The sequence below is a fragment of the Myxocyprinus asiaticus genome, chromosome 47, assembly GCF_019703515.2.
Source record: "Myxocyprinus asiaticus isolate MX2 ecotype Aquarium Trade chromosome 47, UBuf_Myxa_2, whole genome shotgun sequence".
Lineage (NCBI taxonomy): Eukaryota > Metazoa > Chordata > Actinopteri > Cypriniformes > Catostomidae > Myxocyprinus > Myxocyprinus asiaticus.
In genome coordinates this window covers 2250755-2376280 of record NC_059390.1, presented here as the reverse complement: position 1 = coordinate 2376280, position 125526 = coordinate 2250755, and the positions used below count along the sequence as shown (strand labels likewise).

Here is a 125526-nt window from a genome sequence, read left to right as displayed (position 1 = left end):
TGATTCATATCAAACACATATTGAGCTACACATAAACTACACAAATTTATTTTCTCAGGCACTTTTTGAGTCTAAATAGACACACAACTTACATCATTTCAGCTGTACACCCAAAGAACAATAGCCAATAATACTGTTCATGTGTTACACTTGCTATAGTTTACTTCCACGTTTCTTCTTCTTAGCAATGTTAAATGTAAACCAAGACAATCACTGAAACATCAGCGCCACCTTGAGTTAGAAATAACGTATAATATGTATGTGTACACGCATATGGATTACTAATAATTGATAATAATAAATGATGGTGTATGAATATAATACTCATTTGTCTTGTAATAAACCAAGAAATAGATATCCTGTGATAGTAAACTTAAATAGCTATTAAATAATCATACAAAATTGATTTATGGGAGTGCAAAAAAGTGTCACTTTTACATATCTCGGGTCTATACACTTTTGGTAACTAAGCAGTGATATACTGTATATATTGTGTGTATATATATTGCACTAAACAGAAGATAAGGGTTGAGGAATACTAAAGAGGTGTGGGCATAACTCCAAAAAATGGATGATGTGCAGGGGTGGAATGAACTAAAGACCTATGCATTAAAGGGTTACCAAAGGTTTATGTAATAAATATTCCCACACATTTTAGTAATTAGCAAATATGACTAACTTAGAAAGTTTCCATTTGATAAAAGCCCAGAAATAATATGTAGGTGTAGCTTTTCGCATCCACCACATTATCAAACATTTGCGAATGCTCTTCATATTTACTTTAGTGACTCGGCCTCAGCGTGACGTCGTCATTACGCGACGCAGCGAGCATGAGAACTCGTGGGTGAAATCATCGTGTTGTATGTTGCTTCAGTTGTGGCATTAAATCTGAATAAATAAACTATGAGCTCTCAGATAACTTGTGTCGGCTGGGTGAAGCGCGGGGTCGCTAAAGAAACGCCAGATAAAGTGAGTGTCACAGGATTGTGTTTATACTGTCTGTTTTTATAGATCAACACATAATAACTCAGATCATAATCACAGGTTGAGTTGAGCAAAGAAGAGCTGCAGCGCATCATATCAGAAGCCAAAGAGGAGTTGAGGTCAGATCTCATTGTTATTACCTATTCAGACTAAACCCTTGTGCGTCCTTCGGGACATTTTTGTCTTTTTCATTTTAGTTTTTTCGATCATTTTGGCTGTGTTAATGCCAACTGCATAATTGTTGCCAAAGGTGTGTATTTTGGGGGGAATTTTGATATTTCAACCTCAGTTCCTATAATACATCTATAATACACTGTGTACACAAAACAGTTACACTCAGGACCTTCAGGACAAAAATGTTCCCATTGAAACCCATTAAAACTGCAATATTTGAGCTCAGTGCCATTAAAGTATAAAATCACGAATTCTATGATATTATGCTTTCATTCCGGAGGCCTGGCTTCAAAATTTAAATGTTTCATATTTTCCACCAGATGGCGCCATTTTTCTCATGTTTAGCTTATGGAGCAAATACAAGCTTTTCCCCTATTCTCTGTTTGCTATATTATAGAACACTGCAGGCCAACTGAATAAATGATGCAGCTAAAATTGTGTGGGTGTGTTGGTATGGATGTCAGAGTGTTTTGTATGTGTGTATTGAGAAATTTGTGTGTGTGTGTGTGTGTAAAAAAAAACAACAGTGACATTATGTAAACAAACTGGCATTTAAAGGGTAAAAATCCTGAAATGAATGAATATTTGGTAGTTATGATCAGGACTGATGTTGGTAAAAAAAAAAAAAAAACTAATTGAAAGTGGAAAATAATATTAATATATAATATTTTTATGGCAGTGTTTTAACGCTGACATTTTTGTCCTCTAAGGTCCTGAGTGTGATTTTTTTTTTTATTTTTTTTTTATTTATTTTTTAATCTGATGTTGCACAAATAATAATAATGCATCAAAATCAGTGTTGTTGCTAATCATTGACATATCCCAGACTGTGATAATCCCCCCAAAAAGTTCCCCTTAGCATTTAGTATATGAAAAAAAAAAAATATGCTGGGTATCAGTGGTTTTTGTCATATTGGAGAAAATTGTAGATTAAAACTAGTCTAATTGTTTAAATAGATCAATATAAAACCATTATTTAATATTATACTAGTATTCATGAATGACTGAAAAAGTTATAATTCAAAATGGGTCAAATCTTTGCAAAGGGGAAATTCAGTGTAAATGAATAACTTCACAAAATTGTCTGATTTCTCAGGGAGCGTGATGATGAGGAAGAGGATGATGAAGGTGTGAGCGGTCTGGACGCCAGTGAGGAAACAGCAGCAGCAGCTCTTTCTGCGAGTGAAGATATAAAAGAAGAGAAGGATGAAAATGAAGCAGAGGAGGATGATGAGCTTGCAGAGTACGGCCTCGACAGATATGATGAAGAGGACATCGGTATGTGACCGACAAACAGTATCTGATTCAAACTTGCTGTCAGAATTTCCTGTCCTTAAAGCTGAACTACATACTTTTTGTTTAATGTTAAATTAGTTTCTATCACAGCTTAATATGCGCAGACAATTAGAAATAAGCCATTTTGGGTTGGTGTCCTGAGTGTAAGCACTTTACTTCTCGCTTATGATGCAGCCGCAACAAATCTTGGAGACAGTTTGGCAGGATTGACAGTGTTTGGGACCAATGAAGAAGATCCTTACGTCACCATCAAAGACACAGTAAGATGTTAACACATATACATGCACACACACACTAGGAGCATTGACAGATTTAAATAAGTCTATAAAGTGTTTATAAAGACTGACTGACAGGCAGAGTAGTGTGATTGATCTCTAATGTGTTTTGTAGGATCAGTACGAGCGAGAAGATTTTCAGATCAAACCCTCTGATAACTTGATTTTAGCTGGACGGGCAGAGAAAGACTGCTGTAACCTGGAGATATATGGTAACCAGCGGCTCTCACTCACTCACTAGTCTCCTCAGTCGCTTCTGAATGTTCATTCAGTGTTCTGTATGTGTGTGTGTGTGTTTTCAGTGTATAATTCACAGGAAGACTCTCTTTATGTGCATCATGACATTCTGCTGCCTGCGTACCCTCTGTGTGTGGAGTGGCTGAACTTTGACCCCAACCCCGAGGAAGGACAAGGTGAACTTTAATATTCATGATCTTTCATGACACTTATAAGAAAGGAAAGCTCAATTTAGAGTTTAATTGATTGAAAAAGAACTAAGAACATGGGTTTAAAAAAAAATATTACTTGTGGCTGTAAAGGGGCCCACGTGGAATCCGTTTTCTCTGCTGATTGTTAGGGAAAAATGGGTGTAATTCTGTGGAATGGATGTAAATATGTCCAAATGTGTTAAACAGAGCTGCAAATACTGCACTCTTATCATTGTAAAATAAGTAGGTCTGTGGATCGATTACATTTTTTAAACGAATTAATCATATTTTTGTTATTGATCGCGATTAATCATGGTACATTAAAACAAAAATAAAAATATAATCATAAATATATTTACTTTATAATTCAATTGCAAGTGTAAAAGAAACTCTCATCATTTACTCGCCCTCATGCCATCCCAGATGTGTATGACTTTATTTCTTCGGCATAACACACAGATTTCTAGAGAAATATCTCAGCTCTGTAGGTCCATACAATGCAAGGACCTACAGACCTTTGTAGCTCCAAAAATCACATAAAGGCAGCATAAAAGTAATCTATAAAACTCCAGTGGTTAAATCCATGTCTTCAGAAGTGATATGATAGGTGTGGGTGAGAAGCAGATCAATAATTAAGTCCTTTTTTACTCTAAATCTCCAGTTTCACTTTCAGATGTGAAAGTAACACTAAACAGCCACCATATGTGACTTTCAGATGTAAAAGTGAAAGTGGAGATTTAGAGAAGAAGAAAAAATACCACACCTGTTATATCACTTCTGAAGGTATGGATTTAACCACTGGAGTCGTATGGATTACTTTTATGCTGCCTTTATGTGCTTTTTGAGCTACAAAGTTCTGGTCACACATTCATTTGCATTGTATGGATCTAGAGAGCTGAAATATTCCTCTGAAAATCTTTGTTTGTGTTCTGCAGAAGAAAGTCATACATCTGGGAATGGCATGAGGGTGAGGGAATGGTGAGAGAATTTGGGTGAACTGTCCCTTTAAGTGTACATTGCCAATGCATTATTAGACACTATACATACAGTACAGGGACAAAACATATTGAAAGCTGAAGATTAAAATCATAAAACTATTATTTTCTCTGGCTGCTGTTCAGTCTTTATCATGGACACATTCACATGGTTTTGGGCAATGTAAAGAAATACAGCAGTTTGCCCGTATCTCTTCCGCGTCTGGTTCACCACTTGCGGGTGAAGTCTCCATTCTCTCTACAGTAAATCCGCTCCTGTTTTTGTTATGCCCGTTGCGCATAATGAATAAGCGTGCACTGCTCCACACAGTTCGTTTTTGTGCAGTCGAGTAGAGCGTGTACCTCCTGGAAAATTATAAATGCCACAGAAAGTGGGAAAAACATTAATGAAGGATCAGGAATGAAATAATGCATTACGTATCCCAGCCCTAAAAACAAGCCAAAATATTTAATGAATGAAAGTGCAATGCATAGGAAATGTGTAGAACTGAATTCTGTAGAAATATAAAGAGTTTCCCTCTGACTTGTGTAGGGAATTATGCGGCGGTTGGAAACATGACGCCTGTGATTGACGTCTGGGATCTGGATGTTGTGGATTGTTTGGAACCGGCGTTCTCACTTGGCTGCAAGAAGAAGAAAAAGAAGAAGAAAGCAAAGAAGGTGCTTCATCAAACTAAACCGTTTTATACAGTTCTGCTAAACTTAGTCATGATAGTGCCTCACTGCTAACAATGAGTCATTTAAGAAAGAGGTCGACCGATAATGGATTTTGTCGATACTAATAATTAAGGTTATATTACAGATTAATTGGCCGATAGTTTTTAAAATCGATTTATATAATGTTAAAAATGTCTTTCCTTACTATGACGGGCACAGACAAAGAGGTAACAAGAGTCCAAAATAAATAAAATCACAATTTAAGTTTATAGTGCAATCAAAATGCCAATAATAGTCATTATTCTGATTTGGTGCATAGCGTGGGACTTTTAACTATAATGGGGACTGTTATTTTGAAATGACAGAGACTTGGCTGTTACATTTATCTATTTTTAAAGGGACAGTTCACGCAAAAATGAAAATTCTTTCATCATTTACTCGCCCTCATGCCATCCCAGATGTGTGTGACTTTCTTTCTTCTGCTGAACACAAATGAAGATTTTTAGAAGAATATCTCAGCTCTGTAGGTCCATACAATGCAAGTGAATGGGTGCCAACATTTTGAAGCAATAGTCAGCATAAAAGCAATTCATAAGATTCCAGTGATTTAATCAATGTCTTCATAAGTGATATTCTAGGTGTGTGTGAGAAACAGATCAATAATTAAGTCCTTTTTTTATGATAAATTCTCCTCTCTACTCAGTAAGTCTTCACATTCCTGAGTTTTTGGTGATTCAGTTTATTCATGCATATCGCCTCCTACTGGGCAAGGAGAAGAATTTCTAGCAGAAGAGGATTTAAATATTGATCTGTTTATCACCCACACCTATCATATTACTTTTGAAGATATGTATAAAAACACTGGAGTTGTATGGATTACTTTTATGCTGCCTTTATTATGCCTTAAAATGTTGGCACCCATCCACTTGCATTGTATGGACCTACAGAGCTGAGATATTTTTCTAAAAATCTTAATTTGTGTTCTGCAGAAAAAGAAAAATAATAATTCACATCTGGCATGGCATCAGGGTGAGTAAATCATGAGAGAATTTTCATTTTTGGGTGAACTGTCCCTTTAAGTATTAACTGAAGTTAGCATTTTATAGCCAATATATTCAACAGACGAAGGGTTTTGTATATTATGTATATTTTTATGTTTATTTCACCAGATGAGGTTTAATGAGGAATAAGGTCTATTATTATTCTTCACAAGATATGAAGTTGGAGACACAATGTGTGTGCTGACGGTGCGCGTTTCTATAGAGTTGCATGCTCTCACTTCACTTTACAACACTTGATTATTTAATCAAAATAACAAAATGTGGATTGAAGTGCGGATAAAATAGGGATGAATATTGACAGTAATGAAAGATTTTGTTACAGCAAATCCCCACGAGTTGTCAGTGATCGTTTCACCTCTAAAGGCCACTGTTATACTTCAGAACCAAGCCGTTCGAACTGCAGAATCCTCCTGCGCCGAACACAGAGGAAGAAACTAACAGCATACATTTTCGACCGATAACCGATAGTCCCAAAATGCAACTATCAGCACCGATTAATCGGTAAAACCGATATATCGGTCTACCTCTAGTATTTCGATGCAGTTGGGTGGAAGAATGCTTTAGAGGAATGCTTTTGAACATTAAAAAATGTAATGTATTTTGATGTCTGAGTGGTTTATTGGATCAGAACCATAATGTGTTTGTTTTCTGCAAGGCTGCTGAGTCCATTGACGGCCATACTGATGCTGTACTGGATCTGTCCTGGAACAAACTGGTCAGGTGAGACGTCTTTTCTAAATCGCAGTGTGCCAAAGTTTTCATGAATATAAAACAAGGTTATTTCTGTTGCGCATTATTAACATCATTTTCATTGCTCTGACTCCAGCATAAAATCTAAGGTTTTAAGACAAGCACGTCTGATGTGAAAGATTATTCTAGAGTTTATGAGAACAGGTGGTCAGAGTTTCATACTGACGGTGGTTGTATCTGTGCAGGAATGTTCTGGCGAGTGCATCTGCGGATGAAACTGTGATTCTGTGGGATCTTGAGCAGGGAAAACCAGCCGCAACTCTCACAAAACACACAGATAAGGTACAAACACAGCAGTTTAATCATGTAATATATAAGGAATAATACACAGTTACCTTGGATAACATTATACAGTTTAGTGGTCAATATATAGAAATATTCAACTGCAGAATACCATGATTGACCAATCAGAATCAGGTACTCCAAGTGTAGTAATTGAGTTTTACCCGTCCAGATTCCAGCAGCACGGTTTCTCTTCTGTTTCAGGTTCAGACACTGAAGTTTCACCCGTTTGAGGCCCAGACACTCATCTCTGGATCATATGACAAGTATGTAGAGCTGTTTACCCCCCATTCTGCTGATGACATCACGCAAAATGCGTCACTGGTAGAGGTGGACCGATAGTGGATTTTGCTGAAACGATAACTAAGGTGGTGGGAAAAACTATAACCGATTAACCGGGCGATAGCTAAAAAACACTATTTATAGGATGTTAAAAACATTTTTAGTCTTTCATTACTATGGCGGGCACAAACATAGAGGTTGCAAGAGTCCAAAATTAATAAAATCCCAGTGGCAGTTTATCGTGCAACCAAAATCGCAATAATAATCAAACAAAAATGAAGATTCGGTGCATAACGCGGGACTTTTAACTTTAAACAAACCCGAAATACACGTACTTATTTCAGGACTCTTATTTTGAAATGACGCACACTTGGCTCCTTTACAACGCTCTATATTTAAGTATTTACCAAATTAAGCTTTTTATAGCCTATATATTCACCAGATTAAGGATTTTGTGTGTGTGTGTATATATATATATATATATATATATATATATATATATATATATATATATATATATACAGGTGCATCTCAATAAATTAGAATGTCGTGGAAAAGTTCATTTATTTCAGTAATTCAACTCAAATTGTGAAACTCGTGTATTAAATCAATTCAATGCACACAGACTGAAGTAGTTTAAGTCTTTGGTTCTTTTAATTGTGATGATTTTGGCTCACATTTAACAAAAACCCACCAATTCACTATCTCAAAAAATTAGAATACATCATAAGACCAATAAAAAAAAACATTTTTAGTGAATTGTTGGCCTTCTGGAAAGTATGTTCATTTACTGTATATGTACTCAATACTTGGTAGGGGCTCCTTTTGCTTTAATTACTGCCTCAATTCGGCATGGCATGGAGGTGATCAGTTTGTGGCACTGCTGAGGTGGTATGGAAGCCCAGGTTTCTTTGACAGTGGCCTTCAGCTCATCTGCATTTTTTGGTCTCTTGTTTCTCATTTTCCTCTTGACAATACCCCATAGATTCTCTATGGGGTTCAGGTCTGGTGAGTTTGCTGGCCAGTCAAGCACACCAACACCATGGTCATTTAACCAACTTTTGGTGCTTTTGGCAGTGTGGGCAGGTGCCAAATCCTGCTGGAAAATGAAATCAGCATCTTTAAAAAGCTGGTCAGCAGAAGGAAGCATGAAGTGCTCCAAAATTTCTTGGTAAACGGGTGCAGTGACTTTGGTTTTCAAAAAACACAATGGACCAACACCAGCAGATGACATTGCACCCCAAATCATCACAGACTGTGGAAACTTAACACTGGACTTCAAGCAACTTGGGCTATGAGCTTCTCCACCCTTCCTCCAGACTCTAGGACCTTGGTTTCCAAATGAAATACAAAACTTGCTCTCATCTGAAAAGAGGACTTTGGACCACTGGGCAACAGTCCAGTTCTTCTTCTCCTTAGCCCAGGTAAGACGCCTCTGACGTTGTCTGTGGTTCAGGAGTGGCTTAACAAGAGGAATACGACAACTGTAGCCAAATTCCTTGACATGTCTGTGTGTGGTGGCTCTTGATGCCTTGACCCCAGCCTCAGTCCATTCCTTGTGAAGTTCACCCAAATTCTTGAATCGATTTTGCTTGACAATCCTCATAAGGCTGCGGTTCTCTCGGTTGGTTGTGCATCTTTTTCTTCCACACTTTTTCCTTCCACTCAACTTTCTGTTAACATGCTTGGATACAGCACTCTGTGAACAGCCAGCTTCTTTGGCAATGAATGTTTGTGGCTTACCCTCCTTGTGAAGGGTGTCAATGATTGTCTTCTGGACAACTGTCAGATCAGCAGTCTTCCCCATGATTGTGTAGCCTAGTGAACCAAACTGAGAGACCATTTTGAAGGCTCAGGAAACCTTTGCAGGTGTTTTGAGTTGATTAGCTGATTGGCATGTCACCATATTCTAATTTTTTGAGATAGTGAATTGGTGGGTTTTTGTTAAATGTGAGCCAAAATCATCACAATTAAAAGAACCAAAGACTTAAACTACTTCAGTCTGTGTGCATTGAATTGATTTAATACACGAGTTTCACAGTTTGAGTTGAATTACTGAAATAAATGAACTTTTCCACAACATTCTAATTTATTGAGATGCACCTGTATATATATATATATCAGTACATACTATATATTTCACCAGATGAGTTTTGTATTTTATTTTTTTTTTTATTATTATTCACAAGATATAAAGTTAAAGACACAGTGTATGTGCAGACGAGGCACTTTTCCATGTAGTCGCATTTTTCTTTGCATGTTCTTGCTTCAGTTTAAACATTTTTGATGTATCTAATCAAAATAACAAAAAATGCATTGAAGTGAGGATAAAAATATGGATGAATATCGTCAGTGAGAGCATTTACATATACACCAATACTCCGTTAACTACCAAAAATCAGTTTATTGAAATCAATCATTTTACAAGTTTACACACAAACCAATAAACTGGTAACGCAATAAAACAACTTAAAATCATCTGGTTATTTTCTGCTTTTGACGTCATAACATAAACAGTCATGCGCACAACACCTGCACACATTGTATATGCTGATAAGAACATGCAACGCAAAATTAAGGTTATGGGCAAAAATCGACCTGTGTTGATCGGTTTATTCTGAAGCTGCTTAATGAGTTTACATGACCACACACATTGTCTGATTATTAAGCATAATCGATGCAAACATGCTCAATATTTTTTGGGGGGGATTTTTCCCTTTTTTCACGCAATTTGGAATGCCCAGTTCCCAGTGCGCTTTTAAGTCCTCGTGATCGCGTAGTGATTCGTCTCAATCCGGGTGGCGGAGGACGAATCTCAGTTGCCTCCACGTCTGAGACCGTCAACCCGCACATCTTATCACGTGGCTTGTTGAGGGCGTTACCACGGAGACATAGCGCGTGTGGAGGCTTCACGCCATCCACCGTGGCATCCGCGCTCAACTCACTACGCGCCCCACCGAGAACGAACCACATTATAGCGACCACGAGGTTACCCCATGTGACTCTACCCTCCCTAGCAACCGGGCCAATTTGGTTGCTTTGGAGACCTGGCTGGAGTCACTCAGCACACCCTGGGATTTGAACTAGCGAACTCCATGGATGATAGCCAGCGTCTTTACCACTGAGCTACCCAGGCCCCAAACATGCTCAATATTGAAAGACTGTAGAATCCTTCTGAGGAGGAACACGTAAGAATTAAAGAAAAATATATTGCCGTTGAGTTTTGCCGATAACCAATTGTTCCAAAAATGCAACTATCGGCACCAATTAATCGGTAAAACCGATATATCAGTCTATCTCTAGTCACAATATGAGCTCAGCATGCATCTGAATCTGACCAATCAGAGCTGTGCGTGTCACAGGTCTGCGATCCTGTACGACTGCCGCAGTCCAAATGACAGCCATCGTGTCTGGCGCTTCAGCGGGCAAGTGGAGCGAGTGACCTGGGACCATTTCTCTCCATGTAACTTCCTGGTGAGCTGTTGTGCAGTTTGGTGGACAGTTTGTGAATTCTAGTAGTTCTGTCTGATGTAACTTTGCATTCATGCATGTTGCAGGTGAGCACAGAGGATGGCTTCATTTACTGTCTGGACGCTCGCTCTGATAAACCCGTGTTCACACTAAGGGCTCACGATGGAGAGGTGTCAGGTGGGTTGGAGAAACCTTGTGTATCACAGTCTCAGATCACATTGAAGTATCTAATTATCATCTGATGTGTGTTGTAGGGATGGATTTGAGCAGTCAGATCCGTGGCTGTCTTGTCACGTCCTCCGCAGACAAACATGTGAAAATCTGGGATATACTAGGAAACAAACCAAACCTCATCCACTCCAGAGATATGAAGATGGTACAGTAGATACTTAAAGGGAGCAAATAAAATTTAAACATGCTGTAATTTTCAGTAACAAAAAGCGACTGCTTTCAGTCTCTATATACTGTAGTATCAGTGTGTGAGTATGCAGGACTGTCTTTATCAGGGTGTCCTTTTCTGTGGCTCCTGCTGTCCTGATCTTCCATTCATGTTTGCGTTTGGAGGACAGAGGGACGGACTGCGTGTGTGGGACATCAGTGATGTAGCTACCGGTATAAAACTCTTGCCACCCGTTTTCTCATTGTGTGTGATTATGATTATTACAATATGATTGTGCGTTGCCCATAACACTCTCATTACTTTCATCTCCAGTGGCGGAGGTTTTCGGCAGTCAGGAACGTTTGGTGGCAAACACAGTATCTGGTGCTTCCACTAGTGGCACATCTGAAATGGAGGTCTCCTAGCAACCGTTTCTGACTCTGCCTCCAAAAGTGTGCAATGGATTCCCAGCATATAGACTTTGATGGATGGTCGGTTCATAGCCAATGAGACGAAAAGCGACTGTGTTTATTAATGGAGCATATTTATGACATCAGATGGAGTGTTTATCAGATTTTTGCTGCCTTTTTTTTCCTGTATGAGGGGCAAAAATAAAAAACAAATCATCATGTCATTGGAGCTTGATAAATAATGATAAATATATTTTGTTGCTAACTTTCCATTGCTGGTATTTTGAAATTGCTGTTAAGAAAAGAACAGTTAATAAAACTACCCAATGCCATTTGAATGAATGAATTTTAGAGAACTATTTTGCTCAGTATTAGTCAGTTGTTGGAAAATGTATGATAAACTATTTACTATTCTAAACTTATATAAATGAAATGCTTTAAGGTTTCCAGAAATTAACAGATATTGGATTAAATGAAAAAAAAAAATTATCTTTAAGAAGTCTTTATGGCTTAGCTGCGCAACCTGAATTTGTGCTGCCCTCTAGTGGACCTCAGCGGTATTGCAGGAGGCCGTCAGTTTGTTATCATTTTAATTTTTTACCTGAATAAGCATATTTTCTCTAATCTAAATATTGCTGAAATTTTGGAAAATATTAGACAGCTGTGGCAGGCGCAGCCATTCAAACGGACCGTTTCATACCCGGACGAATATCTGTGTTGCACAGAAGCGTTACGTCGTAATAGAAATTAATTGAATAGAAGGGCAAAAATGCTTCTTCATTTGACTGTGATAATAAGACCGCTAGTGGGGACTGATCATAATCAGTCGTCATAAATATGAAATCAGCTGTCAAACAAAAAAATTTACACTCAGAGCTTAAACATTATTAATTTATCCAAATCATCTTTATTGATTTGGTTTATTGTTGTGGCAGTTCTCCTGCCATCTAGTGGGCTGCTGAGGTACTGCAGGGTACCGTGTTCTATTATCATTCTTCAAATAATTTAAATATTTTCCCTGAAAATTAATTGAAATCTAGGACTATGTGTAATGATATTACTTGTTCTTATTTCACCATTTTATTTAACCCAAATTGTTCAAATTATTGGGAAAATCTGGATCAGATATAAGAATTGAATTTTTTGATATATGGAACACTTATGGCATTTTCTGATTACACTATTAGATTAATAGTATATATAAATACCAAAGACCATAGAACTCAATCAATTATTATACAGAAATACAGGGTTTTAATTAAAGAAATCCCTGATCTATAGATGTTTTTATCTGTGTTTTGCTGCCATCCAATGGACCTCAGCGGTACTGCAGGTAATAATTGGTATGTAAGAATTATTTAACTCAATTTAAATGATCAAGTGGTTAATATTACTACACAAATAAGCAACTAATGATTTTTTGAAATTGCTATGAAAGCTATGGTTTAAGGTTTAGTTCACCCAGAAATGAAAATTCGCTCGTCATGTACTCACCCTCCTGCCATCCCAGATGTGTATGACTTTCTTCTGCAGAACACAAATGAAGATTTTTAGAAGAATATTTCAGCTCTGTAGGACCATACAATGCAAGTGGAATGGGTGCCAAAATGTTGACACTCCAAAAAGCACATAACAGCATCATAAAAGTAATCTGTAAGACTCCAGTGGTTTAATCCACGTCTTTAGAAGTGAAATGATAGGTGTGGGTGAGAAACAGATCAATATTTAAGTCTGGAAGAAGAAGACTGTGAAAGTGATCCGTTTCTCACTCACACCTATCATGTTGCTTCTGAAACATTGATCTAACCACTGGAGTCGTACGGATTACTTTTATGCTGACTTTTTGAGCTTAAAAATTTTGGCACCCATTCACTTGCGTTGTATGGACCAAAAGAGCTGAGATATTCTTCTAAAAATCTTCATTTGAGTACAGAAGATGAAAGACACGCATCTGTGATGGCATGAGGGTGAGTGAATGATGAGAGAATTTTAATTTTTGGGTGTACTATACCTTTAATGAAGCAACTGAATGGGATCTTCCCAATATCAATTTCGAAACTAATTCGCGTCATCAAAATATTGTTTATTTTTGCTGTGCATTTTATTGGGCTTAACTGGGCCTACTTCGATTGTTTATCTATCTAAATATTTGCAATTTTGGAAAATATTAAAAAATTTGACCCTCTGTTTGTTTCCTACCCGGAGGAATTTTGTGTTGCACACTAAAATAAATTGAATAGAAGGGCAGATGCAGACATGACGTTGTTGTGTCCAAGTTGTCCGCTAGAGGGCGTTTCACGCATTACAATCTCAAGAAAACATGGCGTTGGGTCATGTCAGCAGGCTGGGTTATTTGTTTAATCGAGTTAGCAGAAATATAAGACAATTTAGAGGTAAGCTGGTACAAAAAAACAATTACAAATAGTGTCTGAATGTGTAAGTGTATCCATTGTAATGTGCTGTAGCTAAATATACGTACTACTGCGATGGGCTTCACTGTGCTGTACTGTAAAACCTCTGATCTTATTAATGAGGGATTGTCATATCAGTGTCCCTGTAAAATAGAGAATCTGTGGCATGTGTGTGTTTTCATGCAAAAGAGCAGAACAGAGATTTACTGTGCACTGACACTGTATTTTTAATTTAATAGCTGGAACTTTTCTGTCATCTCATAATAAGTCTACTGTTGGAGCTCCATCCATTGACGACAACTGGTGAGTGTTTTTATTCTGTGCAATACAAAATACTGTCAATTTAATATGCCTGTCTGTCTTATAACTGTAGTGCATGCCTAAAATTATACTTAACCATTTGCCTTAATATGTAATTCACTTAATAAAAAAACTTAGTTGTGTAATGGTGCATGCCGATGTATCAAGGTGCTTATTATTGCATTAACATTATGTATGTGTGATCTGTGTCATGTTTCAGCAATGTGGAAATTGGAGTGACATCTGATGGCAAAACAATAGTATGTTTTCACCCGTTGGTAGATGTACCCTATGAACTCACACAGGTAGATATCATATGACCCCACATCAATCCTCATGGATTATTAGATATCCATAAATAGTCATTTATATATAAGTAGCCTAATTATTTATGCAAAGCGACTTACAGTAGATGGCTCATTGCTTGCTCTTTGCAGGGATGGAACCATCAGCCTTCCAAATATTGCATTACACCCTGAAGACATTTTTGAAAGATTTACCTTCTAAGGGGCAAACAGAAAATAAATGCTAATATATCTCAGGATGCAAATAAGACAAGTCAGAAAAATAACTTTTGTGTTGTCACAAAACATGTCAAGTGTACCTGGCAAAAATTGTTTTGATACTACAAAAGAATCAAAATTAAAGCATTTGGAATGCAGGTGGCCTTTATTTAATATGTGTCCAAAAACCTCTCCAAGCAAGTGTTCAGGTGTTTTATTAAACAGAAAAACTGAAAACTAATGAATGCAAACATCTAAAAAAATATAAAAATACTTAAACTTATATCAAATAGAGGGCCTGGGTATCTCAGCGAGTATTGACGCTGACTACCACCCCTGGAGTCGTGAGTTTGAATCCAGGGCGTGCTGAGTGACTCCAGCCAGATCTCCTAAGCAACCAAATTGGCCTGGTTGCTAGGGAGGGTAGAGTCACATGAGGTAACCTCCTCGTGGTCGTCATTAGTGGTTCTCGCTCTCAACGGGGCGTGTGGTAAGTTGTGTGTGGATCGTGGAGAGTAGCATGAGTCTCCACATGCTGGGAGTCTCCGCGGTGTCATGCACAACGAGTCACGTGATAAGATGCGCGGATTGACGGTCTCAGAAGCGGAGGCAACTGAGACTTGTCCTCCGCCACCCGGATTGATGTGAGTAACCGCACCACCACAAGGACCTATTAAGTACTGGGAATTGGGCGTTCCAAATTGGGAGAAAAGGGGATAAAATAAAAAACGTATATCAAATAAATAATATTGAAAAAAGATCACATGGGCACCTTATTCTATCACAAAAGTGTGCGCTTAGCGCCCTCTTATGCACAGTCTGTGTATGTGCGCTTTGGTTCTGCTGAACCGCCTGGGACAAGCTTGTTTCCTAACATTCTCTAAACATCCAATGAGGACGATCTAAAACATCTATGACGCAAAGGGCGTGTTTCAGTGAATCGATCCCAGAGAAACTGTCGCTATAGAGATGCCATTAACGATTAGCCACCATAGCTGTCATGACACTCTTTGAGGAATATTTCAGGATCTGCACATCATATTACACGTGTGGGCTTGTTTGATTCAGAATCATCTGTTGTAAGTTGATACGAAGTGCTGCTTTGTATCATATTTATTTTTCATTAAGTTATAAACCAAATGTGACACATTCTGTTTATCTGTTTATTATACATGTGGATTTCACATGATAACACTCACTATAGTTTGGTCTATGAGTGAAACAAATGTGCTAATTGTTTTCTACTAATCAAGACCTTTACAATGATATATAACACATGGCTGTGTGATCTTTTTGATCTTTTTACTGGTTCTAAATATGATTGTTGTGATCGCAAATTTGCAAATTATGAAAATGGATCTAATTGGTCAGATCAGCTATATTCATTCTAAAGATAAGAATCTAAGCTTTAACCCTTTCATACGTACCGTCACACATATGTGACGGTTAATAACTGGGCCCCGCAGAGTAGCATCACACATATGTGTTTCTGCAACAGCCATGTTGCAAGCTGCCAGATTCAAATCGCCTTTCGCGCCGACAAAGGCTGCGCTGTAATTTATATTCAGTCAAACAGTTACTCATACAGTCTTTTAAACCACAGAATAAGTTTATTTTATATACATACATCCAACTCATCACCAAAGTACCACGAAAAAAGTTTACAACTCTTATATGCACAGTCAATACATGAAACGCGATCTTCCTCTGATGCGTGCTGCCATTTGTTTACATTAGTAGCGGTTGTCATTCGTCAAACAAACAGCTACTCAAGTCTTTTCAAGCACATAATAAGTTTATTTTATGTAACAAACAGCCTAATTGTCACCAAAGTACCACGATAACAGTTCACAGCTTGTATATGCACATTGCACAGCCATCATATCTAAATGCGATCTTCCCATGCACGCAGCCAAGTCTACTTGTTAGGTGTGGATGTGGTTTTCATTCACACAAACAGCAACTCAAACAGCCTCTTCAGGCATATAATACGTTTGTTTTCTTAAAACAGACAGCCAAACTATCACAAAAGCACTACAATAACTGTTTAAAACTTGTATACTACAGTGAAAACATGCTGATCGAGCGTGATTATCTGATGCATGCAGCCAAGTCTGTTTACATTACACACACACACACACACACACACACCTCTACCAGCTGTGCAGTGTCACGTGCAAAAATAACTCACTCCAGGGGGCACTGCAGGGGAATTTAGACCCTAGTCATGAAAAGGTTAAAATGACACCTATTTTGTGAAGATCAAGCTAGTGGTTATTTTTATTTTATTTATTTCCCCCCCCCTTTTCTCCCAATTTGGAATGCCCAATTCCCACTACTTAGTAGGTCCTCGTGGTGGTGCGGTTACTCACCTCTATCTGGGTGGCGGAGGACAAGTCTCAGTTGCCTCCGCTTCTGAGACCGTCAATCCACGCATCTTATCACGTGACTCGTTGTGCATGACGCCGCGGAGACTCACAGCGTGTGGAGGCTCATGCTACTTTCCGCGATCCACGCACAACTTACCACACGCCCCATTGAGAGCAAGAACCACTAATCACAACCACGAGGAGGTTACCCCATGTGATTCTACCCTCCCTAGCAACTGGGCCAATTTGGTTGCTTAGGAGACCTGGCTGGAGTCACTCAGCACACCCTGGATTCAAACTTGCGACTCCAGGGGTGGTAGACAGCGTCAATACTCGCTGAGCTACCCAGGCCCCCAAGCTAGTTGTTATTGAATAAAACCATAACAAATAATTCGTGATTAGCACCCCCCTGTGGCCGCTATGGGTTTTAGAGATTAACCACTTTGCCAACCGTTGTAATGATAATAGTAAGATATGTATTTGTGTCTTTTTGTAGCCGATTCCCAGACCAGATGCCATCAGTGATCAGTCAGAGACACACGAGCAGGTGCTCAAAGCCCGTCTCGGTAAAGAGCTTTTAAATAACAAACAGGCTCCAACCATAGAGGAACTCAGCAAGATGTTCTACACCACCAAACACCGCTGGTACCCAGTCGGACAGTGAGTTCACATTGCTTATAATACTCACCCAAAGCGTTTCGTCATTGTTTAGTTAAATAAGAGCGTTCTGCATTTATAATGGTTTTCTCTTTCTCCCGACAGATATCACACAAGACGCAGAAACCGAAATCCACCCAAAGACAGATAGTTCTGTATAGTTTTCCTGTCTTTTCTGATTTCTGTTTAGGATAAATTATTTTTACCTACACTTGTACATTTAAATAAACTCCTTTCAGCAATGGGTGCTGTGTTATGTGTTTATGTTTATTCATGACACATCATTAACTTGTGAAATATGAATCATATGAATGACTTTTAATTTAAAAGGTCAAGTTAAGTCTTATAATTTTACAGCAGTTGAATTATAAGACCATGTCCATAATTTAGATTTTCACTCATTCTAATACATGAAGTTTAGGTGGATAAAAATCAATATAGTATGTTTTTTTATGTTTTCTCTCTCTATGGGATGAGTTTGCAATTATTAAGAGATATTTGCCTTTATTCTAAAGATGTTTTAGTTGCTGTTGCCGTTCAGACGATATTTAGAATTAAGATTAAGCTTTAGAAGTAGATAGATTTAATTGAAAACTTATTTAGAGGTGACTGATTACATCAAAGTATAAATTACAATGAGAAATTCGGCACGAATCCACATTTCTCAAAAAGCCCTGCGGGGTTGTCAATGACGTCATTACCGGAAGACTTGCGCGCATGCGCTGTTCCTCAACGTTAGGCGTAGGGAGCGGGCCACGGTGCAAACCGCATTCATTTACGAGATGGCTGGATTGCCTCGCAGGATCATTAAGGTATAACCTCTATAATGTTTCACTTGTGCGTTATGTTGTGTTTTTTGTACGCACTGCAAACGCGATGCGTTAAAAATAAGAGAAAAGCGGCACGTGCTGGTGACCCGAGCTCGCGCTGCAGCAGGGTGGCTCCCGCGCGCTCAGTATTTATCATGCATTTAATAAAATATGATAAAACAACCTTCATATGAAGACCAGCATGGAGCAATGGGACCAGATCTCTCTGGTTTGTCTTGATGGCAGAAATCTGAGTGAGCAGAGATGCTCATATTGCGTGCAATGAGAGTCTGGGTGTGTTTAAACCTGACACAAGAACATGTGAATAGATCCATGTCATGCACTGCAGTAGAAAACTCTTCTAGAAGGTGTGCATATATTAGTGTTTGTTTAGGATGTAACAGGTGCAGGTTTGACCCTGCGCTATTGGCAGAACGTTTGCAGTGAAAGAGTTTACCTGTATACAGGAAATGACTAGAATCACTTAAAAAGGGAGTGTTTGGTATTGTAATTAAGCTATATGTTTAGTAAAATCTCCATATATGTGCATCTGTTCATTGCTATTTATGTTTATCCAGTCCTGTTCTCGCGTAGCCAGACTTTTGACTCTCAGCATAAAGTCTGGTGCACATCACAGTTTATTTTGGCCAAGAACCGCCCACTTAACAGGCAGGACAAAAATTGGATCTGTGCATTAAGCATTGCACTGTAAATGCATCCTTAGTTCTCCTACAAAGCGCTCATCTGGTAACTTCTAAACACTAGGGGGCGCTCTCTAAGGGAGTTTTGACACCAAGTTCGTTTGAGCACTCCAAGCGCTCTCAGAGCTTTTTCCTTTTATAACGTGTATATGTGAACAACCCAAATGGTCTCAGACCCCCTCAAATAAGGACCCAAAACAGGAGGTGGTCTGAGAACGGTTCGTTTGTGGGTCCTTTTGTGGTTCGATTGATTTGTGCGATGTGAAAGCTTTGCATTTTATGACATAAGTACCTCATCGCTTGCCATACATAGCTGCATTACATACTTCATATTCCAGTCACAAATTACTGTCCACATATGTGAATTCTAAGTGAAGATAGATATACCATGACGTGTTTTTGTGTCTCATATTCCATTCGTTGTATTATTTGAGCACCTAAAATGAACAGACCGGCCGCATTCAGAGCAGAGCAGCACGATAAGATGAACCGCTTTAAAGTGCTCTGATGGGCGTACCGTTTACGGATGTGAAAGTGAGGATTTTTATAGTTTCACTAAAATTTTATTTCCGCAATGGCAAATGTTCTTGGCTCATACAATGTAAATGACACGCAGGAGGAGACGCTTGCTCGCGTCATTACTCTCGAGATGATAAAGAAACATATTTTCAAATGCACATAGAATTTCAAATGTTTTCCTTCATGCGAAATAAGGGCTTGTAGGTTTTATCGTGAGAGAGTGAAGAATTTAAGACAGAAATACAGTATGCATAATTACTATTGCATAATGTTATATAATTGGCGGTGTTGTCTGGGTTTCATAAATGGTATAACATATATTACTTTTTATGTAATTCTGTCCCTGTGCAATAATTTATGAAAAGTGCTATATTTTTTAAAGCCTTAAAAGTAATCATAACTGGTAAAGTAATCGAAACTGGGTCCTCTTATAAGTCCACTTACAATGTGAAACACCAAAACTACTGAGGTCATTTCTGAGGTGGCTGGTTTCCTTTCTGGTTCACTTAAAACGCACTATATGTGAAACCACCCCAAATGCCCAGTCTCCTTAGATTGCAGTGTGTTTAGTTGACTGGTTTAGTTTTCCAACAGTGTAACGCTTCAAAGTTCAGCTGTTATATTGGTGCATTTTGTCCATTAATGCAAATATATTGGTAGGAGACACAGCGATTGATGGCCGAGCCTGTGCCTGGTATCAAAGCGGAGCCTGACGAGGGGAACGCACGGTATTTCCATGTAGTCATCGCTGGGCCGCAGGATTCACCCTTCGAGGGTGGGACATTTAAACTGGAGCTGTTTCTCCCGGAGGAATACCCAATGGCTGCTCCAAAAGTCCGTTTTATGACCAAAATCTACCACCCCAACGTGGACAAGCTGGGGAGAATCTGTCTGGACATTCTGAAAGGTGACAAGACATTTTGTAGCCTGTCCACTTGTGATCAGATCACCCAAAACACATTTAAGTGGGGTCATTGTGTGTTCTATGTTTCATCTGACCAGTAGTTACTGTACACATGTAGCATGTTAACAAGGTCACATGCATGCTTCTGTCTGTCTGTCTCTGTAGACAAGTGGTCTCCAGCTCTGCAGATCCGTACAGTGCTGCTCTCTATTCAGGCTCTGCTGAGCGCTCCGAACCCTGATGACCCGCTGGCCAATGATGTAGCCGAACAGTGGAAGAGCAATGAAGCTCAAGCCATTGAGACAGGTGAGCTCGGCATGAATAGAACATCTCATCAGGACTAATTCTGCAGAGTGTCTTGAGTGTCATAGGTGTAATTTTAGGTAGGGATGATCCCTATCAACTAATTTGGAATGCCCAATTCCCACTGTGCTCATGGTGGTGTAGTGACTCGCCTCAATCCGGGTGGCAGAGGACGAATCTCAGTTGCCTCCGCATCTGAGACAGTCACCCCGCGCATCTTATCACGTGGCTTGTTGAGCACGTTACCACGGAGACGTAGTGCATGTGGAGGCTCATGCTATTCTCTGCGGCATCCACGCACAACTCAACACGTGCCCCACCGAGAGCGAGAACCACATTATAGCGACCACGAGGAGGTTACCCCAACGTGACTCTACCCTCCATAGCAACCGGGCCAATTGGTTGCTTAGGAAGCCTGACTGGAGTCACTCAGCACACTCTGGATTCGAACTCACGACTCCAGGTGTGGTAGTCATCGTCTTTACTTGCTGAGCTACCCAGGCCCCCAATCCCTATCCACTTTCAGAAAATCGGAAATGTCCCGACCAACATTTGGGCAATTTTAAAACACAGAAAATACTTTAACTTTATAGTTTGTTTTTATTTCTATTTTAACAATTATTAAATGTCCTTAGCATAATTATTAATGTGTAAATTATTGTTCTACTCTTCTGAAGCGGCGCATAAATGGTGTTGTCATGTGACACCTGTTACTTTTCTCAGCGCTGTTCAGGATGCACCAATCACAGTCGTTTGTAAGATTTTATTTTTATATATATAATTTTTTGGAAATTACATGGGCGTATTTTCAATGGTATTTTACGTTCAACCCCTGAAATTAGTAGATTTAAACAAGCATACTTTTCGTGTACAAAATATTTACGGTCAAAAACGTCCTGAGTTTTGCATGCAGCCCAGTGGAGGATTCTGCTTTTTCGGCCTGTAAGTGCCCTCTTGAGGAAGACACCTTAAAATTTGAACGATTGTGTCAGAGGTGCAGGATTTTAAGATGCTGGTATAACTCCTGATAACTGTTTTATTTTGCACATTAGAGAAAAGCATCGGGATTAGAAAATAATGATTTGACATTTGTGATATAAAAATAAGTTATTAATTGTAGGCTAAAGTCCACTTTGTTCACGCGGCCCACTTTTTCAGATAAATAAGCAATATGGGAAAAGATTATGTGGGAGTGAGGGGAGTTGGAAAGCAGAAAGTGGGGAAAATGTCAGTGTTTCATTCTCCTCATAACTTGTTTATTTTGTGATGTCATTTTGCACATGTTGCCTAATTTGTTAATTTTGCCTTTGTTTAGATTTCCATTTGTTTAATAGTGGATAATGCATATACAGAATATCACTTTATGTCCCTTGGATATTATTTTCTCGAGGTAAATCTTCTTGAAAAAGATAACATTTTATTTTGACCCATTAATCTTCGGTTTATCGCATCACATATCGCTGCATATTATCCAAGTTTATCGTATTTTTCCTCCTAACTGTGCAGCCCTAATGGTCAGTTCTTCAATTGTTTATTCATTAGAAATTCTTTAAAAAACAAAGGTAATATTTAATATGGTGGGGTAGAGACATAAGAAATGATACTTGTTATATAAGGTAATAATGTTATTTTGCCTACATTACCAGACTGAATTTCTCACATTTACTTCATTCCAATATTTTGAATATTATCCTTTCTATATGTCCCTTCCAGCTTTCAAACCAAACCTACACCCTTGCTGAGTGTTTAGGTAGCATTTTAATAAAATACATTATTTTGTGTTGGAAGTATTTTTGGTTGGTTACAAAAGCATGTCCAGGTCAAATTTCACCCTGAAATCAAATTGTCTTTTTTACATTTTATATATATAATATTATTTGTATTATTTTATGTATAAGACAATGAAAGCATTACGATTTTTATAATCGTGATATTTTTATGACAAGCACATATTTTTAACGTTCTTATTACTGTGATTTGTGGGTATGTTTGAGTTTTGAGTTTGCTTGTAACTCCCATTGTTCTCGAAGGTAGAAATACCATGATTTTATTATTTAAATAAAGGCATTACGACAGCTAGTACCATAAATACAATTTAAATAATCATATCATTTTTTTTTTTTTTTTTCCGCATTAATAAGATATTTTTACTTAATGATAATAACGTGATAATTTTGTCACACTCTTTATTGTTCATTAAAATTGGCTTAATTATTATTATTTTTTAAACAGTACGATTTCTTATATCTTTTGATTTGGGGATAAAATGTGACTTGATCGAGATTTCACCGAAGTATTTGCTGATAAGAAAATAAATGTGGTAAGAATTTACAATAAGGTTGTATTGTTAACACGAGTTAACTAAAATAGTTAACATAAACTGACAATAAACAATACTTTTACTTCACTTCTTAATCTTGGTTAATGTTCATTTCAACATACACTAATACGTTTTTTGAATTCAGAGATGTATATTTGAACAATAGATAATGCACTATGAACTAATTATAAACAATTGAAGTATCAAGGGATAGTTCACCCAAAAACGAAAATTTTCTCTTCATTTACTCCCGAAATGACGATTTTTAGAAGAATATTTCAGCTCTTTAGGTCCTCACAATGCAAGTGAATGGTGACCAGAACTCAGAAGGTCCCAAAAGGACATAAAGCAGCATAAACGTAATCCATATGACTCCCGTAGATTAATCCATACCTTCTGAAGCAATACCAGCAGTTGGCTGAATGTGAAAGTGAAAGTGTGTATTTAAAGTAAAATAAAGGACTTAAATATTTATCTGTTTCTCACCCACACCTCATATTACTACAGAAGACACGGATTTAACCACTGGAGTCATATGGATTACATTATGCTGCCTTTATGTGCTTTTTGGAACTTCAAAGTTTTGGTCACCATTCACTTGCTTTGTGAGGACAAAAAGAGCTATTCTTCTAAAAATCTTCATTTGTGTTCTGCAGAAGAAAGAAAGTCATACACATCTGGGATGGCATGAGGGCGAGTAAATGATGAGAGAATGTTCATTTTTGTGTGGACTATCCCTTTAACCAAAAAGAAATGAATTGCTATAAGAAAATATTGTTCATTGTTAGTTGATGATTCCTAATGCATTTACTGATGTTAACAGAACCTTATTAAGTGTTACCAGAAATGTGATTTGTTTTATTTTTTTTATTAAATACTAATTAGTGTTCTGGAAGGTAATTAAGTCTCTCTCTGTCTTTCTCTCTCTCTCGCTCTCTCTCTTACAGCCCGAACATGGACCAGGCTTTATGCCGGAAACAACATTGAAGTTTAGGGGAAAAAAAGTGAGAAAAGTGGAACAATCTCCTCCTTTCTTCTTCTGTAATTAAAGGACACATTCTCAGACAAATTAAAACAGCGGGGGGAAATAAATAGATTCAGAACCAACTACTGCAGCTCTTTGGGTGAGTGTCGGGTGTGTCTGTGACTGACTGTTCCTGGATCAGCTTGGAGCTAGCGTTCACTCCTCTAGATGATCTCTATGGGTTGGGCAGGAAATGATGAATGATGAAGGCCCGGGGCTTCATGACCGCTACCTTTTCATGTTCACTACACTGGACCAGGTTGGAGTGTGCAGTCCAGTCATTCACACAGCGGCTTTCACCGGAAACAGATTGTAGGCTTGTGCATTCAGAGCCCCAGGCCTTACACCCATGGATGATGGTTAATTTTGCTTGTTATGGGGCGTAGAGGGAGGGCCTGTTAATCGTAGGTTGCATATATGCTGCTTCTTGGTCAGGGACAAAAATGATGTGAATTTTGACCTTTCTTTTTTTCTTCCTGTGAAACTCTTCAGTTTATTAAAAGCATGTTGTTAACCCGTCTAAATCATGGCCGACCTGAAAGAACCTGCTCTGATGTTGTTGTATTCTAAGCGAAGCTTGCGTGAGTGTGCTTATGTGTGTAAAAGTTTGTCAAGTCTGGTGTGGAATCTGTACGACTTGTGTGGGAAAATTAAATCTGTAAATGTTCAGTTTTAGTAAAAATATTTTTGGTTATGTTATTTGGTTTCATCTCTTTATTTCAAGAGTCCTTTTCAGGTTCACACCTGATTGCTCCCTGAAACCTCCCAGCAAAGGTGTTTTAAAATATGTTTATGTCAAATCTTTTAATAAGAGTATATGCAAACCAAGGGTGTAGCCAGGAAATTACTTTTGCGTGGGCCTCAATAAAAATGGATGGAGTTCGCACAGTTTTCTTTACCAAATTTTCCTTCACAACAGAGAAGCGGCACATTCAAACAGTCCTTTCACACATTCAGAAATGTATGCATTTTTTTTTTTGAATAAATAAAAATATATATTTGAAGTCAAAGAATAATCTTTAATATTCTGGGTGGTCCTAGATCTAATTTGGCCCACCCTTGGCTACGCCATTGATGCAAACAAACGCTAGAGATCAGGTACAGTGACTACTAACTTCTTGATTTATGAATCAAGTCATTTTCAATCCTCAGTTGGAGTTTCAATCTCTCTCAGTCTGTCCTCTCTCTCTCTCGTTCCATGTGACGTGGTGCTTCTAATAATTATTATGTAACCGTATCAGAAGTGCCGCAGCGCTGCTCTGACTGCAGACTGCACATTCACAAATATTTTTGAATCCTCTAATATGTTCTCTCGTTTTAATAATAATGTCTTAAGATAAAAAAGTAAGAAATGGTTAATGCTAGGCTCATTCTACAGGCCAGGAGAAATGCTGCTGAATACAATTCGGTCGTGTGTACAATCTCTGCATTTAATTCTGTTAATTATACCATCTCTGTCCTGTGTGTTTTAGTGAAATGATCACACATGCATGACCTCGGTGTGCTGTTTGTTGCAATCAAAACAGTCTGTGCTGCTCTTGTCTCTGTTTCTCATATCTAATGAGTCATTTGTTATGTCTGTGGTACCTTAATGGGTATTATTACAGGATTTCTCAGGGCTTAGAGTATGTAACAAATGGTAATGTCAGAGGGCGTCTCAATATTGTCCTGGAAAATATATTTTTTTTTTGTCTTCTTTTTTTGAAAGCGTCCATTTATTTTTCCACCTCATGTCATTCAGTCCACACAGTCATAGTGTTGTGACAGTGTTGTTTATTCCTAAAATTGTCTGCACAATTGAACATTTATGACTGTACTAATGCTTCCATAAAGACTTCATTAATAGTGCTGAGAGATTAGGCTAGTTTATTCGTTTTATTTATTTACAGTATTTGAAATGATGCAGCTTTAAATATGATAACCTGAACTTATCTTTTGCAAATACATGGGTACACAGTGTGCACGGCTAATATTTAGGCATGTGATTGAAAATGTCATGGTAAATGTTTAATCAGAGATAACTATTACCCAAATTGTTTGTACGGTTAAACTGATTACTATTTACCATTTAGTTCAGTGAGTGATTCAGACCACACTGAACAAAAAATAAAAATAATTATGTGTTGGATTTACTTAAAATATATACGGTTGTGCTCAAAAGTTTGCATACCCTGGCAGAAATTGTGAAATTTTGGCATTGATTTTGAAAATATGACTGATCATGCAAAAAAATCATGTCTTTTATTTAAGGATAGTGATCATATGAAGCCATTTATTATCACATAGTTGTTTGGCTCCTTTTTAAATCATAATGATAACAGAAATCACCCAAATGGCCCTGATCAAAAGTTTACACACCCTTGAATGTTTGGCCTTGTTACAGACACACAAGGTGACACACACAGGTTTAAATGGCAATTAAAGTTTAATTTCCCACACCTGTGGCTTTTTAAATTGCAATAAGTGTCTGTGCATAAATAGTCAATGAGTTTGTTAGCTCTCACGTGGATGCACTGAGCAGACTAGATACTGAGCCATGGGGAGCAGAAAAGAACTGTCAAAAGACCTGCGTAACAAGGTAATGGACCTTTATTAAGATGGAAAAGGATATAAAAAGATATCCAAAGCCTTGAAAATGCCAGTCACTACTGTTCAATCACTTATTAAGAAGTGGAAAATTCAGGGATCTCTTGATACCAAGCCGAGGTCAGGTAGACCAAGAAAGATTTCAGCCACAACTGCCAGAAGAATTGTTCAGGATACAAAGAAAAACCCACAGGTAACCTCAGGAGAAATACAGGCTGCTCTGGAAAAAGACATTGTGGTTGTTTCAAGGAGCACAATATGACAATACTTGAACAAAAATGAGCTGCATGGTCGAGTTGCCAGAAAGAAGCCTTTACTGCGCCAATGCCACAAAAAAGCCCGGTTACAGTATGCCCGACAACACCTTGACACGCCTCACAGCTTCTGGCACACTGTAATTTGGAGTGACGAGATCAAAATAGAGCTTTATGGTCACAACCATAAGCGCTATGTTTGGAGAAGGGTCAACAAGGCCTATAGTGAAAAAAATACCATCCCCACTGTGAAGCATGGTGGTGGATCACTGATGTTTTGGGGGTGTGTGAGCTCTAAAGGCACGAGGAATCTTGTGAAAATTGATGGCAAGATGAATGCAGCATGTTATCAGAAAATACTGGCAGACAATTTGCATTCTTCTGCGCAAAAGCTGCGCATGGGACGCTCTTGGACTTTCCAGCACGACAATGACCCTAAGCACAAGGCCAAGTTGACCCTCCAGTGGTTACAGCAGAAAAAGGTGAAGGTTCTGGAGTGGCCATCACAGTCTCCTGACCTTAATATCATCGAGCCACTCTGGGGAGATCTCAAACGTGCGGTTCATGCAAGACGACCAAAGACTTTGCATGACCTGGAGGCATTTTGCCAAGATGAATGGGCAGCTGTACCACCTGCAAGAATTTGGGGCCTCATAGACAACTATTACAAAAGACTGCACGCTGTCATTGATGCTAAAGGGGGCAATACACAGTATTAAGAACTAAGGGTATGCAGACTTTTGAACAGGGATCATTTCATTTTTTTCTTTGTTGCCATGTTTTGTTTTATGATTGTGCCATTCTGTTATAACCTACAGTTGAATATGAATCCCATAAGAAATAAAAGAAATGTGTTTTGCCTGCTCACTCATGTTTTCTTTAAAAATGGTTCATATATTACCAATTCTCCAAGGGTATGCAAATGTTTGAGCACAAATGTATGTAGCATTTTTGCATTACACTTTTTAAGTAAATTTAACTTATGGTCATTTAATGTCAGCTTAGCTATAAAACCTTTGTTAGTATCAGTTCATTCAACTTTATTTACTTTAAAATGTATGTCACAAATAAGATTTAACAACTAAAAGTATGTTGTTTTAAAGTAACATTTATTGATTGTTTCTACTTAATGTAATTGGCTCAAGGGAAAATAGTGAATGATGTCAGTCGTTAAACTTGATTCCCCACATTCACACGTGGAAAGAAAAATGACATGGATTGAACAGAATCCAACTTCACAAAGGAACATTAATCATGTTGACTTTACACAAAAAAATGAATTACAGTAAAGCAACATCAATAATAAAGAGCTGATGAGTAATAACAACTAATAAAATGCCCCAATAAGTTCATTTTGACCAAACAAACATGCTACCGTTTTTCAAGCGCAAGGGCTTATCGGTATTTCTCACAACCTTCTGTATTTGATCGCTTGAGTTAGTGGTACTTAAAATCTTAATTTATGGATAGTTCAAGGAACTAGCAATTATTACTTTATCACAATAAGTTCACCTTATAATTTATATGTTGTGTTTATGCATTAATGCAAATTAAGTAAAGCTAAAATGTTATAAATATGTACGTTTCTGAGTAGAACCGATTAATATTCATAGACAGAATATTAATATCAAATGCTCAGTTTTGGTGCTGCTTCTCCTTTAAGACCCTTCAGCAAACAGCCCACTGTTCTGATTGGCTCTCTGTACTTGCCTGACCTGCTCTCTCCTTGCCATCTTACTGATAACAGCTACTGGGCGGGGCTACGGAAGTGATAAGGTAAAGTAGGCGTTGATGTGGCTTTGTGGAGGCAGTCATATGCAAATGTCTACCACAGTGTGACATCACAATGTAGAGGAAGTAGAGAACGAGTCGCAGCTTGATTGTTAACAAATGCTCTTTTTGCAGTGAGGAGGAAGTTTTGAGTTCTGAAACTTACAGTTTTTAAGTACAATGAACTCTTGTATGTTAAAAGATCAAGGAAAATGTTATTCCTCATGTCATGACATTGTCACTGTGTAATAGCAAAAGTATATTGAGTGACACACACCTCTTAGGGGCTCCTGCAACAGCTAAAGCTTATGAAAATAAGTTTGATCTATTTGAGAATTAAAAGTTCTGTTCATGTGTGTGTACATGTTTGTGTGTGTACATGTTTATATTGCATTGTGGGGACCAAACGTATCCACAAGGATAGTAAAACCTGAGGTCACCTACCTTGTGGGGCCCAGCAAGCAGTCTAAACAATGTTTTTTTTTAAATGTGAAAATGCAAAAAGGTTTCTGTGAGGGTTAGGTTTAGTGTTAGGGGATTGAAATTATCATTAGATCTGTATAAAATCCATAAAATGCATAGAAGTATATGGAGAGTCCCCACAATGATATAAAAAGTTTGTGTGTGTGTGTGTGTGTGTGACTGTGGCAGCAGTTGGCCTGATAAAATCCATGTAATCTCATTAAGGCAACAATCACAGACAGATCCACGCCTGTCTCGGAACAATCTGATGATAAAAGTTTATTTCCACAATGCTACTGATTAACAAATGCTTAATGAGTTTGAGCTTCTACTCCATGTATTACAAAGCTCGGAGAACAGATTTTAGAACATATCTCACTTACTGGTCTTACTAAGTCTCTAATTCACTTATTATGACAACTTGCATGGCAACTGCAATTCATGCTGTACAAGACAGTCTGTGCAAATCTGTCTCTCAACTCAACTTTTTTAGGTTCTAAACCCTTGTCAAGAACAATGTATGTACACTTCTTTTCTTTTTTCCTCCATCTCCCCATCTCCTTTAGAAATTATAAGACCAAGAAGCAAAGATAAAGGCATGCAGGATAGCTATTGGGAAATGTCTTAAGGCTCCATAAAGGTGTTTATCCTTAAAGGTACCCTAGTTCAAATCTGGTAGATAATGAGGATTCTTTAACAGACTTCATCATGTGTGCTCAGTGATAACAGAATGATGTCAAATTCTTTTCTTGTCAAGTTAAACAATGTCATCACAATTCAATCCGATCACTATCTTGGGCATGTTAAAGTCCAGTGTTTCAGGTGCTGACTAACATTTACATGTGCAAATAGATCATTAAAAAAAATAAATAAAAAAAAATAAATCTACTATGAAATAATTGAAAGGTTATTAATATTAGTTAAAAATTATTTATTGTTAATTATAAAATACATTAAAATTATTTTTAAATTGTAAATAAATGTAATTACATTAAATAATTTGATTCTCAAATAAAAAAAATTATAAAAAATAAAAAAAAACACCGGCTCATCATCCCTCATTAAATCATCCATTCCTTGACAGATTTTACATTTTTAGAAACGAGACAGGTTCTGGATATCACATCTGTCTGCGGTATATGTGACAGAAGGCCGCGCAGTAATGCGGTAACGGATGAGTGTGAGCGCGCAGTTCACGGAATCGCCTCACGAAGAGCTCGAGCGCTACGGCTGCAAAAAGTACGTATCCTACTATGGTAAAGGTTACGTATATGCATATTAATTAGGTGACGCCGACGTTACGTTGTTACCCTCCAATAGCGAAAGCTTGTATTCTGAATATTAACTAATTTATGCTGACGTTGCCTGGTGACCGTCCAATGCCGACGGTTTAGCTTATGAATATTAAGAAGCAATCCGTCAACATAGTAAACATTGTTACATTCACACCCGGCCCACCATACACATATAAATACAGGGGGAAAAACAAGATATTTTAACATGAGAATTGACAACGGGTTTCAGAGCAGTCGTTGAGCAGGATAAAAAGTCGAATTTACTGGACTAAACACAGAGGAATGATATAAACGGGGTTTTAAATCAAGGCAACACTGAAGGATCGGTCCAGCCCCGGTACTGGTCCGACTCTCGCTGTCTCTCTGACCGTCGGTGGTGACTCACGGAGCCCGGGCCGTTCACGGAGCATTGCTGACCGGTCAGATATATCTACGGAACGACCGACAGGATTTCAGCATGAAGTTCAAACCGAACCAGACGCGGACTTACGACCGGGAAGGTTTCAAGCGGCGAGCGGCGTGTCTGTGCTTCAGGAACGAACGGGAGGATGAGGTATGGACCCGGGATACCGGTGATGATGCTGTTATGATTAATCAGTGTATTTGACATGCATTGACCCTTTCACTTTACTCCCAGTCAGGATATTTATGAGCATATAGATATATGGAGAGATGTGTGCAGTATAGATATACTACAGACTACTTGATATATAAGAACGGTCGGTCGGTCGGTCGGTCGGTCGGTCGGTCGGTGTCGGTCGGTCGGTTGGTCGGTTGTCCTATGCTAAAAAGCATCAACTATTCCCAGTGCTTGAAGTGGAAGAAAAAAGTGCAGGTACTCTCCTTGCTAGTGTTAAACTTTATTTTTATTTATTTATTTATTTATTTATTTTTGATAAATAAATAATACTGCCAGACTGTTTTTGTTCACAACATATGGTTATGTAAAAAAAAAAAAAAAAAAAAAACTTTTTTTATATGGTTTTATATGGAAGGGCTCTTCAACTACATTCTTGCAGGGGCCAGATTATCCAGATGAAAACTAAACTGGGGCCAAACTATTTTTCTGTATTTATCTTAGATAACACATTTATTGTAACTAACTTGTTAACATGAAAAACAAAACTGTTAATAATATACATTTATTTACATTAAAAGAAGTGTTCATATTTTTAAGGTCTGGCTGAAGAACAAACATGACCTCACACCCTCAACTAACAAATAGGTTTTGATGAACTTTACTTTGAGAGTAAAAACATACAATGTAAGGTCGTTGTTTATGAAAACAGAGGAAGAGTATTTAGATCTGCTAAAGTCTGTATCTTTGACACTATCAACCCACATAAGAGAACAATGGTAGAGGTCGACCGATAGTGGATTTTGCCTATACCGATAACTAAGGTGGAAAAGGCCGATAGTTTTTTTAAAATCAAATATAGAATGATCAAAGATTTCATAGTCTTTCCTTACTATGACGGGCACAGACATTGAGGCTACAAGAGTCCAAAATGAATAAAATCCCAATAATAACCAGAAAAATTCAGATTTGGTACTTAACGTGGGACTTTTGACTATAAACAAGCCCGATATACTCTGGGGCATTTTATTTTGAAAATGATAGAGACTTGCTCCATTACAGTGATCCATGCGTAAGTATTTAACAAATTAAGCTTTTAACAGCTAATACGTTCACCAGATGAAGCGTTTTGTGTGTGTGTGTGTGTGTGTGTGTGTATATATATATATATATATATATACAATTTCACCAGATGAGGTTTTTTTTCTTTTCTTTTTTTTTTTGATTTATTATTTATTTATTTTCCCCCCCCCCTTTTTCTCCCAATTTTGGAATGCCCAATTCCCAATGCGCTCTAAGTCCTCATGGTCGCATAGTGATTCGCCTCAGTCCGGGTGGCGGAGAACGAATCCCAGTTGCCTCCGCGTCTGAGACAGTCAACCCGCACATCTTATCACGTGGCTTGTTGAGCGCGTTGCCACGGAGACATAGCGCGTGTGGAGGCTTCACGCCATCCACCGCGGCAACCACGCTCAATTCACCACGTGCCCCAATGAGAACAAACCACATTATAGCGACCACGAGGAGGTTACCCCATGTGACTCTACCCTCCCTAGCAACCGGGCCAATTTGGTTGCTTAGGAGACCTGGCTGGAGTCACTCAGCACGCCCTGGGATTCGAACTAGCGAACTAGCGAACTCCAGGGGTGGTAGCCCCCTACTTTTGCAATATAGAGCATTTTTACGGAGCCAAGTTTCTGTCATTTCGAAAGAAGAGTCCCCGGTGTATTTCGGGTTTGTTTAAAGTTAAAAGTCCCGCATTATGCACCAAATCTAACAAATTATTGGGATTTTGGCTGTACAATAAACTGCTCATTTTGGAATCTTGTAACCTCAATGTCTGTGCCTGTCATAGTAAGGAAAAACTAAGAAATGTTTTTTCATTCTATATATCAATTTTAAAAACTATCGGCCGATTAATCGGTTATCTGCCTTTCCCACTACCTTAGTTATCGGTATCGGCATAATACACTATCGGTCGGCCTCTAATCACTGCTACACTTTCAGTGTAATCTTGAGCACAAAATCCAATTGATCCTCATTAGCCAAGTCAACTGCATAATAACCCATTAGAAAACTGCATTAAACTCCTGTTTCTTTGCCACTCTGTCTACACATCTATCTATCTATATGTCTGTCTGTGTGTCTGTCTGCTTTGAAACAAATGCACACTACACCAGTGTCACTACATGTAGTCTGGCTTGTCCTGTTAACCGTAATTTACAGGTACTTTAGACTGTTGGTAACTGTGCCTCTGTAGTGCAGTTATGCAATAAAAGCATGTCAGACTGCAGCTCTTTAAACTCCCCCTCCTTCCTGCATGTATACAGCTGTACCAGGTTAGTGTACTTCCAAGAAATGACTGTCATGAAACAACATGCTGTGAATGCAGATCTCCAGGGTTTAACAGCGTATATCACGCCCAGTGACATCTCTTACAAGAATTACACCAAACACTTTGCTATCACATGAACTCGTTTTGAATTTTCTTGTTGTGAGGGTTTTGTTGCTGATTATCTCTTATCAGCAAGGAAAGAATCGCTGTTTCTTTAGGAGGGTTTATGGTGTTTAATGTGCATTCATTTAGGACTATATGTAAGGGATAATCTACAATCAGCTGCTCATTATCAGAAAATAATTACTGTTACGGCGATCTGGACCCTGACACAAAGCAGAGAGGGCTTGTATCAACCTAAAGGGGTTTATTTTGCAATAATGACTGACTGACTGTACATTATACAACTTACACAGCTACAAATTAAATAAGTAAATAAATGGACATTAAATATATTGATCTGAGTTTAAACTATTTTATTATGTGAGAAGAAAGTGATATGAGAGACATGAAACTAGTACGGCTATGTAGGAAATTGGTTGCCTGGGGCAACGGTCAATTATACAGTTTAGCGCTCATTATACAAAAATATTTGACCACAGAATGAGAACATTATTAAGTATCCCAGAGAGCCAGTGACTGACCAGTAAAGTATTGACTTCATTTTGTTAATAATTAATTAGGCTACTTTATAAATTGTAACTGGTAGATATATGAGTGGTAGTGTTTTGTGGAAATATTATTATAGATTAAAGGAATATTCCAGGTTTAATAGCAAGATAAGCTCAATTGACAGCATTTGTGGCATAATATTGATTACCACAAAAAATAATTTCAACTCGTCCTTCATTTATTTGAACAAACAAAGCAAATCAGTTTACATGAGGTTATATAAAAGTGAATTTGGCCAATTTTTGGAGGGTTTAAAGGAAAAATGTGCAGTTATAGTTTTATAAATGCACTTGCAGTAATTTTTCTGTTAAAACTTGTGTATTATTTGAGCTGTAGCGATCAAATTGCTGTTTTTACGGTTGTTTTAGAATTTTCGCGTTTACGGTGTTACGTTGCCATGGCAATGAAGTTGTAAAATTGGATATAACTTTACACAGAAAGTAAGTTAAGCGATTTTATAACACTACACTCATGTTAACACTATGGCTGGGTTTTACTAATTACATTTTATATACTTTTTCATCATTTTGGTCACATTTTGGCTTTTTAAAAATGAACAAATAAATGTATATAGTTAAATAAATAAGATAATATATTTCATATATTATTTTTGTTACATATTTATTGTTAAATTACATAATTTGTACTATTTACAAGTATTTACAGTACATTGATTTGTTGAACACGTGCTAAAACTGGTACTGTCTCTTTAACAAAAAACTGCATTTCTGTAAACAGCGCCTTTAAATGAGCGCATGTTAACTAGAGAGGACTGGAATGGCTTTACCTCATCTGTGCGATGCATGATTGGAATTAAATGTTTTTTGTAGCTGTTTTTGATCAACAACTGACTGTAAAGAACAGAAAGGGTATTTAAAGAGACAGTATTCAATGACAAATGGGTTGCATGGATCTCGTCTTTGGACACACATTACACGGAACAACTTTTACTGTCAACACGCTGTGAAAGGATCTCACTGCTGAACACTTCACGACTAAACTACACAATTACTGGTGAGTGAAATGTAAACATTTACCAGCCAGTTGCCAAATATGTTCACTTTAGTCGCATAGCACGAAATTTGGTTTCAAATGCGAGTGATTTCCTCTTATTGTAGTGGAGGGTTGCGCATTGAGTGAAAGATCGATCTTGGGATTTAAGAATCGATATCGAGATCGTTCAAATGAAGATCACGATGCATCTGAAAAACAATATTTTTACCCACCCCAAGTTAACACTAGAGGTTGACCGATAGTGGATTTTGCCGGTACCAATTACCGAGGTGGTGGGAAAGGCTGATAACCGATTAATCATACGATAGTTTTTAAAATTAATTTATAGAATGTTAAAAATTCTACTTATTCTTTCCATACTTTGACAGACAAAGAGTCCAAATTGAATAAAATCCCAGATGCAGTTTATTGTTTAACCAAAATCCCAACAATAACCAGAAACAAGATTTGATGCATAACGTGGGATTGCTAAATCTCTATAATGTCATCTGAAACCAAAAACTATTGATTTTAAATGATGCTGCTTCCAAGCCGCTACAGCAGGTGTCAGTGTAAGTCAAAGATGACACAAGGAGAAAAGTTACTGAATGCACATTTATACACAAGCCCAAAAATAATACAGATACTCTTATTTTGAAATGATGAAAAAACTATCGACAACTATCGCCATATAACCGATAGTTCCTAAAAGCAACTATCGGCACTGATTAATCTGTAAAACTGATATATCGTTCTACCATTAGGTAACACATATTGTTTATGTCTTGTGGCTATGCTTTTGAAACAGTGAGTGTTTTAACGTTTACGGATTGGCCCCATTCACTTCCATTGTAAGTGCTTCACTGTACCCCAGAGTTTTGCTTTTTTTTTAAAGGAAAACACATAAAAGTCTAAATTATTTTTTGTGGTAATCAACATTATGTCACAAATGCTGTCGATTGATCTTAACTTACACTGGCAGCCAAAAGTTTGGAATAATATACAGATTTTGCTGTTTCGGAAGGAAATTGGTACTTTAATTCACCAAAGTGGCATTCAACTGATCACAAATTATAGTCAGGACATTACTGATGTGAAAAACAGCACCATCACTATTTGAAAAAAGTCATTTTTGATCAAATCTAGACAGCAGCCATCACTCCAACACCTTATCCTTGAGTAATCATGATAAATTGATCATTTGGTACTAGAAAATCACTTGCCATTATATCAAACACAGCTGAAAGATATTTGGTTCATTAAATGAAGCTTAACATTGTCTTTGTGTTTGTTTTTGAGTTGCCACAGTATGCAATAGACTGGCATGTCTTAAGGTCAATATTAGGTCAAAAATGGCAAAAAAAAAAACAGCTTTCTGTAGAAACTCATCAGTCAATCATTGTTTTGAGGAATGAAGGCTATACAATGCTTGAAACTGACAAAAAACTGAAGATTTCATTCAAAGGTGTTCACTACAGTCTTCAAAGACAAAGGACAACTGGCTCTAACAAGGACAGAAAGAGATGTGGAAGACCAGATGTACAACTAAACAAGAGGATAAGTACATCAGAGTCTCTAGTTTGAGAAATAGACGCCTCACATGTCCTCCGCTGACAGCTTCATTGAATTCTACCCGCTCAACACCAGTTTCATGTACAACAGTAAAGAGAAGACTCAGGGGTGCAGGCCTTATGGGAAGAATTGCAAAGAAAAAGCCACTTTTGAAACAGAAAATCTAAAATAAAAGGTTCGAGTGGGCAAAGAAACACAGACATTGAACAACAGATCATTGGAAAAGAGTGTTCTGGATCTTAACCCCATTGAGCTTTTGTGGGATCAGATTGACTGTAAGGTGCGTGAGAAGTGCCCAACAAGACGGCCACATCTATGGCAAGTGCTACAGGAAGTGTGGGGTGAAATGTCACTGAGTATCTGGTCAAACTGACAGCTAGAATGTCAAGGATCTGCAAAGCTGTCATCGCTGCACATGGAGGATTTTTTGATGAGAACTCTTTGAAGTAGTTTAAGAAGTTCTGAACATATTTTTTCAAATTGTAATAGTAATTTTTCACATTATTAATGTCCTCACTATACATTGTGATCAGCTGAATGCCACTTTGGTGAATAAAAGTACCAATTTCTTTCCATAAGAGCAAAATCTGTACATCATTCCAAACTTTTAACCACCAGTGTATAATGAACCTGCTGTTTTCAGAGGTTTCTGCTGTTCTGTTCTGATGATCTTTTTGCTTCTTTGTATCCAAGTAACCAAACAGAAGAATCTAAGTTGTGTAGAGGTATTCCGGGTGTAAATCTGGGCTTGTTTCCGTGCTGCTGTAGTCTTACCCAGCACCCCGTTTGGTGGACTGATCCCAGACCAGCTCCACAAGCATTTTCGGCAATGTGTGCCAAGCGCGGACTGATCCAGAGTCAGTGCATGTCTGTTTAAGTGATTGGGAAATGGCTGCCCTTTGTGTCTGACTGAAAGAGGGCAAGCAGGGGGCCGAGGATCAACGAGCACATTAAATGAAAGCGAGTTTAAATCCATGCCATTCAACAAACGATTCCAAACACCCTCACATCAATCTTCCATCTGTGGAATAGTTCCTGTTTGTGGGTGTTTTACAAAGGATAAATGTTACTGCATTACTACATTCAGCATCATTCTGTGCAGGTGTCTATTTGTAATATTGTCCTGCCATTTTCTGAGAATCTACATCAGCTCCATTATGTTGAGTTATTCATTTGTTGATATTACAAACATAAAGCCGACTGAATTTATAAAATAATGGACCGATTATGTGCCGGTACATAAACATTTTAAAATGTAATCCAGTTCTTCAGTATCAAATCAAAATCAAATCAAATCACTTTATTGTCACACAGCCATATACACAAGTGCAATGGTGTGTGAATTTCTTGGTATATGAAAAACAAATAGATTGTAGGTATTTGTTATGCTGCAGTGATTTCTGAAGCAAAGGTCAGTTATATGACGTTCAGGGCTGTTGTTTATGCATTAAAATGTAAAATCTGTCAAATGCTCAATGTCTTCTGTCATTTGGGAATACACTGATCCTGACAGCTGGAAATGAGGTGCTGTGATCCATTTCGTCATGTCATTTAAGTGCATGGTGATTCACGTTTGTCGCCCACTTTGTTTTAGGTTGCAAACATCCTTGATGCGTCAATATGAGAACATTTGCAACCCATTTTACTTTTGCAATGTGACATATATCTGTGTAGGACTTGATTTGTATCCATCTGGGATTGATTGGATCATGGGGGGTCAATTTTGATTTCATGTTTTGTTTTTCAATTGTTTTGCCCAGCGTTATTCATCTATCATCAGGTTATCTGAGTTAACTTCATCTGGCATCAAAACTCCAAAACAAATATGGCTGATGTTTGAATTATAATGCTATTTCTATAGCAACATGGTAATTGGTTGTAACCCTTCTTTCATAAGTAGGACTTCTTCTGAAAGAAAGAATAGCTTTATTGTTGGGTTTGAGCATAAAGATGCATGGGTGTAATTAGGGGACTGTAAGTTACTGGTTTTGGTCAAGTGGTTCTCAGGAATACTTAAACGTGTATAACAGGTTTTATTGTTATCCAGTTTTCCTAAACAGGGTGGTACCTAATTGTAGAATGACAGGACTACATAGATTGTTGTTTTGTTGATTGTGATGTTTAGATTAAAGTCTATCATGTAAGCAATGAATTACTCGAAAATGAAAATTCTGTTATTATTTACTCAACCTCATGTTGTTCCAAATCTGTATGGCTTTCTTTTTTCCATGGAACACAAAAGAAGATTTTAGGGAAAATATTTACTCTCATTCACCATTCACTTGCGTTGAATGGACAAAAGATGGTGTCTGAGGCTGTCATTCCACTTGACACAGGTTTTGAACAGCATCAAGTCGAGTAAATGATGACAGAGTTTTTAATTTTGGGTGAAGTTTCCCCTATAGACTGCTCCTGGTTCTCCGTGAAATACCAAAACTGGCCTAACGTGTTTGAAGAATACATCTGTGTTCCAGAAGAACTGGGACAATGCTGCATGTCAACAGTAGATCTGAGTGTGTTCTGTACAAACATCTTGAGATGCCACAAATAGAGTCAAACAGTAATGTGTGTACCATCTAGCTTTCCATTATCTAACACACACATGCACACTGTGGCAGTGAATCTATCACCTCTCTTTTGAGGAGGTGAGCACTGTGAGCTATGCGGCACATCGTAAAAATAACCACACTGGACCTCCGTCTGGCCCAGAACATGGCAGGTGACCGCGAGTGTCATGAATCTGACAGGCGCACGTGATGTCACTGCCATCAGTCCCACAATCCTCTTACTGCAGCAGACACCTGAAGGCCGATCAGCAGCTGGAGGATTAGCCAATCACAGGTCACGGAGCCATACCGCCGTTACGAGTGCAATTTCGCCCATCTGTCCAAAGTCACTCACTCACTCACACACACACACACACACACACACACACACACACACTGAAGGACAAAGGAAGTAAGTCTGTGCACTCTGAGTCTGCTGTAACACATTTTGCTTTCTACCTCTGGAACACCATCTCTAACACCCTGTCTACACCGGATGCGTCTGTTGATGCGACTTGACTGGTTTAATGGGTATAAAACCAATATCATAATTTATTTTCAATCCAAATCCATTGGTAAAAAGTAGATTTTTATTATAGAATTATAACTGGGTGTAGATATGGTTAGAAACAAAAGATTATTAAAATTACGGATGCATCTAGTGTAGACACCATCATTGATTATAAAGGGAGTAATTTGCGTGTATGCATTTGAGCCTTAAAATTATCAGTGTTTGCAAGGCAGCACAACGTATTCCTCCAGTTTTCTTGTTGAGGCTTGTTTTAACCTCTAACCATAAGTACACTCAATAAAGTCATTTTAAGATTTATGCAAATACATTTTATAACAAAATTCCATCAAATTGAATTGAGTAATCTTTAATAAAATAAAATAAATACATATTTTCAGGTTTATAAATTTTTCTTAAACATTAAAAAATTTAATTTGATGGAATTTTGTTCTGAAATTCAAATGTCCAGTCACAAATGACTGTGTGTACGTCCCCTAAACTTACCTCACACTTTAAGGATTCTTTTTCTGCCCCACAAGCGCCAGTATTTCCTTCAGGCAATGCACATTTTTAACTTTGTCTTTGGATAGCATCAAGTGGCATGCTGTGAACAACCACAGTAATACTATGGTAATGGGCTGTGCTGTTAATGTGAGACCATTCTCTGAGTGAAGCGGTTCTGCTCTGTGTTCTGCAGGTTTTGTTGGTCAGCAGCAGTCGGAACCCGGACCAGTGGATCGTTCCCGGTGGTGGAATGGAGCCAGAGGAGGAGCCGTGTGGAGCTGCGGTACGAGAGGTGTTTGAAGAGGTGAGTCATCCAAACATGCCACCAACCATCACCATCATGATAATTAATGTAGTTTTACTATCTGTTTCTGCTCCACGTCATATTAGATTATGATGTGGGCTTGGTTAGTGACTGGCAGATAAATGGCTTGAGGCTGATATTTGGAGTCAGATTGGTCTCAGATGTCTGGTTAAGGAATTTTGAGTTATTTGACCCACTTTTTGGAATCTCATGGCAATAAGTGCAGAAGTTTGAACATTTGATCCTTATCTCTCTCCCTCAGGCTGGAGTGAAGGGCAAACTGGGCCGTTTGCTCGGTGTGTTCGAGGTAAGTCTGTAATCTCTTCATTTTTATTCCGCTAGTCTTCATTCATTCTGTGGTGTAGCGATTACAATCCCTCCTACTGAAATGCTTCATTTCTCAACAACAGCAGAACCAGGACCGCAAACACAGGACATATGTGTATGTGCTAACAGTGACGGAAACACTGGACGCCTGGGAGGACTCTGTCAATATTGGTGAGTCTGTGTGTGTGTGTGTGTGTGTGCGTGTGTGTGTTGGATCAGCCAGGTATTCTGCTCTTAGGGTCAACTGATTTCTCAACTATTTCTTGACTGCACCAATAGTGCTCTCACTCACACACTCATCACACAAAAGACCCCATGAAATTACCAGAAAAGTGCATTTTTCCCCCATTATTAATGTATATCCAATTGAAACAAGATGTTTGGGGTGGACATTTCAAAAGAATCCTTTGTTCATCCATGTTTTAAAAGAAATGTCCTTTTTTAACCTCTTCAACTCTGCGGACCTGGTACCGGGTCTGTGGGCGGGGCCAGGAGCGTGTAATACATTTATGATTACAAAATAAAAGTCCCTTGATACTAGGGATGTGTTCAGATACTCTAATAATGGAGTACTTGTTCTGCATGAGTCGGGTATTAAAAACACTACTCGAATATTGCAAATTGATTTTACTTTGCACATTTGCTTGCCATGAGCAAAATCTTGCAGTTACAGTTGAGTCCACTGGGGGGTGCTGTGGACGTATGATGTCGAGGTTTTGGATGAGAGAAGAAGATATAATGGCGTATGTGCTTTTGAAAGCAAGGCCAGGTGTGACAATACTTTTAATATTTTGATTCTGATTGAATTCTATTCTATTGGTATTTGGTTCTTGACCGAAAAAAATCCAAAGCAGTACGAGGAACTTGGAGGCTTATGAGACCAGTTTGTGTGGATGTGCATTTAATCTCTAAACACCAAAAAAGTGCATTTTATAAAAAGCCAACTTTCACCACTTGTTTTTCTGAATAATAACAAATGAAATGATGAAAATCTGATAGCCTTTATTTAGGCTCAAGTGTTTATATGTGTCTATTACCTTTATGCCTTCAGTATTGGTTTCTATGTAAGCTCTGGGTGAGTGTAAATGTTCTTTACTCTTACATTTAAATATTTGTATATTTTTATTCATGCATATTGTTCATTTAAAAAAACTTTCCCCAAAGAAAGGCATAGTTTGTTGAAGATATCTTATTTTGAAACCATTCTTGGTAATGTTTGTGGATAAAACAAAGTATACTGTACTGAGTTTAACCCTTGTGCGTCAATAAAAAAAGTTACTCGGAGGTCCTTAGAGGACAAAAATGTCAAGAAACTGCCATAAAATATTATATATTAATATTATTTTCCTCTTTCACTGACTTAGATTTTTTAACCAACATCAGTCCTGATCATAACTACCAAATATTCATTCATTTTCAGGATTTTAACCCTTTAAATACAAGTTTGTTTATATAATGCCACTGTTGTTTTTTACACACACACACATTTCTCAATACACACATATAAAACACACTCTGACATCCATACCAACACACACACATTTTTAGCTGCATCATTTATTCAGTTGGCCTGCAGTGCTCTATAATACAGCAAACAGAAAATAGGGAAAAAGCTTGTATTTGCTCCATAGGCTAAACATGAGAAAAATGGCGCCATCTGGTGGAAAATATGAAACATGTAAATTTTGAAGCCAGGCCTCCGGAATGAAAGCATAATATCATAGAATTCATGATTTTATGCTTTAATGGCACTGGGATCAAATATTGCAGTTTTAATGGGTTTCAATGGGAACATTTTTGTCCTGAAGGTCCTGAGTGTAACTATTTTGTGTACACAGTGTATTATAGATGTATTATAGGAACTGAGGTTGAAATATCAAAATTCCCCAAAAAATACACAACTTTGGCAACATTTATGCCGTTGGCATTAACACAGCCAAAATGATCAGAAAAAACTAAAATGAAAAAGACAGAAATGTCCCGAAGGGTTAAACAAGGGTTAAACATATTTTAATTTATTAAGTAATTGATTACTCGTTTTTTGTGGGTTTGAGTTCTCGACAACAAAAATACTTGAAAATGCCTATCCCTACTGGATAAATCATGTGGTACCATTTGAAAGTGTAGAATCTGAACTTTTCATACAATGCAGTCACTTTTGCATTTATGTTACATAAAATAACAGGCAAGGGTATAGGTTTGGTTTGAAAGCTGGAAGGGACATATAGAAAGGATAATATTCAAAATATTGGAATGAAGTAAATGTGAGAAATTCAGTCTGGTAATGTAGGCAAAATAACATTATTACCTTATATAACAAGTATCATTTCTTATGTCTCTACCCCACCATATTAAATATTACCTTTGTTTTTTAAAGAATTTCTAATGAATAAACAAATGAAGAACTGACCATTAGGGCTGCACAGTTTGGAGGAAAAATACGATAAACTTGGATAATATGCAGCGATATGTGATGCGATAAACCGAAGATTAATGGGTCAAAATAAAATGTTATCTTTTTCAAGAAGATTTACCTCGAGAAAATAATATCCAAGGGACATAAAGTGATATTCTGTATATGCATTATCCACTATTAAACAAATGGAAATCTAAACAAAGGCAAAATTAACAAATTAGGCAACATGTGCAAAATGACATCACAAAATAAACAAGTTATGAGGAGAATGAAACATTGACATTTTCCCCACTTTCTGCTTTCCAACTCCCCTCACTCCCACATAATCTTTTCCCATATTGCTTATTTATCTGAAAAAGTGGGCCGCGTGAACAAAGTGGACTTTAGCCTACAATTAATAACTTATTTTTATATCACAAATGTCAAATCATTATTTTCTAATCCTGATGCTTTTCTCTAATGTGCAAAATAAAACAGTTATCAGGAGTTATACCAGCATCTTAAAATCCTGCACCTCTGACACAATCGTTCAAATTTTAAGGTGTCTTCCTCAAGAGGGCACTTACAGGCCGAAAAAGCAGAATCCTCCACTGGGCTGCATGCAGCTTCAGAAGAGTAGAACAATAATTTGGGAAATATTTGACGAAAGTCTATGCACTCTAAAAATACATTAGTTGTCTATGGACGAGTGCATGTGTGAGTGCTCATCTGTGTTAGAGCGCCACCTATATTTCAGATCTGTACATTTTTGATGGAAGTTGATAGAAGAAAAGTTATTTTTCTAATACTTTCTGCCATCTAGTTGAATGAAATAAGACTTTTTGCAGAGAGCAAACAGAACCAGAATTACATGCTTATAAATTTAGGACAACAACAACAAAAAAACATGTGTTTTTTTTATAATTTTCATCATAAGACTGTTAACATAAACAGTATTATTGTTATTAATAAATGGTTGGATTTTTTTTTTTGTATCATTTGGGGGGTTTTCTGTAAAATGTGACCACATTTTTGCATTTAGTCCACTGTATGTGTAAGGTGAGCATTTAAATGTTGGCGTGAAAGGACGTTCTCATGCTAGAGAGAATTTGTGTGGACAAAAATCTGTGTAGCGTAAAATGAGCCATCAATATTAATGGAAGAAAGAGACTACATTTTTACTTAAGCTGGCTCCATACTAGCAGACTCAGAATAACTTGATTTGGGTGGGGGGTGTCACACTTAGTGACTGTTTTTGCTGATCTTGCCCTTCTAGTCAGTGAGCCTGTCACACTTACCGATTTAAAACGGAGGGAAGGTGTCGCACTTAACGACTGCCTTTGACTTTTAACAACGCTTTACTGTCCCGCCCCATTTTCACAGCCAGTCAACCTGAAGCTTTTGAATACACAGGTATTTTTCAATATTACTCTAAGAGTCTGCAGCATCTGCTATGTTTGGTTGTTTGTTAAAGACATGTCGTATTGAGAACGCATAGCAAAAAGATATTGCATCCTTTTCTTTCACACATTTATTGTCACATTGTGCAAAGAGCTGGGCAACAAACGTGTGTCATTTGGTAGAAAGTGAACTATTCAAAAGTATATTAAAGCACCATAAACTAAAATAAAAAAGTACAAACTTGTAAGGTATGCATATTTATACATAATGTTATATAAATGTAGACTACAATATATTTATATTCTAAATCTGTGTACAAATATAAAGCTTATGTTTACATTATATAAAATAATATAAGACCCAAGTAGTAAATGTAAAAGGTTTTACACATTTATAAAGATCTGGGCAGCGGAAATGTTTTTCTTTTAATAGTCTGTCATGATATGACCAGTGCTTGAAGTGGAAGAAAACAAGTTCAGGTACTCTCCTTGTAAAACTGAAAAAAAAAAAAAAAAAAAGAGCATTATGTCTGTTTTTGTTTTTATTTTTTGTCCTCCCATTCAATGAGGCCAAATTAGCCTTTTCTTGTCCTGCACACATGAATTTGCACACCGGAGCCAGATACTTGTGCATATATAATCATTAGAAACAGATTTGATGATGTTCATGATTGTAAACGCAGACACACATCTGTATATAGAACCAAACACAATCAGGATATATGCATGTATGACAGTTCAGCTTCACATAATCGTTTTACAAAGACTACAGTAAAGAGTGGAGAACAAAAAGCATGACATCACTTCTGTAACAGCTTTTACATTTTGTCTGTAGTTTTGACTGCACCCATTGACTGCATACACATTTGATTAAGACATGATAAAATGTGCTCACCCAAAAAGCACTTGTAGAACGCATGTCCACATCTAGCTTTCAGTGAGTAAAGAAATGCATCCAATAAAAAGACTGTTATGGCTCATTTTAGTGCAAGAAAATCTTTTGGTGACAGAATCTGAGTGCAGTGAAAACATTCACATCAGCTTGAAATCTTGTCCATTCTTCAGTAAAAGAAGAAGCTCATTGGTCACTTGATGAGAACACAAGACCCCGCCTCAGTGACAGAATGATTTTTTCAAACAAAATGGATGTGTTTTTTCAGTCTTTGAAGCTATTAACTCAGCAGGAAGTCTCGACAGTCAAGTGATTAACATCTCCCGCTGAGAGACACTAATGTGCGCTCTGTCTCCCTCTTCCTGGCCGGTGATTATGTTAATGAAGCTAAAACCTGAAAATCATTGGAAAAATCAGCTAGTGAGATGCTGCCTTTAACTAGACTGTAAATTAAACTTTTATAAGTAATCTAGTATACAGATTGCTTAAAAGTGAACAAACATGGAGTAAAAGCCACAAAACTCTAATTTGGATTTCATTAGTTCTTTACATTTTTTAAAAAATCCTTAACTTTTTGGTTATTTCCAAGTTTAAATGGAAAAAAAGCCTACAGTTGAAGTCAGAAGTTTACATACAGCTTAGCCAAATACATTTAAACTCAGTTTTTCACAATTCCTGACATTTAATTGTGGAAAACATTCCCTGTCTTAGGTCAGTTAGGATCACTACTTTATTTTAAGAATGTGAAATGTCAGAATAATAGTAGAGAGAATTATTTATTTCAGCTTTTATTTCTTTCATCACATTCCCAGTGGGTCAGAACTTTACATACACTTTGTTAGTATTTGGTAGCATTGCCTTTAAATTGTTTAACTTGGGTCAAACATTTTGGGTAGCCTTCCACAAGCTCCTCACAATAAGTTGCTGGAATTTTGGCCCATTCCTCCAGTCAGAACTGGTGTAACTGAGTCAGGTTTGTAGGCCTCCTTGCTCCACACACTTTCTCAGTTCTGCCCACAAATTTTCTATTGGGCTGAGGTCAGGACTTGGTGATGGCCACTCCAATACCTTGACTTTGTTGTCCTTAAGCCATTTTCCCACAACTTTGGAGGTATGCTTGGGGTCATTGTCCATTTGGAAGACCCACAACATGATGCTGCCACCCCCATGCTTCATGGTTGGGATGGTGTTCTTCGGCTTGCAAGCCTCACCCTTTTTCCTCCAAACATAACGATGGTCATTATGGCCAAACGGTTCGGTATTTGTTTCATCAGACCAGAGGACATTTCTCCAAAAAGTAAGATCTTTGTCACCATGTGCACTTGCAAACTGTAGTCTGGCTTTTATATGGCAGTTTTGGAGCAGTGGCTTCTTCTTTGCTGAGCAGCCTTTCAGGTTATGTCGATATAGGACTCGTTTTACTGTAGATATAGATACTTGTCTACCTGTTTCCTCCAGCATCTTCACAAGGTCCTTTGCTGTTGTTCTGGGATTGATTTGCACTTTTCGCATCAAACTACGTTCATCTCTAGGAGACAGAATGCGTCTCCTTCCTGAGCGGTATGATGGCTGCGTGGTCCCATGGTGTTTATACTTGTGTACTATTGTTTGTACAAATGAACGTGGTACCTTCAGGTGTTTGGAAATTGCTCCAAAGGATGAACCAGACTTGTGGAGGTCCACAATTTTCTTTTCTGAGGTCTTGGCTGATTTCTTTTGATTTTCCCATGATGTCAAGCAAAGAGGCACTGAGTTTGAAGGTAGGCCTTAAAATACATCCACAGGTACACCTCCAATTCAGTACACCTCCTATCAGAAGCTAATTGTCTAAAGGCTTGACATCATTTTCTGGAATTTTCCAAGCTGCTTAAAGGCACAGTTAACTTAGTGTATGTAAACTTCTGACCCACTGGAATTGTGATATAGTCAATTAAAAGTGAAACAATCTGTCTGTAAACAATTGTTGGAAAAATTACTTGTGTCATGCACAAAGTAGATGTCCTAAATGACTTGCCAAAACTATAGTTTGCCAATATGAAATCTGTGGAGTGGTTATAAAATGAGTTTTAATGACTTCAACCTAAGTGTATGTAAACTTCTGACTTCAACTGTATTTCCAATGTGGTCTCAGACATTTGGATCCCACTGTATTTGAAACTAATGTTTGTGATATATTTTTGGCTCTGTAGGTCGCAAGCGGGAGTGGTTTACTGTTGATGAGGCCATAAGAGTTCTGCAGAGCCACAAACCCGTTCACGCCGAGTACCTGAGACGCCTTCAGATCAGTTGCCCACGAACCAACAACGGCAACCTGCTCCTGCCTCAAACATCTCCAAACAACCTCACACCACTCTACAGCGCACATGCATCAGCTGCACGCAGATAGGACACACACACACACACACACCTCACTCCCGGTGGCTGACCTCCATTGAATGGACAGTCATGCAAGAACCACTAACACACACATCTCCAGAGCATTTCTGTGTTGCCATGGAGATGACCCTGACAACACTTCTTAGGCACCTTGGGGACGTTCTTTAGAGGGACAAACCAAAGTCGTTACTTTGGACTTTTTTTGGTGAATGCCTTAATGATTTTTTTAACAAAGTTGGTTTTGAAACTGTTACTGTTGTCCGATTGGTTTTATTTGATGTAATTTAATGATAATTATTGACCAGCTTAACATACAAGTCACATGGAAGTGCGCTTCTAATATTCTCTCACCTCCTAATATCTTGGCATTCTTGGCTTGTGATGTTGGGAATGTCATTTTCATTTCATTCAGCATTTTACCTCATTGATTTCACTCTGTTAGCGCAGTAATGACTCCAAACCTTCATCTAAGACCCATGAGCCAATCAAACGAGCCCTTTAAATGAGCCCTAACCTCACTGCTGCTCCTGACAGGATAACAGATTTCCCCAACCATCAGACATTCCGACTGACAAGATTGAGATTTTAGGGAATTAGTTGTGGGCAGGTGGGGTGTAATCTGGGCACAGTTTGAAGTATGTTCTCATTTTATGCTCTGATTAACAAAAAAAGTTTGTAAATATACTAAAAGACTGAATATGACAAATAATGTGTCTTGGTTTTTAACTACAATTGCAAATGTATTAACTTTTCTGCTCTTAACAGTTTCTATGAGGTCTTTGTTTAGATCATTTTTTGAAAGAACAGAACTGTGAATTTTGTCTGAGAAAAGAAAATGATGTTAACAGGTGAATCTCAGGAAACCTGTCAAGAACACGTGCATGTCATATTTCACATCAAGATTTTAAAAAAAGAACAAAAATATATGTATTTTGGAAATTAAGCATATATTTGGCATTATTTTATTGTCAAACACATTTCCCACCCAATTTGTCATTATTGTAATAGGTACACATATTATTATTATTATTATTATTTATTTATTTATTTAGCATTACAATGCAAAATAAATATATAAAATATATATATATATATATATATATATATATATATATATATATATATATATATATATATATATATATATATATATATATTATATTGTTTTATTTATTTACATTTTTTTGCATTACAATAATGACAAATTGGGCGTAAAATGTGTTGAAAATAAAATATAAAAAAATCTTAATGGTCCCAATAATATGCTTCATTTCATATATATATATATATATATATATATATATATATATATATATATATATGTATGTCAACTTTTTTTTCCTTTAGATTTTGTGGTGAAATGTGACCTGGACATGTATTCTTGAAATTCACCCTAATTGAGTTTTTGGCACCAGCGAAGCCTTTTTCCTCCTTATAACTTTAAAAATGCATTGTATTGTCAATTTGTGTCCAAACACTGATGAACATGGTAGAAGTTGATCTGAATCCACTTCTACACTCAATGAAACTGTTTGTATTGGGTGAGTGAGCTGTTCTCAGATCAGTATGAGATGCTTTCTGCTGGAATCTCACTCAAACACACTGAAATGTAACACGTCACTCCTACGCTGTTTGTAGGTTTCGACCAGTCAAGCATCATCTGACCGTGCTTGTGTATGTTTGGCATGCTCTGTGCCAGTCTGTCATTTGGGTGAGTCTTTAGAGCTGTTGTGCAAATGACACTTTTCTTTAGATTACACGAGATGGCAGTGTGATGTGTCAAAGGCAAAACTAAACTAAAAACTACACTAACTAAAAATGTACATTTTATAGAAAAAAAATGGACTCCATTGTCTGTAATAGAACAAGAACAGGAGTGTTATCTTCACACAAAATGCACTGTCTGATATTTTGGGTATTCACAATGAATTCTTCTGATATTGTTAGCTGTAAACTGTGAACTGCATAAAGGCCTGGACATTGTTATGGTTTTGATAGATTAACTCTAACCTGACCGAAGATGCCAATGGGTCCACAGTGTATGTTTACTGTAATCTGTACAGATGTTAATAATGGAGATTTTTATTTGCCAATAAAGATTGTATCACATTAAGAAGGAACCTTGAGAATCCTTTCATTTAAAAAAAATAAATAAATTATAATGCTTTATAAAGAGTGATTTATCTGTCATCTTAAAGCCTTTATAGTGTTAAAAGAAATAAAATAATTACATTATTTTTCACATGAGTTTGAACAGTTCAGGCAGAGATTATTTAACAGAGACGGGTCACTTCTATTAAAAAGAAATGGGAGAAATTGGAAACGGATGTAGAAAGGAAGTCCCGCCTTACAAGTAAAAGAGCCAATCACCTTTTAGATACAGACATCACCTGTCAATCAATTCGAGAACGCGCATGCGCATTAGCTACACAAGCCGGGAGATATTCGGTATTTTAGCGTGATCTCAGGTAAAGAAGCACAATTTATTATTCCAGTGTTGTCAAATTTTAGTGCTGATTTGAAATATGTTTTTTGATCGTAATCTTGACCAACCGTTTTGGAGATTTCGGTCTTTCCTTATTCAAGTAGATAGGAGCTGCACTGGCATGCTGCTTGTTTACATAGAAAATAGCGTTCTAAAAATGGCCACCGAGTGACCGGCTAAAAGTAACAGTGCCACACTTTAATTTTTAAAGTAAATCTTGCAGAGCACTAACAGCTCTTCACACACTATTATGTACATCTTATGCACGTTATTTATTATATCTCTCAATATTAAATACAACCATATCATCTAAAAATGTTTTAGTGGCTGTTTCTCTTATATATCTAATAATTCACCATGGCAACCACAGTGGCGTCAAAATACATTATTTTTTTTTTTTTTTTGGTTTATTTTACTTTTAAAATAATATAGAAACAGAGTACATGGGTATACATAATACATATATAAAATAATAATAATAATAATAATAGTAACAACAACAAAAAAAGATTGTACATACAGTAAACAAACATGATCGTATTGCTTTCATAATTTAACGTTTTGATATTCTTTTCAGGTATACTGTATGTTGATCTCAATTTTACATCAAGTAAATTAAGTAAAGGCGATTTATCCAGTCCATTTAACTTTGTGTAGTCTACATAATATCGAGCTACTATAGTAATAAAAAAAGAAGAAGAAGAAGAAGAAGAAGAAGTATCAAACAGATTATTGTTTAAGAATTTTACAAAGGTATTTTGGCGGGAATTGCTGTTACCATGGTGAGGTTTCGTACCGGTGTTATGAATCAACTGGGGATCATGTTAATTGGGGATGTGCGCGTGCACGTGAATCATTTTACTTGCCTTTTCAGCAGATTCGTTTAATGTGAAATGTCAAGGAGCAAAGAAAAGAAGTTTTGCACATGATACAAATTTTTGGTATCATTATTAAACCGAGTTTTTTCATCGATGTCTGTTCTACTGAATTTGACACAGTTTGAGAGCGATTTTAACTGTTTCACAGGGTAACAAGTTTGCCCATGTTAACGTGGGACATTAGTTTGAATGGGAACTGGCGATTACATTTGTCACAGCAGTAAATCACATGTTGAATTCTTTTATTTGCAACACTAAAGCATCAAATGCTGATATGTGTCAATAATATACTTTCAATTGCTTTTATTTCTTTATGGCTTGATGAACTAATAGTTTGTGTAACTTTCTCCAAAGTGAATGAATAATTATAGATGGGACACTGGTCCATTGGTAACTTCCACATGCGATTTACTACTCGACTTTCACATGTGATTTACTACTCGATTTCCACATGTGATTTACTGCTCGACTTCCACATGCGATTTACTGCTCGACTTCCACATGCGATTTACTGCTTGACTTCCACATGTGATTTACTACTTGATTTTTACATGTGATTTACTGCTCGACTTCCACATGCGATTTACTACTTGATTTTTACATGCGATTTACTGCTCGACTTCCACATGCGATTTACTGCTCGACTTCCACATGCGATTTACTGCTCGACTTCCACATGCGATTTACTGCTCGACTTCCACATGCGATTTACTGCTCGACTTCCACATGTGATTTACTACTCGATTTCCACATGCAATTTACTACTTGATTTTTACATGTGATTTACTGCTCGACTTCCACGTGCGATTTACTGCTCGACTTCCACGTGCGATTTACTGCTCGACTTCCACGTGCGATTTACTGCTCGACATCCACGTGCGATTTACTGCTCGACTTCCACGTGCGATTTACTGCTCGACATCCACGTGCGATTTACTGCTCGACTTCCACGTGCGATTTACTGCTCGACTTCCACGTGCGATTTACTGCTCGACTTCCACGTGCGATTTACTGCTCGACATCCACGTGCGATTTACTGCTCGACATCCACGTGCGATTTACTGCTCGACATCCACGTGCGATTTACTGCTCGACATCCACGTGCGATTTACTGCTCGACTTCCACGTGCGATTTACTGCTCCATTTCCACGTGCGATTTACTGCTCGACATCCACGTGCGATTTACTTCGGCGCGGTTACTCACCTCAATCCGGGTGGCAGAGGACAAGTCTCAGTTGCCTCCACTTCTGAGACCGTCAATCCGCGCATCTTATCACGTGGCTCGTTGTGCATGACACCGCAGAGACTCACAGCATGTGGAGGCTCATGCTACTCTCCACCATCCACACACAACTTACCACACACCTCACTGAGAGCGAGAACTACTAATCGCGACCACGAGGAGGTTACCCTATGTGACTCTACCCTCCCTAGCAACCAGGCCAATTAGGTTGCTTAGGAGACCTGGCTGGAGTCACTCAGCACACCCTGGATTTGAACTTGTGTCTCTAGGTGTGGTAGTCAGCGTCAATACTCGCTGAGCTATGCAGGCCCCCCATATTTTTTATTTATTCATTAATTCGTTCAGATGAAGAAAACATTTTCAAGTACTGGGTAGTTACAGTAACAAAGGCAGAAATGTCAAGAACATAACATCCCTTAGTGAAGCGACATAATACAGCTGTTCAATTTGACGTCAGAAATCGGTGCTCTGCAGTAATGGGTGAGTGAGCAAGACATGCCATTTCACAAATCCGTCTTGCTTTGATTCCTCCGTCCTCGTTTCCTAATAGGGTGGAGCTAGGAAACGAGGAAAGGAAACGAGGATGCACAGTTTAGAAAATGAGAAGCATCCCGGGATTCTGTTTTAGTGGAACCACTTCACTCGCGCTGTAGCACATCGGAAGGATTTGAGTGTAACACGGAGTTGTCCAGCTGTGCGGGGCGCATGTGTATCTGGCAGATCTGATATAAATATTATAAATCAGTCCGATCTCAAAAGCTGATGCGAGCTGTGTTGGTCATCTGAACTAGTGAAGATGTTGAAGGAGGCGTCAGAAGGGCAGATGACTGTGGTGTGTTCGGCCATCGCCGGTAAGTGTGACTGTAATAATTGAAAATGAGTTTGTGTCTGTGAGATTCTAACACACACACACACACTGCAGATCTGACACACTCATTAGCGTGTATCTCATAGTGTTTGGTCATATGCAGCAACTGTATTCTATATGAAGAAATCAAAGGCTTGACACTCTGACATTCATCAGTTTAGAGGAATGAAGTCATTTGTATAATTTGTTTCCTTTTTTTAAATACTTCTGTATATTTATATTGTAAAATGAATATCTTATTGTATAATATTTATTGTTATATTTACACAATTGTAAATGTTACTGTTTACTAAATAAAAATAAAATTATATAATCAATTTTCTGGTCATTTGACAGACAGACTAATTTAAAGGAATAGTTCAAATCATTTACTCACCCTCATGTCATCCCATATGTGTATGACTTTCTTTCTTCTGCAGTACACGTGATGTATTTAAAAAATAATATTTAAGCTCTGTAGGTCCATGCAATGACAATTGGAACCAGAAATTTGAAGCGCCAAAAAGCACATAAAGGCAGCATAAATAAGTAATCCATAAGGCTCCAGTGGTTTAATCCATGTCTTCTGAAGTGATCCAGCTCTTTTTTTGGGTGAGAACAGACCGAAATACAACTCCTTTTTCACTGTCCATCTTGCCATTGCAGTCTTTAGACACGATCATGATTTCAAGCTCGATTAAACTTCCTAGCGCCATCTAGCGCTCTGTGCATGCGTCAAGCACGAAGTAATCGAGTTTGAAATCATGATTGTGCCTAGAGACTGCAATGGCAAGATTTACGGTGAAAAAGGAGTTATGATTTGGTCAGTTTTCCCCAAAATCGATTTGGGAAGCAATTCAGAAGACATGGGTTAAACCACCGCCTTTATGTGCTTTTTGGAGCTTCAAAGTTCTGGTCACCATTCACTTGCTCTGTATGCAGCTACAGAGCGGAGATATTCTTATTTGTTTGTCTCTCTCTAAGCCTCAGTCCAGGTTCAGATTGAGCCGGTGGGCCGCTGGTTTGAAGCGTTTCTGAAGCGCAGGAGTAGAAATGTTTCAGCCGCCTTTCAGGAGCTGGAGGAAGAGGAGGAGCTGTCTGAGGAAGAGGAGGATGAGGAGCTTCAGCTGGAGGAGTATCCCATGCTCAAGACACTGGACCCAAAAGACTGGAAGGTGTGTAGTAGAGACGTTTCTGTCTGTCTGCCGGGGCTGTAAGACAACTGCGTCTGATCTTGAATGTCTCTCTGGATGAACTGACTTCATTTGATTTTGTGTCTTTGATTCTACAGAACCAAGATCACTATGCTGTGTTAGGTCTGGCCCACGTCAGGTACAAGGCAACGCAGAAACAGATCAAATCTGCTCGTAAGTTTGTTTCCTGATCACTCTGCTTTGCTCATTTAACTTCCATATAACAGTAAGGGATAAGACCAAATATTTTGTGTTCTCCACAGATAAAGCTATGGTCCTCAAACATCACCCAGACAAACGGAAAGCAGCGGGCGAACAGATTGTGGAGGGGGACAATGATTATTTCACTTGTATAACAAAAGGTTTGGACTTCAGTTCTGTTTATATATATATATATATATATAATGTTTGTTTATTAGCTCTACACTGTTTCTGGTCATAATCCACATCATTAATGATGCTTCCTGTCATTTTGTTTCCATCGTATTGCAGCAATAGAGATTCTGTCCGATCCCGTGAAACGAAGAGCGTTTGACAGCGTGGATCCCACTTTTGACAACACAGTCCCCTCCAAAGCAGAAGGCAAAGAAAACTTCTTTGATGTTTTTGCTCCAGTTTTTGAGAGGAATGCCAGGTAAATGCCCAACACTAGTGATTTATATAATTCACTGTGGAAATCTTTTCTGCGTAACAAAATCATGCTGCAATCTCCCTCAACCAGGTGGTCTGTTAAAAAACACAGCCCTAGTCTGGGAACCATGGAGTCGTCTTTTGAAGACGTTGATAGTTTCTATTCCTTTTGGTGAGTGAAAACTTGTATACATTTTGAACAATGAGGACCGCAAATACTGGGCCCTATTTTAAGAGCGCAGTGTGATGCATCATACGTGCAAAGTCAGTGTGCATGGTCATGAAGTTTTGGTATTTTCGTGCAAGTATGCGCCAAGTCTAGGCGCAAGTGGGTTTGACGAAATTGCACAGGCAAAGCGCTAATGGGCTGGGACTAGTGCTATTTAATTCTGAGGTTCTTCTCCGGTTATTGCATCATCTGCGTCCTATATAATCCAGCACATTCATAAGAAGTTGTTAGTGTAAATGGACTATATGCAGTTAATTAGAAGAATAGAAATATGGACTTGCGTTCTTTTGTGCATTAACTGCGTCCTTGTTGAATATCAGACACTCTCCTTTTATACGCATGGAAAATGTGGACTTGAATGTAGGCTCCGTTAAATTATAAAAAATGTAAGTATTATTAATCAAATTGATCTATTAGATTAGGCTGTGGATTTTTGCACTTCAATTTTATCAGTCGATATTGCTTTAAAAATTACATTAATTTATTGAAACACGAAAAACTTAAACCAAAAATATTTCTTAATTCAAATTACATTTCAGACTAGACGAAAATATAATTTAAATAACCACCTCCACGAATTCAAACATTTTACCCTCTCCAACGTCCACCGGCCCCTTTTTGCAGTGACTTCATTAACAAACAGTACATCCACAGATCTCGCAAACACTCCTAGCCACGGCCACTTGTGCTGGCACAAAAATTGCGCTTATCTCAAGAAAATTAAATAAGACTTTGCGTTCCCGTTGCACGCTGCACCTAGTGCCGTCACAAAAATAGAGCCCACTATGTGAGAGCCTGTATAAAATAATTTAAAAAACATATATAGTAGGGCTGTCAATTTAACATGTTAATTCAGTGCTATTAATAATAATAAAAAAAAACTTGTTAAAGTTAATCATGTCCCTGGACCGTAAAAAGGAATATTCCTTCCATCAGAGCAGTTCAAGCTTGAAGTACCAGCTGTTTTCAGCAGGGGGCAGTAAGCGGAACTCCAGATTAAAAGGCAACCTGCATTTTATAGAAAGAACAAACCACACTTACTGACAGCAGACAGCACAAGATGAGTCTCCATCTTGCATTCAAACACAGCAGGACAAAGCACAATTCCAAGTGCAGGAATCTCAAAACATATTTGTCTAAGTTAGACTACGTTTAACTTGACAAACCGACCTAAAAACTCGGTGTTTATGATGCAACATGACCAAATTGAGACACTGCAGAAGCATCCGTCTCATGCATGTGTACACTGACGCACCTTTAGAAAAGCTCGGACAGATTGACAAATTCAATTAAATGTATATTTCTGTGGACTGTATGCCAATGATAGACTTATGTTCAATAATATGGAAATAAACAATATATTGCATTCTAAAGCAACTTTTTGTTTAGTCTTATCAATGCTTTACTCGTCTGCCACAATAATGCCATGCATTTTAATTATCTGAATTATTTTTATAATATACATTATATTTATAATTATTTAAATATAACTAGTTTTATTTATTTAGTCATTATATATTGAATTATTGTTATTTTTGGGGCTTTTTTTTTTTTTTTTGTGGAAATATTTATAATATCGATTGATTGTGATTAAATAAATTAATCGGCATATCATGTAATTAATTCAGTTAAATATTTTAATAGATTTACAGCCCTAATACAGTATATACATAAACTGTTTCTTCATTTATTGTCTTTCTGAAGGTACAACTTTGACTCATGGAGAGAATTTTCATATTTAGATGAAGAGGAAAAGGAAAAAGCAGAATGGTAAATAATGTTTGATTTTATTACAATGTAATAGAGTGAATCTTACTATGAAATGTCTGGGTCATATTTCACCTCAAAGTCATTTGCTTCAAGAATCCTATTTTTTAAGGACATATAAGTATTTTTGTACCATTATAGTTGTACTTTACAATTTTTATATATATATTTGCATTATGGTAAGAAGAATTTGGTGGCTTAACATGCTTAAAATGCAAAAGTAATTTACTGTTCCTAAAAATATGATTTTATTTATTTATGGAAGATTTGAATTTAGCGTACAAACTGTAGTTAAACACATAAATATGCTCAGTTTTCATAAGATTCACCCATTATTGGTTAAATTATACTTAACTCTTATCTAACATTCACAGGCTGTGTAGATAATTTTGCACTTTGTTGTATTTCTCTCTCAATTTGCTGGTTTTTTTTTCTCATGGGGGAACCAGTCGAGATGAGCGAAGATGGATTGAGAAACAGAACCGAGCGTCTCGTGCGCAGAGGAAGAAAGAAGAGATGAACAGAATACGAACGCTTGTCGGTGAGGATCGAATCAGACGTCGGTGTGTAACAGCTTAACTCATCAGAACTTTTTACAGTAACCGTGTGTGTGTGGTGATGTATTACAGACACCGCCTACAACTGCGACCCGCGAATAAAGAAGTTTAAAGAGGAGGAGAAAGCCAGGAAAGAGTCAGAAAAGAAGGCCAAAGCAGAGGCGAAGAAACGCGAGCATGAGGAAAAGGAACGGGTAAGAATAATAAAACACTTTCTGTGATGCACTGACAACATTATTCTGCAAAATGTGGATTTAATTTGAGATTTATATTTTTCCATTAAAATGACAGTAAATGAGACATACACAAAGTTGTAGAAATAAAATAAACACTTATTTTGTACAATATACACTCAAAATGCACTGAAAATATCAATTTTGGGGCAGAGACTATGGGAATCGGTGGACGTTCGATTTAAAAATGTCCAATTAACAACTGATAATGGGCTTAGCCTATATATAACATAAATGTAAATACTTTTTGGTAGACAGATATATCGGCTAGGCCAGTTAATCAGCCCATAAGCGTGCTAGCGCCGCCTTTTTGTGAATTACCAAAACTTGACAGTTTTATCAATATTGCACATTTTCTATTTTCAAATGCACATCTCATTGCTTAAGTTAAATTGTATTACATCGTGTGTATATATATATATATATATATATATATATATATATATATATATATATATATATATATATGGAGATTGGGCATCGGCAACCCTGGGACCGGATTCATGAAACATTCTTAAAAACTACTAATTTCTTCTTATTTTGTAACTTAAGAAAAAAAGTTACAAATATTTTAATACAACCTCAATTCCAAAAACGTTGTGACAGTATGAAAAATGCTAATAAAAACAAAAAGGAGTGATTTGTAAATTATAGTCACCCTTTGCTATATTGAAAGCACCACAACTACACATTATATGATGTTTTACCTTGTGAATTGAATTGTTTTTTTGAAAATGTACAGTAAAAATTCAAGGAATCTGATCAAATCTCGGTGCATAAAGGGCAAAATGAAAACCACTTCTGAATGCGCGTGATCTCTGATCCCTCTGACATCACTGTCTTAAAAAACATCATTCATCTGTAATAGATATCATGGGTTTGGGATTACTTTACTAAACCTTTGTTAGACAACACCACTTGCTGCTGCATCCACAGATGCAAGTTAAGACTTCACTATGTAAAGGAGAAGCCATACATCAACACTGTCCAGAAGCGCTGCCGACTTCTCTGGGCTCAGTCTCATCTGAGATGGAAAGTACAACAGTGGAACTGTGTGTTTTGGTCTGAGTCCACATTTCAACATTCAAAAACAAAGCCGTCATGTTCTCCGGGCCAAAGAGGAAATGGACCATCCAAGCTGTTATTATTAGCGTCAGGTCCATGTTAGTGCCCATGGCATGGGTAACTCACACATCTGTGAGCGCACCATCAATGCAGACAGATACAGTTGTGCTCAAAAGTTTGCATACCCTGGCAGAAATTGTGAAATTTTGGCATTGATTTTGAAAATATGACTGATCATGCAAAAAATCATGTCTTTTATTTAAGGATAGTGATCATATGAAGCCATTTATCATCACATAGTTGTTTGGCTCCTTTTTAAATCATAATGATAACAGAAATCACCCAAATGGCCCTGATCAAAAGTTTACATACCCTTGAATGTTTGGCCTTGTTACAGACACACAAGGTGACACACACAGGCTTAAATGGCAATTAAAGGTTAATTTCCCACACCTGTGGCTTTTTAAATTGCAATTAGTGTCTGTGTATAAATAGTCAATGAGTTTGTTAGCTCTCACGTGGATGCACTGAGCAGACTAGATACTGAGCCATGGGGAGCAGAAAAGAACTGTCAAAAGACCTGCGTAACAAGGTAATGGAACTTTATAAAGATGGAAAAGGATATAAAAAGATATCCAAAGCCTTGAAAATGCCAGTCAGTACTGTTCAATCACTTACTAAGAAGTGGAAAATTCGGGGATCTCTTGATGCCAAGCCAAGGTCAGGTAGACCAAGAAAGATTTCAGCCACAACTGCCAGAAGAATTGTTCGGGATACAAAGAAAAACCCACAGGTAACCTCAGGAGAAATACAGACTGCTCTGGAAAAAGACGGTGTGGTTGTTTCAAGGAGCACATTACGACGATACTTGAACAAAAATGAGCTGCATGGTTGAGTTGCCAGAAAGAAGCCTTTACTGCGCCAATGCCACAAAAAAGCCCGGTTACAATATGCCCGACAACACCTTGACACACCTCACAGCTTCTGGCACACTGTAATTTGGAGTGACGAGACCAAAATAGAGCTTTATGATCACAAGCATAAGCGCTATGTTTGGAGAGGGGTCAACAAGGCCTATAGTGAAAAGAATACCATCCCCACTGTGAAGCATGGTGGTGGCTCACTGATGTTTTGGGGGTGTGTGAGCTGAACGGGGAATCTTGTGAAAATTGATGGCAAGATGAATGCAGCATGTTATCAGAAAATACTGGCAGACAATTTGCATTCTTCTGCACAAAAGCTGCGCATGGGACGCTCTTGGACTTTCCAGCACGATAATGACCCTAAGCACAAGGCCAAGTTGACCCTCCAGTGGTTACAGCAGAAAAAGGTGAAGGTTCTGGAGTGGCCATCACAGTCTCCTGACCTTAATATCATCGAGCCACTCTGGGGAGATCTCAAATGTGCGGTTCATGCAAGACGACCAAAGACTTTGCATGACCTGGAGGCATTTTGCCAAGACGAATGGGCAGCTATACCACCTGCAAGAATTTGGGGCCTCATAGACAACTATTACAAAAGACTGCACGCTGTCATTGATGCTAAAGGGGGCAATACACAGTATTAAGAACTAAGGGTATGCAGACTTTTGAACGGGTCATTTCTTTTTTAAAATGGTGATGTTTCACAGTGGTAAACTCTTGACTGTCTGTAGGTGTGGCCACAAGTGTGCAAAAAGTTTGCGCTTAAATTGTAAGAGTCCATGGATACAATATAATATGAGTGACTTATATATAATAATTATATTATTATTACCATTTGAAAGCTTAGAATCTGAACTTTTTAAAGAATACCATCATTTTGCATTTATGCTACAACAAATAACAAAATAAACCTTAAAACCTCTGTGTTGCCAATAATCGCCACCTAGAGGTGATGTTGAAATATACACATATCACATAGCACTTAAATAGGCAAGTCATATATCAAATGAAAGCTCTCATTCTCAGGAATGTGACTATTCACATTATTTTATTGCCCTAACACCACAGTTCAATTGATAATCAAAAGAATCACGGAGTGAAATATGATCTCTGGAAGACATCAAAGACAAGCGTCTCATGTCTGCTTTGATCACTGGTTCTGTAAGCCCCAAGTAGCCACAAACTTTGTCTGCTCTCACCTTAGGTTGTTTTCTTCCAAATTAGACATTCTTTACTTGTCTGTGAGCTTGCTTGGTTAAATAATCCAATGTCATTTCTCAGATGTCCAGAAACAAATTGCAGTTCAGCAGAAAAAGCATGATAAACAAATCATTGGCAAAATATGTTATCAACTGTTGATGATTAAATGTTATATGGCATTGCAAAGCTGAGCTTCTCAGCGTTCCATCGACACCTAGATTGAGCTTCTAGTCCATTCAGAGGCCGAGATATTTGACAAATCAGTGAAGAACATGTATGCGATCCAAAATTGCTCGGATGTCTTTGGTGTGAGTTTTCCTACATTTCAGATCTGTATATTTTGATAACGGAAGGTGATAGAGGAAAAGTTATTTTTCCTAGTATTTGTTCCCATCTAGTGGAATGAAATAAGACTTTTTGCAGGAAGAAAGAGCAAACGGAACCAGAATTACATGCTTATAAGTTTAGCACAAAAACAAAAAGTGATTTGTTTTTATTTTATTTTCTTATGTTTGTCATACAATTGTAAGCATATACATTAATATTCATGAATTATTGGAATAACAATTTGGGTGTGAAATATTGCAGGCTGCAGCCAAAAAATGCACCAGAGGTGAAGAAGGTTTTCGTGAATCCGTCTCCTTGTCTCTCTTTTATTGAAAATCTCACTGGGAGACCAATACTTCATGAGTTTTTGCCTGCATGACATCTGTGGTTGACTCAGGTTTTATTGTGTATGTCTGAGTCTAGCAGTATCTATGTATGTGTGTGTTTGTAGGCACGACAGGCCGAGGAGGCGGCGGCACGTTTGGCGAGGGAGAAAGAAGAGGAGGCGGCGCGACAGGTGGCACAGCAGGCGAAGAAAGAGAAAGACGCCCAGAAAAAGGCCATCAAAAAAGAACGACAGAAACTCAGGACTACATGCAAGGCAGGAAAACCTCCCTGTTTGTCTCTAAAATATTCAGGGAATTGATGCGATAAGTTTAACTATCGTTCTCTCTGTTTCTCTCAGACCCATAATTACTTCACAGATAATGAAGCTGACAACGTCAGAATGATGGAAGAGGTGGAGAAACTCTGTGATCGGCTAGAACTGACCAGGTAACAGATTTCTGCTGTGAATATTGCTCAAATACTGCGTGTACGTGAGGTGTGTGTGTGTGTGTGTGTGTATATATATATATATATATATATATATATATATATATATATATATACAGTAAAAGAAGAAAGTTAAAATCTGTTTGTTTTAGTAAAAATCAACCCTTGGGACATGAGAGTTCCCAAAGTTGAAGAAACACCCATATGCTATGATGTTTTCCTTAAAAACAAAACAAAACAAAAAAAACACTGTCGACAACAATTTATGTGCAGTTTATACAAGCATAAGATGTGGTATGTGTGAGGATGCTTGGAGAAATGTTGACATTTTGTTTTATTTGCCAGTTTACAGACACTGAATGAAGCTTTGACTTCTGGGAATAAAGACCAGAGTAAAGCAGCTCTGGAGAAACAGGTGAGCAGAGACAAATGAGCTGAGTGTCCAAGTCAGCATGAAAATTGACCCTATTTATTTGACTTTTCTTGATCAACATTTCTGGTCTTAAAGGGACAGTTCACCCAAGAATGAAAATTCTCTCATTCACTCACCCTCATGCCATCCCAGGTGTGTGTGACTTTCTCTCTTCTGCAGAACACATTTGAAGAAAAATGGAAAATGCATACAATGCAAGTGGATGGTGATCAGTCTTTTGAAGCTACAGAAATCACAGACAGTCAGCATAAACGTCATCCATACGACTCCACTGGTTAAATTAATGTCTTCTGAAGTGATACGATCACTTTTGGTGTAAAAAAAAGCCAATCGTCGCTTCCGGTTAGCAGCAGTATGCGTGTTTACGTCACGAGGGTGGAGTTCACAGGCCCTCTCGTGTGACGAATTCTCTTTGGCATGTTACGAGCGTAATCTCACGTTTTTCTCTTGGTTGAGACATCCAGGATAAGCACACAAATGCACCATTGTGACAAACATACAGATCTAAACCAAAACCAACGAAGCTTCTGTACAGCGTTCCTCCTACTCACTTGTAAACAGCACTGCTCCTCCGGGTGTGTCGAACGTGCATCAGTTCTCACCTGAACATGCCAACGTGATTACGTCACACGTGCATACTGCTGCTGACCGGAAGCGATGCTTTATAGTTAAAAAATAAAAAAAAATGCCGCATTAAAAATGATTGTGTCTCTTTAGAAGACATTAACCACTAGAGCATGGATGATGTTTATGCTGACTATCTGTGATTTTTGGAGCTTCAAAGGTCTGATCACCATCCACTTGCATTATAAGGACCTACTGAGCTGAGATATTTTACTATTTTTCTTCAAATGTGTTCTGGTGAAGAAAGAAAGTCCTACACACCTGGGATATCATGAGGGTGAGTAAATGATGAATGATGTGTTAATAATAAAAAAAATCTCCTAGTCTGTATTAAACATACATCTGGATGTTTCTCCACAAGTGTCTCAACTGTGTGTTGTTGTGTGTGCAGGTGCAGGAAGTGAATGTTCAGATACAGAAGGAGAAGGAAGCGGAGATTCAAGCGCAGCAGGCCGTGCGGACCACCGAACACACTGGCGGAGGGGGCGGAGTCAATAACAGAGGCTGGAACGAAGAAGATCTTCAACTGCTCATCAAAGCTGTGAACCTGTTTCCCGCTGGAACTAACGCCAGGTGAGTCCCCATGGAAACCGCATGTCTTATCGCAGATCATACAAGGTTTCTCGGCGCTTGTGACTGAGGTGTGTTGTGATCTGACAGGTGGGAGGTGATCGCCAACTACATGAATCAGCACTCCAACAGCGGCGTGAAGAGAACAGCCAAAGACGTGATCAGTAAAGCAAAAACACTGCAGAAACTTGGTGGGTAAAAAAAACTTGTTTTCTGTAGCGTTTTAGAGGGGGCTTGAGCGAACGCACATTTTATTTTCTGAAATCTCTTGTTGTTTCAGATCCTAACCAGAAAGACGAGATTAACCGAAAGGCCTTTGAGAAGTTTAAGAAGGAGCATTCAGTCGTTCCTCCAACTGTTGACAACGCTGTGCCATCAGAACGCTTTGATGGTAAGCCAAACACCTCAAACACCATGAGTATAAAATGGAGTACTAGCATAATATATTGCCTACAATAAATAAAAAATAAATAGTATTTGAACTATTATGCAATGATAAATGTCACATAAACATCACTATGTTGCGTGTTTAATTCTGCATATGACGTGCAATATTGTAAAATATTTAGCTTAGTAACAGTAACTTTTAAAATCATGTACACACACGAGACTCCACACACATCAGCAGCTTTTGAGATCATATGAACAGTTGAATATTACTTGCTTTATCTCAATAACCCACCCTGTTATTTGACACTTTAGCTCATGAAATACATTTCTTCAGTGGCATCAGTAACAGAAAACCTTTGCTTTTGTGTGATGCTGAATGCTATCCAGTGAAACATTAACAATAATTACTGACCGCACCTTCTATAGAGTAGCATGTTATGGCAATATATCAATTTCATTCTTAAATGCATGATTGTTTTGCTAAACATTATTACATACCTGGGGTCTTTAGCGACACTGCATGTATAAATCACAAATGGATCTACAATATGATATTGAATCTGATTATGCAACAAATATGCTGTAGATCAGGATTCATTACTTTCACACTGAAATTTCATGAGACGCAACTGGCTGTCAAACATACTGAGCTACACACGTGTTTCCTCTGGCACTTTGAGTCTAAACACAACTTGTGTAATTTCAGTTGTACACCCAAATGTACAATAGCAAAATCATACTGTTCATGTGTTACACTTGCTATAGTTTACTTCCACGTTGCTGCTTTGTCAAATAGCAGTGTTAAAGGTACGTTTTCGCTAATTAAAAAATGTTTTACACATAATTGCATTCTTTAGAAATATGTTGAAAATGATGCACAGTCACTATAGTTGAAGACTCCAGTCATATCAGAAACCCAATAAAAGCTGTTTCATTTTACATGGAGCGGGTCGCCCCCTCATGGGCGCTGCCATGTTGACCGCACACGATACTGTGTCATGCAATAGACATTACAGAGTTACTACCACTAGTAATGACCATAATACTAACATGTTTACTTTATATAACGCTTTCAGCCAGTGCTCAAATATAGAAGTACATGTAAACAAAACAAGCCAACCAGACAATAAAACAACAAACACAATATACTTTCTACAAACAACAATGGAGCGCAAGTCAACAGTATAGTCCAGAGTGATGGTATGGTATTGATAAAGAGGAGTGTCATACACCAGACAGTCCGAACAGAATGAGTGCAAGTGCAAAGATAAAATGTCCAAACAACATTCTGGAGTGATGAAACAAACCGTTACGACCTGCAGCTCTCATGGCACGGATCACAGATAAATGCTGCGACATCAAACGGCAAGCATGAGCACACGGCGGTGTTCGGCAAGGGCAGAGACTTTGCGAGCCGAGGCTGCACGGTCACAGTCCAGTGCGCAACAACACGTACAAATTTGTTTGCATCGAATCCAAGAATGTCTGTTATAGGGATGTGTCTATTATGAGATGGATAAAAAGAAATAGCATGTATTGTATATGTATGTATGTGTGCACGCATATGGAATACTGATAATCACCAGTCATTTGTATGAATATAGTACTCACTTATAAACATATATCATGTGTTAGTAAACTTTTATAGATATGAAATAATAAATATATGATTTATGGAAGCACAAAAACAAAAATTCACTTACATATCTTGGGTCTGTAATGACCTTATACTCTTAAGCTGTAATTTGTTTCTTTTTTTTACTATTCAGAAGAGAAAGGTTGAGGAATATACTAAAGAGGTACAGGGGGTGGAATTAAGTCCCGGGTCAATAAAGACCCGAGGTATGCATTAAAGGTTTAAATAATGGTTATTTTGCATTTTTAATCCCATTTTAGTGAAAAAATGGCAGTACAATCAAATAGTTAGTCAAGAAAGAGAGATGTTAAAAATTACTGTTGATATCGCTTGAATTCGTTTGTCACACTGGCAATGGAAGATCAATCCAAACGCATTACATGGTAGAATAGAGTATTCCATGCGTACTGTGCACAGTATAAAAACTGCAAAAATAGTATTATTATGGTTATATGCCATTCTGAACTCAACCACTACAAAACGTGTTGCACATTGAGTTAAATTCCCCAATCCATCTAGCTGTAGGTGCTGATTCAAACTCCACCCCCTGGACCACAGAGGAGCAGAAACTTCTAGAACAGGCTCTGAAGACCTACCCAGTGAACACACCAGAGCGATGGGAGAAAATCTCTGACGCTGTGCCTGGACGCTCCAAGAAAGTCTGCATGAAGAGATACAAAGTGAGTGGCTCAGTTTAATGTTCTGCATGATTAGTGGGGTCTGGGTATCTCAGCGAGTATTGAGTCGCGAGTTCGAATCCAGGGCGTGCTGAGTGACTCCAGCCAGATCTCCTAAGCAACCAAATTGGCCCGGTTGCTAGGGAGGGTAGAGGCACATGGGGTAACCTCCTCGTGGTTGCTATAATGTGGTTCTTGCTCTCGGTGGGGCGCGTGGTGAGTTGTGCGAGGAATAGCGTGAAGCCTCCACACGCACAATGTCTCTGCAGTAACGTGCTCAACAAGCCACATGATAAGATGTGCGGATTGATGGTCTCGGACGCGAAGGCAACTGAGATTCGTCCTCCGGCACCTGGATTGAGGCGAGTCACTACGCCACCACGAGGACTTAGAGCGCATTGGGAATTGGGGAGAAAAGAAATGTTCTGCATGATTGAGATCAGGGCCATAACCACCACAGACATAAATATACAGATTAGCGGTCAATGAATTTGGTTTATCAATGATTGAATCCCTACATATTTTATGTTTAGTCCCCCCAAATCTTGTATTTGTTTACATCCTCGATGGAGACCTTTGTAGAAGCACCGAGAAGTAATTTAGTGGGTTGTTTAACACACAAAAAACAGATCACAGTTTTTTATTAATTTGTTTTTATTTCATGTGTCTACAGGAACTGGTGGAGATGATAAAGGCGAAAAAAGCTGCCCAGGAACAAGTTGCTGCTAAAAACAAAAAATGACAAATGTAATGCAGGGACAGAAAACATAACTCGATCTTTTAATTTTATTGTGTTCTTATTTTATAATAAAAAAAGCACGTCATTTGAAATACTCTTGGTTTCATAACTTGCAGGCAGTCTACTGCTTCAGTTCTCTTGATTTAGCAGACTCTTTATGGTCTTAACCAAAACATGCCGCTGCGGATCCTGTTATAGTCCGGGAGCTGCTCGATCGGACCTGCAACCAGTCAGAATAAGCATCCCATTATCATTCATTTTTTTTATAATAGTTTAGCGTATTGTAAACAGCAAAAGCAAATACTGACCAACAGCGGCTATAGCTGGAGCTATATTATAGATGTATTTTATACACACATCCTTGATGGTCGTTGCATCGATGGCCTGAAGGAGAGAGAGGGAAGATTTTTAGAAACCGGCGAATGTAAATCAGATGGTATGTCAAAGGTCAATGTTTGTTTACTCGCATCTATTCTGGCCTCTAGCTCATGTAGTGGAATAACATGCCGTAACACAGCATCTGCCGTCCGATGTCTTCACGGATGGGTGTACATCCTGAAACCACAATATTTAATTATATATATATATATATATATATATATATATATATATATATATATATATACACACACACACACAAAATATACACTGATCAACCACAACATTAAAACCACAGACAGGTGAAGTGAATAACATCGATTATCTCGTTACAATGGCACCTGTCAAGGGGTGGGATATATTAGGCAGCAAGTGAACAGTCAGTTCTTGAATTTCATGTGTTGGAAGCAGGAAAAATGGGCAAGCGTAAGGATCTGAGTGACTTTGACATGGGCCAAATTGTGATGACAAGACGACTGGGTCAGAGCATCTCCAAAACGGCAGCTCTTGTGGGGTGTTCCCGGTGTGCAGTGGTTAGTACCTTCCAAAAGTTGTCCAAGGAAGGACAACCGGTGAACTGGCGACAAGGTCATGGGTGCCCAAGGCTCACTGATGCACGTGGGGAGCAAAGGCTAGCCCGTCTGGTCCGATCCCACAGATGAGATACTGTAGCACAAATTGCTGAAAGACTTAATGCTGGCCATGATAGAAAGATGTCAGAACACACAGTGCATCACAGCTTGCAGAGTGCCCATGCTGACCCGTCCACCGCCGAAAGCGCCTACAATGGGCATGTGAGCGTCAGAACTGGACCATGGAGCAATGGAAGAAGGTGGCCTGGTCTGATGCATCATGTTTTCTTTCAGATCATGTGGACGGCCGGGTGCGTGTGCGTCGTTTACTTGGGGAAGAGATGGCAGCAGGATGCACCATGGGAAGAAGTCAGGCCAGCGGAGGCAGTATGATGCTCTGGGCAATGTTCTGCTGGGAAACCTTGGGTCCTGGCATTCATGTGGATGTTACTTTGACACGTACCACCTACCTAAAGATTTTTGCAGACCACGTACACCCCTACATGGCAACGGTATTCCCTGATGGCAGTGGCCTCTTTCAGCAGGATAATGCGCCCTGACACACTGCAAAAATTGTTCAGGAATGGTTTGAGGAACATGGCAAAGAGTTCAAGGTGTTGAATTAGCCTCCAAATTTCCCAGATGTCAATCCGACTGAGCATTTATGGGATGTGCTGGACCACCAAGCCCGATCCATGGAGGCCCCACCTCACAACTTACAGGACTTAAAGGATCTGCTGCTAACGTCTTGGTGCCAGATACCACCGGACACCTTCAGAGGTCTTGTATAGTCCATGCATTTATATTTAATAATTACACACATATATACTTGTATATACCAGTGAAATGGCATGGTGATAATGCTTCTCCACTGTATCTGGCGGGCAATTTTCCAAAATGATATCTGGCCAAGTCAATAAGCTCATTATATGTGATACACCTGAAAGAAAACACAAACGCACCATCATACGACTAAAACGATTGGTACAACATCTCTTGGCATGGCCGTGAACTGACCAATGTGAATTTCAGACAGGTGTTTTTAAACCCTTAAAGGAATATTCTGGCTTCAAAACAAGTTAAGCTTAATCGACTGCATTTGTGAAATAATATTGATTACCGCAAAAATAACTGACTCGTCCCTCACTTATTAAAAATAATATAAAAAAAGCAAAAATCGGATTTACAGTGAGGTACTTACAATGGAAGTTATTGTAACTGTAACAAGGGACGGGCAATTATTTTTGTGGTAATCAACGTTAAGGCAAAAATGCTGTCGATTGAACTTGTATTGAACTAGGAACATTTGTTAAACACTAAACCATGTCTGTGTTGTTTACCACTGGCTGCAGCTAATACAATTCTTGGCCCCTTGTAGTGTGTTGTGATGTACTCCACCAGATCTCCTCGATTTATTGTTCAGTACAAGAGCGAGAGACCGTTTATGATGCAAGTGGAATATGTACTTGGATCAGATCAAGGACCACCTGACAACCATCATCTTGCACACAGCTCATCACACTCTTTTAATAGATTAGGAAGTTACCAGGAACTTTGTGGTTCGTACTGAGCAGAAACAGTATTTTTTGGTTCCGGTGTTCCGCAGCCTCCTTTCCAAATGGTAACCGGTTAGAACAAAATGAATGAACGGTTAGTGACCGTTAATGTTCTTTTTAAAATGACAGTACTGGAGCCAGATCTCCAGAGAAACAAGGTACCTGTTTTAGAAAAAACAAACTTAAAATAAGGGACTTGCCTCAACCAAAAGAAGTGACAATTAGTGATTACATTTTTCCAATGTGGGGGAATTTTCAGGATAGAAATCATAAGCATGGTCTACAGTAGCCTATATAATGTCTTTCTATAAATCTATTTATAATGTTAAATATGTCCAAAAATATTTAAAATAATCATTTGGCCACCTAAAATCAATTAATAGCCTAGATCTTTCTCTCCTGTATGCATGCATGCACGCATTGGTGGGTGCGTTTATACTAAACGTCACCTTTTGCGGGCCGAATTATTTTTTTTATTTTTTTAACATTCGTTTTTAAATTAGTGGTTTCCTTCAGAATCGAAGCACATGCAAATGTTCTACTAAAAAGAGAGAAGCCATATTTGTTTCAGGCAACAGGAAGTGGTGTTATTCTGAATATGTACTGTGATAAACCCTTTGGTCTTTAGTTTCATGAAAAAATTATCGGAACAAAATTAACTGATTATTAATCTGTTACCAGAAAACGTTCTCGTTTTCCTTTACATTCTGAAAAAAAATACATTAGATTTTGGTTTTTGTTCCTTGAACCCATTTTTTGTCCTTGATTTTTAGTCCCGGTTTAAAAAAATGTTTTTACTCTGGGACAACTGAAAGGGATTTCGTTCCCATTTTCTGTTACATTCTGCAAAAAAATCCATTTGTTTTTGTTCCTTGAATTGTTTATTGTCCCTGTTTAAAAATAATGTTTTTACTCTGGAACAGTTTAAGGGATTTCGTTCCCGTTTTCTGTTACATTTTGCAGAAAAATACATTCGTTTTTGGTTTTCGTTCCATGAATTGTTTTTTTTAGTCCCTGATTAAAAAAATAATGTTTTTACTCTGGAAGAATTGAAAGGGATTTCGTTCCTGTTTTCCTTTACATTCTGCAAAAAAATCTATTGGTTTTTGGTTTTCGTTCCTTGAACTGTTTTTTGTTCCTGTTTAAAAATGTTTTTACTCTGGAACAATTGAAAGGGATTTCGTTCCCGTTTTCTGTTACATTTTGCAGAAAAATACATTTGTTTTTGGTTTTCGTTCCTTGAACTTTTTTTTTTGTTTTTTTTTTGTGCCTGTTTAAAAAAATTGTTTTTACTGTAAAACATTTGAAAGAGATTTAATTCCTGTTTTGGGGTACGTTCTGTAAGAATATACATTCGGTTTTGGTTTTCGTTCCTTGAACCATTTTTAATCCCTGTTAGGATTCACACACTTGATGTTCCAGGATGGTTCTCCTGATAGGCTGTAGCATGCAGGTAATCAAAGACAACTTCCTGCAGGTTTGTCTCCACTTCCTGCACCTCTCTGAGGATGACTCCACGCTCCTGCTCTATTTCCGCCTATCCCAGCATGCTGTTTTGAATGATGTCGGCAAGAATTTCCACCGGTGGAGACGGGGAGACACAGAGAACTTATAGAACATCTAAAATGCCCTTCTGGTCATGAGGGTAAAGAGGGTTGTGTTTGGATGTCACCTCTGGGTAGATCTTAAGTAAACGCTTTAGCATAGTATACAGTCTGCTCTCTGGAGTTGTAAGCATTCAGGTAAGCTCCCATATTCTCGATCTCAAGCTCAAGGGCAAGCTGTGATCTCTTCCTGGTGCCCTGCGTGATTATTATGCACTTTAAATTCCAATTACACAATGCCATTTAAATAAGGTATTTTTTTGTGCATGTCTTACCTTGAACACCATGTGTTCCAGAAAGTGGGCTGTACCGTTATTGTGCTCATTTTCATAACGGCTCCAGGCATCAATCCACAGACCAACCTGAATCATTTAATCAGAAATGTTAATTCATCAGACACCTGAGAGCAAAATACAGGGCTTGCTTAGATGTGATTGTAAACTCACTGTGCATGTGGACAGTCCAGAGTCTTCGGATGCCACTCTCAGTCTGTTAACAAGGGAAGTGACTTTTGTCTGGGGTGTGCCGACTGGACCCAGTTATGGACTGAAATGGATGCATCAAACTTTATATAATACTAATTTCTGCAATAATGCAACAACCTTTAACCATGACTACATTCACAATATTGCACGAACTGTCTTGTTTTATTAAAATAAGTACACAAATCTTATTTAAAATATTTGAAGCAATATTATACTATATACTCAACTCCTTATAATGGGTAGATTGTTTTATTAAACTGAGCAAATTTTTTTTAAATTTATTTTATTTTATTATTGCACATGAATAAACAGAACATTTCCACTGCATTAGGGCAAAAGACAATGAATCGAGAGAAGAAAAAAAAAAATGAATGTGTGCCATCCTTCCGTTAGAAGCGCGCAGTGATTTACAGAACAGGTGTTTCGCGTTAAAGTGGATTTTAATGTGAAACGCTGAATTGACCAATCAGCATCCTGGATCGGAGCTATCCGTTATATAAAATCAGGTAATATTATCATTATTGGCTAAATATGACATGGATAAGGGGGGCTTGAAAGTTCATTTTAATGCTTAAAAATGTGGGTAGAAATTCATTAAAAGTTTTTTATCAAAAAGTAATTTCACAATAAGTTTTCAATTTTGCGTCATTGAGCTCAGTTAGACAAGCTACCCTGAAATGAATGTCTGAAATGGTTGTCAGGAATTTTCTTTAATATTATGCCAGTTCTAAATTGTATCAGTGATATTTGTGCAGTTTCTTACCCTGTTTAAGGCTTTTGTGTTTAGTAAATTCTTTATAAAGTGTCTCCCCGCTGCGCCGAAACGCTGCACGGGCGCCGCCATGCTGTTTACTGACAGTGTGACGTTGTTGAAAAGACTGAGTTCTGATTGGTTGATGAACGCTTACGTCAGCGGCACAGAAATAATTTGGTGGAAGGGAAAAGCGTTAAATACGTAATAAGTAATAAAGTAAGGGAAGTGTCGTATAAGTTGTTGCATAGATTTTACCCAACCAAATTATATTTAAAATGGTTCAAATTAAATATAGAAACAAACTGATATATTTGTGATGCACTAAAATAATCTGTACTTCACATTTTTGGTATTGTCCTTTCACACAAGTATTTTGAATAGACTTTTGTAATTTTATTAACGAAAATTAACTTTTGGATTTTCTATGTTGTTTAATGATGTACTGTTTGTTTTTTATAGCATCAGCAAAACAAAAGATCATTTATATTTTATTAGCAACCTTTTGTTGTAATTTGCCAAATTTCACATTCACTGAAGCAAATTCAGTAATCTAAAGCCTTTATTTATAGTTTCTGAAAAGGGAATCAAGCAATACATGCAAACTATTTCATCTTCATAGAACACCAAAGCTCTTGAGACTGTAAACATGTGCTTCTTCTTAAAATTATTTTTGTAAGTGTTGATGTGTTATATTTTATGCTTTTATATCTGGTGATTTTCTTTTATTACGTACATTATTTAACTTAAATCTGTACACTATTATAGTATGATATATATATATATTAGTTCCCTGCTGCTTCAAGTGCTCCATTATCATCCCTGTCCCAAAGAAACACAAAATCACAGGACTTAATGACTACAGATCCATCGCTCTGTGGTCATGAAGTCATTTTAGAGACTGGTGTTGACCCACATGAAGGACATCACTGGACCCTTTGTGGAACCCCTTCAATTTGCTTATCGAGCAAACAGGTCTGTGGATGATGCATTCAACATGGGATTGCATCATATCCTGCAACATCTGGACAGACCAGGGACATATGCAAGGGTCCTTTTTGTGGACTTATGTTCGGCTTTCAACACCATCATCCCAGCTATACTCCGGACTAAATTACACCAACTCTCTGTTCCCATGTCTATCTGTCAGTGGATCACCAGCATTCTGACAGATAAGCAGCAGTTTGTGAGACAGGGGAAATTCACTTCAAGCACCTGTTTGATCAGCACTGGTGCCCCCTAGGGATGTGTGCTCTCCCCACTACTCTTCTCCCTGTATACAAATGACGGCACCTCCAAGGATCCCTCTGTCAAGCTCCTGAAGTTTGCAGATGACACCACTGTCATCGGCCTCATCTGAGATGATGATGAGCCTGCATACAGAAGGGAGGTTGAGCAGCTGTCTGGTGCAGTCAAAACAACCTTGAGCTGAACACGCTCAAAACGGTGGAGATGATTGTGGACTTTAGGAGGAACCCCCCAACACTGTCCCCCCTCACCATTCTAAACCGCACTGTGGCAGCAGTGGAGTCATTCAGGTTCCTGGGCTCTACCATCTCACTGGACCTGAAGTGGGAGACCCACATTGACTCCATTGTGAAAAAGGCCCAGCAGAAGTTGTACTTCCTTCACCAGTTGAGGAAATTCAACCTGCCACAGGTGCTGCTGATACAGTTTTACTCAGCAGTCATTGAGTCTGTCCTCTGCACTTCTATAACTGTCTGGTTTGGTTCAGCTATGAAATTAGACATCAGATGACTACAAAGGACAGTTCGGACTGCTGAGAGGATTATTGGTTGCCCCCTGCCCTCCCTTCAAGAACTATACACTTCCAGAGTGAGGAAAAAGGCTGGAAAAATCACTCTGGACCCCTCTCACCCTGCCCACTACCTTTTTGAACTGTTGCCTTCTGGCCGAAGCTTCAGAGCTCTGAGCACCAGAACCGTCAGGCACAGGAACAGTTTTTTCCCTCAGATTATCCATCTCATGAACTGTTAAAAACTATACTATAATTACATGCAATACACAGCCTAGTTAATTATATTATTAAACATCCTACCTCTTCTGCATTACCTTCCCTTGCACTGTATATAACAGATTTGTATTTGTACACACTATATATATATATATATATTGTCTTATTGTGTATCTCTATATATACTTATATTTCTATTTGCTTTTTATTCTTATTCTATTTTTATTTTTTTTATCTCTGTCTTGTTGTTGTATTGTTTGTGCACTGGAAGCTTCTGTCACAAAGAAAAATTCCTTGTATGTGGAAGCATACTTCACAATAAAGCTCATTCTGATTCTGATATGTATTAGGCTATATACATTTCAGGCCCAACCAAGTTTTTTTAAAAAAATTTTTTAGATTTGCAGTGGTATGCTACTATTATTCTATGAAATAACACTGATTTGTCTACTAAGTTTTAAGTAAATCTAGTGAAGTGTGAAGAGTTGTATTTATTAGAACTTTTGTGTTAAATGTCACAGTCAGACTGAAATTCTAAGGGGTTCATTTCATTAAAGTTTAGGGAGAGTCACTTTCCTGAAGAGTTTAGTTCTAAGTCTAATCACACACACCTGAACAAACTAATCAAGGTCTTTGGGTTTTCCCAACAGTTACAGACAGGTTTGTTGGAACAGGGTTGGAACTAAACTCTCAAGTAGTATGAATGTGTAATCAGCTACCGGGGCATGTTGTCACAAATTGTCAACCTGTGTTCAATGAACTGTATCATTTTCTTTGGCAATATAAGTTAAATGTTCAACTGCTTTTTTTTATTAATTTTTTTATTTGTAATGTGACAACTAGCCCCAGTTTTCCCCTATAACCCAGACGTGATGGGAAACAAGATTGTAGACATGTAACTCTGACGGTGACCCTTTCACATCCACATTTTCAAAGGACAGTGTAGAAATTCTGAAGGAAAGTGTTTTGGAAGAGGAGAAATCAAATGTATCATTTTGAGTAACACATGAAAACATCAGTTGAAAAGAAACATTACAGTAAAATCTGATGACAGAGCAGATGTCATTCTAAAAACGTGACAATCAAACATGATTGTGTGTGTGTGTGAGATTAATATCAAAGTTTTTTCAGGGCCATACGTTCTGCCTGAAGAAACAAAATGACATCAGTTGTGTCTAAGACGTTAAACTGAGATCATGAAATATATTCTCAAAGCATGAATGAAATCATCTCTGTGTGTTAATGGGATGATCTGGTTTCTCTTTCCTGTGAGTCTGTGCAAGATCAGCTCATAATCACGAGACATCTCTGCCTCATGTCAGAAAAGAGTGAATATATGGGCTAAATAAAGAGTCTTAAGACTTAAAAACTGAATTCTTCCATGAGTCTCAAAGTAGATGAGAAGAACTTCAGTGTGTAGCTTTCATGATCTCATCCTGCTCTCACATCTCTGAGCTTCTGGATGTGTGTGGTAGTTTTAGACACTAACAAGCTGACGGATGGAAATCATGTGAGGCTTGTGAAGTTCAGTGTGTCTTCAAAAGTGTTGTGGGTTTGAGATGTTGACTTGAACTGCTCTGGGTTCTGTTGTGTGTTCCTGTAGCTCACGTGACAACGTCTTGGGTTTGATTCCCAGTGAATACACAAAATTATACATACTTTAAATACACTGTAAGTTACTTTGAATTAAAAAAAAGAAGAAGATATGCCCTCCAAAAAAAGACATTTGTTGTTGTGGTGTCTCAGTGGCTCAGTGGTATGAGCATGTCCTCCTGTGTGGAGGATGCTGGTTCAAATCCCAGGCTGGACATGGTTGTGTGATGGTGTTGGGGTGATCTGATGGAGATCATGAGAGAAAAGGCTAGAAACTGAGCAGACTGAGAAAGGGGGCTCAAACATCCAGTTGGGCCCCCTGGACATCCAGAACAATGATCACTGCACATGAGATTCAGAGTGTTCACTTAGTTTAGTGTTTAGGAAACACATTTTAGGAAACTAAGTGAACACTCTGAATTTCATGTGCACTATCACTCTCCTGGATGTCCAGGGGGCCCACCTGGATGTTTGAGCTCCCCTTTCTCAGTCTCCAGCCTTCTCCTCTGATGATCTCCATCAGATCACCCCAACACCATCACACAACCATGTCCAGCCTGGGATTTGAACCAGCATCCTCAACCCAGGAGGACATGCTCATACCACTGAGCTACTGAGACACCACAACCACAAAGGCTTTTTTGGGGGGGGTCATATCTTCTTTTTTAAGACCTCATCTTCATGACATATAAAAGTAAAACAGACAAGCACAGGTAAGATTAGAACCAGGAACCTTCAGACTTCAGCCGCTCTATGAATGAGTGAGTTCTAGTGAACATTCATCACCAGAACCTTCAGTAACAGACTAAGATTTCTCCTCTCACAGATCAACACTGGCTCAAGATCTTCTGAGATGTCTTGATGAATGTTGGCATCACATACTGAAGCTGAACTCGGCTCATATGGTGACAGAACACATCAGGTGATCTGAACTCAGTGGTTTGTTTCAGCTTGAACATAATAACATCTGCTCTGTTTCTGTCTGTAGATTCACAGCTGCTTGTGTAAATACTGCTCAGTTTCAGTTCACTCAATGAGGGTTCTCAAGAGCTTTCATTGTTTTAACAGAAAATGTTGCTGTTTGTTCTGAGGAGACTGATTTGTGGAAATTGACGTCAACAATCACACATGCGTATGAATGCAGACATGAATGTCACACGTGTCCATTTATTCTTCACACACACTATTCTCAAAGAATCAGTGTTCATGAAACGGTCCATTCTGGCCAAACAAAACATCAGAACGAGGGTTGAATGAGTTTTTCTGACAAATTCTGTCAAATGAACATGGAATATTTATATCACTATAAGAGAGTTGAGAAAATGATTTTGGCTCAATATCTGTCCAATGCCCTTATCAAAACATAATTAGTTTCAAAAGGTCATAACTCTCTTAGTAAATCCAACGTCAAATCAACTTTTATTGACATTAATAAACGTGTGTATATGGAGGAACAAAACTGCATTTCTCGTACAGGTCCTGGTGCATTAACAAACTATTTTGTGCTTTAATACACACACAGGATATTGCATAACATAATTCAGCAGCACATAACGGTATACACAGAACATTGTGGGACATTTTAAAACACCAATACAATTATATAGGCATGATAAGAGTACTGCATCATCATGATAGTGAACAGTAAATATACAGTGTATAAAAGTGAAATGTTCTGGGTGAGGAACAAAATATAAACACTCCAGATTTTGACATGAAAGTACTGAGAATTAAAAAAATTATTTATTGAATATGCACAAAATTAGTCTTGTAAAGCCAGCTGTTCACCTTCAGAGGTTGATGATGAATAATTTGGTTGTGTTTGAAAACAGAATATAAAAAGTAGTAAAAATCAGTAATGCACATCACTTGCAAATATGCTAAGCATCGTTGGCCATAAACCATATTGGTCAATCAAGATACATTTGATAATTTCAATAAATTTTTGTGCCTCCAGCATTGTCAGGACATCATTTTCATGCAGCACATTCATCAAATGGCATACTAACAGATAGCCTTCTAATCATGTCATATTCCCATTGCCTTAACAGGTCATTTGCATCCTGTTCAGGCAATAATGAGGATGTAACGTGATTAAAACATATATAAAACCATTAAAATATGTTATAAAGCATAAAAATTACATATAGCAGGAGTCACTTCCACGACAAAGACATTTAATTGAATTGAAGCAACAGAAAACACTTCAGGAAGGGGAAAGGCCAGATTAAAAAAAAACTCAGAAATAACTTTAACAGTTTCAACAAATTTACAATTAAGAATTAAAGCAAAACAAATGCTCAACAAAAAGAGTAGAGCATGTAACTTCCACTAAATCAAATTTTTTTTTTAAAAGTCTGATCAAATTCAACTCTCTCAAGAGAAACAAGAACAGACAGCAACACAACAGAGCAAAAAGATGTGTGTGTGGTCTGCTGCATATTTATCACATTGATATTCCTCCCACTGACCAATCACAACAGGCAAGTGATTATTGCTGGTGACAGATGCCAATTAATGTTTATCAGGAGCACCTGATGGAGGAGCAACAAACAACAGGAGAGAGATCCTGTGTCCCAGTATGCATACTTCCTTACAGTATAGTATGGCAAAAGCAGTATGGCAAATGAGCTGGGTTAAAAAAATAAAATAAAAAAAATAAATAAAAAGCACTTTGATTTGATTTTCTCTCAAATCACTAAATAGCAACAAAAACTACCTAAAAAGTTTGTCACTGCAAAACTTTCCTGATCCATGAGATCATGGTGTGCAATCATGTCCAAAGCTTGATTTTCATCCAACACTGAATAATTTTTGAATTTGGAAATTTCTGTAAATTTCTGAAATTATCAGATTTATTTTTAAAACAAAATACTTGTTATTTTTAAGGTGATTGAATCAGAAGTTTTTCAATAACTGTCCAATAAGTGAAAGAATTTGGTTTATTAATCTTGATTAATGTTCCACATTTACTAAATCATTTTTAAAATCAGAAGTTGCATTTGTTAACATTAGTTAATGCACTATGAACTAACATGAACAATAAACAATTGTATTTGTATTAACTAACATTAACAAAGATTAATGAATGCTGTATATATATATAGTTAATTGTTTGTTCACGATGTCTAATGCATTAATGTTAAAAAATTGAACCTTACTGTAAAGTGTTACCAAATATGTGCATTTCCTCTTGGGCTAAAAATGAGACCCATACATGCTCTTGACAGGTTTCATAAGATTCACCCTAATTTTAACTGAAATAAACATCTGCATTATTTTAATAATAAAGCTGTTTTCATAAAAACAGTAATAGAAGACACAAGAGGGCGCTAGATTCCTAATTCTAGATGATTGAACACCTGTCCCGTACAGGTGAGAGCTGTATCATTACTGACAGTTTATAAAGTGCTAATTCTCCTCTGATCCGCTATTCTTAGTTATAAACAACATCGCTTGATTTAGTAGGCTATTATTCGTTTATAGCTCTTTTATTACAAAAGCTGAAACCCTTTTTTTCTCTCTCTGACAGACTAACAAGTCATTATTGAATGCATGTGACTCTCACTCTAGTCATGTAGTTATTACATATGCAGTGATGATGATGATGATGATGATGATGATGATGAAACCCGAACCTTCATCCTCGCACTGAAGGAGGAGTCTCTCTGAACTGAAACGACACTCGGGTGATTCGCATAATGTGGCGAGCTGTTGCAGAATGTTTGGGTGAGTTTTCTTGTACTTTATTCTTTATAATCTGTGGATGAAGTACACCTCTGTAAATGTTTGATTAGTTATAAATGATTAAGTTATGAGTTTGTCACTTTCTGAAATATTATTAAACAGAATGACGTTTTTAAATCATAGTAAAGTTATCAAAGCTAAAACAACACAAATGGAAGTTTGAGAATTGTGAACAATTAATATTAAACACGTGTTTATTTATATTTGAGCTGCACACTCTCAGTTCTCTCAATCAACTTCATGATGTACATCCCGAGGTGCTTTTAAACTCTACTGAAGGAATTTCTTCCTGCCCAGCCAACACAGAACGTTCCCTTAACGTTAGCATAAGGTTCCCGTTTGGTTATTTTTTGGGGAACCAATTCCTAACGTTCTAGGAACGTTCTCTTTAGGTTATAGGCCTTATAGATATATATATAATTATTTTTTTAAATCATAAACTAATGTTCCCAGAATGTTGCTGGGAGGTTTTATGAGGCAACCTTCGAGAACATTTACAGAATGTTCTCTAATGGTTATTTTTAGGTTTTATTTTATAACATAAACTAATGTTACTAGAATGTTGCTGGGAGGTTTTACGGGACAACCTTTGAGAACTTTTACAGAACGTTCTCTAATGGTTATTTTTAGGTTTTATTTTATAACATAAATAATGTTACCAGAATGTTGCTGGGAGGTTTTATGGGACAACCTTTGAGAACGTTTACAGAACGTTCTCTAATGGTTATTTTTAGGTTTTATTTTATAACATAAACTAACGTTCCCAGAATGTTGCTGGGAGGTTTTACGGGACAACCTTTGAGAACTTTTACAGAACGTTCCCTAATGGTTATTTTTAGGTTTTATTTTATAACATAAACTAACGTTCCCAGAATGTTGCTGGGAGGTTTTATGAGGCAACCTTCAAGAACGTTTACAGAATGTTCTCTAATGGTTATTTTTAGGTTTTATTTTATAACATAAACTAACGTTCCCAGAATGTTGCTGGGAGGTTTTATGAGGCAACCTTCGAGAATGTTTACAGAATATTCTCTAATGGTTATTTTAGGTTTTATTTTATAACATAAACTAACATTCCCAGAATGTTGCTGGGAGGTTTTATGAGGCAACCTTCGAGAACGTTTACAGAATGTTCTCTAATGGTTATTTTTAGGTTTTATTTTATAACATAAACTAATGTTCCCAGAATGTTGCTGGGAGGTTTTATGAGGCAACCTTCGAGAATGTTTACAGAATATTCTCTAATGGTTATTTTAGGTTTTATTTTATAACATAAACTAATGTTACTAGAATGTTGCTGGGAGGTTTTACGGGACAACCTTTGAGAACTTTTACAGAACGTTCTCTAATGGTTATTTTTAGGTTTTATTTTATAACATAAATAATGTTACCAGAATGTTGCTGGGAGGTTTTATGGGACAACCTTTGAGAACGTTTACAGAACGTTCTCTAATGGTTATTTTTAGGTTTTATTTTATAACATAAACTAACGTTCCCAGAATGTTGCTGGGAGGTTTTATGAGGCAACCTTCGAGAACTTTTACAGAACGTTCCCTAATGGTTATTTTTAGGTTTTATTTTATAACATAAACTAATGTTCCCAGAATGTTGCTGGGAGGTTTTATGAGGCAACCTTCGAGAACGTTTACAGAATGTTCTCTAATGGTTATTTTTAGGTTTTATTTTATAACATAAACTAATGTTCCCAGAATGTTGCTGGGAGGTTTTATGAGGCAACCTTCAAGAACGTTTACAGAATGTTCTCTAATGGTTATTTTTAGGTTTTATTTTATAACATAAACTAATGTTCCCAGAATGTTGCTGGGAGGTTTTATGGGACAACCTTCGAGAACGTTTACAGAACATTCTCTAATGGTTATTTTTAGGTTTTATTTTATAACAAAAACTAACATTCCCAGAATGTTGCTGGGAGGTTTTATGGGACAACCTTTGAGAACTTTTACAGAACGTTCTCTAATGGTTATTTTTAGGTTTTATTTTATCACATAAACTAACGTTCCCAGAATGTTGCTGGGAGGTTTTATGGGACAACCTTTGAGAACTTTTACAGAACGTTCTCTAATGGTTATTTTTAGGTTTTATTTTATAACATAAACTAATGTTCCCAGAATGTTGCTGGGAGGTTTTATGAGGCAACCTTCGAGAACGTTTACAGAATGTTCTCTAATGGTTATTTTTAGGTTTTATTTTATAACATAAACTAACTTTCCCAGAATGTTGCTGGGAGGTTTTATGAGGCAACCTTCGAGAACGTTTACAGAATGTTCTGTAATGGTTATTTTTAGGTTTTATTTTATAACATAAACTAACGTTCCCAGAATGTTGCTGGGAGGTTTTATGAGGCAACCTTCGAGAATGTTTACAGAATGTTCTCTAATGGTTATTTTTAGGTTTTATTTTATAACATAAACTAATGTTACCAGAATGTTGCTGGGAGGTTTTACAGGACAACCTTCGAGAACGTTTACAGAATGTTCTCTAATGGTTATTTTTAGGTTTTATTTTATAACATAAACTAATGTTACCAGAATGTTGCTGGGAGGTTTTACGGGACAACCTTCAAGAACGTTTACAGAATGTTCTCTAATGGTTATTTTTAGGTTTTATTTTATAACATAAACTAATGTTACCAGAATGTTGCTGGGAGGTTTTACGGGACAACCTTCAAGAACGTTTACAGAATGTTCTCTAATGGTTATTTTTAGGTTTTATTTTATAACATAAACTAATGTTACCAGAATGTTGCTGGGAGGTTTTACGGGACAACCTTCAAGAACGTTTACAGAATGTTCTCTAATGGTTATTTTTAGGTTTTATTTTATAACAAACTAATGTTCCCAGAATGTTGCTGGGAGGTTTTATGAGGCAACCTTCGAGAACATTTACAGAACGTTCTCTAATGGTTATTTTTAGGTTTTATTTGTATAACCAAAAACTAACATTCCCAGAATGTTGCTGGGAGGTTTTACGGGACAACCTTCAAGAACTTTACAAAATGTTCTCTAATGGTTATTTTTAGGTTTTATTTTATAACATAAACTAATGTTACCAGAATGTTGCTGGGAGGTTTTATGAGGCAACCTTCGAGAACTTTTACAGAACATTCTCTAATGTTTTAGATTTTATTTTTCATTCACATTTTTCATGATAATATATTTGATTATTTTTCATAAACGTTGCAGAGAGGTTGATAGACAACAATGACTGACATTAGTGCAATATAGCATTTAATTAAATGTAGAAAAAAGATGAGAGTAAATGGGATTTTAATGCATTAAAATGAACAGATGACAAAAGCAGTCAAGAATCATATATTTGTTGACTGCTTTTTCTAAACATAAATTTAAATATATAACTAAATTAAATTTTAGTTTTATAAAGAAATGCATATACACAATTTATGTTTGTCTACAAAACAAATTTTAAGCAATGAAGCTCAAACCTTTAGATCAAAAGGATTTTGGCAGCATAAGAAACATAAAATCAGTCAAGTGTGTCCAGACTTTTGACTGGAGGTGCAAGTAAATATATTCTATGCATGTATATTTTGAAGTGAATGTTTGTAGGTAATTACTCATAATAGGTGTAATGAGGGAGTGTGTTATGGGGAGTTGAGAGGGTGGATCAGAACAGCTGTACAAGAATATTCTACAGTGATCTGAGACCAGCAGTTCTGTACATAAAATCTGTTTCAAAATGATATACTCTGTTTTCCAGGTGTGTGTGGATGATGTGAGACTGGTCAGTCGTGTGTGTGGAAATGTTTGGATCATTTCACATGACCCCTGACCTTTACTGCTTGACCCTTTCATATGACGTCGTGCTCTTGATGCTGTAGTCATGGATGTTCATGTGCACAACAGTCGGACGGTTCACTATAGGCTGAAGAATACTCCTACTGTAAGTATTTAAATACCACACACACACACACACTGGGCAGAGAGAACCAGTCGTTCAGCTAGGACTATGACAGGACAGTTATTGTATTCGGCTGCGTTCAGACAGGTGTGGCCACTCTGAGCTGTGTGTGTGTGTGTGTGTGTGTGTTAGAGAGAGAGTCACACTCAGTGTTTCATACACTGAACTCTGACAGAGGACCGGGATTCTGTAGGAAAGACAAGAATGCAGTCGAACAGCATGTGGAACATGAACTCTTTCAGTTGTCTTTTATACAACAACAGGAAGTTCATTCTGCAATGACAGTCATTTTAACAAAACATTTGAAGATCATTTTATTACTAAGGCTGTCGATTTAACACGTTAATTTGGTGCCATTAATTGTATCAAAAAATAACTTAAATAAATCCGCAATTAATCATGCCCCCTGACTATATATATATATATATATATATATATATATTCTGTAATAATACAGCAGGGGGCAGTCAGCGCAGCTCCAGCTGTACAGGCAACAAAGACAGCTGGACGGAGCAGAGTGCAGGAGTCTAGAGACCCGCTCTTTAAAGTTCAAAACTACATTAACACAGCATTTCTAAAAATGTTTATGGTTCGAGATGCTGACAACCAGTGGAACATGATGCAACCACATTGAGACGTTTCAAAAGCGTCCGTCCGACACGTACAGCCAACATGAGGAACGCAAGAATGTATCCTGTGAGAACAGCCCAAGTAGCCATATGCTTATGTTCTATGATATGGAAACGCATGTAAAGCCACTTTTCGTAATGTCTAATCAATGCTTTAATGTAATATCTTTAAATTATCAGAATTTATATATATATATATATATATATATACAGTATTTCATTTATGATCATTTTGATTGAGTCAATGATGTGATGCAAATGTTTTTGTCCACATATTTAAAACTATTCAAAAATACATTAAAAAAAATGTGATTACTTGAAAACACCTCTTTTATGACGAGCATTTTTTATATTTATTTCTGGGGTTTAAAGTAAAAAAAATGTCTTGTGGTGTAACTGTTCAGAGACCATAAAAAAGCAATTGTTTCTAATATTAATATTTGAATAACTTTTGTCCACCAAATCAAAGTCAGTAGGTGTTTAGCTATTTTTGTTGTTTATGTTGACAAAAACCATAAAACAGAGAGGAGCCCTTTAGATCCTCAAGACTGAGCGTGACATTTTTATGAAAAGGCACATTTTGTTCAGGTCATTTGGAGTAACCCTGAGAAAACCTATTGATATTCTTGACTCAAAAATGCATGATATTCCTAAAAAATACTTTTACCTTGAAAAATGTGCTTGAAAACGTTTTTTTTATTTTTTATTAATGATTAAGTCAAGGTGGAAGGGAAGTATTTTAATAATCCCCAGCAGAAAAATATATAAAAATGACTTAAATTCAGAAATTGAAGACAGGTGGATTCAAGTAATTTGTTTGTGTAAATTGCATTTTTAACATTTATTTTTGAAAAACTTCATAGATCTAGACCAAAAAATGACCATCACATCATTAATCGAAATATTAATATAAACAATTAATTCGGTTAAATTCAGCATATGAAAAAATTAGAATTGATTGACAGCCCTGTCTATTACCATTATTGGCTTTCACTAATATTTTGGGTTAGTAAATTGATCCAAATCCTAAACTTTGGTGCACGAATGTCCTAGTAGTAGTCCTATATGGAATTTCAGCCTTTTGCTTTAATGACAGCATGACCTCAAGCTGGGCAAAACCTGATGATATGTTATCCATTATGATTGGAGAATGTTCCAGAGCATCTTGTGTTCTTCAGCTGAAGTAAAGAAATCTGACCATCTGTCCAAAGGAGTTAACACGGTAAAAGTCACGAATTAACTTTGATTAGTGACTCAGACTTTAAATGTTTCAAATAGGGCTGTCATTATCGAATATTTTGGTATATTTGGAATATTTCGAGTAATCGAATGATTATTCTGAGGATTAATCAAGTAATCAGGGAAATTATTTAATAACTCTGATTGCATGAAGGTGTCGAGATGAAGTCACATTTGGCTAAAATGCATTCAGTAGCCTAAGTTTTAACACACTCTACGATTGAATAACAACATCAAAACAATTGTGCAAACCATGTCTAAAGCCAACAGACACCCAAAGCAGATCTATAATATAACAAAATAAAATCTAATTCAAGCTGACAGAGATTGGCATCTCCAGGTGTGCCCACCCTTTTTAAAAAGCAATATCTACTTTTTCTAACAATGTTTTTATTTTTTATATATATATAACTATTTCAACATGATCTACCCATTTCAGTTTATAACTCAAATATGGGAAAACAAGCCATGAAAATAACCAATCTTGTTTATTGAGGATGCGCTTTAGCCTATTCATGGTTAAACTATTTTATGGAGATATAAAAGCCATTTTATTTGGTTTGTTTGTTTTTTAATCTGGACGCGCAGCACCACAAATCACAGGCAGTGAACTTACCACGTGTGTCCGGTGGGTCAGTGAAAATTGGGTGTTATTTTTTAGTTCTGTTGCTTGCTTTAGTGAAGGTCCTGCATTGTTTCAAATGCTTCGTCACTTCCGCCTTAGTTTTGATTTGTTGAATCTGCAATTTTGTAAATCGAGGAATTCTTTTAATCGAGTAATCGAATTAGAGTAATTGTGACAGCCGTAGTTTCAAAATCTAAAACTTTGGTTATTTCCAGGTTTACATGATGATGATAATAATAATAATAATAATAATCCCGGATTTTCAGTGACATATCCCAATGTATGGACATATAGGTATATGTAAAGAATGAATGTCAAGTAAAATGGTAAATACTCCGCAAGCAACCACCCAAAATACTATAGCAACTGCACAGCAACAAACTAAAAACCACTCAGCAAATGCCCTGGCGACCACCCACAACACCCTAGAATTGTGGTGGCGACTTCTGCATGGGCAAACCTCTCGCATGCTCTTCAGCAAATGTAAAAATGTATTTCAAATTCTGTTATACGCCACTGAATGTTCAGAGAATCTGTCCGTCTCTGTTACAAACACACAGCACTATTTCATCATGGCATTATTGTGCAGCTTGTAATTTGATAACTGCTGTACCTTTTTAAACAAGAGTCTCAAACGACCCATCAGCTGCTCTGTACACAATGATGAGTAGAGCAGTCTGTTTGTCCCTCTCTAAAAGTCCAATGGCTCAAACTACAACCAACCCTCAATGTGTTGTGTGTGTGTGTGTGTGTGTGAGCTGGGTGGACATCCATTAGTGGGGTCGTTGAGGATGAAGGGTGTATACACTGGGGCGATGAACAAGTAGCCCATTGTTCACATGCACGCACACCTGAGAGAGAAGGGTGCTTTCTAGATGAGTAGATGCTGTGTTCACAAGTTTGAACTGGGAGAGGCGCCACCCTCAACACCATCCATGAGATGAGCTTACAGAAACTTTCCCAGTCCTTTGCCCTAATGCACATATTTAAAAACAGAAACCTCTCAAAATCCCTCTCTGGCACCGTTTACACCTGGTATTAACCACTGTTTGAATTTCTTTCATCTGTGCAACACAAGAAGAGATTTTAGGTAGATTGTTAGCCTCAGTCACCATTCACTTACCTTGTAAGGAAAAAAGTTGCAATGAATTCAATTGACTTATCATTTTTAGGTAAACTATCCTAGTGATATCCCATTTCAAACGCAGATCACCCGAAATGCTTATAATAGGTTTAAACGGAGCTTCTCTTTCTCTCTTTCTAGGAACAAGATGATCTACAGTTCCTCAGTCTTGAGGAACGGGAGTGTATTTTGTTCTTCGAGGAAACCATTGGCACGCTAGAGGAGGAGCTAGAAGATGAGGGGGCGAGAATATCCGCACGTAGCCACACACCTGCGGAGGTGCATCCAGTGCCCATTACAGTCCAACCTCCCAGCCCTGGAGATCATGACATCATTGACCTGGTGCACCCCATGCCTGAGCCCAGCAAGCATACAGACACACTGCCCACCATGCCAGGTACCCCAGAATAGCACATATGCTGATCACAGACTATCTACTTGAATGGTGAAAGACCAAAATGTCCAAAACTGTCTGTGAAACTTAACATTTCAATAACATACGCAACATACAACAATGGGATCATCTGTTTTGCTTCATGAGTTTAGATCTGTGACATGCTGTCAGTTACCATAGAAAATAATGTTTTCTTGTCCCTTAGTTTTTCAAAAAAAAACTAAAAATGTATGTAATGCACTTATAAGGGAAGTCTATGGGGCGAGGCATGGCACCAGAACAAATGTTAAAATACACACTGTTCTAAAAGTATAGTAAACTAGAAGTTCATCTAGAACAGTAGTTTCACAGCTAAAATGTCGATTAACATTTTTCCTGTTAGTACAAGTTAATATGAAAATACAACTTCCATTGAAGTTTGAGTAATCCAGTATTTTGCAGAAGGGGGTAAAAAATTAGGAGCAAAACTTCAGAGATTAACATAATCATTTGTATGTATTTCTTTAATCTGACAAAGAAAATGATCAAAAACTAAATTCTGAGCCTGAGACCTCTGGTTAAGTTCTGGAACAATATCCAAAACCTTAATTCATGGTTGGAGACCAAATTAAATATTTGTTCTTGAATTGTTGGAAATCCATTAATTGTAACTGTGAACATGTTTGCTTTCTCAGATTTCCAAGAGCTGGTTGTAGCCCCAGAGACCCATTTTGAGGTGAAGGCCAAGCATAACCCCATGGAGAATTCCCCCCCAGAGCTGCCCATCGCTGCCCCTGTGCCCGAGGAGAGTGCACACCAACCCCCACTCAGTTCTGTTCCCACCCCTGTAATCATCGCAGAGCACCAGGGTATGGGCGGGGCCTTATCGCTACCTTCAATGTTGAACCAGCGAAGACGCAGTCTGGAGTTACCACAAAACACCTCGGCCAAACACGGCCCTCCAACTCAAGCCAAGCCAATGCATCTCCCAGACAACATCAGCTTGATGCTTGGCAGCCGGGAACACATTCCCCATTCCATCGCCGCAGAAGCCGTCAGTGTGCAGGAGCGCCGGGCGCAGATGCTTGCCAACCTCCCTGGCTCCGCCCACCCTCTGGAGGGAGGAGAACCAGTCTGTGTCCGCAAACTTCCCATTCGGAGTGTGTCATTCCGAGATCCAATGCCTGAGAAGTCCAGGATGGAGGCGCTCTCAAAGCTTGGGCTCGTGAGGAACCGAGCACAATCGGTCATGCATCCATCTCCTAGGGACTCAAATGCAGAAGGCATCAGCTTTAAGACTAGCGCAACTACAGTTCAGATGACTTTCAAGAGTGATAATGCACCTATACACACCTGTAATGCTTCAAGTAGTGTTCATGCTCCAAACAATGCTAAAACTTCAAACACTTCCAGTAGTTTGAATGCCCGCAACATTGCTAATACTGCAAACCCCACAACAAATAAGACCAGTAACCACACTGTTACCAGTACAGTGAACATCATTGCTGATGTCCCCACTATGACCCATGGCATGGACACCACGGATCACTGTCAAACCAACACTGTTACTAAACAGGACAATTCTAGTCCCTCACCAGCGCTAACGAGTGCTGAGGTCACACACAGTGATTTCAACAGTTATGGTGGTAAGAGTATCACCTTGAACCCCACATTGTCCTTTAGGGCTGAGTATATCCCACCTCAAAGTGCCACAGCCATTTCCTTGCCCAAAACAGAAGCTCAAGAGGTCCAGCTCAACAGCTTTGGTGGTTGGTCCAGAGTCATGAATCCATCCGTTGCGCACAGAGACGAGACAAAACATGGATATAGCAGCTACAATCACTCACCGCCTAGCCACATCAGCCACCTAAATAACCATGGAGCCCAATCAAAGACCTTCTCGTCTGTAAAAGAAGACTACTTGGCTGTGAGCTCGCACCCTATAAGAAGGACCACTGACGAAGATGTATCTACAATAAAAGTGACCTCCTCACACTCAGAAGCACCTTTCCATCCAGCTGTGACCAGACAACCTCCCACTCCAGCTCCAAAACCACCTCAGCACTCAAATCCTCTGAGTCTCTCTAGGCTGAGACCCAGTCCTCCGTCCCCAGAGTTACACCACAAACCTTCGCCAAAGTCGTCCTTTCGATCACAGGGAATAACAGTCCAGTTCTCTGGGAAAGGAGCCACGGATGAAGCCAGACGTGATGCGCTACGCAAACTTGGACTGCTGAGGGATACATCTTAAAGGTTCACAAACACAGAATAGACTACAATATTTCGGTGTGGTGAAGACTCTATAAATAATTAAATTGATCATATTTACATATACATACACCAACTTGTATGTTGTTGCATTACTAGCATTACCTTGTTTGCAGGTTCAAAGTCCAGGAGTTCCTGTGAATGTTTAGGTGAATAGACAAGATTTATGACCAACTGTTGGACAGCAGTGAGCCTTGTTGATTGAATTTCAAGAACTCTAGGGAAAAATCAAGACTAATAGGCATGTCTTGTTTGGTGTGTGCTTGTTTTCCATGCTGAGTACCACCAGATCAAGTGTCTTGCTTGATATGTGGAAGAAATCAAGGAGTTATTTTTTGGTTGGAGAAAGTTATCCATTAGCAGTCCCATTCATGTAAATGGCGGTTGCTTGGGGTGCCATCTTTCCTTCATGTGGACTCCTTCTTTTTGAGCCAATCACCTGAGCTGTAAATGCCATGTGACTGCTCAGTCTATAGTAGCACTCTTTGCAGCATACAGGGAAAAGCCAGGACATCTTTTTTGTACATTGTCCAAGAAATCAGGTCATTGGTGAAAAATCAACTGTAATGAGATATTTGCTACTAACATGTTGCTCAGAATACATCCATACTTCTTTTGGATGGCCATCTATAGAGGAATATGTTTTTTTTTTTGCCTGTTTAATATTGTAATTACTGCATCCACCAGTGGAGGGTAACTGTTGATGCTAATCGGGAAACCTTGACCCCTGACTAAAACAGAATTTACTGTTTGTTGTTGGCAATTTTGATGAAGTTTTAAGAAACAAATCCTGCAACTAAAGCTCATCTACATTGTCATTTGGCAGATGCATTTATCCAAAGTACAGGAATTAGACCCATGATTTTAGCATTGTTAGCACCATGCTCTACCAGTTGAGCTACAAGCACTTGTCTTGTTCTTGTTCTCAGCGAGTCATTTCTTTTGTCTGTTGTATGTTTCATGCCACGGCCATTCATTTTGAGTGACGAATATGCCAAGAAAACCATTCTCCGTGTGCATGCTCCAGTGGCTTGGTGGCAGAAACACAGTAACCAGGTCTGAGGTTCTAGTCCCTTGTTGCTGTTCTGTGCGAAGGCCAGAGAGTCTGCCCAGAAACACCAAGGGGATTATGGGTCTTGCTGAAACTCTTTTGCAACATTTTATATACTAACTATAAATATACCTGTAACCCCAATATTTGGGAAGGAATCCTCTATCAAGTTCCCCATATGCACCCAATTCTCATAGGACTCTGAGCATCTTTTACTAAATACTTGTAGCCTAACCATGGACGACATAAACTCTTTAAGTGCTTCAGAGAGATTGTTTCTAAAAGAGAAGCAAGTGGATTTCATGGGTCCGTCTGTGGTTTTAAATCACTGCTGTGATTGGCAGCGACTCACATTTAAAAGTTATCGCTTGCTTGGTTCAGAGGATACGAATCTTCACTCTTAGCTATTGAAGTGTTCTCTATGGCTTCAGAGATTTCTGATAACATATGCTCATGAGTGTTGACACTTTTAAAAGTAGCCGTGTATAATGAAAGAGCAAGTCACATTTTGTTTGTAACCAAGCTGAAGTTCTAGACCATGTTTGAGCAATTAAGTAGAGGTCAGTTTATAGAATGCATATGTACATTTACACTTAGGATATAGTTATAGTTGTACATTATACATGATACATTATTAGGATCATCTGGTGTAAAGAAGCCAGACCAATCACATTGGTTCTCTGCTAGATTACATAATACCTCACAGAGAAATCTCTTGCATATTGTCTTTTTAATATTGTGCACAGACTGATGTACAGCAGGCAGTTTTTAGGATAATACTGTATATTTATTCTGTTAATGTTGGGTGTTCGGGTGAAGTTTTCTAAATGATCCGAGTCCAGATCTTTCCAGTCTTTCTTTCTCTCCAAGCGTGCCTTTGCCTTGAGACCACAGAAGATCTCGTAAATGGAGTGGTTGTTAAAGTATAGTTCCTCCCACGCCAAACCACAGAGATCCAAATCTAGATGCTGCTGTGGGAATGGCAAATCTGGAGCACATGGGAACTAAACTGACCAGTGATCATTAACCAAATGCTTTTTACCTGTTTGTAATGAACCAATAGCTTTAGTTCAGTGTGTGTGTGTGTGTGTGTGTGTGTGTGTGTGTGTGTATATTTCAGTATGAATGAGTGTTAGTAAATGTAATAGGGTATGTTTGCCATTGTTGTTGAATAGTTTTTTTTTTGTTTGTTTTTTACACTCCGGTTTTTGCTTTAAATGAAGCAGTTATTGAAGGATGTAGAATGCATGTTGTGAATGCGTGACATACACAGTAAAAACCAAAAACCAAAAAAACATTTCTTTCCATCTCTTTGTGTACATGTGATTGTAAGTAAAAATCTATATTTTCCTCCAATGGTTATGATCTGTAACATTGTGTTGTTTCTGAATAAACACAATTTTAAACCCATCAGCGCCTTTCATGCACATCTGAGACAGTTCTGCAGCTCATGATTTGAACAAAGCAGTTTATTTGCACACCTGCACTTTTGATTTCGACTGAAAACAGGCACAGTTGGGTGTTTTTCCAGGTAGCGGATACATTAAGAGTTTTAGTTTTTTTAGGAACAGAATAAGTCACATTAAGCATTATTGTTCAGGCTCAAAACTCACAGAAACACCTTTGGCAGAGATGTTTAATCAGAAAACTAAGTGAACGAAAATATTAAGAAATTAATCTCTTCACAATTTGTTTTTAAATCACAAACTAACACAAAACAAAAAAGTTAAGAGCAAAAACTGCAGATTTAGCAATGACATTTACTTTTGTATTTTTGAGCACTTTGAGAAATTTAAAGAGACATCTGTAGCGAGCACTCTTCAGTTACATGCAGATCGGCCTTCAGATTGGAAACATATACCATGATCCTCTGTCTATAAGCACCTGATACCCCTCAGACAGAACTTACCTGTTTCGCCCACAGACGCATGTTTGTGTCCAGTTCTACCGCATTCTAAACTTAACATCATAACATCACCTGCTCTAGTAAGTGAGCTCATCCGCACACAGAGCTGACTCACAGCTGATGTGATGGGCAGAAAATAAGAGTGTTGACACTTGACAAAATGAGACACTTTCACAGTCACAAAGAATCACTTTACTGCATCAGCAAACTCATTAACGGCTGCCGTTCGCTCATGCGCATCGGGAAAGAGTTTCAGATGCTCAAGCGGTGACTGTGGGCCAGCTGAGGTTAAAGAGAACACCACCAGGAGAAAGAATAGAACAGATCAGATGAACCAACTCAAAGATGAGCTGAAGGTTTATCTGAAAAAACATGTTTTCCTTCATCAGAGTCTCTCAACGAACTCAATCAGTCAAATAAAATCACCTCCATTCTTTGTGAGTCCATACAGACACCTCAGTTCAGCATTGTGCGTGTGTTTGTGTGTGTGTGTGTGTGTGTGTGTGTGTGTGGGTGTGTGTCTCGGACTCTCCCTCCATCTACACCAGCTCATGGGTGGTCCTCTCTGATTGCCGTGGTGAGGCAAGAGGCAGTTGGGCGTGTCCATAATGTGTGGCTCTTCGTCCCAGATCAGGCGAGTCCAAAGTACTGCTCTGTCTGTCTCGCTCTCTTTGACTCATCATTTGCTCAGTCCGACATCATCAGCGTCTCCTAAAAAGACCAGGGTCAGGGGTCAGTGGGAGACCAGGATATGTTTGGAACAGAGCTAGTGTGTGTGTGTGTGTGTGTAAGTCAGACCTGCCGCCAGTTTTGAATATGAGGTCAGCATTGGGCGCTCCTTTTGGGTGCTGGTATCGCGGACGGCGCTCTCTGTTTGTGTTGGCGGGGGCGGGTCTCTGAGCAAGAGACTGCATCATCTCTGCAACAACAAGAAGAAGAAGAACAAACACTTAAAAACATCATGTAAACAATTCACTAGGAATGAATCACGCTGTTAATTTGCATGTGCGCTTGTTTGGCACCTGCTGAATGCAATTTGCACGGTGCAATTCCAAACTTAAGGGCCATTTGATCATTATTTCATGAATTACTGCTGGCATGATCAATAGCAAACGCACACAAACATCTCTTTAAATAAAATTCAGTTTACTGTCTGCTTTTCTTGGTCGGTAATTGCGTGATGTGAATTGCTCCAGGCAAATTGCACAGTTTTGTGAATAATACGCAACCTATAATGACCTTCATTTACATAGAAAAGTGGCGTGTTTAAGCAGAAAGGAATGACAATGCTGCAGCGCTGCTCAAGCGCTGATTGCACTTGCCTAAACTAGATTGCATGTGGTTAGTGAATAAGACTAACTACATACAATCTGTCAATCTAATAACACGCAAAAGTGGCGCAACAGTTTAGTGAATTCACCCCTCAGACTCCGTCTCACCCTGATAATCCTCCTGTTCCTGTCGTTCGTTGATGTCCAGCGTGAGTTTCTTCATGCGCATGCGCTCCTCTTGCTCGGCCTGCTGCTGATTGAAGTGATTAGCCGCCAGATGAGAAGACAGCGGCACATTCAAGATCTTAAACTGCACACAGAGAGACATTAGAACACATTAGGGCAGATTTCTCGATTTGGATTCACAAGCTCTCGATTCGATTCTGATTTGATATCACAATGGATAAGTGCTCTGCTCTGTCATCTCATTCAACGTGAATGATTCTCGATGTCTGTGGAGTTTTGAGTGGATGAGCGGTCAGATTTAAAGTATGCAGCTCGTCCACAGTAAGATTGCAGCCTTCAGCGGTTGAATAAATCACACTAGGACATGCCACGATTTTAATCTGATTAAATTGTCCATTTCAGTACAAAAGGAGTAACGGAGCACGCGTTCAAAATAAGCATGTGAGCATTTTAAATTTGTCGTGTGTCAGCTGGTACCGGAGAGTCGGTGGTATCGTTACATCTTTTTTATTTTAGTAATGACTTGGTACCGAATTACCTGCACTGCTGACAACACTAATTCTATTAATAAATAAGTTTAATGTTTACAGTTAAAGTCAGAAGTTTACATACACTTAGGTTGAAGTCATTTAAACTCATTTTTTAATAACTCCACAGATTTAATATTAGCAAACTATAGTTTTGGCAAGTCGTTTAGGACGTCTACTTTGTGCATGACGAGTAATTTTTCCAACAATTGTTTACAGTCAGATAGTCAATTAAAAGTGAAACAATATCACAATTCCAGTGGGTCAGAAGTTTACATACACTAAGTTAACTGTGCCTTTATGCAGCTTGGAAAATTCCAGAAAATGATGTCAAGCCTTTAGACAATTAGCTTCTGATAGGAGGTGTACTGAATTGAAGGTGTACCTGTGGATGTATTTTAAAGGCCTACCTTCAAACTCAGTGCCTCTTTGCTTGACATCATGGGAAAATCAAAAGAAAAAAAAATTGTGGACCTCCACAAGTCTGGTTCATACTTGGGAGCAATTTCCAAACACCTGAAGGTACCACGTTCATCTGTACAAACAATAGTATGCAAGTATAAACACCATGAGACCACACAGCCATCATACCGCTCAGGAAGGAGACGCATTCTGTCTCCTAGAGATGAACGTAGTTTGGTGATAAGTGCAAATCAATCCCAGAACAACAGCAAAGGACCTTGTGAAGATGCTGGAGGAAACAGGTAGACAAGTATCTATATCTACAGTAAAACGAGTCCTATATCGACATAACCTGAAAGGCTGCTCAGCAAGGAAGAAGCCACTGCTCCAAAACCGCCATAAAAAAGCCAGACTACAGTTTGCAAGTGCACATGGGGACAAAGATCTTACTTTTTGGAGAAATGTCCTCTGGTCTGATGAAACAAAAATTGAACTGTTTGGCCATAATGACCATCATTATGTTTGGAGGAAAAAGGATGAGGCTTGCAAGCCAAAGAACACCATCCCAACCGTGAAGCATGGGGGTGGCAGCATCATGTTGTGGGGGTGCTTTGCTGCAGGAGAGACTGGTGCACTTCACAAAATAGATGGCATCATGAGGAAGGAAAATTATGTGGATATATTGAAGCAATATCTCAAGACATCAGTCAGGAAGTTAAAGCTCGGTCGCAAATGGGTCTTCCAAATGGACAATGACCCCAAGCATACCTCCAAAGTTGTGACAAAATGGCTTAAGGACAACAAAATCAAGGTATTGGAGTGGCCATCACAAAGCCCTGACTTCTACCCGAAAGAAAATTTGTGGCCAGAACTGAAAAAGCGTGTGCAAGTAAGGAGACCTACACACCTGACTCAGTTACACCAGTTCTGTCTGGAGGAATGGGACAAAATTCCAGCAACTTATTGTGAGAAGCTTGTGGAAGGATACCCAAAACATTTGACCCAAGTTAAACAATTTAAAGGCAATGCTACCAAATACTAACAAAGTGTATGTAAACTTCTGACCCACTGGGAATGTGATGAAAGAAATAAAAGCTGAAATAAATCATTCTCTCTACTATTATTCTGACATTTCACATTCTTAAAATAAAGTAGTGATCCTAACTGACCTAAGACAGGGAATGTTTTCCACAATTAAATGTCAGGAATTGTGAAAAACTGAGTTTAAATGTATTTGGCTAAGGTATATGTAAACTTCTGATTTCAACAGTACATGCATAATTTATGTACTATAAAAGTATTTATATTGATTTGTTGAAAACATGCGAAAAATTGGTACTGTCTCTTTAAGAAAACCGGCAGTTCAGTAAAGAGTGTCTGTAAATGAGCGCATATTAATATGAGAGACTCTAATGGCTTTAACTTATCTGTGCTGTAAGTGATTAGAATTAAATGTTTATTTTTAGTTGTTTTTGATCAACAACTGACTGTGAAGAACAGAAAGGGGATTAAAAAAGAAATTATTCAATGACAAATGGATCTCGTCTTTGGAAACGGAACGAGTCAAAACAAACGGTTACTCTCAACAAAGGACCTCAGTGCTAATAACTTCACCACAATACTACACAATCACTGCAGCAAATCACAGATATTTTTAGTCGCATATTGTGAAATCTGGTTGCGAATGCAAGTGATTTCCTCTCAGTGTAGTAGAGGGTTGTACATTGAGTAAAAGATCGATTTTGGGATTTAAGAATCGATATCGAGATCGATCTAATGAAGTCCTACTACTCTTTTAAGAAATATTCCAGGTTCAATACAAGTTAAGCTCAATCGACAGCATTTGTGGCATAATACTGATTGCCACAAAAATGAATTTCGACTCGTCCTTCCTTTTTTTTTAAAAAAAAGCAAAAATCGGGGGCCTGAGTAGCTCAGCGAGTACTGACACTGACTACCACCCCTGGAATCGTGAGTTTGAATCCAGGGTGTGCTGAGTGACTCCAGCCAGGTATCCTAAGCAACCAAATTGGCCCGGTTGCTAGGGAGGGTAGAGTCACATGGGATAACCTCCTTGTGGTCGCTATAATGTGGTTCGCTCTCGGTGGGATGCATGGTGAGTTGTGTGTGGATGCCGCAGAGAATAACGTGAAGCCTCCACACGTGCTATGTCTCCACGTGACAAGATGTGCAGCAACAACAAGCCACGCGATAAGATGTGCAGATTGATGGTCTCAGATGCAGAGGCAACTGAGATTCGTCCTCTGCCACCCAGATTGAGGCGAGTCCCTACGCCATGTGACTATACCCTCCCTAGCAACCGGGCCAATTTGGTTGCTTAGGAGACCTGGCTGGAGTCACTCGGCACGCCCTGAATTCGAACTCACGACTCCAGGGGTGGTAGTCAGCGTCAATACTCACTGAGCTACCCAGGCCCCCCACCATCCAATTATATTTTTAATGTATTTTCTTGTTTAAATAATTAATTATTTTTTTGTTAAATATGTTGTTCCTATCTTAGTGTACTGTTATTTTATTTTTCATTTTATAATTTTTTTTTTTTTGCACTACTGATATTTCTATATTTATTGTTTAATTCACTGTGGTTATTTTACTATATTTTTCATACATTTAAACTGTATGCAGCTCAGATGCAAACACTTAAGCAATACAATGTACACTTCTTGTTATGCCAATAAAGCACACTGTATTTATATTGAAAATTGAGAAAGAGAGAGAGTGGAAACACAAACCCAGAATGTCAGATGGATGTCAAGTTTGCGAAAGAATCAGTGGACTTGGACATTGAGCCACAGCAGCAGAATGAAAAGTAAGACGCTGTGTGTGTGTGTGTGTTGGAATGCTTTTCTGTCTGTAGGGTGTGTTCAGGATGTGGCTTTGGGAGTGTAAACTACAGCACAAACACACACACACACTTGTACCTGCTGCTTGTTGCCTTTCCGTGTGAGCATGACGAACTGCATGGTGTCTGTGATGTCTGCGTCTGCAGTGCAGGAGGGGGCGGGGCTTTTCTTCAACTGGCTTTTTAACTGCAGTGGAATTGCCACATCAAGCTGATGGACCTTCACTGCCTCTCCACTGCGCTGCTGCTCACACACACACACACACGAGTAAGTACAGCAGAAATGTCTCTAAACCCACGTGTACACCATACAAAAAGTGTCTCTCAAAACACTAGCATTTTTGCTGTGTACTCGCAGAACATAGCAGATGAAATCATGTTTGTTTAGAGAGCGTTTGTGCACCTGCAGGTTTTCCAGCATCATTTTGTCCAGCGCCTGGATAAAGTCCTCGTCTTCAGCGCACGCCACGTGTTTGAGTCCTCCACCGCGGATCGTCACCTCCTGGACAATCACAACAGAGACATTAGCTCTAATCTAGTCTAACCAGCAGCGTGACCTTTGACCCCCTCATCACACTCACATTGTTTTCCTCATCGGTCTCATTCTCTTTGTTGGAGTCGGTCAGATAGTCTGTGTTCTCCTCTTCCTCCTCTCGTTCCTCTTCCTCATTCTCTGAGCCCTCCTGAACACACAGTTATCAGATTGATTCATTCATATCTCAGGGTTCCCACACTTTTGCAATACAAAACATTAGCTTTCATGGAACGAACCCCTGACTGACATTCTGAAAGTGTCACTTCAGTACCATATCTATGTAACACTGGTAAACCACATAGCTGAGTGAGAGGCGGCGGGGTTTACAGCTGTCAATCACACATCTTTGAGAACAGTTACCTCTTCCTCGTGATCGTTCATTTCGCTCTCATTTCCAGACTGTTCCTCAGTCTCGGCTCCTCCCTCATCTTCATCATCGTCATCTTCCTCATCCAGAGCCTCATTCTCACCCATCGCACTGGAGCTACGGCCGTCCTTCTCCAGGCCTGGAAACACACACAAAGGAATGTTGCTACTGACCAAACGAGACCAAAACAGCAGTATCCAGTTTATCCAAGAGATAAAAATAGACCAACATTACACAATTCACCTGGAATGACTGTTTATAACCAGACCGACAACAGCATTCCAGAAAAACAATTCTGGCTCTTTGCATCTCTCAGTTCCTCTTTTACACTGATACTATTACACCTGCCGCAGGGACGCGTGTCTTTTTCTCAGCACACGTCAGGCATGAAGTTGTGAAGAGCTCGTGAATGAACACTTAAAACTAAGTGGTTTGTCACACACTGGAATGCTGCTCAACAGGGAAAGAAGAAACACTGGAGTGGAACAACCAACAGAACAACTACAGACTACTATATAAAACTAATTATAATGGCCAAATGAAGTTTTTTAGAAGAATATCTCAGCACTGCAGGTCCATACAATGAAAGTGAATGGTGGCCAGAACTTTGAAGCTCCAAAAATCACATAAAGGCACCATAAAAGTAATCCATGTCTTCTGAAGCGATCCATTCGGTTTTGGGTATTGAAAAACTAATATATAACTCCTTTTTCACTGTACATCTTGCAGTCTCCAGGCACAATCATGATTTCAAGCTCGATTATACTTCCTAGTGCTTGGCGCATGCACAAAGCACTAGTTGGCGCTGTAGTAAGCATAATCGAGCTTGAAATCATGATCGCCAAGGAGATTGCCATCAAGATTTATAGAGAAAAATTAGTAACATTTTGGTCTGTTCTCACACAAAACTATATGGATCACTTCAGAAGACATGGATTAAACCTCTGGAGTCTTATGGATTACTTTTATGATGCCTTTATGTGCTTTTCGGACCTTCAGATTTCTGGTCACCATTCACTTGCATTGTCTATATGGATCTACAGAGCTGAAATACTCTTCTAAAAAACTTAATGTGTGTTCTGCAGAAGAAAGTAAGTCACACACATCTGGGATGGCATGAGGGTGAGTAAATGATCTGAACTATCCCTTTAATCTACAGCGCAACCAATGTAATCCGATTCCTGAACATATTAGTATTACTCTTATAAACCGGTTCTTTTGAACCTAGAGCACAAAACATACAGTGTGATCAGAGTAATTCGATTCCCGAAATAATGACTCGGTAACGCTGTACAATAAGGTTCTATTCGTTAACAATAGTTATTACACAGCTCTCCGAAATACGCGATTCTGATTGGTCAACAGCGCCATCTAGCGGTCTTATATTTTTTTAGTAATAACCGCACATCTGGGGATTAAGACATATCAGAACACTCCTCCGGGTATTGCGAGTAATCTTTCCTGCTTCTCGGATCAATGTGAGATCTCTACAAGTAAGCTAATAAAATAATTTCAACATATTTCATGTACATTTATTTATTTATTAGGAAAGCAGTCTTGTAATAAGCTGGATAATGATGATTCCCATCCCTAAGTAAACCATGATCTGGCCAATTTATAATCCTTTGAAACCGTAAAGTACACTAGTGATGACAACGTAGCAAAACAAGTACAGACACACACACAGACAGTGTAAAACGAGTGTTTTACCCAGTTTGACGAGGAATTCTCTTTCCAGTTGTGTGACGTGAGCGCAGGCCTCCTCCAGAGACGAACACAGCTTCATTTTCGGCCGCAGCAGCTCCAGTGTGTCTGTGATCATGTACTCTATATCGATGGGAAACGGCTGGTCTTTACTCCACACGTCTAAACTCTTCTTCCACCAGATATACCTCTAAAAATGCACACACACACAAACAGATTTAGAGTCACAGAGCTCAATGTCATATCTGGATAAATTAGGGCTGCCTAAGTTAATGTGCTAATATGATTAACAATGTTATACTTCTGTAATGCAATAAACACACTGGACTAATTGGACAGTAAAAACTTTCATTCTGTTTTGTGTCGCAATAAGAGCAGCAACACTTGCTAATTCTTATAGCCGTAATGTGAAATTAAGTCTCATTACAGTAATATAGTTATGATAATCATCCAGTCTTGTCATCTCGATGGACGGGTCAGAGGAAGGAAGGGGCTAACCTGGAAGTAAATGAGGAAGCAGTCGAGTTTCTTCTTGCTGGATCCGCGGTCGAAGTACTGTCCGCACGTGTCCAGCAGAGTGCAGACCAGACGGATACGGAACAGGTGCTCAGGCGGGTCGAGGGGGCTTGGCGTGACGTCTGTGTTCACACCGAACGAGATGAACGAGAACAGAGTTCTAAAGATGACGGCAGACTCCACCATACGATAGTTATACAGCTCGCCCAGAAACTTTGCACTGCTGATCCGCCGCTGGTTAAACTTCGGCTGGTTCACCTGACAAACAAACATTAATAATTAAAGGAGTCATTTACAGGGTCGGGCAAAATCCGCTTCTATTCAGTTTACAGAATTAAAATGGAAAGTTTTGCTACAAAACATGTTACATGAATCTACCTGATATATCGTGTAAATATACTGTCCATGCACTCAAATAAAAAGTTGTTTTTTTTCTAAACTTAGTTATATACTGTCAAAACAAGATTTTAATTTTAACATACAGCACCACAAAATGTTCACCACTTAGTTTTCAGAAACACACACACACCTCCATGCCCAGGCGGATGTCTTCCAGCACCCCATCCACCACGTGAATTCCCACATCCTCCTGATACGCCACGAGTCCAGCGAGCAGGTTTGCCACACAGTGGATGCTGTTGTATTTAACGTTCCAGATATTGACCATACAACTGATGAGATAACTCTTATTGTCAGCGTCCTGCCACGGTAACTTCCTCATCTGCCTCAACACCTGCACGCACACACACACACACACAAGATACAGTCAGTGACAGAAGTGTAGCGAGCACTGACAGATGATCTTATGAGCATCATTAATGTGTGTGACTGTATGCTGTAAAAGTAATTTTTCACATTATTCTAAAATGTGAAAAAAATTATAATTAAGGAGGAGTGTTTCAAAACTTTTGAGCGGTAGTGTATATTTATTTTAAATTAATAATAAAAAAAGACCAACATGGTCAGTTGTGTTATGTTTGTAAATCGAAGGAAAAAAATTACTGGTGCATAAATAAAAAATATATAGCTATTTAAAAATAATATATATATATATATATATATATATATATACACATACATACACACACACATATGATTGTACAGCGAAGGAAATAAATTAACGGTGCATACATAATAATAATAATAATAATAATAATAATAATAATGGAATAATGAATAAAGTGTTTGACTTACTTTCTCAGTAGTGACCTTTGACAGGTCTTTGTAGAGGAGTTTGCGGATGTACTCCTGCAGTGGAGGTCTCTTCCTTCGAACAGTCTTCTCCATCGGTGGAGGGTTACAGTAGTAATAAGCGTTCTCCACCATCGTCACGTAACGCACATCCAGATGTTGAGCCTGTTTCTTACGCATCATTTGCTCCTGAAGACACAAACACACACACAACACTGTCACTGTGAACAGGCTGAAGCGTGTCCAAATGTTTGACTGGTAGTGTATATTACTCCATCTATAAGTAGTAAAAAGATTTAAACACTGGCGGCCAAAAGTTTGGGATAATGTACAGATTTTGCTCTTATGGAAAGAAATTGGTACTTTAATTCAGCAAAGTGGCATTCAACCGTTCACAATGTATAGTCAGCACATTAATAACATGAAAAATCACTATTACAATTTGAATTTTTAAACTACTTCAAAGAGTTCTCATCACAAAATCCTCCACGTGCAGCAATGACAGCTTTGCAGATCCTTGGCATTCTAGCTGTCAGTTTGTCCAGATACTCAGATGACATTTCACCCCACACTTCCTGTAGCACTTATCATAGATGTGGCTGTCTTGTCGGGCACTTCTCACGCACCTTACAGTCTAACTGATCCCACAAAAGCTCAATGGGGTTAAGATCCAGAACACTCTTTTCCAATGATCTGTTGTCCAATGTCTGTGTTTCTTTGACCACTCTAACCTTTTCTTTTAGTTTTTCTGTTTCAAAAGTGGCTTTTTCTTTGCAATTCTTCCCATAAGGCCTGCACCCCTGAGTCTTCTCTTTACTGTTGTACATGAAACTGGTGTTGAGCGGGTAGAATTCAATGAAGCTGTCAGCTGAGGACATGTGAGGCGTCTATTTCTCAATCTAGAGACTCTGATGTACTTATCCTCTTGTTTAGTTGTACATCTGGTCTTCCACATCTCTTTCTGTCCTTGTTAGAGCCAGTTGTCCTTTGTCTTTGAAGACTGTAGTGTACACCTTTGAATGAAATCTTCAGTTTTTTGGCAATTTCAAGCATTGTATAGCCTTCATTCCTCAAAACAATGGTTGACTGATGAGTATCTAGAGAGAGATGTTTCTTTTTTTGCCATTTTTGACCTAATATTGACCTTAAGACATGCCAGTCTATTGCATACTGTGGCAACTCAAAAACAAACACAAAGACAATGTTAAGCTTCGTTTAATGAACCAAATATCTTTCAGCTGTGTTTGATATAATGGCAAGTGATTTTCTAGTACCAAATGATCAATTTAGCATGATTACTCAAGGAGAAGGTGTTGGAGTGATGGCTGCTGTCTAGATTTGATCAAAAATGACTTTTTTCAAATAGTGATGGTGCTGTTGTTTACATCAGTAATGTCCTGACTATAATTTGTGATCAGTTGAATGCCACTTTGGTGAATTAAAGTACCAATTTCCTTCCGAAACAGCAAAATCTGTACATTATTCTAAACTTTTGGCCGCCAGTGTATATATATAAACAATCAATGTATGAATATGAATGTATAAACAGTGGACAAACCAGTAAGACGCTGGTGCGCAGGTGTGAGTCAGGTGAGCGGAACAGGAATCGTCCACACGTCTCCAGCAGTGTGCACGCCATCTCAATATGATGATGAGAGAAATCAGACAGCAGCATCTACACACACACACACACACACACACACACACACACACACACACACACAGTGTTAAGGATGCTGGAATATACAGGGCCGTACACACCGTTAGTGTCAGCAGAGTGTCTCTCTTCACCTTGAGGCAGTGCAGCGTGTCGGTTTTGGAGAACATCTTGAACTTGGCCAACTCCCCGATAAACCTCACCGTCTTATTCTTTGTCTCAATGTTGATTTGGTCTTTCTTTCTGATCTGTGACACACATAGACTCAGTTTGTTTTGTTATTTCTGTGTAACACTTGTGTGTGTTTGCGTGAAAGACACTCACGTGAAATCTGAAATCTCCTTTGAGCATTGAGCAGAGATCTTCAGCCATGTCGGACATACATGGATGCAGAGTCGCCACCAGACGAGCGTAGAATGGCAACAGATCCAACCTGACACACACACACACACACACACACACACACACACACACACACACACAAGCATTAACCCCACACTTCCACATCTAATCTGAATGAACACAATAATATTGTAAGTGACAGACTTCAAAACAAGCACTACAGCACCACCTAGTGTCCACAGTATAGAGTTGATTTTGGTAATTATATTAGTATGCATTTTCCCTGGGAGTCAAAGCCTTGAATGTGGCGTTGCTAGTGTCATGATCTACCAGTTGAGTTGCAGAAACACACACCAGACTGCTGTACACGTGTGTGTGCAGCTAGAACACGCACCTCTGTCTGGGCACCGTGAAGAGAGCTCGAACCAACTTCCTGCGATTAGACTTTGTGTTCATATTCATACAGAAGTCCATAGCAGCCTGAAAACACACAGAAACATGGTTGCATACAAAAAAATCGAATTGCAATTATAATTTTTTTTAAATACGATTTTATCTACAATATGATAAACATAAAAATCCTATTAGTGAATCCTTTTACCCAAAATTTGAAATACTGTTCAAAAGAGTCCTCTTAAAAAGAATCAAACTAAATAAATTAATAAAGCAGTGAAACACAAAGAGGATAAAACAATCTTCATCGCATTCACATTGTACCCTGTCTGTGTACCTTTTGCGTCTACTTTGGGTCTCAGCCCACTTTTCATAATTTGTTTTGGAACCCAGTCAACTTGAATATTATATTATTGTAATAGAAAAATTATTTGTTATTAAGAAATTGTTACAGAAATATACACTCACTGACCACTTTATTATGTACACCTACTTATTCATGCAATTATACAATCAACCAATCGTGTGGCAGTAGTGCAGTGCATAAAATCATGCATATACGGGTCAGGAGCTTCAGTTAATGTTCACATCAACCATCAGAATCATGTCACGGTTTAAACAATTGAGATCACATATTTTCCCCATTCTGATGGTTGATGTGAACATTAACTGACGTTCCTGACCCGTATCTGCATGATTTTATGCACTGCACTGCTGCGAATTGATTGGCTGATTAGATAAACGCATAAACAAGTGTACAGGTGTACCTTATAAAGAGGTCGGTGAGTGTATTATTATTGTATAATAATAATGTATTATTGTTGTTACTATAAAACAGCAATGTGCTTTTGTAATAACTTCTTAACTTGCATGTGGCACTGCTATGCAGTCCGGTTCAACTTTCATGCCTTTATTTTGGCGGAAAACTGATGGAACAGTTTCATTTGTAGATGAGTTGACAACAGCTTGTAAATGCAGTGAAATGCTCTCATCTCCCAGTGTCATGGGGTTATTTTAGATTTGTATAGTAACTTGTAGCGGCCAAAAATAAGCAAAATTACGCAGATGTGCAATTAGTGAATCTAGAGTGCTTTAAATATAATGGCAGCACACCGAACCTAACTCAGAGCACATCTGTAACTCTGGAGAGTGCATTGAGCACAGAACTGCTCTGAAAACACTGAAACACTGTATGATCAGGAGCCTCACGTGTGCTCAGAGTATGCGTAATACACTGACTAGAGGTAGACCGATGTATCGGTTTTACCGATTAATCGGTGCCGATAGTTGCTTTTTGGAACTATCAGTTATCGGCAAAAATACAATTTAGAAAGAACTGCACACTACAGAACAGATCTGCGCATATAAGCGCAGCATTGCAGTCAAGTGCATTCTGAACTATTTATTTATTTCTTTCAATAGCAGCCCTTGCGGTTTGATAATTGCTCTAGACTAGGTCACATTGCAATTTCAATATTAATTTGATTAATCGTTCAGCCCTTACATATATCTTCAATTAGTTACATTAATGCAAGCAAGTCGTGTGTGTGTGTGTTTACCTTGTCAATCAGGTCTCTGTTGATACAGTTTGGCAGCTGTTGGATAAAAGCATCGACGATGAGTTTGAGATGAGAGCCGGTGCTCGCCTCCTCATCCTCTTGTTCTACAAATACACAAATATTAAATAAATGATGTAAACATTTAAACTTACAGTGGTGGATCCACATAAACTCTAGAACTATTCCTTCTCTCACCCCTGCACTCACTGTCACCCGTTTCCACTTTGAACACTAAAATAATTTGTCATGTAAACACTTTGATCAGAAGTACCAGATATATAAAGTCGGAATAACAGACCTTCGATTGTAGCTTCCCTCAGTATGTACATTAATGGGACCATAACTGGAGTCTGCATTGTGCACGTTCAGTATACTGAAAAAATGGTCTCCCTTCTTTACATTAAATGCCTATAATAATGTGGTAGATATGTGACAGTTAAATTAGATGCTTGCACTTCGTAACAATATGGATTTCAATGGGAGAATCATAAACATCCACCACTTGTTCTTTTACATGACGATTCAGATAGATCTGTGACAGATGCTTACTGCATTTAAAGCCATTTGGGAAGCAATCGTTTTGACAAACTTTGCCCATTTAAATTGTAATATGACAAACATTTATTAAATATTGACTTAAAAATGAAAACACAGCCTTTTGCGGTTTAGTAATCAAGCAAGGCCATATCGTGATTTCAATCTTAATTCAATGAATTAAGCCATAATAGATATCATTACAATGTCTCAGAGGTGAATGTCAGCAGGTTTTGGATGTTATTTCCTTTTTCCATGTATATTTTTGTCACATCCGTAATGCAAAAAACTTGACTGTCTAGAATGAACGTTTTCTGATGTCTGGACTCTATCTACGGGGGTTTATAATTATACAAGCAAAAGCATTAAGTACTTTCTATGAGCAGTTAGTTTTCATGTTTAGACAGCCAATGTCACGTCTATAACGGCAGAATTGTTCAAAGATGACCAGCAACCTCAAATATTCGTTTACAATTGCGTTACGTATACTTGGACAGAGAGATGAAGACTGTAGCTATAACTGCGCATGTAAACATACCGAGTAGGGATGCACCGATACCACTTTTTCTCTTCTGATCCGATTCTGATATCGGAAATCTCAGTATCGGAATAAAATGCACGAGTCATATGAACTGCTTTAATGGTGTTATTATGGTTCTTTTATGTCATTTTTGGAGCTTGACAGTAACGAACATGACTGACACACAGTATCGGATTTGGATTGGGCTTGTCGGACCGATACACGATCCGTCTTAAAGCTTCAGTATCAGAGGCGATACTGATCCAGGTATCGGATCATGCATTCCTAACACTGAGTGTATTTTAGTCAGTCGGTGTTGTCTGTACCTTGCTCATCCAGTAATTTCTTGGCCAGTTCTTCACTCTCAGCTTCATCAGTTGGGTCCAGATCGAGCGGTTCATCAGTGATGTCCAGAGCTTCCAGCTCCATCTCCAACTCCTCTGTACTGTTGACCTCACGGCCCTCTGAAAACACACCACACCAGAGTTGGGGAGGAACTACAAGTAATTAAATTTTTAACACTCATTGGAGTCATGTCAACAGTCAATGTGTGGCATTTTACATGATCTTTTATGTATTTCTGTGGCAAATAAACTAGGGTTGTCGATTTAATGCGTTCATTTAGTGCAAATAATTATATAAAAATAATGTGGTTTTTTTTTTATTAACGCAATTAATAATGCCTCTGATCCGTACATAAATTCCGTAATAAGGAATGTTCCTACAGTTCCTACATCGGACCAATTAAAGCTTGATGCACCACCTTGATGTTGCAGCAGGGGGCAGTCAGCGCGACTCCAGCTGTACAGGCATCGTGCCTCGACAAACCAAACGAGTGCAAGCAGCACAGCCTTCCACAGGCACTCAACGTTTAAAATATTTTTCAACATTTAAAACAACATTTAACTTGACAGAGTTATTAAAACACAGCGCTTAAGAATAGTGAAAGGCGACACAATCAAAGTGAGACGCTCCAAAAGCTGATGCATTAGTACATAGACCAACAATTAAAAATAGTGCAGACTGCATTAGGCAAATAATATGATTATGTTCTGTGACATGGAAATAAAACAAACAACATTTTGACTTTAAAGCCACTTTTTGTATTGTCTAAATGCTTGTCTGTTGCTACAATATATCTATATGATGTAACGTTTTTGAATGATCTGAATTACAATATTTATAATTAAATTATATACTAAATTATATTTATTTGGGTGCCTTTCTCAGTAAATATTGATATATGATTAATTGTGATTAATTTGATGAATTAATCAGCACATCATGTAATTAATTCAAATTAATTAAATATTCATTAATAATAATAATAATTCAAATAAATGTTTATTTTAGGGCTGTCAATCACAAGAACTTAATTTTCACAACTTTTGCTTTCACACTATTTGCTATCCTTTTTGTGCTTATGCCATATACAGTACACATTTCTCTCATTATTACAATATAAATTGTGTAATTTGATAGCTATCGAATTAATTTATATGGCCTTCCTTAGAAGCTTCAATGCAATTCGTTATTTTTGTTAGTGAAATGTAGTGTACAACTTTAGTGTAACTATGGCACTAGCAACGTCAAGATCATGGGTTTGAAGACAACACACATACTTTAAGTTGCTTTGGATAAAAGTGGCAAATGAGTGAATATAAATGTACTTTAAATTGCAGAAACATGGCAAGCTACATTTTTAAGTACTTTCCCCAACACTGATGCACAAAAGATCAGTACCTTTGTTGTTCTGGCAGCTCTTCTCAATGTCTTTGAAGAGGATCGCAGGAACAAACGCCTTCAGATCCACCAGATTCTCATAGAAGTTACGGGCATCTTCATCCTCCCAGATTCCTCCATCAAGATCATACTCTCCCGGTTTCCCTGGAGTGAAGATGTCGATGCCTGGACCGTGTTCTGACACATAAAACAAACAGAAACCAGGTGCAACTTAAACACATCATTCAATGTACTGTATCTGTATTATAAGAGAGACAAAGTGTCAACGAGAGAGAGAGGTAGAGAGTGTTGGTTGTCCCACCTTCCTGTACGGTTTTGTCCTGAGGGAGTTCAGGCATGTTCTCTTCCAGCAGATCAGCCAGAGTTTGACTGTTTGCTAGCAGCTTCTGATAGGAGGTGGCGAACTCTTCATACTGCTTATGTCTGTCTTCACTGAGCTCGCCTTTAGAGTGCAGAATACGTCTACAGACAGACAGAGCCATTTTAGCAGTTTTGAGTATGTCATTTATAATCTGTAACTCCTCCAAGAGTTTTCAAGCTACACATCTAACCTTGAAACTTCAAGACGTTTTAAGCTGTTTAAAACTTTCAGATAGCGCCTTGTCAAGCCAACATTCAAATATTGTCTTGACGAACATTGGAGATAAAAAACGAACAAAAAAAACAACAGTAGGTCGTTAGTAAAATGATAACTGACCTGTTCTGTCTCTCTATGTTCTGTAGCTCTCTGTGGTCTTTTTTGAGGTGTTTAGTGAGTGAGGTGAAGTATTCTCTCAGAATGTTCTGGAACGGCTGCTGTTTTTCTGAGTTAATGATCTGACTGGGAGGAAACGACAGTCCAAACTTCTCCACAGCATTCTTCACCTTCCTCGGCACCAGACCGGCGATGTCGTCTCCGCAGTGCTTGCAGAAGCTGATGATGACCGACACATGAGTGTGCGTCTCACGATCGGCACTGATGATGTTCTTCAACTGCTCGTAGATAACCGAGAGCCCCTCTTTATCCGTGAAAAGCCCCACAATGGTGAGCTCGGCGATGAATCGCAGGTCGGTCCGCAGCTTGCTCACGTTGGGCGCCTTCTCCTCTTTCCGGGCCTCAAAGTGTCTCTTCCAGGCGGCGAGCAGCAATGGTGCGAATTCGGCATAGCGCTGGTGGAAGAGTGAGCAGAGATGCACGGCGCAGCCCACGTCAGACAGCTTCAGCTTGGCCTCCACCATGGAGCTCACGGCCTCGCCAATGTACTTGCTCAGGTTGAGCGAGTCGAAATCTTGCGACAGCGAGCTGCGCTGCTGTTCCGTGAGCGTGCGAAGCTTCTTGACGAACGCCGTGTTCTTCTTCAAACTGGAGTCCAGGCGGCTGAAGAACGCCTCCTCTGGACGAGTCTCCTGTGCGTGCTGGTTCTTCACACGCAGCTCCTTTCTGCCATGATGTCGCTCCCATGCCTCCTGATGAAGCTGCTCTGCCTCCTCCTTCTCCCTGACCACACACACATAGGAAAAACTAAGTATAAAGCCCAAATCTACACAAACTCTAAAGTCTGCTGTAATAATAATAATGCAAGAATTACAATGTTGTTTAGAATCCAATTTTCTATACATCATCTACACTCTTACTTCAGCTGAGCAGCCTCCTCTTCCTTCTGTCGTTTGGCTTCTTCCTCCAGCAGCTTCTTCTCCAGCTCCTCCTGCTGTCTCCTCTCCTCCTCTATCATCTTCTGCTCCTCCTCCGCTTTCTGTTTCTCCTCCTCTTTCTTCTTTCTGTCCTTCTCGTCCTTCCTTCTCTTCTCCTCCTCCGCTCGTCTCTTCTTCTCCTCTGCCGTCTTGCCTCCGTCTTTCTTTCCGCTCATTTTGGTCTCGTCTTTGCCCTTCTCCCGTGAGGAGGTGGCCTGTCTGTCTGCATCTCTGTCTTTGTCCTTGTTGCTGGAGGAGCCCGTCTCTCTCTCCTCCAAGTTGACTGGCTTCTTGCGTTCAGCAGGCATACTGCTACTACAAAACAAAATCATCACAATTTGGGTCAGTGACATGACGCTCATTTTATTTGGTCTGGATCTGTGCAGTTTTTAAAAAAATATGTTAATCTATACAAGCAATTACCTCTACTATGATGAACATGCTTTAAATATTTGAGTTTAAAGTTATCTTGATATCTTTTCTGGGGCTTAAAATAAAAAAATGCCAAAGTGGTGTAACCATCTGTAAAAGATAAACAAATTAAAAAAGGTATTATTGAAAGGAGAAATTTGTTGAAAAATGTCGGCATAAGTAGTTTGTAATCATCTTTTATTGTTATTATTTAAAACTATTTTTAATATTTGAAAAAACGTTTATACAATAAATCAAATTCACGTGGTGTAACAAACATGCAGGTAGCCATTATGTTGTCATGTGACCAAAAAAAAAGCAGCAGCATAAAACCCTCATGACTATATGTGAAGTATATATATAAAATAAATAAATAAATAAATTAAAAAAACCCAGATATTTTGACATTTATTTAAAAGCAAATTTTGTTCAGGTAAAAAAAAACCTCTTGATATTTGTGACCCCAAATTTCATGATATTTGGAAAAAATATTTTTAACCTTGAAAAATGTGTTTGAAAACTATTTTGAAATTACTGATGAAGTACTGTAGTGAACTGAATGTGCAAGGAAAGTATTCTGAAGGAATATTCCGGGTTCAATACAAGTGAAGCTTAATTGACAGCATTTGTGGCATAATGTTGATTAGCACAAAAATGTGTTTCAACTCGTCCCTCCTTTTCTTTAAAAAAAATAAAATAAAATAAATAAGCAAAAATGGAGGCAATGGAGCCAATTTTTGGAGGTTTAAAGGCAGAAATGTGAAGCTTATAATTATATAAAAGCACTCACATTAATTCTGTTAAAACTCATGTATTATTCGAGCTGTAAAATTGTTTAAATTGTCATTTGTACAATTGTTTTTGGGTTTGTTGACATTACATCATGTCAATGAAGTTGTAAAATTGGCTAAAACGTCACACAGAAAAGGTTAGTAAGTGATTTTATCACACTAAAATCATGTTAACACACATATTGCTTACATCTTGTTGCTATACTTTTGAAACAGTGAGTATTTTAACATTCAAAAATCGGCCCCCATTAACTTCCATTGTAAGTGCCTCGACTGGAACAATCAATATGCCACAAAAGCTCTCGACTGAGCTTAACGTCTATTGAACCCGGAATATTCCTTTAATACCTTTGACTTGATGGTTACACCACTTGACAATAATTATTATAGCATACTTTTTTATAAAGTTTTTCAAAAATGTATGGACACAAATATTACATTTCCACAAACTTGACATGTATTTTAAACTACATTAAGATTTTGAAAAGATTTCTCAGTTTTATCACCTCAGACAACCTTATTTGTTACTGACTCATGTTCTACTATATATTTTTAATAATTATAAACAAACAGAAACTATGTTACAAATAGAATCCTAGCGTACTGCTAACAGCACTGTATAAACGGTATACTAGGGCTGAAAATTGTTACAGATCTCCCGATTCGATATTCCAACGATATTTACTTGCCGATATGTATTGCGATTCTGTAACTATTGGGATTTGATGTTTTAATACATTTAGCTGTGTTAACTCCTTTTACTCAGAAAGAAATGCCTATAGAAGAACAGTCGTTTCTGAAATGACAACTTCGCTAAGCTCCACCCCCTTTGGTTACAGTCACTCGCTCTGACAAGCTCTGCAGAACCTCCCATAGGAATGAATGAATTTTTTGGCCAAATATTCTCATAAACGGAACTGACAATATTATTATGAGACCTGGAATGAAGTGTGACATTGTAAAGCATATTTATATGATGTTTTTTGTATAAGAAATTGTTAAATTACACAGTAACCTGTTTGGAAACTGTGGAGACTGTGAATCAGAATTGAGGCAAACGATCATCACGATCACATAAAAAGAGAAAAACCTCATTTTATAGTGATTTACACCTGATAACATTAATGCACTATAAGTGAACAGAACTCATAACACACTCACTTTGATGCTGTGAACTCTTTATTTACTATCATCTTTACTAAGACCTGAATAATACATACATGAATTAGGGTCAATTGTTTCACTACATAATTCAGAACTTCCAGGTAAAAGGTGGGGATGTGCAAAACCAACATTTTGGCAAATTTTAATGCATTTCTGGTTTTAAAACCAACTACCAATCGACCAGTCGGTGCATTGTCTGAGCTAGTCGACTATTCAGTGCAGGGGCGTCATGCACATATTTTGTTTGAGGGGACACCCAGGTCAGCCACTGAAACCCCAATTCAACTGTGAAAAGATTAAATATTTTTATCTTGCACATTATGTGCCGTAAGCAGTCATGAAACAAAGTGGCTGACACAAGCGCTGCTGCTTCGATCCGTTCAACTGCCCGCGGCACCTCTCTCACATTAAAAATTCGGAACACGCTGCTACCGAGGAACCATGTAAAACCACCTTTTATTACTTAAAGTTTTTATCATGACTGAAAAGGAGAGGATTAACACTGAAATAAGATAAGCCACTGCATTCTTTAAACAGAGAGTGTAAAAATGCCACAAAACCTGTCAAATGCATTTCAGCACCAAAGTAAATGAACAGCGACCAATCAAACAAAAACATAGACATAATCTATATTAGACTGACTGACTGTTCAACAGACATCTGACATAGTTGGCAAACATTATCTGCACTGAAGTTGATCAATTTGTTTGTTGTTACCATAACACCGGGCTTTCCAGTGGTGCTCAACCTTTCTCGTGAACGTGATCTCCGAAGCAGCACTGGACGCCACGTATTAGGGCTGCACGATAATGGTGAAAATGAAAATCACGATTATTTTCCTCAAAATTTTAATTACGATTATTAATCACGATTATTCTGTTATTTGAAAACGTTTTTTTTTTTTTATTACAGCACTGTACAATTTGAACAAAATAAATAAATAAATAAATACTGTTGCCATTGCTTAGATCTTGATTCTAAAAGAACAAAAAATATAAAATTACATTAAACAGTAATGTAAACATGTTACATGCAAACTAGTGAATGATTCCTTTTGATTGAAATTAAGGCATGTTTTGCCCATTCTTTACTGTTAATAGAAACAGTTACTTGGGTGTTTACACTTGCATCCTCTTTTAAGAGCAATTTTTTTAAATTATTATTATTATTATTATTATTATTTTCCTTTTTCTCCCAATTTGGAATGCCCAATTCCCAATGCGCTCCAAGTCCTCGTGGTGGCGTAGTGACTCGCCTCAATCCGGGTGGCGGAGGACGAATCTCAGTTGCCTCCGCGTCCGAGACCGTCAACCCGCGCATCTTATCACGTGGCTTGATGAGCGCGTTGCCACGGAGACATAGCGCATGTGGAGGCTTCACGCCATCCACAGCGGCATCCGCGCTCAACTCACCACGCGCCCCACCGAGAACGAACCACATTATAGCGACCACGAGGAGGTTACCCCATGTGACTCTACCCTCCCTAGCAACCAGGCCAATTTGGTTGCTTAGGAGACCTGGCTGGAGTCACTCAGCACGCTCTGGGGTTCGAACTAGCGAGCTAACGAACTCCTGGGGTGGTAGCCAGCGTAATTTACCACTGAGCTACCCAGGCCCCCCAAATTATTATTATTATTAACATTATTATTATTATTATTATTATTATTATTAGGCTAATAGTAATATATTTCTGTAATAATTGAGCGCGCAGAACCGCTATACAGTCTCAAGCGTCTATTTTGAAGGAAGCCTAATAATTTTATCAAGCCTTTTATTTTTAATGAAGACAGTGTTGTTTCGGTGTGTTACCAGCAGAGGTGACAGTGGCGTTTTGTGCTCCTTCCATACATGGAGAAATGCTATTGTCTCTTCCTCGCTCCACACAACCCCAGTGTCATGGGGTTACTTTAGATTTGTTACACTCGTTATGGCCAGATATATTTGGAATTAGACAAATGTGCATCTGAGGTAAATGCATAGCGCTTTAAAATAACCCGGTTACCACGTTAGAGACGTGCACGAACCGAACTCAGAGCACAGCTGTTCTTAATAAAACACATTTCAAAGCACGAGATGGAATTAATTTCATGTGCATCGAGCACAGAACATCGTATCATTATCCTCGTGCACCGCACATATGAGACTTGTAAACATCTGTGGTGCGGTTCTGTATTTCAGCACGTGCTCCAAAGAGAAACAGTGATTGGTCATTAGCAAACTTCTGAAGAAAGCGTGAATGGTCAGATGAGGTAAAAGCAGACTAGGAAAGAGCTTGTGATTTGGTCTATCATTCGCAGACACAGCCTATAATGAAAATGAACAACAACTGGCAACTTTTCCTGGCTGACACCTTCTATTTGCTAGCTCACTAATATCACAGACGATTATGCTTAAGTAACTGTAAAGACGCTAACTACCACACCTGAAGTCGCAAGTTCAAATCCAGGGTGTGCTCAGTGACTCCAGTAAGGCTTCCTAAGCAATAATGTGGTTCTCGCTTTCGATGGGGCGAATGGTGAGTTGTGCGTGGATGCCGCGGAGAATAGCGTGAAGCCTCCACATGCGCTACGTCTCCGCGGTAATGCGCTCCGCCACCCAGACCGAGGCAAGCCACTACGCCACCATGAGGACTTTGAGCGCATTGGGAATTGGGCATTCCAAATTGGGGAAAAAAGGGGAGAAAAAAATTAAATAATAATAATAATAATAATAATTTAACCGTGAGAGGCAGAAATCATGATCATGATTAAAATACGATAAATTGTGCCACCCAACCGCGTATAGCGGAACATATGTGACTTGATTGGATTTTAATATACATAATTTAAACATGTGAATAAAGTTTCTGTCACAAGCATTTGTTTGCACATGCAATAATCATTTAATTATCGAAGGAACCGTACAAATACGTTTCTGGAAGTTCAAATAAACCATAAACATTCCTCTTGGCTCAAAAATCTGAGGGGGCACAGTGACCCCTCACTCTGAATGGGCATGACGCCTCTGAGTCAGTGTTAAGGAAGCCATGTATAAAGGCTGCATTATGTCCATATAACCCAATCAGACGTGTTTCATAGGGATATATGGATACTAAGCACAGCCATTTAACATGGTAACTAACAGATATCCAACAATTAAACAGGATAAATAACTATAACCTCTTATCCCACAAAATTATTAAAGTAAGAAAAGAAACATGTAAAGCTCCAATAAAAAGTGGCACAAAACTGAGTACGCACATCCCAGATGCTGAATGACGCGCTTTAATGCGTCTCCTGGACTCAGTATGACACGCTTCAATGAAACCAGAACTCATGACACAGGACGATCCTCGCTTCGCATTCAGAAGTTCACAGCTGTTGGATTACAACCATTCAACAGTATAATGAGCCTTTATACTGCTCAGCTATTTATTAAAGCAGTGCCAGAATCTGCAGAATGACTCCTGACAAATACTCTCCAGAAGACCTCACAAATAAACCTGTGGGTTACACATAGTAACAGGAACATTACCCACAGCAGAGGATTTGAAGTCCAACATTTAACAAGTAGTGCTTTGATGGCTTCAACAGTGGTGCTTTATATACTGCATACTGGCATCAATTTGGTCAAATAAATAAATAAAAATGGTATGTGAAGCAGCAAGCATGTGTATAAGTATTACAATTGTTTAGATTGGGCTTGAAACAAAATCTGACTTCATGGTTTTATATTTTTGCTGTTCATACTACAAAAAACTAAACAGACTTGAGTTCTCAAAATCAGATTTTTCAAAAGCCAAATGATGGTGAATAGCATTTACAAACATCTGCATACAGTACACATACTGGTTTGTTTGTTCCTTTCATTTTTTATGCCATGCCAGCTTCTATGGCTATATTCATGGCGGGAGCCAGGTTTAGTTATTTAAAAATAGAGTTAAATAAAGTGTTTAAGATTAATTTTTCCTAAAAACCTTCAAACTAAATTTGGATTCACTTGATTAAAAACCGTTTCAAAAGTATCAACTGAATAATACAGGTTCCTCTGATGTGTAGAGGTATGACAGTCCAGTAAAATATGTTTAAAGGATAGTGGGTTCTGACAAGATGTGCACTTTGGTCAATTTTCTCCTGATAGTAAAAACTGGTGTGCGAGTCTTGTATGTCCTATCCGGCATCGTGTATAAATGACTTGATCCCAGCGATTATTAAAAGGGAACACATATCTTGTTCCAACAACAAGATTTATTTCCTGGAATTTGTTGTTTAAACATTGATCCCTCTCCGACTGCCATTTGTTTTTGATATATACATTCAGAGTTGGTTTCAGATCTGTGGAAGGTATAGGGCATTTTCCTGGTTCAGTAGAAAGTGCTTCTCTGGCAGCTCTGTCTGCTTGTTCATTACCGGAGATTCCTCAGTGTCCAGGTACCGGCAGAAAATAATATTAAAACTCTTTGCTTCAATAGATGACAGTTTGATTAAAATCTTCACGATTGTTAGGTGATCAGTTTTAGTAGCTTCCAATGCTTCAAGACATGATTTTGAATCAGTTATTATTAAAAAAGGTTTTTGTGGAGCAGTCTCAATAAACTTCAGTGAGAGTAGTAGAGCGTTTGCCTCTGCAGTGAAAACTAAACTTTGGTCAGAGATGCGGATACCCTGACACAGTTGGTTTGTTGCAAAAGCTGCTGCCACTTTATTTCCAGATTTAGATCCATCTGTGTATATTGGGATATGTTGTGGGTATACTGCTCTTATGTCCAGAAATTGTTGATGGAAATCACTCGGATGCGTTTTGGATTTTTGGTTCCTTGTTAAATCCAGATGGATTTTAGGCTTTTTGAGATCCCATGGAAGAATTTTGCAGAAATGTGTCTGCTCCACACCGTTTAGATCCACTTTCAGATTCTCCAGATGGGTTTTTATACGTAGGCCAAATGGACGAATGAAACTTGTTTTTTTTTTCATATATTGTTGAATGCTGAAGTGGGAAAACTGCAGAGTAGGCTGGGTTTTCTTTATTTGTTTTAAGTTTGGTTGCGTATTGTAAGGCCAACTTTAGGCGTCTGATTTCCAAGGAAGGTTCATTGGCTTCCGCATAGAGACTTTGGATTGGTGACGTTCTGTAGGCTCCCAAAGCTAGTCGTATACCTTGGTGGTGTACAGTGTCCACAAGTCATATGTATGACTTCCTAGCTGATCCATAAATGATACTTCCGTAGTCCAGCTTTGAGCGTACCATGGTTCTGTACAAGTTCATGAGAGTTGAGCTGTCTGCTCCCCATTTGGTTTTGGATAAAACCTTTAAAACATTCATAGCTATAAAACATTTCTTTTTTTAGTGATTTAACGTGAGGAATAAAAGACAGTTTGTTGTCAAAGGTGATACCAAGAAACCTGTTCTCTTTAACAAGTTTAATGGGGACTACCAAAAGCTTTGGTTCATTGTGTAGCAAACGATGCTGACAGAAATGCATACAGATGGTTTTTGTTTGTGAGAACTTGAAACCGTTCTGTGTTGACCAGAAGTGCATTTTGTTTATCTTCAATTGGATTTTTCGCTCGATAGTATTCATGTACTTGCTATTGTAGCAAATGCGGATATCATCTACATATAAACTACAGAGGACATCAGAACCAATGACTTTTGCAATGCTATTTATTTTAATACTGAAGAGGGTTACTGATAGGATACTTCGAGGTACTCCAAGTCCTTGTTTATGTAGGTTAGACAAGGTTTTTGCTATTTTAACTCTAAAAAGTCTGTTCGATGAAGACTGGCAGTCGGCCTCTAAAATTCATTTGGTACAGATCCTTTAAAATTCCATGTTTCCATGTCGTGTCATAGGCTTTCTCCAAATCAAAGAAGACAGCTACAATGTGTTCTTTTCTGGTGAAGGCGTCACGAATATAGCTTTCAAGACAAATAAGGTGATCTGTAGTGCTTCGACCTTTCCTGAAACCACATTGGGCATTACTTATGTGGTGTTTATATTCCAGTATCCAGACCAGGCGATCACTGACCATCCTCTCCATTGTTTTGGATAAGCAAATGGTTAAAGCTATTGGGCGGTAGTTTATGGGGTCATTATGGTCTTTCTCTGGCTTTGGAATGGGTATTATTTCTGCTTCATGCCAGGCAGATGGGATTTTTCCTGATATCCAGATGGAGTTAAAAATTCTAAGGAGCATTTTCAGGGAAAGGTGGGGTAGATTCTTTAAAAATTGATAGTGGATTTTATCCGGTCCAACAGCTGTGTCGTGGGATTTTTTAATGGCTTGCTGTAGTTCTTCCATATAAAAAGGTTGGTTGTATGACTCTGTGTTACTGGAGCCGAAGTTAATCTTTTCTTTTTCTTGCCGAGCAAGAAAAGTTCGAAAAGCAGGAAGGCAGTTCTCAATAGATGAATTGTTTTCGAAAGTTTTTGCTAGAATGTTTGCAATTTCTTGTTTTGAAGTCAAGAGTGTGCTGTTTGATGTATTTGAGGACCGTTGTTTTTTACCTTCATTTTCCGTATCAGGTTCCATATTTTGTATGATGGCGTACTTGTTGTCATGCTAGAAATGAATCTTCTCCAGCTTTCCTTTTTTACTTCATTTACAATTCTTCTTGCTCGTGCTCTACTCATCTTGAGTTTGATAAGATTTTCAGTTGATGGATGTCTGAAGAACAGTCTTTCAGTTTTTTTCCTCTCTTTTATAGCTTCCTTACATGTATCATCAAACCATGGAAGTCATCTATGTTTATATTTAAAGATTTCTTGGGACTGCATCATTAGCTATAGATATGAGCGTTTCAGTGAAATTCTGCATAGCATCTGGGCTGTCTTCTGGAAACTGTGTCAGTTTCTCATGACAGAGGGTTTGAAATTGATACCAATTTGCTTTTTTAATTTGCCATCTTGGTACATTTGTTTCTTCCTCTCTGCCTTTGATGATTACAATGATTGGGAAATGGTCACTTCCAAAGAGGTCATGCCAAACTTTCCACGATAGGTCTAAAAATAATTCAGGCTGACACTTTGTTAGGTCGATTGCAGAGTACGTTCCATGTCCTGGATGTAAATAGGTATTCAATCCATTATTTAAAAGACATAAGGTGTGGTTATCTATAAAATCTTCAATCTTCTTTCCTTTTGTGTTACAGTGATTACTGCCCCACAAAGTGTTATGACTATTAAAATCTCCCATGAGAATAAAAAGGAGATGGGAGCTGAGCGATAAGGTGATCTAGGTCCATGTGTGTCAAGTTAAAATTTGGAGGAATGTAGATAGAGATGACTGTAATGGTTTTCTGCAAAGTCAGGCGTACTGCTGTTGCCTGTAGGTTGCTATTAATATGACTATGGATCACATCTTTTCTTATTAAAATGGTTGTACCACCAGAAGCCCGCTTGTCACTGGGACCGAAAGTGTTAAAACTTGTAAAATTTTTAAGAGAGAGTACCGTCTGGTGGTAATTGTGTTTCTTGAAGTCATATGGCTAGAGGGTTAAAAATTGCAGTTAGACGCTGCAGCTCCGTAAAATTTGCCCTGATACCACTACAGTTCCATTGGATGATAAAATTTTCCATTACCTATTAGGGAGAATAGGGACAGTTTTCTTGGTTCTGCCTTTAGGGGATGGACTTCTACCATGGTATTAATTCTCTTTCATTTCCACATCTTTTGTTTGTTTTGTCTTTGAGGCCTAGTCTTGGGATACTTTTGATTGTGAAGAACTTGCCTTACCGTTGTTTTTATTTGCCTTTTGGTATCCTGTTATTGAGCTCTGACTGGAGTGAACGTCATTTAGAAGAGTTTCGCTCTGGGTTCCTGTGTTCTTCATCTTTGGGGGAATATTACTATGGTTAACGGTTTGGGGTTTGTCTTTTTGCATCTAGGTGATATCTGTCTGGCAGTCTATTGTTCTCACAGCAGCAGAGGCGAAGGTTTTATTCAGCGTAAAAACAGGGACGACATCCACCATTTTCTTTGCTTCGAGGTAACTGATTCTCTTTGCACACCTGATCTTCTGTATTTCTTTTTCTTTGATCCACATGGGACATTGTTTTGATGCAGCTAAATGGTCACCTGAGCAATTACAACATTTTGATGGTTTTTCACAGCTTCCTTTGTCGTGGCCTACCTCCCCACAGTTACAACAGGTATGTTTGTTGTTGCAGCCATTAGATCCATGGCCGTACTTTTGACAGTTGAAACACCGCAGAGGGTTGGGTACAAATAAGTCCACTGGAGTATCCAAGTATCCAATTTGAAGTTTATCTGGGATTAGCGGTTTATTAAAGGTGAGGATGTACATACCAGTTTTAATTACTCCTTGGGTCTTGAGCTCATGCGTTATTTCTTCTTCATCCACATCATCCAACTCTCTAGTTCGGATTACTCCTTTACTGTAGTTCAAAGTTGGATGAGGAGATGTCTTTATTTGAACTCCAGCTAACATGCTAGCACGTAGAAGATTTTCAGCATTGGCCTTTTTACTGCATTCCACAAGAATCTGTCCAGATCGTAGTTTTTTCACTTCCTTTACTGTTCCCGCTATTCCTGCAATACCTTTTTGTATAGCGAAAGGGGAAAGCTTGATGATTGGAGAATCTGGAGCAGCAGCTTCAATGATGATGAATTTTGGCCAGTCATCATTATTCGGCACAAGAGCACGTCTATTTTCTGAGGTATTGTCGGTATCCAGGTCCAAGAAACATTTTTTTGAGGTGTGTTTTGTAGCCATGTTTTGGGTTTTTAGTTTCGTCATCTCTGCTCCCCACCCACCTTGGAGCCCAAAAGTAAGGGATGCACAGTGCTGCGGATCTCCAGCAGATTATGCATCAGGGATACAGGGATGATATACTCAAGAAAAATGAGCAACAAGTTGCTCAATTTACTTGATTGACCCTTAGCCATCACCTACTGGGAATCTGAGAGATATATGATGTTCAGCTATCACAGAGAATTCCCAGGGTTTGTCTTGACCAGCCGATTGATTGGATCGAGCCATTCCAACATCCCACCTAGGTGAATTAGGAGCCAAAGTACCGTGTTGAAATAGTGGAAGCCGCAGCAAACCACATTTATCAGGGACCAGGATCTCTTCCTCCACCGACACGGGTCGCAACTCACAGCAAACGAGTTGTCCTTTTCCTTATTTCTTATAATGGAAATGGGATAATAAGGATCAAATTTACTCCAGGTCTTTACAGAGTGATGGAAAAAATGTTTTGCTGTAACCCTAGCAGGGGGGGCTTGAGGGTTGTTCTCTCTTGCCCAAGGAGATGACCCTAGCACTACGGAGGGAAGGAGTGTGCCACTGTTCCTTTCACGGGCTACCATCATAAAGATGGGTCCCGAGCCATACCCGGGTACACATACTGGGCAATTCCACGAAAATGTCAACCATACCATGGAAAAATGGTGATTTCAATCTTATTTTAATTCATCACACAGCCTTGATGGGTATTATAATGCAATATAATGTATCAGAGGTCAAAGTCTGCAGGCTTCAAAGTGTTTGGATAGTTTATCCTCATGATGTAAGCGCCGCTTTCACAACCGTCACGTCCATAATGAAGAGATGTCATGTCTGTAACGCCAGTTTTTCCCCATTTATGTGAAAACAACAATGAATAAAAAATAAATAATACATGTTCTTGGCAGTGCCAACCCTTCTACATTCTGTGGCTAGTATTATTTCTGGGGCCAACTAGTCTTACTAGTTAGTTGCCTAAAATGTTGGTCTTCATTTTTTCAATCAGTTGCATAAAAACTTAGATCAGTCTAATTTAAGACCGAAATGTAAGATAGCACACCCCATGGAAAATACCTGTCAGCTGAGCCAATGGGGGCTTCAGTTGAGAGTTTGAAGAAGACTTTGACTTCAGCGATGGTAATAATGTTGTGTTTTTTATTATTTGTGTTAAAATCACTAAATTTGTTCATTAGAATCAATTTTGAAGCACTGTAGTCCTCTAATAAGTAAATATTTTCAGCGAATAAAAACTGTATTGAGCGTCCACTGTTGGCCATTTTTTAAAAGTGTCTTTTCCCACAATGCAATGCAAATTAGTCTTACTAAAGACAACTGTGCGCTTGTTTTATGCAACAGGCTTTTTATGGCATCTTTAGCTAGTCAAACTAATTGTTAGACACAGTCTTAAGTTAATGGCGATTTTATGCAACCAGACCCTGGATTGTACATTGAATTCACAGAGTTTTTACAAAGTGTGCGGACTCCCAAAAACTCACATCCGTAACGCAAGCTCATTTCCCGATCTAAACTGGAAAAAACCTGTCCAGACTGAAACTTTGCTGATGCCTGGACTCTATCTGCAGGGGTCTATGATTATACATAAACATTGCTTGATATACTCGTAATGAGTATATCAATGTCACATCCATAATGCTGCCCTACTGCAGAAATGGTAAAAGTCGTATGGATGCTATTCCAAACATGCCCAGGTCAGGTGGGCACAGTGCTTCTCCTGTTGAGTTTCGTGCCAACCCTCCTCAACATACCTGCCTGTCGTTCCCAGGTGCGTTTGACTAGTTAATACTGAACTCTGCCACAAGGTGGATTCTTTGATTCAGATGCATGAATCATTTTTATCAGATTATTAGTGCGCAGATAAACTCACTGCCTCAAACAGCAGAACAACAACAAATGAACTCGAACTGGCACTTCCGGTTTCACACGCACAAATAGCCTAACAGATACACACTTTCACGCCAAACGTAGACTAGAAACATGTGTATATCGTTACTCGTCGTTATCTGTGCAGTTTAGATGTTTATCCAGACCAAATAAATAATAAATAAACAAATAATAAAAAGCATTCGAACTTAAGCAGCATCTGCAGTAATATTATCCCATCAAATTCATTAGATGATTAATTAATTTAACTGTCAGCTCGTTTTAAGGACAGTTTGGGCTGTGTAGTTAATTTATAACAGTTATTTTAGGGAAGTATATCAATGTTTTGATTAAATGTTTATGAATTAGCATTAGCCGTTAGCTGCTGTGAGGCCGCTCGTTTGTCAAACACAGACAAATTGAAACCACAAACACACGGAATTCACACGAACAGTGATGTTATCTGTCACAGATCTAAACACAGTTGTGTATGTTAATAACATGTCTGTCTTACCTCATACGTTTGTGTTTATATTCATAAGTACAGTCGGTAAATGACGCGCCTGACGCGTTTTCACAGTCAGGACCCCTGAATGTGGCGACCAAGAAGCGCCTGATCAAAAACTCACTCACAGCAAAAACACATGACACATTTACATTACATGAAACTCATTCATGCGATTAACATCGTCCCATATGTCATACAAAAGCTCATATTTATAAGAAAATTAATCAATAATAAACTTAACAAGGCATTTGTGTTTGTTTTACCGTTGTTTATCCATCTATCTATCTATCTATCTATCTGTCTATTTAATGTCTGTCTGTAGTATTTTGTCTGTCTTTCTATTTATCTGTGTAGTATTTTTGTCAATCCTCTGTCTGTCTGTGTAGTATTTTTGTCCATCTGTCTGTCTGTCTGTCTGTGTCTATCTATCTGTTTAGTATTATCTATCTAAGTAGATTTTCTTATTAAAGTGAACTAAACTATAGAAAAGTATTAATAAAGAATAGCCTGGACATTGTGTGACCCAGGAGAGGGCATATGAGGTTACTGAGAGTGCTGATGTTGCAAGAAAACACTCTGTGTCATCTTTCATGATAAATGAATTTAAAATGTTATCTTGTTTTGAACTAAAAGCCAGGTTCCCACCATTAAAAAGAGGTCAGAGGCTCTGTGAAATAATAATGGGAAACAGAATCCATTGGATACAAAAAATATTAAGAGGGCGTAGACATGAGGTAATGCTAGATAACAAACTGTAGGAAAACAGAGGGTTTTGACCAAGAGAGTCAGA

General features: G+C 38.2%; 8 protein-coding genes across 9 annotated transcripts; 6 read left to right on the top strand and 2 right to left on the bottom strand.

Moving 5' to 3' along the window:
• Positions 1-821: 821 nt before the first annotated feature.
• Positions 822-11668, top strand: pwp1 (PWP1 homolog, endonuclein). The gene is made up of 15 exons (XM_051690797.1): positions 822-969; positions 1045-1103; positions 2255-2436; positions 2629-2714; positions 2845-2941; positions 3032-3142; positions 4685-4812; positions 6526-6590; positions 6806-6902; positions 7107-7168; positions 10547-10658; positions 10742-10832; positions 10910-11031; positions 11162-11267; positions 11368-11668. The coding sequence occupies exons 1-15, from the start codon at positions 904-906 to the stop codon at positions 11457-11459; spliced, it is 1476 nt and encodes a 491-aa protein (XP_051546757.1). The 5' UTR covers positions 822-903; the 3' UTR covers positions 11460-11668.
• Positions 11669-13707: 2039 nt separating this feature from the next.
• Positions 13708-17930, top strand: LOC127436546 (39S ribosomal protein L42, mitochondrial-like). Its single transcript, XM_051690812.1, has 5 exons — positions 13708-13837; positions 14095-14158; positions 14376-14460; positions 17524-17687; positions 17790-17930. The coding sequence occupies exons 1-5, from the start codon at positions 13765-13767 to the stop codon at positions 17833-17835; spliced, it is 432 nt and encodes a 143-aa protein (XP_051546772.1). The 5' UTR covers positions 13708-13764; the 3' UTR covers positions 17836-17930.
• A 461-nt stretch (positions 17931-18391) lies between these two features.
• Positions 18392-24963, top strand: LOC127436981 (ubiquitin-conjugating enzyme E2 N-like). Its single transcript, XM_051691534.1, has 4 exons — positions 18392-18496; positions 20374-20620; positions 20783-20923; positions 24188-24963. Exons 1-4 carry the CDS (start codon positions 18467-18469, stop codon positions 24232-24234), a joined length of 465 nt encoding a protein of 154 aa, XP_051547494.1. The 5' UTR covers positions 18392-18466; the 3' UTR covers positions 24235-24963.
• A 5820-nt stretch (positions 24964-30783) lies between these two features.
• Positions 30784-48981, top strand: LOC127436977 (diphosphoinositol polyphosphate phosphohydrolase 3-beta-like). Its single transcript, XM_051691529.1, has 5 exons — positions 30784-31184; positions 40535-40645; positions 40908-40952; positions 41056-41143; positions 47849-48981. The coding sequence occupies exons 1-5, from the start codon at positions 31089-31091 to the stop codon at positions 48043-48045; spliced, it is 537 nt and encodes a 178-aa protein (XP_051547489.1). The 5' UTR covers positions 30784-31088; the 3' UTR covers positions 48046-48981.
• A 4325-nt stretch (positions 48982-53306) lies between these two features.
• On the top strand, positions 53307-67548 carry LOC127436970 (dnaJ homolog subfamily C member 2-like). Its single transcript, XM_051691518.1, has 17 exons — positions 53307-53493; positions 54474-54664; positions 54781-54856; positions 54946-55044; positions 55175-55316; positions 55404-55484; positions 57246-57311; positions 57758-57849; positions 57938-58059; positions 62065-62214; positions 62299-62387; positions 62733-62802; positions 63836-64017; positions 64105-64205; positions 64295-64405; positions 66560-66720; positions 67391-67548. Exons 1-17 carry the CDS (start codon positions 53439-53441, stop codon positions 67457-67459), a joined length of 1857 nt encoding a protein of 618 aa, XP_051547478.1. The 5' UTR covers positions 53307-53438; the 3' UTR covers positions 67460-67548.
• A 3291-nt stretch (positions 67549-70839) lies between these two features.
• LOC127436983 (mitochondrial-processing peptidase subunit beta-like) lies at positions 70840-72105 on the bottom strand (the record flags this gene model as incomplete). Its single annotated transcript, XM_051691536.1, has 3 exons — positions 70840-71764; positions 71842-71928; positions 72013-72105. Coding segments are annotated over 3 exons (297 nt in total), but the record flags the coding sequence as incomplete, so codon positions are not given.
• A 7960-nt stretch (positions 72106-80065) lies between these two features.
• LOC127436969 (uncharacterized) lies at positions 80066-92774 on the top strand. 2 transcript variants are annotated; one of them, XM_051691517.1, is made up of 5 exons: positions 80066-80099; positions 83856-84038; positions 87814-88069; positions 88741-90331; positions 90430-92774. In XM_051691517.1, exons 2-4 carry the CDS (start codon positions 83979-83981, stop codon positions 90294-90296), a joined length of 1872 nt encoding a protein of 623 aa, XP_051547477.1. In that variant the 5' UTR covers positions 80066-80099; positions 83856-83978; the 3' UTR covers positions 90297-90331; positions 90430-92774. The 2 variants fall into 2 exon arrangements, with proteins under 2 accessions (XP_051547477.1, XP_051547476.1); XM_051691516.1 differs by having other exon boundaries at positions 88741-92774.
• Positions 92775-92815: 41 nt separating this feature from the next.
• LOC127436967 (regulator of nonsense transcripts 2-like) lies at positions 92816-124813 on the bottom strand. The gene is made up of 22 exons (XM_051691512.1): positions 124743-124813; positions 111195-111566; positions 110278-111057; positions 109882-110042; positions 109581-109757; positions 108164-108301; positions 106784-106887; positions 105226-105311; positions 104814-104922; positions 104624-104737; positions 104391-104507; positions 102836-103021; positions 102171-102374; positions 101624-101899; positions 101132-101315; positions 99415-99560; positions 99101-99202; positions 98923-99021; positions 98599-98763; positions 94710-94851; positions 94069-94189; positions 92816-93981 (listed from the first exon to the last, which is right to left on the bottom strand). The coding sequence occupies exons 1-22, from the start codon at positions 124745-124747 to the stop codon at positions 93972-93974; spliced, it is 3798 nt and encodes a 1265-aa protein (XP_051547472.1). The 5' UTR covers positions 124748-124813; the 3' UTR covers positions 92816-93971.
• Between the last annotated feature and the right edge of the window lie 713 nt (positions 124814-125526).

Coding starts and splice junctions, on each gene's coding strand:
- LOC127436981 (XM_051691534.1), top strand. CDS start 18,467: ATGGCTGGATTGCCTCGCAGGATCATTAAG. Junction 20,621..20,782: donor CTGTCTGGACATTCTGAAAG/GTGACAAGACAT, acceptor CTGTCTCTGTAG/ACAAGTGGTCTCCAGCTCTG. Junction 20,924..24,187: donor AGCTCAAGCCATTGAGACAG/GTGAGCTCGGCA, acceptor TCTCTCTTACAG/CCCGAACATGGACCAGGCTT.
- LOC127436969 (XM_051691517.1), top strand. CDS start 83,979: ATGGATGTTCATGTGCACAACAGTCGGACGGTTCACTATAGGCTGAAG. Junction 84,039..87,813: donor GGCTGAAGAATACTCCTACT/GTAAGTATTTAA, acceptor CTCTCTTTCTAG/GAACAAGATGATCTACAGTT. Junction 88,070..88,740: donor CACACTGCCCACCATGCCAG/GTACCCCAGAAT, acceptor TTGCTTTCTCAG/ATTTCCAAGAGCTGGTTGTA.
- LOC127436970 (XM_051691518.1), top strand. CDS start 53,439: ATGTTGAAGGAGGCGTCAGAAGGGCAGATGACTGTGGTGTGTTCGGCC. Junction 57,850..57,937: donor CAGAATACGAACGCTTGTCG/GTGAGGATCGAA, acceptor GATGTATTACAG/ACACCGCCTACAACTGCGAC. Junction 58,060..62,064: donor AGCATGAGGAAAAGGAACGG/GTAAGAATAATA, acceptor GTGTGTTTGTAG/GCACGACAGGCCGAGGAGGC.
- LOC127436546 (XM_051690812.1), top strand. CDS start 13,765: ATGGCGTTGGGTCATGTCAGCAGGCTGGGTTATTTGTTTAATCGAGTT. Junction 13,838..14,094: donor AAATATAAGACAATTTAGAG/GTAAGCTGGTAC, acceptor TTAATTTAATAG/CTGGAACTTTTCTGTCATCT. Junction 17,688..17,789: donor CGCTGGTACCCAGTCGGACA/GTGAGTTCACAT, acceptor TTCTCCCGACAG/ATATCACACAAGACGCAGAA.
- LOC127436977 (XM_051691529.1), top strand. CDS start 31,089: ATGAAGTTCAAACCGAACCAGACGCGGACTTACGACCGGGAAGGTTTC. Junction 40,953..41,055: donor GTTTGCTCGGTGTGTTCGAG/GTAAGTCTGTAA, acceptor TCTCAACAACAG/CAGAACCAGGACCGCAAACA. Junction 41,144..47,848: donor GGAGGACTCTGTCAATATTG/GTGAGTCTGTGT, acceptor TTGGCTCTGTAG/GTCGCAAGCGGGAGTGGTTT.
- pwp1 (XM_051690797.1), top strand. CDS start 904: ATGAGCTCTCAGATAACTTGTGTCGGCTGGGTGAAGCGCGGGGTCGCT. Junction 6,591..6,805: donor TCCTGGAACAAACTGGTCAG/GTGAGACGTCTT, acceptor GTATCTGTGCAG/GAATGTTCTGGCGAGTGCAT. Junction 11,268..11,367: donor CATCAGTGATGTAGCTACCG/GTATAAAACTCT, acceptor TTTCATCTCCAG/TGGCGGAGGTTTTCGGCAGT.
- LOC127436967 (XM_051691512.1), bottom strand. Junction 110,043..110,277: donor AACATAGAGAGACAGAACAG/GTCAGTTATCAT, acceptor GTCTGTCTGTAG/ACGTATTCTGCACTCTAAAG. Junction 99,203..99,414: donor TGAACGATCACGAGGAAGAG/GTAACTGTTCTC, acceptor CTGTGTGTTCAG/GAGGGCTCAGAGAATGAGGA.